This window comes from Stegostoma tigrinum, chromosome 30 (assembly GCF_030684315.1).
Source record: "Stegostoma tigrinum isolate sSteTig4 chromosome 30, sSteTig4.hap1, whole genome shotgun sequence".
NCBI classification, from domain to species: Eukaryota; Metazoa; Chordata; class Chondrichthyes; order Orectolobiformes; family Stegostomatidae; genus Stegostoma; species Stegostoma tigrinum.
This window is the reverse complement of record NC_081383.1, coordinates 12,209,850-12,354,028: the sequence shown is the minus strand read 5'-3', so window position 1 is coordinate 12,354,028 and position 144,179 is coordinate 12,209,850. Positions and strand designations below refer to the sequence as shown.

The 144,179-nt window shown below is 41.7% G+C and overlaps 1 protein-coding gene across 1 annotated transcript; it reads left to right on the top strand.

The window, feature by feature from the left end:
• The first annotated feature begins 32,049 nt into the window (after positions 1-32,049).
• LOC125465975 (guanine nucleotide-binding protein subunit alpha-11-like) lies at positions 32,050-106,247 on the top strand. The gene is made up of 7 exons (XM_048560027.2): positions 32,050-32,465; positions 80,410-80,594; positions 86,397-86,551; positions 91,017-91,145; positions 94,049-94,178; positions 98,853-99,006; positions 103,445-106,247. Exons 1-7 carry the CDS (start codon positions 32,312-32,314, stop codon positions 103,630-103,632), a joined length of 1,095 nt encoding a protein of 364 aa, XP_048415984.1. The 5' UTR covers positions 32,050-32,311; the 3' UTR covers positions 103,633-106,247.
• Positions 106,248-144,179: the final 37,932 nt, after the last annotated feature.

The window sequence follows — 144,179 nt, the reverse complement described above, 5'->3', positions numbered from 1 at the left end:
CCTTGACCCATCCGCCTTCCCTGGACTGACCTATCCCCTCCCTCCCTACCTCTCCACCTATACTCTCCTCTCCACCTATCTTCTTTTCTCTCCATCTTCAGTCCGCTTCCCCCTCTCTCCCTAATTATTCCAGAACCCTCTCCACCACAATGACGCCACCCAGAGGTTGCAGGAACAGCAACTCATATTCCACTTGGGAACCCTGCAGCCCAATCGTATCAATGTGGACTTGACCAGCTTCAAAATCTCCCCTTCCCCCACCGCATCCCAAAACCAGCCCAATTCGTCCCCTCCCCCCACTGCATCACACAACCAGCCCAGCTCGTCCCCTCCCCGACTGCATCCCAAAACCAACCCAGCCTGTCTCTGCCTCCCTAGCCTGTTCTTCCTCTCACCCATCCCTTCCTCCCACCTCAAGCCGCACCTCCATCTCCTACCTACTAACCTCATCCCACCTCCTTGTCCTGTTCATCTTCCCTGGACTGACCTATCCCCTCCCTACCTCCCCACCTATACTCTCCTCTCCACCTATCTTCCTTTCTCTCCATCTTCGGTCTGCCTCCCCCTCTCTCCCTATTTATTCCAGAACCCTCTCCCCAACCCCCTCTCTGATGAAGGGTCTAGGCTCGAAACGTCAGCTTTTGAGCTCCTGAGATGCTGCTTGGCCTGCTGTGTTCATCCAGCTCCACACTTTGTTATCTTAGTATATTACTGGTTGATTTTTTTTTACTTTCTTCGATTCCACAAGTATTAGCATTTTTTAAATTGTTTCAAGTTGAATCTTCCATTGACTGTAAATGTTCAGATAGAGGTCAATTGATTACACTGCACATTAGTTGTCAACTAAGTCATCTCCCAAAACTCCTTTGTGGAAATGATTAGTTAAATTGTAACCGTCTTTTTGAAACACATTGGTAGATTTACCCAGATTCTGACTTGGCTGTTTGATCCTCAGTCACCCTATAATTAAAACACTTCTTTGGGCTAAAATAACTGCCAAATATTTTTGATATCTCATTGATTACTTGCCTTACTAGGACCTTGTCAGCCTTTGGTCCTCGCATTAAAAAATACCAGCCTGATGCAACTGAGTTTCGATGGCGATGCTGATGTTGTTCTGTGCCTTCTAACTGGTATCTCTACATCTTCCATCTCTGTTCTTGTTGAGCGTTCCTCAATGAGCTGCCAGCATAATGGTTTCTCTGCGGGCGATTACCACAGTGTTAGGCACCCAAAGGCCTTTTTCACCTTGAATGCAATCTAATTTAGACTGTTTCTGACACAGATTATATTTGCTAAGAAGTGTTATTAAATGAAGCTTGATTCACTGACCTCTGTGACTTTTAAGTCCTCCCAAAATTTTTACCGCTGAGATTCCAAGGTAAGTCTTTATTTACTTGTTTATAATTCTCTTCAAGAATGTGCTACCTTTTTTTCTCTTATCCTACCCTGTGTTCCTTTTTCAATCCTTGCCATTAGCTGCTTCTAACTGTTGCTTGCTGTGCTTCACTGGGAATGGAAGTCTGTTTTTAATCTAAGTCTTGGTTTGTATAGGTCTCTGCTCTGAGCTAATTTGATTGTCCTCACCTGTTGTGCTTGACCAGTACTGTGGACATAAGCATACTAAAATAATTCCAATTGGTCACTCACACTATCTTTATTTTTACTCAACCTGTTTGGATATGTTATGACCCACCTCTGGAGCAAGTAGGTCTAGAACCTTCTAAACCAAGGAAATGTTCACAACCACGATGCTGCAAAATGCCCTCTCATTTACACCGTGCACTGTTGGATCCTCACCACGACTCACCATGTTGTATGCATTAGCTGGTCTCCTGGTCACCATCAGGTAGATTTACTGGCACCATTCTATTTTTTAGGTTGGGATGTCTGATGTGATGGAGGAAAACCACTCAGTAGTCTACCAAGAAGGTTCTTGTCTTAAACCAAGATGTAGCCGTTGTGATCTAGTTATCTTGCACATAAAATATCAGGATGATTGACATTTTTCCAAAGGCCATAAGGAAGACCTCAACGGTTGGTCTGATGCCTTTGGGACCCACTGCCATTCTCTTACTCAAGCCATTGTATCCTCATCCTACTGGCTGGTTCTCACTGCGCTCCCCAGCATTAACCCTTTCAGAATCAAACATATTATACAACATATACAATGCACTGCAGAGAGGTACAAAATTTTGTTGCTCTCACAATTTCCACCTCAGACTCTGTCCTGTATGTGACATCATCAGCCATACCACTGACTTATTGATATTAATCCCTTACACCAGAGACTGTGCTTTAGTCATGATCAGGGACTCAAAACGTTTACAGTTAAAAGACATTTCAATCTGAAAAAAAATCGCACAATACCATGTCCAACTATAATAATCCTGAAACTGCTGCAATAGCCTGTGTCATCTTTTTTCCAGAAGTCCTTTCTCTTCCCCCTCCTTCCTGTTTACCTCTTCCCTCACTGACCCCTTCTGGTCTCTCTTCATCACTCCTTTCCTTTTTCCCTTCCTTTTTCGCCCCCTTGCTCCTGTTCCCCCCTCTCCCCATCCCCTCTTCATCCTATTCCTCTTTCTCCCTTGTTTTTTCTTCCTCCGACTTCCTTACTTTCTTTACTAGAGTTAAAACTACTAGGGCAACCAGGGCAATAAATGTCACCTCATCAGTGGGGCTTATAACCTATAAGAAATACACAAGACAAGGGTTAGGAACCTCATACTGTGAGCTGATTTGGAAAAGCTGGACTTCAAGGAGTATTAATCAAGATAGTGTTGGTACATACTGTGAGCTGATTTGGAAAAGCTGGACTTCAAGGAGTATTAATCAAGATAGTGTTGGTACTCTACAATCTCAATTTTCTGATCTATACTCAATTCAAGCACAGCTTCCTGCGAGGCAGATGGGGGTAGTGAACCAATTCCTTGCTGTTGTAATTGTTACAAATGTGTACAAATGGGGTTGAAGAATGTGGGGGAAGAGGGGTGTTACTGCAGGTGGAGAGGGTGTGCCGATTACCGCAGTTTGCTGTGCGTTAATGCCATTCAAAGGTCAAAACAGTTTTTGCTGACAATAAAGCTGTAAAAACATTCTAAACGAAACCAAAATTTTTATATAGCAGTCAATTATTCTCATTATGTTGACAGGGATGCTGACTGAGCAACTTGTCTTGCTCATTATGTGATTTACCTGGAATCTCCATGGCAACATGTCAGCCAATCAGCATTAACTTGCCAATCAATTGGCATCCTTTTCTCCCGTGCAATGAATTGTTGTAATGATTTGAAATTTGGCATTCTTGCATGTGCCCTGATAATTTAGGACAAAAAAAAATCAGCAACATGTGTCTCATTCTGCAAGAGAGATAGCTACTACAACAACATTTGTGACTTGTATAATAATAGTGTTTCACAGCAACATTATAAAAGTAAAACAGAAATTGCTGAAAAAACTCAGCAGGTCTGGCAGCATCTGTGAAAGAAAAATCACAGTAAATATGTCTGGGATGTTGACCCTTCCTCAGAATTGTGGACCGGAAACATGAACACCGATCTTTTTCTTCACAGATGCTACCAGGCCTGCTGAGCTTTTCCAGCAACTTCTGTTCTTGTTCCTGACTTACAGCATCTGCAGTTCTTTCAGTTTTTATTATAAAATTAAAATCTGATGTGAAGTACCAAAACCTTAGTCAAAGAGTTTTAAGGAGAACCTTAATGGAGGAAAGGGAAAGATAGAAGGATTTATATGTAAAATGTTGGAGCAATTAATATTGGGTATGTGCAAGATGCCAGACATACGCCAGCATAGATATCTCAAAGCTCTGTAGGGCTACAGGAGTTTACAGACATAGGAGGAATGATCTTTAGCAAGGATTTGAAATCAAGAATGAGAATTTTCAAATTGACGCATTGATCAATTAGAAACAGATGTTGGTCAGTAAGTAGAGGGATGATGGTGATCATTTGAAGTGACTTGCTGGCTTTTTATTTAAACTAAGCTAGTATTAATTGCGGACCCATAATTGTCCAGAGGGTAGTTAAGAGTAAACAACTTTGCTGTGGATCTGGAGTCACGTGTAGGTTGGATTGGGTAAGGATGACAGTTTCTCTCCCTAATGAACATTAGTGAACTAGATCGGCTTTTACACCAGCTGGCAGTAGAGGTAGTTCTCCTATAATGCGATAGTTGTATTCCTGTGTGACTTAATTTGTGCTATAGAAAATAGCATTGTAGGGAAATTGCTGTAGAAAATTGCTATACCTGTACAACAGAAAGTTTGCATTATCCAAACACCGTCTGCTATTCATCAATCATGTTACAGCCAATTCACATTAACAAAACTCAAGTTATAGCAGAACTACCCGTAGTTTCATGGTCACCATTAGGCTTGCAAATTCCTCTAGATTTGCATTGAATTCAAATTTCACTGTCCACCATGTTGGGATTTGAACCAATGTTCCCAGATTTGCTTTGATAAATAAGAATGAAACCAATGGAGTGCACTCAATACAGTTGAAGGACTTTGGAGAGGCACGAGAGGAGGATGGGATGGTAAACCTTGTCAAAGGCGGGAGATGAGTTGGGAAGATTATTTATTTTTGTTACAGTCACATAGGCTGCCGCTCGTGATTTTCATCTGACCTGTTTGGGTGCCATACAGGGGTAGAAACATAATCAAAGGGATTCCAATCTGGAGTCTGGGAAAGATGGGCATGGATTAGGGAGACAGTACCACATGCAAGTAATGTGGAGAAGAGATAATGGGAACTGCAGATGCTGGAGAATCCAAGATAATAAAGTGTGGAGCTGGATGAACACAGCAGGCCAAGCAGCATCTCAGGAGCACGGCTGCTATTCACTGCCGAGGCTCACATCCACTTGCACCAGCCACAGGGAGAAATGTACAACGAGCAGGACAGTCATAAAGGAAATCCAGGTGGAAACAATTAGAACAAATAAACAGCAACATAGAGGAGCAATTATGTGGGCAGGAGCCTGAATTCAAATCAATAACTTCACGGTCAAAGATCGTGGTCCTAAATAATTCACTGATATTGACACTTTGTTAGATTCCCTGTAGAATGTCAACAGCTAAACTCCAATGACTCTGAAAGAAAGAATTAAAACTGGGACATCAAGGAGTCGGCAAATTCATTGCTTCACAAGAACGTCTGGTCAGCTTAACCTACATGAAAGAGACTTGGCAACAGGTTGCAAGAAAGTTGCCCAGATCATATTTCAGAAGAGAGTCAAACATTAAGTTTTATGGACTTACTATGATATCTATAGCTGTGCCAAAATCAGATACAATGTCTGTTCAGTGCAGAGTTTCTGAAGGATCAGCTGCGAGCTAGTTACCGTAGACCAGCAGAGGGTGACATCACAATCGTAAACCTTTCACTGCAAATGTCACAATGTGTTACTGCAGCCTGCGTTTGTACAGAAAGCAGCTGCCAGCACAAAACATCAGTGTTTGCAAGAACTGGATATTGACTAGCCCAGTAAAAATAAAGTAGGTAAATTGAACAATATCCTGGGCTAATTTCAAGAAAGCAATCTAATATTGAGGATGACCATCACAGATTGTAGGGTTTTCCTCTCTATGTTTTTAACGTCAATTGCACCTCGTCTTCTTCAATTAGATCATTTCTGAACAATCATTTCTCTGCAATCTGAAACAGTGTCACAGATTGTGGTGCAGGACATGTAGTTTCCAACTGCAGACAGGCAATAGAAGATTTGTAATGTATGCATCATTGTCTGATGGTGATTGCATTAACAACTAACTACTAACAACTTTCTGATATCTAGCATCTTCAGTATGAGAAAATATTTCAAGGCATTTCACAGGAGCTCAGTCAGACAAAATTTAACATGAAGTCGAAGAAAGCAAAATCAGGACAGGAGATAAAGAAATAGATTTTATGCAGCCTCTTAAGGAAGTTACAAAAGGCTGAGGTTTAGAGACTGTATTCCTTTTATGTCCTACACAGCATCCAATATTAGACCATCACCCTTCTTTTCATAAAATAGAGAACTTTCCGTACTTAAATTCAAATTAAAAGCACGTTTCTTTAAGGCCCTTGCAACCTAACATAGTAATCATGACTTTTATAATAAAACCCAAGCATTCATGCACTCAGCAATCTTCCCTGTGGCTGACATTGCCCACCTGCTGTTGTTGGCAGAGAATCATTGCAAAAATATTAAGAACGCAACCTCGAGATGAAAAAAAATCTGGTTGCTGTAGGATAAAATCAATCCAATATGTTTGTGCCAGATGGTAGATGGGTTGTGTGTGTGTGTGTATCTGTGTGTAAGCATGTGGTAGTATTTCCAAGGGCAGGTGGGTGGAGGGCACAAAATCCAGTGGGTACCATACCCATTGCTCACATTGTTGGGAAAAGTAATGTTAGGCAACTTGCCCAGCTACTAACTGAGACTTCTGAGTGGCCAATTACTGGCCACTAAAGAGTTTCATCCCCGTGCTGATGGGATTTACCCTGTGTTTTACTGAGCTAAGCGACCCTGGAAGAAATCCATGTTGTGTTTTGCAACATTTGTTTTTCATGCTAGTGGTAGTCCGGGCCTATGGATGATGATGGTAGATGGTCCGTCTTGATTTCCACCAGATGCGTGACCAAGAATCTCTCCCAGTCTAACCTGTGTTGGATTGATTTACACATTGATACTCATCAATCGTGCAACAGGATTTGAGCAGAAGTAGGGACATTAATATTGCACCATCACAGGGAGGTTACATGGATATTAGAAATTCTATAAGGTCTTTGTATTTTAAAATTGCTGACCAAAGCTTGTTGCTCAGCTGGTTGCTGTCACCCAGCACACCTGCAAGCTGTGCAGGTACGACTCACCTGTTGGTGTTGCTCACACTGTTGCTATCACACCCTGCTGCATTCGCAGCCTGTTCCTGTGCACAGTACATGGCACGATGTGTTCAGGAGCTATTTCAAAACATTCCAGAGATTGAAGTTGAAATTGAGTTATCACCAAGTAGGAAGACATTGAGGCACCATTTGCTAAACCTTCTCAGGAATCCTTGCTGTCTTCCAGTTATAAACATCAGAGTGTGATGTGAAAGCCCATTTACAACACTTCTATGTGTTGCAACCTCAGGTTTTTTAGTAACTGGGAATTAGAATAAATCAATAGTTTAAAACTCTGGAGTATGAGAAACTGATGAGTTATGTTATATCATTTCATGTGCTTTCAGATAAAGCAGTCTTTTAAAGCAGACGTTTACAACTTTTATTCCACACTTGCATTTGTGAGTTTATTGTAAGCCAACCTCCAAATTAAACTTCATTCAAATATAATCCCCTTAAACACTCTACGATCAGTGAACACAGCCATTTGAACTTTTGGGCCTTGATGTCAGAGAGGAAAATGAGATATAAAACTGCCTGGAAATGGACATTGCTGATGTTGCTGTTCCCTGTTTTAATAAATGAATTTGCACTATTAGATTTGTGAGCAGAAGAATTACATCAAAAATTATCTAATAATTTTGATGTGTTAAGACATGTAAAGTTGCAGTAAACACTAGATGGTGATGTCCAGGGTCTCAATTTTAACTGAGATAAGTTGAACTGTGAACAGACTTTGCCGTAAATCTACAACTTTAGAGGATTGTTGAAGTTTATCCGATTTTTATGGGTAGGTCTTACATTTACATGAGCCTTTGATGTTCCCAACCAAGCAATATATCTGCCAATTTAACAGGATAATTCCTCACAATGCAATCTTCAGTGAGAGCACGCTGAATGTTAAAAGGGTTGGTGTAGAAAGGGAGGCTGCATCTAGTCAGAGTTCAAATCCAAGTAAATTCTGTCAATCACCGGCAGAAATTCTTAATGTGGCACAGTTAAACGTCTTCTCTACAGTCACTCTGGTGGAAGGTTTGGATCTTTGTGGTTGGATTATTTACACTTCCAGATATCCCACTGGATTTGGGTTTGAGATGTTCACGCTGAGATCAAATAATAGCCTCAACTGTGACAGTACTATGCCTTTAAGAGAGATATGTTCTGTCCTGTTTCTCTTACAAAGAGATGTTGCCACAGTGGTGATAAAATATCTCCTTCAGCCAGGCAATTGGTAAAACCTTTTCAGTTGTCCATAAGTGTTCTTTTTAAATTCGACAAAAGAGCCATGAGTAGGTCGGTTCAGGGCTCACACAGACTCAGGAAGGATTTTAGTTTTGCTTTCAGTTGGTTGAAGGCCTGCTTTCTGTTGAAGGTCAAGGCTTGAGTTCTCTACTGCTAGAGCCTTAGACAGTGAGGCACCCTCTTAAGAATCCACTGAAGTAGGTTGTTTCTTTCTTCTGGACAGGAGTGAGACAGCACGTGAGAACCAGAACTGTTCTGCTGAAATTTATTTTTGCCAAAGAGTGTGCTTATGGGCTGCCAATATTGGAGCAGTTTGTGATTAGTGGTTAAATAACACATTATCTTGTAAATTATTCAATAGAATTAGAGTTATGTCAATTTCTTTTTGTACTTTAACGTGTTGTAAGAGTAAATTGTGTTTTGTTTCAAGCCTAGTGGTAGACCAATTTAATTTCATCTGGAACATGACACTTGCCTTTAGTTAAGTATAGAAGTTAGGGTCCAGGCTATCTCTTTACTATGTTTTGAGGATGTCTGATCTGGTCCGTAACACAACTCCATAGTGTGTCGACACCAGTCACCCAACAAAATTTTTGTAGGATTAGCCAATTTATGATCGGGGTGTGCTTACAGTCCAATTAAAAACAGGATGGTGATGGAGGCATACTCACTGTACTTTCATTGTCTCACAGGTTATGGGCATCCCTGTCATTTGTTGCCCTTCCCTAGATGCCTTTGCACTGACTGACTTGTTTAGCCATTTCAGAAGGCAGTTAACAGTTGCTGCATTGATGTGGGCCATGTCAGCCTGGCTGAGTAAAGATGGCAGATTTCCTTCCTCCTCCAAAAAAGCCAATAATGATCAGCCCTCAATCATAGATTTGATAACTAAATTTAAATTCCACCAGCAACTGAGTTTGAAGTCTTGGCCAATATCCATTAGTCTTAGCTCCCACTCCAGTAGCACTACCATTACACCATCAGCCACATGTTAATATGGGCTCTTAGAAGTGACCTGGAGGTGAAAAGGTGCTGGCAAGTCAGTATATTCTCCATTCATAGCAATGTTTACATTCGCCAACCCCAGTTCCACCATGTCCAGGCATCAAAAATCCAGACTATTGTTTCAGCAGTAATGAAAACAGAAATCAGAAAGTCATTGTGTGGGATCCCTGTTTTTGAATGGACAATTGACAGGCTCAAAAGCATTCAACTGATATGATACACAAGCATATCAGCCAGACAATAATATCCTCTACCTGACTCCTGTTTGGACCAGCACTGCTAAACACCTATTCATAGCTGCCAGTCATTAGTCTTCATATCTACTATCAAAGGTATTAACCTCAGGCTTACCTTAACCTCAGGGCTAACTGAATCAAAGAATTATTGTACTGCAGAAGGAGGCCATTCAGCCCAATATGCCTGCACCAGCTCTATTATCTAGTCCAGTTCTAAAACCTCTAATACCTAATTCTAGCCTTTTCTTCATATTGCTGCTTATCATTTCTATCCAAATAACCATCCAATGCCCCTTAAATGTCTCAATTAAACCACCTCCACCACATTTCCAGGTAGTGCATTCCAAGCCCTAGTTACTCACTGGGAGTTTCCTTTCTCACATCATCCTGCTTTCTTTGCACATCACCTTAAATCTAGTTCTTATTTCTTTTACAAAGCGAAACGTCTTCACCCGATCAACTCTGCTCATCTGCTTGTGATTTTGAAAACCTCGATCAGATCTCTTCTCAACCTTAGTCTCTCCAGGAGAATAGTCCCAACTTCTTTGATGTATCCTCATTGCCAAAGTTTCTCACATCTAGAAACCATACCAGTAAGAGATAAACAAGAAATGCAGATGCTGGGGTCAGAGATAACACAGTGTGGAGATGGAGAAACACAGCAGGCCAGGCAACATCAGAGGAGCAGGAAGGTTGACGTTTCACGTCGGGGCTCCTTCTTCAGAAATGCGGCAGGGGGTGGGGGAGGGAGCTCAGAAATAAAGACAGAGGAGGGGTGGGGCTGGGGAAGGTAGGTGGGATGGTGATAGGTGGGTGCAGGTAGGGATGGTGGGAATTGGTCAGTGAGGTGGGAGGGGTGGATTGGTGGGAGAGGAGATGGACAGGTCATGTCAGGTCAAGGAGGCGGGGATGAGAGGGGAGGCTGGACATGGAATGAGGCCGGGAGTGGGGAGATTTTAAAACTGGTGAAATCCATATTTAGGCCATTGGGCTGTAAGGTCCTAAGGTAGAATATGAGGTGCTGCTCCTCCAGTTTTAGGATGGTATCATTCGGACACTGGAGGAGACCCAGAATGGACATGTCACCCAGGGATTGGGAGGGAGAGTTAAAATGGTTTGTAATCAGAAGGTGTTGTTGTTTGTTATGAACAGAGCTTAGATGTTCTACGAAACAGCCTCTGAGACTACACTTGATCTCACCAATGTAGAGGAGGTCACATCAGGAGCAGCGGATGCAGTAGACCAAGTTGACAGATGTGCAAGTGAACCACTGTCTAATGTGGAAGGTCTGTTATGTGCCTTGAATGGAGGTGAGGGAGAGGTGTAAGGGCAGGCATAGCATTTCCTGCAGTTGTAAGGAAAGGTGCCGGGTGTAGTGGGGTTAGTGGGGAGTGTGGAGCAGACGAGGGAGTCAGGAGACAGCAGTCCCTCCAAAAGGCAAATGGGGTGGGGAGGGAAATAGATCTTTGGTTGTGGAGTCGACTGTAAGTGGCGGAAGTGGCAGAGAATGATACGTTGGATGTGGTGGTTGGTGGGTTGATATGTGAGGACATGGGGATTCTGTCTTCATTTTTATTGGGGTGAGGGGATGTGAGGGCAGAGGTGTGGGAAAAGCGAGACATGCGGCTGAGGGCATTTTCAATCACCAGAGGGGAGATGTTACCGCCCTTGAAATAGGACCAGTACCAATAAATAGCTCTGCACTCTCCAATGAATTCCATTTTTTCCCATAAAGTGGCAGCTATACTGTACATAATACCCAAACTGAGTTCCAATTAGTGATTTGTACAAGAATATCTCTTCCTTGTTCTTGTGCAACATTTCTCTATTAATAAAACTGGGAACACTTTGTTTTATCTACTGTTCTCTTCAGCTGTGTGCCACCTTTGATGATTTGTGCTCTTTTGACAGAGCTTGCTCTGCTCCTGCATCCCCTTTAAAATCATATCTTGACTTTATATTGCCTTTCCATCATCTTTCAAATCCTGTATCACTTCACTTCTCTCTGTATTGAGTCTCATCTACTGCCTATCCACCCACTGCAACAACTTGTCAATGTCCTTTTGGATGCTCCGTACTACCTTGCTCACAGTTTATATTTCTTCCAATTTAATGTCATCTCAAACTTGGACATTGTTCCCCGTGCATCAAGACCCAGATCATTGATATGTATATATACCAGGCAAAGCAAGGCTCCTAATACTGACCACAGGCAAACTCCATGACAAACATTCCTTCAGCCCGAAAAATATCTATTGAATGGTCTAGGCCTGAAACGTCAGCTTTTGTGCTCCTGAGATGCTGCTTGGCCTGTTGTGTTCATCACCTCCACATTTTGTTATCTTGGATTCTCCAGCATTTGCAGTTCCCATTATCTCTATTAAACAATACTGTCTGTTTTCTATCACTCAACAAATTTTGTATTCCTGTTGTCACTACCCCTTTTATACCATGGTGCATAACTTTGCTCACAAGTCTGTTGTGAGACACTGTTTCAAATTCCTTCTAGAAATGCACATATACCACATCATAAGCATTGCCCTCATCAACCCTTTCCCTTAACTGTTCAAATAAACTCCAGCAAGTTGGTTAAACATGATTTCCCCTTCAGAAATACATGCTAGCTCTTCCTAATTAACTGAACATTTCCCACGTGACTACTAATTCTATCATAATTAATTGTTTCCTGAAGTTAAACTAACTGATCTGTAAATAGAATCATACTGTGTGGAAGCAGCGAATTCAGCCCATTAAGTCCAAATAGCACCCCACCCAGAGCCACCCCCTACCCCATAACTTGGCATTTCCCATGACTAATCTACATACCTTATACATCCCTGGAGGCTATGGGCAATTTAATGTGGCCAATGCATCCAACCTGCACATGTTTGGGCTGTGGAAGGAAACCCACACAGACATGGGGCAAATGTACAAATGTCCTCCTGAAATATTAAATGTTGCCACCACAACTTCCATCCTTACTTCCTTCAAAATCATAGGATGCATCTCTTCTGGTCGTGGTGTCTTGTCAACTTCAAGTGCCCTCTCTACCCACTTTTCATACAAGGTGAATAAATAAGTATAGGAGCAGGGATGCCTTAATGTAATTATACATGGCCTTGGAGAGATCACATGTTAAGTATTGTGTACGGTTTTATTCACCTTATTTAAGGAAGGATGCTCTGACTATGGAGGGAAAGCATTGAAAGTTTACTAGACAGATTCCTAGAATGGCAGGAGTGACATATGAAGAGAGACTGGAACAGTTAGGACTATGTTCACAGGAATTTAGGAGAATGAGTGGGGACCTCATAGAAACCTATAAAATGCTACCAGTCTAGCCAGGACAGTTGTGACTCAATGACTGGACAATCCAGAACCAGGGTCACAGACTAAGGATAAAGGGTAGGCCATTTTGGATGGAAATGATGAGGAATGCCTTCGCCCACAGAGTGGTGAGCCTGTGGACTTCACTGCCACAAAAAGTGATTCAGACGAAAACATTGAATGTTTTCAGGAAGACATTAGATATAGTTCTTAGGGCTAAAGAGATCAAAAGAATGGGGGAAAGCAGGAACAGAGTTCAATGATCAGCCATGATCATATTGAATTGTGGAGCGGGCTCAAAGGGCCGAGTGGCCTACTCCTGCTCCTGTTTTCCTTGTTTCTACATTTTCAATATTCTGTAGTGAGAGGACAGAATTGAAGTAAATGAGCATTAGTAAGACAATGATGCTGGGGAAATTAATGGAGTTAAGGGCTAAATAAAATCACCAGGGCCTAATAATCTGCATCCCAGAGTACTAAAAGAAGTAGCCCCGAAAATATCAGAAACATTGGTTTACAAAATTTTATAGAGTCTGGAGCAGTTCCTAACTATTAGAGGGTGCAAATGTATCCAAACTAATGAAAAAGGGAGGGAGTGAAACCAGGAAATGACAGACCAGTTAGTCTGACATCAATGGTGGGAAAAGCTAATGGAACATTTTGAAAGCATTAACTGATTTGGACAAAGCCAACGTGCATTTATTAGAGGCAAATTATGGAGTTCTTCAAAGATGAAATAGAAAAGGAAGAATGAGTGAATGTGGTGCGTTTGGATTTTCAGTCAGGCTGTTGCGAAGATCCCTCATAAGAGGTTAGTCAGCAAAATTATTTGACACAGGACGGGGAAATATATTAGCATGAATCAATAATTGGTTAACAGACAGGAAACAATGGGTCTTTTGCTGCGTGGCGGACAATGACAAGTGGGGTAGCACACAGATAGGTGTTTGGGCCCCAAGTGTTGACGATACTTATATGTCCTGTATGAAAGAACTAAATGCACCGTTTCCACGTTTGCTGATGACACAAAAACAGGCAGGTGAATTGTGAGGAGGATACAAGGAAGCTTCAAGGTGATTTAGACAAATTGAGTGAGTGGTCAAACACATGGTACAATGTGGCGAAAGATAGAAGTCACACATTTTATGTGAAAAACAGGAAGGAAGAATATTATTTGAGCAGTGATATATTGGGAAGTGTGGATGTACAAAGGATTCTGGGTGTCCTTGTACACTTGGTAAGGAAAATGGACAGGCAGGTACAGCAAACAATAAAGGAGACAAATGGCATATTGGCCATCATTGCAAGAGTGCATAACAGCAGAATGAACTAGAAGTAGGAGTAAGCAATTTAGCCCTCAAACTTTTTGATATGATCATGGCTAATCTCATCCCAACCTCAACTCTTCTTTCCTGTCCTCTGTCCATAATCCTTTCACCTGTTACCTATTAAAATTCTGCCTATTCTGCCTTAAATTTACTCAATGTCCCAGCATCCACTGCACTCAGGAGTAGTGAATTCCAAAAATTCTTGACCCTTTGAGAGAAGTAATGTCTCCTCGTCTATGTGTGAAATCTGCTACTCATTACCCTAAATTAATTACTGCTCATCCTGAGTTGCCCCATCCTTTCTACAACTACTTCATCAATCCCCTTCAGCATCTGACATGCCTCAATTAGGTCGCCTCTCATCTTTCTAATCACCAGAGAGTAAAGACCTAAACTGCTCTGTCTCTCCTCTTAAGACAAAGCCCACATCTCTGGAAAAAGTCCAGTGAATCTCCTCTGAACTGGCTCCAATACATTACTCCTAAAGTAAGGAGACCAAAATTGTACGCAATGCTAGATGTGCAGTCTCTCTAATGTTTGCAGCAACACTTCCCAACATTTATACCCTATTGCTTTGGCAATAAATGCAAAAGTTCAATTGTCCTTCCTTATTAGTTGCTGTTCCTACACAGTCATTTTATGTGATTCACGAATGAAGACATCCAGTTTCCTCCACACTGAAACATTAACCTCAGACCTAAGGATCTCTTACTGCCGTTTACATGGCCTTGGTGAGACCATACTTGGTGTATCACATACAATTTTGGGCTCCCTATGTTAGAAAGGATATACTTACCACAGAGGGAGTGAAGTGGAGGTTTGCCAGGGGACACAGCCGCAGGATATTGGGTTGACCACTTAGGACTGAGATGAGAAAAGACAGTGAACTCAAAGGATAATGAACCTATAAAATTCTCTCCCACAGAAGCCAAGCCAGTGAATATATTCAAAACAGAGGTGTATTTTATTTCAGATTTAAAAGGCATTACAGGTAATGGGGAAATAGTGGCAATACGGCATTCAGATAGAGATCAGTCATGATCCTATTGAATGGGGAAGCATGTTCAAAGGGCCGCATAGCCTACTACTGCTCCATGTTCCTAGGTTTCTATGTTTTATTGTATGATGTGTAATAAGCAAGTGAAAGCTGCTGAATATGGAGGGTAGTAGGTAATAAAATGCCATTTACCTTACTCACTGACATTGAAAGATGAGGGAGAGCTCCTTCACTTGCTCACATCATTCTGTGAATAAAAAACATCAGTCAGCAATTATTCTCAACTGTTTATTTGTAGCCTCTTGTCACACCTTTGAAATGAAATGTCACATTTTCTCAATATTGTGCACCACTTCCAACAGTTTATTGTACAAACTGGTGATCATTATAAATTTCTGTGAAACTCATCATATCATTGTTGACAATATGTTGAATATAAAGGAAGTTACAGCCATATCCAGATGTGAAAACATGTGGTGAATGATATTACACAGTAGGGAGCTGGATGAACACAGCAGGCCAGGCAGCATCAGAGGAGCAGGAAAGCTGATGTTTCGGCTCGGCGAATGGTCCCCACCCACAACATTAACTTTCCTGCTCCAATGATGCTGCCTGGCCCTTTGCATTCTTCCAGCTCCACACTGTGTTATCTCTGAATACAGCAACCACAGTTCTTATTATCTCTGTGGTGATTGATTGTTACCTCCAAAGTAATTTTAATTATTATTTTGGTCTCCCTGCTATAGGAAGGATGTTGTGAAACTTGAAAGGACTCGGAAAAGATTTACAAGGATCTTGCCAGGATTGGAGGGTTTGGGCTACAGGGAGAGGCTGAATAGGCTGGGGTTATTTTCCCTGGAATGTTGGATGCTGAGGGGTGACCTTATAGAGGTTAGGGGCATGGAAAGGGTGAATAGTGAAGGTCTTTTCTCCAAGGCAGGGGAGTCTAAAACTAGATGTCACAGGTTTAAGGTGAGAAGGGAAAGATTTGAAAGGGATCTGAGGGGCAACTTTTGTTGTGTCTGTATGGAACAAACTGCCAGAGGAAGTGATGGAGGCTGGTACGATTACAACATTTAAAAGGCATCTGGATGGATGTATGAATAGGAAGGGTTTAGAGGGTTATAGGCAAAATGCCGGCAAATGGAGCTAGATTAATTTTGGATATCTGGTCAGCATGGACTAGCTGAACCAAATTTCGCTATGGCTGTAGGACTGTTTCTCTTTCCACAAGCACTGCTTGATCTGCTGAATATTCCCAGTGTTTTCTGTTTTTATTCCAGATAGTTTGCAGCAAATCCATATTGTAAGGGGGAGATGCTGGTGCCGAGGTAATATTACTGGAGTACTTTTCTAGAAGCCCAGGTAAATGTGAATTCATGGGTTTAAATCCATCATGGTATCTAACAAGTTTTGTTGTCCCACTCAATGGATTCTCTGGTCTTCTGACACAGAAATATGCAATGTATTATACAGTAATGCCCAGATCATTATCTCTTTGAGATATCCTTGGCCCCATCATTAATCCTAAATTGTCTCTTTCACACTTGAACTGATATACTGAGGTTTATCAGCAATGTTTACACTATACAAAGGCTATTTGTAGACAATTTAGCAGCAATATTGCAAATAAATTCCGATGGACTATTCAATTGCAAATAGAGAACATTTCCTCTAGTGGGGAAGAGCCCATCAATATAAGATAATGGCCAAGAGATCCAACGGAGAATTAGAAGGAGACTTCTTCCATCCAGAGTCGGAAGACTGTGGAACTAAGTATAAGAGGGAGTGATTGGAAATGTAGGTACATTAAAAGGTGAACTACAGAGGTGTACTGGGGAGAACGAAATGAATGTCAGTCTACTTAGGTACAGAAGATGAGAGGAGACTCACGTGGACCATAAATGCGATGATGAGCTAGTTGGGTGGAATGGCCTGTTTCTGTGCTGTATGTTAGAAATAATCCTAAAAAGAAAGCCTGCTTGAAGGTATATCTGTCTGTTCTTGAAAGTATACTACATCAGAAGGAAATTTAATGCTCCTTTAATGTGCAGTTAGTGTAGAACAGCCAATTAAATCCATGTAATTATATGGCTACAAGTTTCACAGTATCAATTTGGTAACAACGTTTTTATCTGACGATATTATTACAGTTCCCTTTTTGGATTTTCTAAGTCTTAGTAGGTTAAATTGTATAGCGCTCATGTAATTTTACACACTATGGTTCCAAAGACATTTTTTCGCTGTTGCACACCATTCATACCCGTAAAAAAATTTGTATTTATATGGAACATTCATGTCTTCAAATCGAACAAATAAAGCAAGGGCTTTCAAAATGTTACATATTGTGTGGGCAACAGGTTTGCACAAAATGAGACCCATGACATACCAATCCATGTGGGCTGAGGAATATTCATCACCCAGGATCTCTGTCCGCTCTCTGCATCGTGGTGGGCTACGAGAGCCTGAAGAAACTGAGCCTGCGCCCGGAGCTGGTGGATTCACAGCACTGGTAGCCTGCAGGGGCAGGGGAGGTGAAGGACTGTCTGGGCAGTGTCTGACTGGGAGCAACCTGTGCCCTATTGCCTGGGCCTGGGCCAGCCTGTCCAATTCTGTCCCCTCTCTGGTTCAGTGTGCCCGCGGTGGAGAGTGAACTGCAATGTGCCTACGACAACTACAGCGCATACCCACAGCTACCTTTCCCCAGGATGGCAGCAGCTTCCGGAGGGAGCGAGTGTGGATGGAGGGAGGGACGAGCTGTGCCCTTCTCATAAACCACCTCCACCCCACCCCCACCCCCTCCATTCCAGGGAGAGCGCTTTGGAGGTGAGGGGGCGGTTTGCTGCTGTGAAACGGAGTGAGGGGGTCAGAGAAAACCCTGTAAACAGGATGCTGTATCACTGTCACCGCTGCTGCTGCTTCGACCTGGGGAAGGAGGCGAGTGGGAGTATTGCAGGGCACCCCATCCATGCCACGCTAGTACCCAGTAACCGGGCATATAGCTGGGGGAGTCAGACACCGGGGAGGCTTGGTGTGCCTCTGTCACAGAGGGGAGGGAGTTTCCTGGCCATTGAAGTGGACAGACGGTTTACCCAACGCTCTGTGTGTGAGAGAGACACAGTGTGTGTGTATGTGAGAGGGACAGAGTGTTTGAGTGTGTGACTGTGTGTGTGTGTTTGTGTGTATGTGAGAGGGAGACCGAGTGAGAGTGTAGTGGGGGGGAGGGGACCTTGCTCTCTGACAGGGGTCTCGGTCCATGCAGTCTATGAGATGGTGAACATTAGAGGGTGAGTGTGTGTCGATGTAACTCTGTTTTTTTTGATATTGATCAAGGTGCTGTACACTTTAATAAACCATCATATGACTGGTGTCCAGCTCGAATGCTACAAAGCCGTTCTTCTCCTGGCTGCAAACACTCGTGGTGGGGGTCCAGGGAGTGGGCTGTGGCCAGTGAACTGCAGGGACACAACCTCCTTACACACACCCCACCACGAAAATCCCCCACCCATCACCACAACACCCCTCCCACTCCCGGTCCCATCCCTCACCACAAGGCCCTCCGGCCTCTCCACCCCCTCCCTATCCCTGTCACCCCCTCCAGCCCCTTCCCTATCCCTGTCACCCCCTACATCCCCTTCCCTATCCCTGTCACCCCCTACACCCCTTCCCTATCCCTGTCACCCCCTCCAGCCCCATACACCCCCTCCCTATCCCTGTCACCCCCTACATCCCCTTCCCTATCCCTGTCACCCCCTCCAGCCCCATACACCCCTTCCCTATCCCTGTCACCCCCTACACCCCTTCCCTATCCCTGTCACCCCCTCCAGCCCCATACACCCCCTACATCCCCTTCCCTATCCCTGTCACCCCCTCCAGCCCCATACACCCCTTCCCTATCCCTGTCACCCCATACACCCCTTCCCTATCCCTGTCACCCCCTCCAGCCCCATACACCCCTTCCCTATCCCTGTCACCCCATACACCCCTTCCCTATCCCTGTCACCCCCTCCAGCCCCATACACCCCCTCCCTATCCCTGTCACCCCCTACATCCCCTTCCCTATCCCTGTCACCCCCTCCAGCCCCATACACCCCTTCCCTATCCCTGTCACCCCCTACACCCCTTCCCTATCCCTGTCACCCCCTCCAGCCCCATACACCCCTTCCCTATCCCTGTCACCCCCTCCAGCCCCATACACCCCTTCCCTATCCCTGTCACCCCCTACATCCCCTTCCCTATCCCTGTCACCCCCTCCAGCCCCATACACCCCTTCCCTATCCCTGTCACCCCCTACATCCCCTTCCCTATCCCTGTCACCCCCTCCAGCCCCATACACCCCTTCCCTATCCCTGTCACCCCCTACATCCCCTTCCCTATCCCTGTCACCCCCTCCAGCCCCATACACCCCTTCCCTATCCCTGTCACCCCCTATATCCCCTTCCCTATCTCTCTCATCCCCTCCAGCCCCTCCACCCTCTCCTCCCTGATTGGTCCCTACCTGATGGGGGATGGTCAGTGGCAGTGGGGTTGTTTTGCAGATGCACAGGCAGATCCCACGCCATTGCGGTGTGGAGAGAAATATCAGTGACCTCTCTCTGAATCTCCCCAGGGGATGTTTTCTTGAAACCTCTGCGGTCAAACGTTGACGATGTGACAGAGATTCATTCATGGGATGGGGGCATCGTTGGCTAGGCCAGGATTTATTTCTCATCACTAAATGCCCATTAGGAGTAAGCCACATTGCTGTGGGTGTGGAGTCACATATAGTCCAGACCAGGCAACGTCAGAAATTTTTTTCCCCAAAAAAGGACATTAGTGAACCAGATGGGTTTTCACCATTAGACTCTTAATTCCAGATTTTTTTAAAAATCGAATTCAAATTCCTCTATCTGCTGTGGTGGGATTTGAACCCAGACCCGTAGAACTTTATTCATTAGCAGGATGAGGGTGTTGCTGGCCAGGCCCAGCATTTATTGCCCCATCCATAATTATCCAGAGGGCAGCTCAGTGTCAACCACATTGCTGTAGGTCTGGAGTCACATGTAGGCCAGACCAGGTGAGGATGGCAGTTTCTTTCCCTAAAGGACGTGAGTGAACCAGATGGGCTTTTCCCAACAATCAGCAATGGATTCATGGTCATCATTACCTAATTGAGGTATACAAGATAATGAGAGGCATAGATAGAGTTGATAGCCAGAGACTATTTCCCAGGGCAGAAATGGCTAGCACGAGGGGTCATAGTTTTAAGCTGGTTGGTGGAAAGTATCGAGGGGATGTCAGAGGCAGGTTCTTTACGCAGAGAGTTGTGAGAGCATGGAATGCGTTGCCAGCAGCAGTTGTGGAAGCAAGGTCATTGGGGTCATTTAAGAGACTGCTGGACATGTATATGGTCACAGAAATTTGAGGGTGCATACATGAGGATCAATGGTCGGCACAACATTGTGGGCTGAAGGGCCGTTCTGTGCTGTACTGTTCTATGTCTATGTCTAACTTCCTGCTCCAGTCACCATTTACATCCACTTAATACAACAGGCAGAATCAGATCTGAAATATGGCACTTTTGACAATACAGCAGTCCCTAGTACTTCACTGAAGTGCTTCTTAGATTTTGTGCTGTAGTTACTGTTTTGGCATTTAAGGCTATAATTTTCCGAGGAAACAGAGGAAAGAGCAAAAATGACTGAGTCAAGGCTAACTCATTATTTTTATGTCAACCATATGGTTTCAACCAGAAAGAATTAAAGACAAAAATGATGGAGGACTGTAAACATAACCAGTAAATTATTGGAAAGTAAACTATCTGTATTAGCTGTTCATTGCCGGCACAAAGAAACATTTCAACCAACTTAGTGACTATTTTTCTTCTGATAACAGCTTTAATTATTTTTCTGTAATTGGTTGGCAGCCTCAGAAATACAGTGAAATACAGAGAGTCCCAGATTGTCACTTTAATAGTGGCTGGGATTGTTTATTATTTATTATTTGGCTAATTAATTAGTGATAACATATTCTAGGTAATAAAAACACGAACCTATCTCACTTCAAAATTCTGGACATTTCTACCTGTGACATGAGATAGTCCCCTACAATTGCTTATGTCAGAGACACTGGTGCCATTCCATAAAAAGTGAAGATAATTTGCAATGAATATCTTCAACAGAAGCCTTCTCAATGGCTCTATTTTCTTGCTGATGATTAGGATCTTCACCAGCTGACTGTGCATGTGGGAAATTCACTATCATGCTGCAGTTTCCTTGCCTACCAGTGCAAGTGTAAAAAGAAATCAGCAAAAATCCAGCTCAGAAAACCCAACACATGCAATGGGAATGGGACAGGTTCAGATCAAGCAGACAGCCTGATCTTATTCTGTAACAAAGTCGATAGAAAGTGACGTTGTGCACATTGCAATTGGACCAGCTGACTCAAATCCACTTCTCCCACCCTTCTCACAACTCCACTCACCCCAAATAAGGGGAGGCAATGGCTTAGTGGAATTATTGTTAGACTATTAATCCAGAAGATCAACTCATGTTTCGGGGACTCAAGTTCACATGCAAATTCGAATTAAGAATCTACTGATTATCTTGAAAACATTGTCATCTGGCTCATTAATGTCCTTCACTTGGTCTGGCCTACATGTGATCCCAGACTCACAGCAATGTGGTTGACTCTCAAATACCTTTGAAATGGTCTAGCAAGATACTCAGTTCAAGGGCACTTATAGAAGGGCAGTAAATGCTGGCCAGCCATGAGCAGATTTTAAGAAAAACTTCCAAAACCTCCTGTTTCTTGCCTGACCTGATGCACTTAAAATCACCCCTAAACCGTATGATATTCCAGCGATAATTTCTGCCTGAATCAAGGAAACATTACCAATATGTTTTGCAAGAGCAAATGCTATACTTAGACATGACTGTATTAAAATAGATATTAAACAAGGGGCTTGCAGTGTAATAAGTCAGACTCTGGCAACAAATTAGAATGTTAGAACATAGAACATAGAACATTACAGCACAGTACAGGCCCTTCGGCCCTCGATGTTGTGCCGACCTGTCATACTGATCTCAAGCCCATCTAACCTACACTATTCCATGTACATCCATATGCTTATCCAATGACACCTTAAATGTACCCAAAGTTGGCGATTCTACTACCGTTGCAGGCAAAGCGTTCCATTCCCTTACTACTCTCTGAGTAAAGAAACCATCTCTGACACCTGTCCTATATCTTTCACCCCTCAATTTAAAGCTATGCCCCCTCATGCTCGCCGTCACCATCCTAGGAAAAAGGCTGTCCCTATGCACCCTATCTAACCCTCTGATTATTTTATATGTTTCAATTAAGTCACCTCTCAACCTTCTTCTCTCTAATGAAAACAGCCTCAAGTCCCTCAGCCTTTCCTCGTAAGACCTTCCCTCCATACCAGGCAACATCCTAGTAAATCTCCTCTGCACCCTTTCCAAAGCTTCCACATCCTTCTTATAATGCGGTGACCAGAACTGTGCACAATACTCCAAGTGCGGCCGCACCAGAGTTTTGTACAGCTTCACCATAACATCTTGGTTCCGGAACTCGATCCCTCTATTAATAAAAGCTAAAACACTGTATGCCTTCTTAACAGCCCTGTCAACCTGGGTGGCAACTTTCAAGGATCTGTGTACATGGACCCCGAGATCTCTCTGCACATCTACACTACTAAGAATCTTACTATTAGCCCAGTACTTTGCCTTCTGTTTACTCCTACCAAAGTGCATCACCTCACACTTGTCTGCATTAAACTCCATTCGCCACCTCTCAGCCCAGCTCTGCAGCTTATCTATGTCTCTCTGCAACCTACAACATCCTTCGTCACTATCCACAACTCCACCGACCTTAGTGTCGTCTGCCAATTTACTAACCCATCCTTCTGCGCCCTCATCCAGGTCATCTATAAAAATGACAAACAGCAGTGAACCCAACACCGACCCTTGCGGTACACCACTAGTAACTGCTCTCCAGGATGAACATTTCCCATCAACTACCACCCTCTGTCTTCTTTCAGGAAGCCAATTTCCGATCCAAACTGCTATATCTCCCACAATTCCATTCCTCCGCATTTTGTACAATAGCCTATTGTGGGGAACCTTATCGAACGCCTTGCTGAAATCCATATACACCACATCAACCGGTTTACTCTCATCTACCTGTTTGGTCACCTTCTCAAAGAACTCAAAAAGGTTTGTGAGGCACGACCTTCCCTTCACAAAACCGTGCTGACTATCCCTAATCAATTTATTCTTTTCGAGATGATTATAAATCCTATCCCTTATAACCTTTTCCAACACTTTACCAACAACTGAAGTAAGGCTCACTGGTCTATAATTACCAGGGTTGTCTGTACTCCCCTTCTTGAACAGGGGAACCACATTTGCTATCCTCCAGTCATCTGGAACTATTCTTGTAGACAATGACGAGTTAAAGTTCAATGCCAAAGGCTCAGCAATCTCCTCCCTGGCTTCCCAGAGGATCCGAGGATAAATCCCATCCAGCCCAGGGGACTTATCTATCTTCACACTCTGTAGGATTTCTAATACCACTTCCTTGTGAACCTCAATCCCACCTAGTCTAGTAGCCTGTATCTCAGTATTCTCCTTGACAACATTGTCGTTTTCTAGAGTGAATACTGTTGAAAAATATTCATTTAGCGCTTCTCCTATCTCGTCTGACTCCACACACAGCTTACCACTACTATCCTTGATTGGGCCTAATCTTACTTTTGTCATTCTTTTATTCCTTAAATACCTATAGAAAGCCTTAGGGTTTACCCTGATCCTATCCGCCAACAACTTCTCATGTCTCCTCCTGGCTCTTCTGAGCTCTCTCTTTAGGTCTTTCCTGGCTACCTCGTAGCCCTGAAGTGCCCTAACTGAACCTTCACATCTCATCCTAACATAAGCCTTCTTCTTCCTCTTGACCAGAGATTCCACCTCCTTCGTAAACCACGGCTCCCACACTCTACAGCTTCCTCCCTGCCTGACAGGTACATACTTATCTAGGACACACAGGAGCTTTTCCTTGAATAAGCTCCACATTTCTGATGTGCCCATCCCCTGCAGTTTCCTTCCCCATCCTATGCTCCCTAAATCTTGCCTAATCTCATCGTAATTACCTTTCACCCAGCTATAACTCTTGCCCAGTGGTATACACCTATCCCTTTCCATCACTAAAGTAAACATAACAGAATTGTGATCGCTATCACCAAAGTGCTCACCTACTTCCAAATCTAACACCTGACCAGGCTCATTACCCAGTACCAAATCTAATGTGGCTTCGCCCCTTGTTAGCCTATCTACATAATGTGTCACGAAGCCCTCCTGTACACACTGAACAAAAACTGACCCATCTATAATACTCGAACTATAGTGTTCCCAGTCAATATTTGGAAAGTTGAAGTCCCCCATGACAACTACCCTGTCTCTCTCACTCCTATCGAGAATCGTCTTTGCTATCCTTTCCTCTACATCTCTGGAACTATTCGGAGGCCTATAGAAAACTCCCAGCAGGGTGACCTCTCCTTTCCTGTTTCTAACCTCAGCCCATACTACCTCAGTTGACGAGTCCCCAAAATGATTGCAGAGATGCAAGAGTATCTCTAATATTACCCTGGATTGAACACCGATGACTTCAATTCAGTCTCACTGTTTCAGCCATTGGTCCTCCTGTGCCTGAACAGGTGATTGTCTGGAGACTTCCAGCCTCTGGATTACTAGTCCCTTAATATAATTGCTACGGTACTGTACCCTTAGCTCTCATCATCATCCTGATGAAGCCTCCAATGAACACATGACACAGCATTCCAAGAACAAAACATTAGTAGTTTCTTTCAAAAAATGACTCTTTTGGTGTGAACATCATCACACTCTCAATTCTGTAGAGAGAATGTTCAAATGGTGCAATCTCAGCACGGAGGTGATGGGATTTATAACAGAATGCTATTCAAAATGAATTTCAACACATCAGTCTCTGGTACCATGATGGACTTTCTGTGTAGCTCCCTATCAAATGCTTTTTTGGAAATACTAGTGTTCTACATCGATAGGTTCCTCCTTACCCACCTTAGTAGTTACATCCACAAAAAACTCAATAAACTTGTCAAGCACAATTTCCCTTTTGACCTTGCTTGATGTTCTAAGGGCATTGTTAAGACTTCCTTAATAACAAATCCCAGCATTTCTGATGATTGACATCTGGCTAAGTGGGTTGTAGTTCCTTCTTTTTCCTTTTCCTCCTTTGATGTGAAGTTTCCAAAGTAAAATGGGATTAATATTCAACTGCTTTATTATTGTGGTATTCACTTGTAAGGCACGTTCTTGTCGAGCAAGGGCAAAAAACAAATCATTGACAACTCCACAAATATGTTATGCACGTTGAATACTAGCAGATAATATTAGCCATTCAAGATGGGGAACAAGTTTGAGTGGAAGAAAATTCGCGAAATAAATCAACCTTGACAGGTCAGAGTCACTATCTTTCCCTTGATGAATGCAGATTCATGGCAACAAAGGAAAATTGTGATTATGTTGAATATCTTTATCCTATTTGTAGGATGTGTTCAATTTCTCCTCCTGCTTCCTTCCTGCTACCTGTGTTGAAATTGCATCGATGTTGAAAGTCTTCAAAATGCACAACTCAATTCTCTCTGGCTGCCATTACTTGCACACGCTGCAGGTTTTTCAGATGCCATCACTGAACAGAGCAGCGACCCTGAGATGGTGCTGGGCTGGGGGAATTCTCCAGATGAGATGTTCAACTAATAATCCCTAGTTCATTGTAGAAGAGCTCCTACCACAACCGAAAGTAAAGCAGCAAGGTGCTCTGCTGTTCTGGCCAATAACCAAAATCACTACAACATCAGTCATGTTGACTTAATTGCTACTTGTGGTATCATGCTCTGTGCAAGTTGTCTGCCATGTTTCCCCATTGCACAAATATTACTAAATGAACAATGATATGAACTAATGATATTACTAAAATACTTCATCTACTGTAGTGTGTTTAAACACAGTGAGGATATGAAAGGCACTATACAAATGCAAATTCTTTTGGCTCTCTTTCTCTTAAAACTTTAAATTAGATTTTACCTAACAATCCCTTAATTGACTTCATCTTCCTTCCCACTCTTTTCAAATTTCCTGTTGGTATTTTGCTAACATAAAACTATTGCAAATATCTGAAAGTTTACTGGGAGAAAACAAATGAAGCAAACCTCAGCACCTACTGAATACATGACACTTAATACAATAAGTGCAGTGACAAATCCTGGTATGACTATTTAACTGACTTCATACTTACCTGACACCTGGGCAAATATATCTCCTCATGACACCTGTCTCACCCCAGCCCTGAACCAACTCGTGAGGGTCCAACAACATCCCAACCACCCTCTGCTTCAACCCAGGAACTGACACCCACATTATGCTGTATATATCTACTTATGTGGATCACTGTGAAGAAATAGGGAAACAAGGCCCACTTGTACAGATTCTGCACACGATTGAAGCTCAGGTTCAAGTCCTTGCATGTCCTGCCCCACTGGTGTGTGGAGCAAAGCTTTAAAAAGCTTGAAAATTAAGGTTTGCACTTATTTTTCTCCTTCCTTTGGTAACTTCCATTAGGAATGTGAAACCATGAAAGTTCTGGAGCCCATGACTCATGAAGAAATAATTGATGTACTTCTCATGATTGTAGCCATTATAATATACGAAAGGAGTTTGTGAGTTCTAGGCCCGTGTGCAGATTAGGCACATACAAGCACAATGCAATAAACATGAGGGAACATTGTGAGCTGCATTTGACAGTTTCCGATATTTGTAAAATTTTCCAACATATGTTATACCTTTCTTTTAAATCTTAAATGGGAGTGGCACCCCATTTAAGGCCAGCATTTATTGCTTATCCCTAAATTAGTTATAAATACCTTGCAACTGTTTTATTCATTTATAGTGCTTTAGCCGACAGTATACAAATCGGGTATACTGTAGATATATACAGCATAATGTGGGTGTCAGTTCCTGGGTTGAAGCAGAGGGTGGTTGGGATGTTGTTGGACCCTAACGAGTTGGTTCAGGGCTGGGGTGAGACAGGTGTCATGAGGAGATATATTTGCCCAGGTGTCAGGTAAGTATGAAGTCAGTTAAATAGTCATACCAGGATTTGTCACTGCACTTATTGTATTAAGTGTCATGTATTCAGTAGGTGCTGAGGTTTGCTTCATTTGTTTTCTCCCAGTAAACTTTCAGATATTTGCCCAGGTGTCAGGTAAATATGAAGTCAGTTAAATAGTCATACCAAGATTTGTTTTTATTCATTTGTGGAATGTGGGCGTCAATAACATATATTGCCCATCCTTAGTTAGGCTATGTACTTAATAATCAAACATGAATAACTATTCTACTTAATTTTCTTGGAACACTTCAAAGTTTCTGTTTTAAGAGGAGACTTTTAGATTGTTCCAGGTGTAGAAGGATTCAAAAGAATTTTCCAGGGTAATTTGTTTGGTGTGTGCCATGATAGGGATGCCAATAAAATGACAACTGTCTGGTCATCTCAAAATGTGGGTCAAAGTTTTGGATTGCTGACCTTTCATCAGAAATGCTCCTCTGTATCTTTCAGCAAGTATCTTAGATGTGTCCTCTGATTCCAGACTTTTCTAGCATTGGGAATGTTTTCCTTACCTGATGTATCAAAACCCTGATGACTTTTAACATCTCTATCAAATCTTTCTTTAGCTATCTTTGTTCTATTGAGAACAATCCAAGATTTTTTACACACTCTACATAATCACATTCCATGGTGCATCCTGAAAAATACACACCACACTATGGAACAGGATCTGTGAAGTTTTAACTGGTATTCTATTAAGCAATGTTGTGAGGCAGGACCATTGCCATCCCCTGCTTCCCATCTTTACAACAGAGTCCCATTCTCACCAAGAGTAGTTATCTATCTCTAAAGTATCAGTACTGGCTAAAAAAGATTGAAATCGTGCCATGTATCATAATAAATATCTCTAGATGTCAGGCTGACCAGATCTATCATAAAACAAAAAGAAAAGGAACAAGTTCCCTGGTAATTGATCTAAGATACGCCTGTTGGATTAATATATTTGCTGTTGTTAGTCCAGACATATATCGTCTGGACACAGAACCTCTCAGTCATCCACATGATCGTAACTCGTACAAAACTTACAGAATGTGCATGAGAATATTGTGTACCAACAATGTGGAAGTCAGTTCAGATTGGACTGGTACAAAAGACATGTTAAAACCAAAAAAGGCACCCTATAAAATAGGCATTAATTAATAATGGATATTTGGGAATAACCCACCACACTATTCTCTTATTGAGTGATTCCATTGACTCTGTGTGGAGCAGTTTTGTGTGGTGTTATCATTGAATGTATAAAACAAATAAAAATCCAACAGAAACTTTGTTTTCCAATTACCAATAAATGGGATAAAATTACATTTTTTGAAAATCTCTCTCAACTTGTTCAGTCAGTGAACAACTGGAAGAGAAACACTTTGAGTTTAGTCATTATGCCATGTTAACGAATCTCCAGTGAATATAATTGTCCTCACAAACCTTGAATTGGTGAGAGACCTGTTGTTGCCAATTATGATGTTTCCAACACAATACACTTGTGTAAATGTTGGATGGAAACAGCTTCCAGTTCATCAGGGGAGTTCCGACAAGGGAATATTTTCTGGGAATCTCATCTTCTTTGGCATATTTTCCCAGCTTCCTTCCTCCTCTGCTATTCTTCTGAAGGTGGGCACATTTCCTCCACACCCAAGTACTTGTCTCGTAATCACCTCCTTGTTCCAACATCACTTTTATTATTCATTGAATCCTGCCATCCATTCTTTGATCTTAAAAGGTGTTCATCTCTAACCTTTTACTGTCCAGTAACAGGTGATCACTCTAAAATAATATCTGTTTTGCTCTCCATTTATGTTTTCTGGTCTGCTGTATGATTCCGGAATGCTCTGCATTCATTCATTTGACCTGTAATATATCATCACTTCAAGTATAAGCAAAGAAGTGGAAACAAGTGCATCCCCACATTACTGGCCTTGTCATATTCAAAAGAAACCAAAATAAAGATTTGCTTTGTAACAATTATTTTTATTTATGCAACATCTCCCCTTGATATATCTACCAATACAGTCAGATATCTACATACAGGAAACAAGACAGTTCTCGTATGACAATGAAGAAGCCAACATTGTCATCACATTGAACAGTGAAACTAATTGCTCAAACACTATCTACCTAATTTTATTGATTAAAAAGTGCATTTCTATAACCCCTCCAACATAATAAAATGTCCTGAAGCATCACACTGGCGACATTATAAAACAATGTATAATACCAAGAAGATATAAGGGTCAGATGACTCAAAGCATAATCAAAGAGTTGGGTTTTAAGGAGTGTCTTAAAGGGAGAAAGTGAGGCAGAACGGTAGAGTCGACTCAAGTAGGAATACTGGGCCTTGGAGACTAGGCAACTGAAGGCACAGCAACCAATAATGACTTGATCAAATTCAGGAATGCTCTAGAGGCCAGAATCAGACAAGTGCAGATATCTCAGAGGGATTGGAGGGGGTGGCAGAGATAGAGAGACAGGTGGACTCATGGACGGATTTGAAAACAAGAATGGGAATTGTAGAATCAAGACTTGGAATATTGTTGTTCAGTTCTGGTCGTCTCATTTTAGGAAGGATGTGGGACCTTTAGAGAGGGTAGAGAGGAGATTTACCAGGATGCTGCCTGGACTGGATGGTAGGTCTTAGGAGGAAAGTTTGAGAGAGCTAGGGCTTTTCTCATTGGAGCAAAGAAGGATGAGAGGTGACTTGATAGAGGTGTACAAAATGATGACAGGTATAGATAGAATGGATAGTCAGAGACTTTTTCCCATGGCAGAATTGGCTGTCACGAGTGGGCATAATTTTAAGGTGATTTGAGGAAGGTATGGAGAGATGTCAGAGATAGGTTCTTTAAGCAGGGAGCGGTGGGTGCATGGAAAGCAGTGGTAGTGGAGTCAGATACATAAGGGACATCTAAGTGACTCTTGGATATCCACATGGATGACAGTAAAATGAGGGGTATGCAGGGTAGTTTGATTTTAGAGTAGGATAATAAGTCAGCACAACATTGTGGGCTGAAAGGCCTGTACTGTGCTGTACTGTTTCATGTTCTTAAGACATTGCTTGATGGGGTGCCAATGCAGGTCGGCAAGCACAAGGCTGATGGGGAATGCGACTTTGTGTGAACCAAGATATGAGCAGGAGAGTTTTGGAATAACTTTGAGTTCAAGAGATTGCTAAACATTAGAATAGTGAAATCTCAATGTAACAAATGCATGAATACTGGTTACAGCAGTAAGTGAGCTGAGAACAGGGTGAAATTGGGTAATGCTACAGAAGAGGGAAGAGGCCGTCTTAGTAATGACACAAAGAGGAAGTCAACAGCTCAGCCTAGAGTTAAATGCAGTACCAAGATAACAAACAGACTGACTAAATCATACGTAATCTGATTTAATTATAAGTCTTACATAACTTTTTTCAGTATGGCTGTGGTGATCTGGTACAATGGAAGGTTTTGGCTTTTGTGCAGCGGACATCAGGTGGATTCTCCAGTTATTCACTGTGAATATTGTTAGATTCAGGTTATAATTAACTCACACAAGTCAGACACAGGTTTCAGTTCACAAAAATCTCGGTTTGCATTTGGGAATTGTAGGTACGTTTGAACCTAAGAAATATTATAGGGGGAAAGACTGGCCTACAACAATCACATCAAAATGTCTTCAGTGTTGTCACACAACAGGTTAAGAGTCCAGTCACTTTTTTCAAGGGGGATGCTATGGAAAAGAGATACCCACAAACAGCAATAACAGAAAGGACCAGCTTATCTGACTTCTTTTAGCTGGTACCAATTGTCGTGCGCCATAGCATTTTGGAAACTCATTCCCTTTTTTTGTCGGTTTTCTACAATCTCTTACTTCCTCTCAATGTTAGTTTGATGTCCCCACCATCCTCCTCCTTTCTCTCCTTCCCTTTTCTTCCCTTTCTGTCTCCTCCCACTTTTCTCCTTTCCTTGTGGGGAGATGAGGACGAGGGGACACAATTTAAATATAAGGGGTGTTTCATTTAAGATGCTCAAAGAGCATTGAGAATCTTTAGACTCTCTCCCCCACCCCTGTGCACTTGAGGGAGGAAAGGCTCACTGAATATTTTCAAGGCACATGTGGATGGATACTTGACCAATAAGATTTGTCAATGGTTATTGAAAATCTGATGTAGAGGTCACAATCAGATTATCCATGATCTTTATGAATGGCCAAGCAAGCCCAGAGGGACCAAATGGCCGGCTCTTCCTTCTAATTCATAAATTTGTATTTCCTCTTCATCACCGCCCTTTCCCAACCCCTCCTCTTCTCATCCTTTCTCCTCCCTTCTCTCACATACACATATTTATGTCTAACCCTGTTCTTGCTACTACATCATTTTAGAGACACAGCAGCACTCCCACAATCAATTGTCTATGAGAGAAACATCTGATGTAGTTCTCATTGTGTTGCGAAGTGTCACACTCACTGAGTCATAGGAAAACATTCCACAATGGGTTGGAGATATTTAGCAAATTCTGGCGACATTTCATTTGGATCTTTAACCAAACCCCACCCCGCATAAAACTAAATCCTTGCAGTTCTTCATCCCGTTTTAATAAGGTTGGCAAAGTCTTTAATAGATGTGAAATTAGAATTTTATGGCAGTCATTTCTCACAAACCTCTCTGGACATCGATTTCCAATGTACTGCAATGACTTTCTTAGATTTCTATTTTATATTTATAATCTTTTCAAACAATGTACCGTCAGGCATTACTGGGCTGAATAAACTCACATCATTCACTCCCGTAACTACAAATTAAATATGATTTCACAGTGGGCGTGCCCTAGTTTCTTGGACACCTTCAAGATCGAGTGAAATTGGTGAGGTCTGCTTCTAATCCACGAGTTTTAAAGGAGTGAGATTGGAACTTTCTCTCTCTGTTTCTGTCGATGCTTCGCTTCTTGTGAAGGGACTTAAACTTTGAGCAATGTTGGGAGTTGAGGAGGTTTTTACATTGCACTCTCTCTCTCTCGGGCTTGACAGGTCTGCTGCCTGAGTTCAGGGAAGTTTCGCCCGAAGGTGTGCGGTTAGTTTCAGTTGCATGTGAGCAGTACAAGGGACTGGACCATGGCTGCGTGCTGCTGCTGTCTAACCTTTCGCCGCTGTTTCTGCTGTCTCTCCGAGGATGAGAAAGTGGCTTTTGACATCAACAAAAAAATCAACAAGGCGTTGAAACAACAGAAGCAGAGACGGAAGCGAGAACTTAAACTCCTGCTCCTGGGTAAGTGGAGACACACACACACACACAGAGCCTTAGTGAAATTAACACTCTTCCCCAGACTCCAAGCGCTTCCCTTAACTCACTTGTTCATTAATAACGCCGCCTTGTATCGTATGAGGAGGTTTAAAACGCTCAATGAAATCTTCCTTTCAGAACAAAGCGCAGAATATACCGGGGTTTCACTGAAAGTCGAGAGTAAGGCAAGTTTTCACCTTGCGGTTTCGAGTTTACGAAATTGAGTTCCAACTGCGAGAACTTTGCACGTGGAGGGAATTCAAGCGCGAAAAGCTTAAAAGGATCGCTGATCCCTGTGTATCCACGTCCAACATGCAACCCGAAAGGAAAACAGGCAGCAAAATAGAACCCAGTCATGTTTTGAAATGCACCAATCCGCGAGTTTTAAAGGAGTTAGATTGGAACGCTCTCTCTCTCTCTCTCTCTCTGTCTCGATGCTTTGCTTCTTGTGAAAGGAGGTCAAACTTAAGAGCAATGTTGGGAGGTGAGAAGGAAGTTAGCATCGCACTCTGCCTCTGAAAGTCAGCACGCAGGAACAAATTACTGCAGATGCTGGAACCTGTAGTGATAACAAAAAAAATGCTGGAGATCACGGCGAGCCAGGCAGCATCTGTGGATTTTATTTATTTTTGTTTTCAGTGACAGCTAACTCATGTTTTGCTGTTTCTGTGCTTGCTAAAGTAATGTTGTAACTTTTAACATCCGATTAAAGGAGTCACACCATGGCGTGGAGGCGTTGGAGAGTGAGATAAGAATTTGCGTTTCTGTGAACTTCACAAAATGCTTTGCAATCACTGAAACACTTTAATGTGGAGTTACTGCAGAAAGCCTAGCAGCCAGTTTGCACACAAGAAGCTCCAGCAAACAGCAAAGCCCTGATGATGAGGGAACCTACTTTTGGTTACCGATTGAGGGAAGAATAATGGCTTCGACACTGGAAGAATTCCCCAGGGACAGAACTTGCATGTATCCTAGTAGGGAAAAGGACCTTGGTTTAATATCTCATCCAAAAGAAGGCACCGGCTCCATTTTCTGAACAAGGGTCCTGACACGAAAAGTCAACTTTCCTGCCCCTCTGGTGCTGCCTGGCCTGCTGTGTTCCTCCAGCTCCACACTGTGTTATCTCAAGCATCGGTAGTTCTTACTATCTGTAACTCTTTCCATGACTACTGTGCCAGCAGTGTCAGCCTGGATTACATACTGATGTCCCAAGAGTAGATCCTGAAACCACAAGCTCTGACTCAGAGGAAGCCTGAGCTCCTTCTGAACCACTGACGACATGTCACTGCACGAATATTGATGTGAAAAACATTCTTTTCCAAGCAAAGGGGCCCAGACTGCAGTTAGACAGCACCAGATCTCCGGCAGAGGTTCTGTTGCCTACAACATGCTTCTAGTCATGTGTGAAGCAACATTACAAAGATGCTTTAGATATCTGTGCATGACTGAAACATTGACTGGGAATGTCTTTCAATGTCTGTATCAAGTGAGATACACTCATCCCTCTTGTTTAATGTCACAAATAAGGCCACTGGCAAAATTAACTGAAACAGACATTCACCGCAGTGCTAGAGATAGTAGGAACTGCAGATGCTGGAGAATCTGAGATAACAAGGTGTAGAGCTAGATGAACACAGCAGGCCAAGCAGCATCAGAGGAGCAGGAAAGCTGATGTTTCGGGCCTAGACGCTTCTTCAGAAAAAGGATCTTCTGAAGAAGGGTCTAGGCCTGAAAGGTCAGCTATCCTGCTCCTCTGATGTTGCCTGGCCTGCTGTGTTCATGCAGCTCTACACCTTGTTATCTTCACGTCAGTGTTAGTCAGGTTCAGCCCTGTTTATATTCTAAAGAAGGCTGCTGTACACTGTTCTCAGATCGATAGCCAGAACATAATTTCAGCCACAGTTTCTCTTCCCTTTACCTTGTGGATTGGAACATCACAATTCAGAAAGGAAATAGCTACTACTGCACTATGAGCCGCAGAGGGCATGACTTCACCCAGTGGCAGAGTGAGGTGTCACACAGATGGGTACCTAGGACTGTGTGGAGAGGAGGACATTTTCAGTTATCAATTATTTTATAGGTTGAGCAAAGGACTCAAGTCCTCAATCCAACAATAATACTCCTTTTCTTCTAATCTATTCAGATTTTGAAAAAAAACTCTTATTTCACGTTCATATGTTAAAGCCCTGCCATTTTAGCCACAACACTTTGTTCACCTTTAAAATTTGCTGGAACATACCTTTACCTGCTGTCAAGAAAGTAAATGTTTAATTTTAAAAAGAAAGCATGTTTGGCCTCTCTCCACCTCCCCCAAGGTTTTTGACTCATTATAGGGTGTGGTTCAATGAGAGCTCTCTGACACTTCACTCTTTCTGGTCAACGAACCTTGGCAGGAATTCAGCTGCGGAAGCAAAACTCTGCTCTCAACCAATACTCATGCACATTTCCCAGCAGGAGAGTGAGGTGGGTTAGAGATAACAATGAGAAACAAATGCCTGGGCCCTTTTGTGCTTATCCTAGCATAGATAGCTGAGGCAATTTGAGCCAGTCTAGCTTCTGCTGTAGCTAGGGTTAGCTAAACTGGAGTCCAGACTTGGGTGAAAACCTGGCATCTACTTGGCATTTATGACCTAATAAGGGTTGTGAGCCCCTGCAGGTTAATTGCCCAGATTCAGGAGCAAATAAGTTGAGATAAGAATGTTTTGCCTCACTTTCTGATTTGAATGTGGATGATTGGGGTATCCATATTGCCACAATTCTAACAAATGGTTTACATATCCTCAGGGCTCCTTATCTGCACCAAAGTTGAACAAAGTACAGGCCCACGCTGCACCCAGGATGCAGTGTTGCCCTAGCACAGGCCTGGTTTAACTATGGCTGGGATAGAATGGTTTCTGACGTGACAGACTACTGAGTATTTTTGTCCCATTTTATTCTTGGGATGTGAATGTTGCAGGCAAGACCAGCATTTATAGTCCATCCCTAATTGCTCTTGATCTTTGATGAGCTGCCTTCTTGAACTGCTGCTGTAAATGTAATATAGGTCCAATATGACTCTATTTTTATGAAACTCACTCTTGAAGTCATATTAGACTGGAAACATCTTTCTTGCTTTCTCAGTCTCCCCACAGATGCTGCCAGGCCTAATGATTTTCTCCAGCTCTCTCTGTTTTTATTTTGCAATGCCCTTGAATGTACTTCCTCTAAATGACATCTCAGCATCAAGCCTATCATCTAATTATATTCAGCAATGAGTGGTTGCTGTTCTGGCACTGTAGAAAATGATGAAACTCACGAAAATAAAAGTTAAAGCTTGTCATTTCAGTATAATCACCCTTTTAATAGCGTGATAAATCTAACTGCTACGAAATATCCTTCCCAGCACTGGAAGTTACCTTCTGCAAACGTCGAGTTTCAAACCTGCAAATTCTTATTATGGTTGGGGATTCACACAATTGTAAATAACACTTTTTTAAACTTCTGCTTTCTGTCTTTTTTTTCTCTTTCTGTTTTAATTTAATTTTCTATGCTTCTCTTTATTCCACTTACCATTTCTAATTTGATATTGAATGCAATAATTTATCTAACACTGACTGTCTTTCATGCTGTGCTTCTTAGTTTTTTAATCTGATTATGTATGGAGATGTAGAAGACTTCAAATAGGTCCCATAGGCCCTTGTTTAATGTTGAGATGACAGTAATCTGCCATCCAAATCTCCACAGAAAATCTCTGAGTAAGTACAAGTCTAACAAGTAACTAACACTGTTTGTTCATCTGTGATAAATCCAGACAACATCTCAGCTTCATATCAGTGGTGCGTGTTACAACATGGCCAGGAAGAAATTAATTTGATGCTGTAGAATGCAACTGCCTCCAAAGACTGTCTGTGCAATTAAAATTGAAAACGCAAAGGAACAGACATAGACAAGAAATTTGACTATACTTCTGTACATTTGGAATTTGTAGCAGTCTGAACTTGGCTCCAGCAGCTGACTTGGCTTTGCTTTGCAGAGTGTCTTTCGAGAAGGCTGTTCCTCAGCTGTAATTGCTTCTCACTTTTCGATACAATAATGATTGCTCCTTTCAAATGTCTTTGGCAGATGCGAAAAAACATGTCTAAAACACTTGGTGCTAATAAGCAAAAGTGCGTAATGTCTACTGCACAATTCTGCAGCATCCACCCCCGGTTTGTTTAGCTGATCTCTCTGGCAAAACAGTGGGTAAATTGAATTTCCTTCTTGAAGTATTTTTAATGATGGTTGACAGCGAGTTCTGCCTCTTGTAGCTGTGTTTCAGTGTAAATTGTGCCTTGGATGAGAGATAGCACAATTACCTCTGAGCCAGAAAGTCATGAGTTCATCATAGAAATGTTTCATTTACTTAGCACCTTTCATGTTGACAGGACATCCCAATGTTGTGTAGTCACTGTAATGCAAGAATCACAGCGGTCATAATGAGCTCCCACAGTGTAAGAGATAACAAGGTGTAGAGCTGTATGAACACAGCAGGCCAAGCAGCATCGTTTCCTGCCCTTATGATGCTGCTTGGCCTGCTGTGTTCATCCGGCTCTACATTCGTTGCCTCAGATTCTCCAGTATTTGCAGTTCCTACTATCTCTTTCCCACAGTGTAATATTGATTAATGTAATTTAAATGACAATGTTTCCAATAAATTTTCACTGGCATATTATAACTGCAGCTATCTGTGCTGTGCTATTTGAATATGTATAAGACACATTAGGATTAAAATAGTGACCTCTGTTGAATTTTCTAGCTTGACGCTTGTGAGAACATGTCAAAAAAGTGGACAATTGTAAAGATCTACTTAGTTGTATAAGCAAGAACTTAACAGGAAAGCAGTCTTAAGTATCTCCTTGCTGCATTTCAACAGAGTGGATGCAGAAAAATGACTATGAGCCTTTAATTATCAGATAAGGTATGGGTCAGGGACTTTATTGCATTCTAATAATAAGTGTCTGCAATTACTCCAAACTCTGGACAGGACAGTGATTATTAAGACAATGCTGAAACTCATAGGTTATCACTGGTTGAGAACAACAGATACGCTTTGGAACAATGTGTAACAGAAACAGCTTGGTGATGTGTATCATGCAATTGGAATTTAAAGCTTCTTTGGGAGTTATATAAATGGACAGTTTATGTCCAAAGGTTTGCAAATGCTGGAAACCAGGATGTGGATAATAAAATGAAGTCGGTAATAACAAGAAACTAGGAAATGGGTAATAAAGTAATTTTATCGTTGCTAGAAATTAATATCGAAGAGGCTCAGAATGGTGGATGTAAGTGGAATATGTATGGGGGTTATATGGGCAGCAGTGTGAAGAAATCAGAAAAGATTAATCTTGTACAGTTTGTGCACAAACTCTTTTCTGAGTATTGAGGAAAAGACGCTATCACTGACCCAGGTGACATGGTGCACAAGGTAAGAATGAGGGTTACTCTTAGATAAAAGACACTCTCCCTGTTACCTGACACTGCAGTTGGGATAAAGTGACCACATCTTGGAAAAATATCCAGCCTAAGTGATTAATCTTCGATCAATGGGAACTTGGTGAGATTAAGACAAGGAGTTGCTGAGAGTCTGTTAGTGCCATTTACCATATTGATTTTATGGTTATGTTCACCCAGATTTTAATGCTATTTTGCGAGAATTCTGTGACATAATTTATGTATAAACTTTCATTTTTTAGTGCAATTTTAATCCTATTGGAAATCCATGCAGAGTAAAAAATAGAGGACTGCCCCAAACTAGGAAAATGTGAAGGGTTCACTGTGTTAATTAATGGTAAATACAGAGAGGAGACCTCGACACTGGGGAGACAAAGCATAGGCTGAGGTGACTGCTTCACAGAACACCTATGTTCTGTCCACAAGAAAGAACCTGAGCTTCCAGTTGCCTGCCACCTTAGCATACCACCCTGTTCCCTGGGCAACATTTCTGTCTCTGGCTTTCTGCAGTATCCAGCGAAGTTCAATGCAGGCTGGAAGAACAGTTCCTCATTTTCCGCTGGGGAACTCTACAGCCCTCTGGATTCAATATCAAGTTCAATAATTTTAGAGCTTGAGGCGCCTTCTCCCATGTCCTTACCCCAACCCCAACACATCAGGCCTTGTTATCAAATGGTTTGCTATTACACACAACCCATTGTTAGCCACTAATAGTCTGCATTAGCAGCTATTAATTTTCCTAGGCTGACTGTTATCCACTCCTTTGTCTATCTAACTGTCATAGAGTCATACAACATGGTGCAACCAGTCCATGCTGAACATAATCCCAAACTAAACTAGTCCCACATACCTGCTCCTGCCCCATATACCTCTAAACCTTTCCTATTCATGTAATTATCCAAATGTCTTATAAATGTTGTAATTGTACCCACATCCACCATTTTTCAGGAAGTTCATTCCACACGTGAACTACCCTCTGTGTAAAAAAAATTGTCCCTCGTGCTTCTAAACCTTTCTCCTCTCACCTCTCCCCAAGTCTTGAAATCCCCCATTCTAGGGGAAAGACAGCTACCATTAACTCTATCTATATTCCTCATTATTTTATAAACTTCTCTCAACCTCCTACACTTCAATGAAAAATGTTCCGGTTCTTCTCTCTTTTTCCGCTCTATTCCACCTATTGCTTACGCCTTATCCCCTCCTCCCACCCTGCTACTTTTTCTAGCTACCGTCAGTTCTGAGGAAGTGTCTCTGGACCTGAAATGTTAACTCTGAATTCTCTCCACAGATGCTGCCAAACCTGCTGACTTTTTCCATCAACTTCTGTTTTTGTTTCTGATTTCCAGCATCCACAGTTCTTCTTTTTTTATATACTAGATCTGGTATTGTGCAATGAGACAGGATTATTTAATGACCTCAAAACGAAATACTCGACCACCACTCACTGGACGACAGTGAACATAATATGATTGAAGATAACAAAGTGTGAAGCTGGAGAGCGGGTCTAGGCCCGAAACGTCAGCTTTTGTGCTCCTGAGATGCTGCTTGGTCTGCTGTGTTCATCCAGCTTCACACTTTGTTATCTTGGATTCTCCAGCATCTACAGTTCCCATTATCTCTGATCACAATAATATGATTGAACTTCACATTCACTGTAAATGAAAGAAGAGCAGATCGAAAACTAGAGTTTTAGACTTAAATAAGTACAATTGCAATCGTATCAAGACTGAACTGCTCAAGTGAGCTGGGAAACTAGATTAAGAGTTGGCAATGATACAATGGCACTTTGGTTGAGGAAATATTTCAGAATGCACAGAAAAGATACATCCCTGGCTTACTAAGGAGGGTAAAGAAACAGAAAGCAAAAATGTAGCATTTTACAAAGATGAGTAGCAAGTCAGAATATTGGATATAATCCACATAATAGCAGAGGTTAGCTAAAAGATTATAAGGAAGGGGAAATTAGACTACAACAGACAACATATTAGAAATATTTTTTAAAAAGTAAATGTTTCTACAGATATTCCAAAAGGAAAAACATAAATAAAGTGAGTGTTGGTCTCTTAGAGTAAGTTTGGAGAATTAATAATGGAAAATGAAGAAATAGTAAATAAATATTTGCATCTGTATTCACTGTGGAGGATGCAAATTTCATTTCACAAATAACCGTGAATAAAAAAGTAAAAGGAAGTGAGAAAATTAAACTGATTACAGTCAATAGGAAATAGTTACTGAGAAAATTATTAGTGCTGAAATCTGATAATCCTCTGGATCTGATTGACTTCATCCTTGACTGTCAAAAAAAAGTGGCCTCTGAGATAATACATTGTTTATAGAACATAGAACATAGAACATAGAACAGTACAGCACAGAACAGGCCCTTCAGCCCACGATGTTGTGCCGACCATTGATCCTCATGTATGCACCCTCAAATTTCTGTGACCATATGCATGTCCAGCAGTCTCTTAAGTGTCCCCAATGACCTTGCTTCCACAACTGCTGCTGGCAACGCATTCCATGCTCTCACAACTCTCTGTGTAAAGAACCCGCCTCTGACATCCCCTCTGTACTTTCCTCCAACCAGCTTAAAACTATGACCCCCTCGTGCTAGCCATTTCTGCCCTGGGAAATAGTCTCTGGCTATCAACTCTATCTATGCCTCTCATTATCTTGTATACCTCAATTAGGTCGCCTCTCCTCCTCCTTTTCTCAAATGAAAAAAGTCCGAGCTCAGTCAGCCTCTCTTCATAAGATAAGCCCTCCAGTCCAGGCAGCATCCTGGTAAACCTCCTCTGAACCCTCTCTAAAGCATCCACATCTTTCCTATAATAGGGCAACCAGAACTGGATGCAGTATTCCAAGTGCGGTCTAACCAAAGTTTTATAGAGCTGCAACAAGATCTCACAACTCTTAACCTCAATCCCCCTGTTAATAAAAGCCAAAACACCATATGCTTTCTTAACAACCCTGTCCAGTTGGGTGGCCATTTTAAGGGATCTATGTATCTGCACACCAAGATCCCTCTGTTCCTCCACACTGCCAAGAATCCTATCCTTAATCCTGTACTCAGCTTTCAAATTCGACCTTCCAAATAGCATCACCTCGCATTTATCCAGGTTTATTTCAGTTTTTTTTTTAAAAGCTCTACATTCTGAAAGTGTCCCATCAAATTATAAGAGAGTGATTACAATTCCTGTAATCAAGAAATGATGGAGCTTGAAAATAAGGAACTATCAGCCAGTCAGGATAACATCTTCTGTAAGTAAAATGCAGAAATCTATTATTAAGGAGGCTACAACAGGGCATGTAGAAAAATCTTAATGCTATGAGGCAGAACCAGCATGGTTCCCAAAATGGGAAATTGTGTTTGACTAATTTATTAGAGCTCATTGAGGAAGTAATCAGTACTGTAGGTAAAGCAGAACTGATGGATATACTGTACTTAAATTCCCAGAAGTCATTTGACAAAAGTCCCACATCCAAGGCTACTATTCAAATTAAGAGTTTGTGGTGAGGAGGTAATGTATGAGCAAGGATAGAGGATTAGTTGACTTGCAGGGAGCAGAGGCTGAGTGTATAAATGTCATTTTCAGACTGGCAGTTGTGACAAGTAGTGTGCCAAATGGGATTAGTTTGGTGTCTCAGTTACTTGCAAGTTATATGAATGATTTAGATGAAGTAACCTAAAATATGATTGTTAAATTTTCTGATGCTACAAAGAAAGATATGGAAGTAAATTGTGAAGAGGACTTAAAAATGTGCACAAACAGATGTGGATAGTTTAAATTGATTGACAAAAAAAAAGGCAAATGGAGTACAATGTATGAAAATGTGAACTTGTTCACTTTGGCAGGAAGAATAGAAAAGGAACACATTATTTAAGGAATGATAAAGCACAGAATTCTGAAATATTGAGGGATTTGGTTGTTTTTGCATATGAGCCATAAACTGTTAGTCTGCCGTTACAGCAAGTGACATGAAAGGCAAATGGAAAGTTATAATTTACTTCACTTGCGAATGGAGCATAAATGTAGGGATGTTTTGTTTCGGTGGTGTAGAATATTGATGAAGCCACATCTATGTACAGTTTTGGTTTTCTTATTTAAAAATGAATGTAAATGTATCAGAAGCAATTTTATTGTATGAAATTCTGGTCTCCCTGCTGTAGTAAGGATGTTGTGAAACTTGAAAGGGTTCAGAAAATATTTCACAAGGATGTTGTGAGGGTTTGAGCTATGGGGGAGGCTGAACAGGCTGGGGCTATTTTCCTTGGAGCGTTGAAGTCTGAGGGATTACCTTATAGATGTTTATAAACCATGAGGGATGTGGAAAGCGTCAATAGCTAAGCTCTTTTCCCTAACATAAGGGGGCCAAAAACAAGAAGGCATAGGTTTAAGGTGAGAGGGAAAAGATTGAAAAGGGACCTACGGGGCAACTTTTTGATGCAGAAGGCGATGCATTCATGGAAGGATCTACCAAAGGAGGTGTGGAGGTTGGTACAGTTACAACATTTAAAAGGTACCTGGACCCATATGTGAATAGGAAGGGTTTAGAGGGATATGGGTCAACTGCTGGCAAATGGGACTAGATTAATTTAGGATATCTGGGCAGCATGAATGAGTTGGACCCTGAGGTCTTTTTCCATGCAGTCCATCTCTAAGACTCTATGAAACAGCTTTTACCTTACAATCCTGTTGTAGTAACTTAATTTTTCCAGACTTTCTGTACAGTTTTAGTAACCAAGAAACCCTGATTTTTTTTAGTGTTTCCTGTTGATTCTTAAAATTTTATTTTAAGTACATGTAAAGGAACAGGGAAAAGTTGAATATACTGAGCCTGAATCTCATGCAGTTTAAAAGAATGAGAGGTGATCTTATTAGCATATATAAGATCCTGAGGGTATTTGATCTAGTAGATACTGAAAGTGTACCCTCCATTTTAGGAGAAACTAGGACTAGGGAGCACAATTTTCAAAATAAGTCTCTCATTTGAGATGGAGATGAGGAGGACATTTTCTTGTCTGAAAGTTATGAGTCTTTGAAATTCTCTCCTGAGAGAGCTGTGCCTGTTGAATACTTCTAAGGTCGCTCTAGGCTGTAGATAGATTCTTATTCTACCAGGAGAGAAATGATAAGGAATAGGTAGGAGTGTGGATTTGAAGCCTCTATCAGATCTGCATGAGCTTACAAAATGACAGAGTAGGTTAGAAGGGCCTATTAACTGACTCCTGCTCCTAACTGTTAACTCAGAAGTTCATATTTATTTCCTTTTTGGATCTAACTCAAAATTAGTGAAGACTAGACTTGAATATACTACTTAATTTGTATGTTTCCCAACAGCAACACCATAAGAAACAAATTATCTATTTCTGTAATGTTGATTGAAGATTAATTATTGCTCAGAACATCAAGGATAATGCCACTATCTTTGGAATTATGCTGGGGGAGCTTCCACACTGCCCTGAGAAAACGGGTAGGGCCTTGTTTAATGTCTCACTTGAGAGATGATAGATCTGATAATGTAGTTTTCCCTCAGTACTGCACAGAAGTGTCAGCTATAGATTTTTGTTCTATTGTATAGGAGCGGGATTTGAATGCATAGGTTTCTATTTCATACGCAAAGGTCTACTGACTGTTAACATTAGCCTACTCTAACCTTTTGACAGCATAATCTCAGCCAATACAGCAGTAGTGTACTGGGCGAATGCTTTGCTGTCAGAAGTGCTGTTGTTTGGAAGTGAGATTGAACTGAAGTAACAACTGCCTTCTGAACTAGATGTGAAAGATTCCAAATCACAATTCAGAGGCAGCATCCAACCTAACGTGAGTCTCTCAATCAGCAGCTGTAAAATAGTTTGCTTTGCAATTTGTATTTTTGGTACTTTGCTGTGTACAGATTATCTGCCCCATTTCCCAACATTGCAATGGTGACTATGTTGTAAAAAGTACTTCATTGGCTGTAAAATGCCTTCTGATGTTCTATATTTTACAAGTTACTTTAAGAATGAAATTTAATCATTTATTTTGCCTTAGAACCGATGACATTATCAGTGTTTATAAAGTTACTAGTAAGTCAGCAGAAAGTCAGCAGTAGCTAAAGAAAATATTGGAGTGCACAGTATCTATAAGAGCAGGTCAGGTATTCAGAATCATACAGCAAGTAGCTCACCTCCTGACTCCCAAAGCCTGCGCACCACCTGCGCAGTGTGATAGAATACTCCCCACTTGCCTGGATGAATGCGGCTCTAACAACACTCAAGAAGCTCAACGCCATCCAGGACAAAGCAGCTGACTTGATTAGTGCCACATCCACAAACATTTACTTCCTCCACCACCAAAGCTTAGTAACAGCAATGAGTACTTTCTACACGATACCCTGCAGAAATTCGTTAAGATTCTTTAAACAGCACCTTTCAAAGCTACGACCACTTTCATCTCGAAGGACGAGGGCAGGAGATACATGGGGAAATTATCAACAGCAAGTACTTCTGCAAACCATTTGACCATTCTGACTTGGAAATATATCAACATTCCTTCAATGTCACTGGGTCAAAATCCTGGAGCTTCCTCCCTAATAGCATTGTGGATCTAACTGGCAAATGGACTGATTTCAAGCAAGCAGCTCATCACCACCTTCTCAAGGGCAACTAGGAGTGGCAATAAAAGCTCACCCAGCCAACAATGCCTACATGATTAAAAGGAAGCTGTCCTCCTTGGCCTGCTGTGTTCATCCAGCTCTACACCGAGTTATCTCTTTGACCCTCATGTTCATCTGCTATTTAACCAACTGATTATGAGGCATCAGATATTGCCTATTGCTTAAGGGTATAGCAGCTGGCACACTAAAGGTTATTCCTAATGGAGAGACAGTTGTTTGGTGGTGTAGAATTACCATTGGAAAGGCACAGAATTGGTGAAATAAAAACTATGACGGTTGTCTCTGGCAAAATTGGCAATAGAAGTAGGATCCCAGTGGGAAACAAGAAAGCTGAATAGGAAATGTTATGGGGAGAAAGAGGGTTACAGAAAGAAATTGGAGAAGGTCCTGGGGAGATAACCTCAAGTGAAGTGGTCATTGATACAAAATATAATGGTTTTATTGAATGATTTAAGCAAATGACAATAATATTTTCTGAATGATTCGCAGAAAGTGATAACAATATGACAATCTTCTGAAGCTAAAGTTTTGTTTCAGTCTTAAAATGTATACAACTTTCACTGAGGTCTGGCGGTGCAATGAGTCGTGTCTCTGCCAGGGATTACAGGCTTGAGCCCTACCCGTGACTTTATAGGCTCAGGAGAAACAGCATAACACAGCCAAACAGATTGATTACCAGCCCTAAGTCCTTCTGATACGACTATGAGAGGCAGTGAGAACAAGGAAAATTTCCTAGTCAGCGGGGACCATGTGGTAGCTCCATGAACACGTTGTCGTCATGAGCAATGCCATCCTTGCTCCAAGTAGCTGTTGCATGTGTACAGTATCTCTGCATGGCATCTTTTTATTTTATTGACAGCTGGGTTGAGATGATTACGTTTAGCGTTATTAAAATTAAAATTATAATTTTATTTGCTTGTAGGTTATCTCCCCAGTACCTTTATAATTGCTTTCTAATCACTGATTCTGACAGAATTTCCTTTGGTTTTGATTTGAGATTCAGAGATCAAAGTGTTTACAAAATATTGCACAAGGGTTCAAAGTGTGAGCTCCATGTTGGTGATAGTTGCAGCCATTAAAGGTGCTGGCGGGTTTCATAAAGTTCTTATCAGTGATGCTTATTGTCTGAGCAAGTAAGATTATACAATGTTGAAGCAGAAGTAGGCCATTTAGCCCATCGAGCGTGCTCTGCAATTCATTGAGACGCTGGCTGATCTGACAATCCTCAGCTCCTCTTTTCTGCCTTTACCTCAAAACATTTACTTAAAAATCTGTCTATTCCACTCTCATATTAAATGACTGGGCCTCAAATGGCTGTCTCTGCAGTAAAAATTTCCACCTCATCGCTATCTTAAATATGTAACCCCTTACTCTGAAATGATGCCCTCTGGTCCTAGACTCTCCCACAAGGGGAAATAACCTTTGCATCTTCCCAATTAAGCACCCTAAGAATCTTATATTTTTCAGTGAGGTCTCCTTACATTCTTCTCATTTCTGATGAGTACAATTCCAACATACTCAATCACTCCACGTAAGAAAATCATTCCATGCCTGAAATCAACCCAGTGAACTTTCTCAGTGAACAACAGCAAATGGAATTTAATCCCGAAAAGTGTGAAGAGATTTTTTTTTAGGAGGAATAACAAGGAATGATGTACACGGTGGGTGGTAGAACTCTGGAAAGTACAGAGGATCTGTGGGACTTTGGTGTGCTTGTCTACAGATCTTTGGAGGCAACAGGGGAGCTAGATAAGCAGCTTAAGAAGACATTTGCGGTGTTTGCCTCTATTAGAAACGGCATTGAAGACAAGAGCAGAGAGGCCGTGATGGAGCTGTTTATAACATTAGTTAGGTCACAGCTGGAGTATTGTGTATGGTTCTGGTAACCACAATGTAGGAGGGAATACACCAGAGCATTCAAAGGGCATTCACCAATATTGTCTGAGCAGCAACATTTCAGTTACGAAGAGACTAGATAGTCTAGGGTTGTTTTCCTTAGAGCAGAGAAGGCTGTGGGGTGACCTTTTTGAGGTGTGCAAAGTTGTGAGGGGTATCTATAGGGTAGTTAGGATTAAACTATTCACCTTAGGAGAGGGATCAATAACTCTGGGGAGAAATTTAAGGAAGAGGGCTAGAAGTTTAGAGGGGATTCACCCAGAAGACTTGAATATCTTGGCTGAACTGCTTGAAAGGATGATAGAGACAGGAACCATCAGAACATTTAAGAAATATTTGGCTGAGCACTTAAAACACCATAGCATACAAGGATTTGGACTAAGTCGTCAAAGATGGTCTAAGGAAGATAAGGTCCTAATGACCAGCACCGACATGACAGGCTGAAGGGGCTCTTTCAGTACGGTACACTCTATGACTCTATGAATATAGCACTCCACATTACATCATCTATTGGTGGCACTTAATTCTCTGGTCAGCATTAACCCTTTCAGAACGTCACACCTGGCACAGCAGTAGGAAATCAGTAAGGACATATGCACAATTTCCTGCTCTTAGAAGATGACATGAGATTTTCTCATCCACCTAAAACATTTGTAGAGGAGATCATGGCATAGCCTCACACCTGATGAATCTGAGAATGCGTCACTTCCTCTTGTGTGTCTGCCCATATTATATGTGTTCAACCTAGATCATACAGTTCTCTGACTCTGAATTTGGGGTGTCAACAAGTTGACCTTTGCTTGTATTTTGAGAGGGCACTTTTTTTTAGTCAGCGTTCAGCTCCTTTATTTGAAATTTTACAGTTCCAGTTAGTTTCAGTGCCTTCAGACAATATTAAAGTAATGCATAGTCTTAAACAAATATATCAAATCTTCCCTTTGTCATTGCTATTCATTCTATATTAATGCTGTATTGGACAGAATACATCATCCTTAAACTGATACCTTACGACAGTTCCCAGGGTTTAAAACAGTTTGGGAACTTATGAAGGTTCATAATGTTATTTTTGGCTGGAACTTTGGGTGCTGAAGTGGACTTATCCCTTTGTAAGTTTTGTATTTCTATAGCACTATGCTAAGAAGGATGTTTTAGTTTCATTTTGGTTACTGTGAGTGGTGCCAGTTTGTCTGAAGTTTATTTATGTGCATTTGGATTAAGGTTTAAGAAGCCCATAAGGTGAATAGTTCAGTGCTATGGAAGCTAAGAGTAGAAGAGGGAACAAAATTAGCAAAACTCCTAGCAACAAGGTATCCTATGACACAGGAGAGAGAAATATAAACAGATTCCCTTTAAAGAGAGAGAACCATCGAGATGTTCAGTCAGTATGAATGTTTCTTTCAGAAAGAAAAGGCCTGTACCAGTGGCCATGCAATTTAGCAGTGTCCAGAACAGTCAGAGCATGAGAGGGAAGACTTGAGGCACTCCATAAACAGGGGACAGTAGAAGAGGAGCTTAAGGAATCGATTGTTGAGAAATAAATGAGTTTAGTTGGCACATTGTTTAAGGGTCTCATAAAGAGGTATAAATGAAAGAAGCTAACATTGATTGAATGCAGAGATATGCCATAAAAGAACCCAAATACAGCTGTGTCACAAAACAAGGAACTTTAAAGTAGAAGCAAGGTGACCCTTCACTGAGGCTTCATTATCTTTGTTGCTGATATTTGCATTAATGTTATTTTTAAAAAATTCTGACAGAATGTAAAGTCATTAAAATTCTTTCTTGTTTGTGTGTAATAACCTCTGAGTGGTAGCGTCTTGGGGCTTTTCTCCCTCACTCATGTACAGACATTCAGGTTTGTGTGACTTGCTGTACATCCCTTATAGAGATCACTGTGATGTCCTGTGTTCTTGGGGGGTCAGTGTAGAATGTGATCTCTCTAGTGCATCCCCCCTCGATAATCTTGGGATGTTGACGAATTGTTCTCTGTAATAGTTGGCTGGTCTTTAGAAGAGTGGGTCCACCTGTAAGATACGAGCAGCAGTAGGCATTGTGCCGACTGGGTAATCATGGTGTTTGATGTCTGGTCATTGTGATCGTTGCAGTGGGATGACTGGTGTTACTTACTCGAGTGCCAGGATGTCTCGACATGGAGAAGGGATCCCTGTCTTCTCCGGCTACAGCAAGAGTCCTCTCCTCAGAGGAAGTGAGGACACAGATATCTGGCATGCTCCCCTTCCTCCCCAAACTTGTGTGGTATTGTTAAGTCCTGTTATGGGATGTCTTCTAAGGGGATGAATAATAAGACACCAATGGGTCACATGACTGCATGGGGCGGGGAGAGGTGTTGAGGTGTTCTCAGGGAGTGAAGAGGCAGAGCGGAGAGCACGTGGGGAGTTGGTGATATGGTAGTATAGGGGTAATGGGACCAAGTGGGGGAAATTGCTGCTTGCCAATAGTGAGTGTGTCAGAGCATTAAGCTTTGGTGGGAAGCGGGTGCAGTAGCACAGAAAGTGTGAGGCAGTAGAGAGCAGAGTTTTGCACCATTTCCTGCATTTCTGCCCAGTGCTCCTCTCCCTGGACATGGCTGTGATCCTGCTGGCAATCTCCAATCATGAAATGTTGGCATGACCTCCTCCTTATGGGCCTCTGGGAAGAGGATTCCCCTCCACTCCACTAGACCATGCACAAGGACCTCCAGGTCCCTTTTCAAGAAGTGTGGTGCGAGCCCTCCCTTCTCTCCTGATGACTAATGTAACCAAACAGCATAGCTTGCAGATAGCAGCCCTCTTACAGGCCCCAAATGGTGATGATGGTCTTATGGAGAACCCCTGCTGAGTGAGAAGGTCCTCTGGGAACGGTGTGTAGTAAGATAGGCAGGAATTGGATGTGATTCTCGCCACAAAAGGCTCAAACAGCAATCAATACAGTGGGTTTGTGGAGATATGGCGAGAAAATTTACTCGGCCTCACGGTGAGCCCACTCCGCCAAACTTAGCACAACTCAACTGAGCCAAAAAGAAAGGTCAGAAAGTCCAATGTGTGAAATTATTATCCAAAATGCAGTTCAATAGAAATATACTTTACTATTGGGTACAGAAATTCCACAGCAGATGATCTAACTCAGACTTTGATTCCACATCACTGTAAATACTGACTATCAAAGTGAGGGGACCAGCAGCCAAAATAAGCACAGTTGATGTCTCAAGTCTGACTGCCTGCTGTTTTCCTATCCTTATATGTGCTGGAAGTGAAGCCAAGTTGTAACAACACTGCACTATCTTATAGCGCAAGCTAAAATGTTTTAACAGTTCTGCTTCTCTTGGATTGCTGCCCCCGACTGTGCAAGTGTACTATTGGCACCTGTAAGGCCTGTTAAACTTCAAAAAAAGATATTTTTCATTCAGCCCAATTTATGTACTAGATAATGCTGCATTGTGCTAGTGATGTGAACTTGGCTGAGTTTGTTGTTCTCTTTATTCATGCTTAGAAGGCTTAAGGTTTACATCCCACTTCAGAATGTCTAGGCACGCACTTTAGTGCATTATCTGAAAGCTTTTTGCATAGGAGAGATGCCAAATCAAGTAGTACTTCCCTGCTGTTGTGGACAGTCTGGTTCCATTAACACTTCTTGAAGACCCGCAGAAAAATGGCTTGGTCACAATGTTGGTTCACCAGCTGGCTGCTAACTGTGCAGTGACTCAGTGTTTTTAAAATGTCTGCTATATTCTCATACATCGTCAAGTGCTTTGGAATGGTTTTGGAATGTGATAAATGTTATACAAATACACATTTTTGTATCACTAATATAATGGTGAGGCCAACAATCCCACTTACAGGTCAGAGCAAATAACTGCAGATGTTGGAATGTGTACTGAAAACAAGAAATGCTAAGGTTCATGGTGGGTCAGGAAGCATCCATGGAGAGCAAGAGCAAGCTAATGTTTCAAGTCTAGATGACTCTTCATCAGACCCCTTCACCAGGTCTGATGGAGAGAGATCTAGGCTCAAGATGTTAGTTTGCTCTCCCTCCTTGGAGGCTGCCTGATCCACTTGTGATTTCCAGCATTTTTTGTTTTCAATCTCACTTACACGTAGTCACTGGCCACCACTCAAGCCTTGAGGCTAATGACTGCTATGATGTTTAGGAGCTGAAGAAAGCCATTCAGTCCGTCAATTCAGCTCCATTACTCAAATGAATTATGTCTGATCTGATCATTCTGAGCTCCACTTCCCTGCCTTTTATCCATAAATCTTGATTCCTTTACTTTGGTAGGAGTAACCAGAAGGCAAAGTACAGGGCTAATGGTAAGATTCTTAGTAGTGTAGATGAGCAGAGAGATCTCGGTGTCCATGTACACAGATCCTTGAAAGTTGCCACCCCGGTTGACAGGTTTGTTAAGAAGGCATACAGTGTTTTAGCTTTTATTAATAGAGGGATCGAATTCCGGAACCAAGAGGTTATGGTGAAGCTGTACAAAACTCTGGTGCGGCCGCACTTGGAGTATTGTGTACAGTTCTGGTCACCGCATTATAAGTAGGATGTGGAAGCTTTGGAAAGGGTGCAGCGGAGATTTACTAGGATGTTGCCTGGTATGGAGGGACGGTCTTACGAGGAAAGGCTGAGGGACTTGAGGCTGTTTTCATTAGAGAGAAGAAGGTTGAGCGGTGACTTAATTGAAACATATAAAATAATCAAAGGGTTAGATAGGGTGGATAGGCAGAGCCTTTTTCCTAGGATGGTGATGGCGAGCACGAGGAGGCATAGCTTTAAATTGAGGGGCGAAAGATATAGGACAGATGTCAGAGGTGGTTTCTTTACTCAGAGAGTAGTAAGGGAATGGAATGCTTTGCCTGCAACGGTAGTAGATTCGCCAACTTTAGGTACATTTAAGTCGTCATTGGATAAGCATATGGATGTACATGGAATAGTGTAGGTTAGATGGGCTTGAGATCGGTATGACAGATTGGCACAACATCGAGGGCCGAAGGGCCTGTATTGTGCTGTAATGTTCTATGTTCTATGTTCTATGATTAAAAACCTGTCTGTCTCAGCCTTGAATATACCCTCAGTTCTCTGGCAATATAATGGAATGTGTTTTAAAGTTCATGGAATCAGATGGCAGAGAATGAAGCCTTTCACTCCACAATACACGTGCTGGCTCTTTGAAAGAATTATTCGAACCATTCCACTCTCCTTTTCTTTCCTTATTGCCCTGTAGTTTTTTTTTCCTATTCAAACATTGTTAACTTTCCTAAGAAGTGCCTTCATATTCTTTTTTGCATGAAATAGCCTACTCATCGATGCAAGTTGTTCTTGTATTATCAATTCCCTGGGCTTGAGGCTGAGCTGATAGAATTGCATTAATGTGTTCAGTGAACAATGGGAAGTTGCCCATTCTTCACAATTATTTGAGTCATGGAGATCTAAAGCACGGAAAAAGGCCTTTTGGCCCATCGAGTCTGCACCAGTCAAAAACAACCACCTAAATATTCTCATCTAATTTTCCAGCACTTGGCCCACAGCCTTATATGCCTTAGTATTTCAAGTGCATATCTAAATACTTCTTAAAAGTTATGAGGACAATTATTGACTTGCATTTTCAGAAATTGCATATTTGAAAGCAGAATGTTTGCATGTTTTCATCCCTGACTAATAATTACAAAGAGATAGGTAGTATATCTGAGTGATTAATTGAAAGAAAATTCTTGCTTTTTATTCAGCTTTTATATGCAAACCTTTAAATGCTTGCATATTATGTTTGTACTTGATGACTTCATCAATTAAGGAAATACTGTGGTCTGTGGCAGGTAAGATGTAGGTGATTTTGCAGCAATAGTTCACCTCCTCATTCTCCAAAATGTGTCCACCATCTACCAGGTACAAATCAGGAGTGCATTAGAATGCTGTCTGCTTACATGGATGAGTGCAGTTGTAACAACACTCAAGAAGCCCAATAATGCCTGGTAGAGGGCAGAGTGCTTGTTTGATAGCCTATCCATGATCTTCAACATTCACTCCCTCCACCTTTCACATATAGTAGCTGCGGTGTATACAATCTGAAAGACCCACTGCAGCAACTCACCAAGGTTCCTTTGACAGGAGCTTCCAAACCTTTGAATTCTACCACCTAGAAGGACAAGCGCAGCAGATTCGTGGGCACATCATCATCTGCAAATTCCTCTCTAAGCCCTACCGTATCCTGATTGGAAGTCCTATTGCCATTCCCACACTGTCATTGAGTAAAAATCCTCAAAATCTCTCCCTGACAGCATTGTTGGTGTGACTAAATCAGATACACTGCAGAAATTCAAGAAATACCTTCACCAGGGCAGTTAGGAATGAACAATAAATGCTGACCTAGTAGTGACATTCATGTCCCTGGAATAAACGGATAAGAAAAATAGAAAGATGAAACTGTTGAAATACATTTAGACAAAGTGTTAATGAATCTCTTTTAGAAATTAAAACTCTGTCATTAACAACATAGTTGTGCTTCTGAGTAGCTGGCATTATGACCTTGTATCTATAATGAAATACCATTTTATAATAATGGCTTTGGATTTGCTGAAATGCCATGTCTTTGCAGTGTGCTCTGTCAGTTAGACTCTCATCCTCATCCTTCAGCACAAGAAAGTTTGGTTTTGCAATTTGCTGTGAGCTGATAACATTACGGTGAGGCAGATAGAGCCCCTAGGACCTTAAGGAACAGCGGGACAAATGGTGTATCTTCTTAACAACGGGAATATGAGGATTGAGTAAGAAAGAGAGGAATGTCAGACAAGACAATGCAATGAAGAGAGATTAGAGTGAGAAAGGAGAGAAAGACAAAATGGAAGAGTAAGAAAAATAACTGAAATCTTTAATGATGATTTACTATCTGTAGAAGTGAGGCATTACAGATTAAGTTGTTCTCTTTCCGAGCTGCACACCAATGTTGCAGAAATGTGACCTGCTCATCAAAACACATACTGAATACATGACGAAGTACCAGGCCAAACTTATTGGGATGAGTCTACTTAGCAGCAATAACTTGAAACAGGGTGTTTAAAGGAAAGCTGCCATTTGCAGGAGGCTAAAGGCAGAACACTGCCAATTATACAGCAATATATGCCACTCTAGAGAGATCTGCTTTAGGTGAGGATTCAGTGGAAGAATTGATTTGGTTAAAATGAATAAACAGGTGAGTGTCTGTTATGTTATGTGATATATAGTACAGGCCAGCAAATTGTTCATTGGAGATTGAGGACGCAATTTGGAAGTAAATTGTGAAAGACACAAGAACTATAAAATAGTGATAAAGGGTCATCAATTGTCCTGATATAGGCTAGGATAATAATTGGGTGAAAACTAACAAGAAGGAGAACTTCCTGAAGTATGCACAAGAGAACTTTCTTGATCAATGCATTTCCAGTTCAAAGGAAGGTACTGCACTGTATCTAGATCTGAGGAGTGAAGTGTGGTGTAGGATGCATGTTTCAATGAGAAAAACATTTAGGGAACAGGGATCATAATGCCTTCCAGTTCATAATGGTTATAGAAAAAGACATGGATCTATCAAGCATAAAACTATTTAACTGGAGAATAACTGAATTCAGCATTTTGAGAAGGGATCTGGCCCAGATAAATTCATTTCAAAAACTGGTTGGAATAGAAATGTAATTGAAAAATGGGACTCTTTCCAAGATGAAATGCCTTGGACATGAAAAAACAAGCTCCCATGGAGGGGAAAGGAATGATATCCTAAACAGGACTTCTTGGAAGAATAATACTGTAGATATTTAAAATTGAAAAGGGGGTGGGTTGGGGCTTATGACAAGGATTTCTTTAAAAAAATGAAGCAAAGAGAGACAAAAGCAATTAACAGCTAATGGGTTAGGCATTGTAGAGGTCAGTGCGCCATACTACCACTGCGCCACCCTTGTCTGCGGGTTCTCACACACCACCCTACCAACCTCCGGATACAACGCATTATCCTCCGACACTTCCGCCATTTACAATCCGACTCCACCACCCAAGACATTTTTCCATCCCCTCCCCTGTCTGCTTTCCGGAGAGACCACTCTCTCCATGACTCCCTTGTTCGCTCCACACTGCCCTCCAACCCCACCACACCCGGCACCTTCCCCTGCAACCGCAGGAAATGCTACACTTGTCCCCACACCTCCTCCCTCACCCTTATCCCAGGCCCCAAGATGACGTTCCACATTAAGCAGAGGTTCACCTGCACATCTGCCAATGTGGTATACTGCATCCACTGTACCCGGTGCGGCTTCCTCTACATTGGGGAAACCAAGCGGAGGCTTGGGGACCGCTTTGCAGAACACCTCCGCTCAGTTCGCAACAAACAACTGCACCTCCCAGTCGCAAACCATTTCCACTCCCCCTCCCATTCTCTTGATGACATGTCCATCATGGGCCTCCTGCACTGCCACAATGATGCCACCCGAAGGTTGCAGGAACAGCAACTCATATTCCGCCTGGGAACCCTGCAGCCATATGGTATCAATGTGGACTTCACCAGTTTCAAAATCTCCCCTTCCCCTACTGCATCCCTAAACCAGCCCAGTTCATCCCCTCTCCCCACTGCACCACACAACCAGCCCAGCTCTTCCCCCCCACCCACTGCATCCCAAAACCAGTCCAACCTGTCTCTGCCTCCCTAACCGGTTCTTCCTCTCACCCATCCCTTCCTCCCACCCCAAGCCGCACCCCCAGCTACCTACTAACCTCATCCCACCTCCTTGACCTGTCCGTCTTCCCTGGACTGACCTATCCCCTCCCTACCTCCCCACCTACACTCTCTCCACCTATCTTCTTAACTCTCCATCTTCAGTCCGCCTCCCCCTCTCTCCCTATTTATTCCAGTTCCCTCCCCCCATCCCCCTCTCTGATGAAGGGTCTAGGCCCGAAACGTCAGCTTTTGTGCTCCTGAGATGCTGCTTGGCCTGCTGTGTTCATCCAGCCTCACATTTTATTAACAGCTAATGGAACCTTTTCATAATACATAAATGGTAAAAGGATAGCAGTGAGAGGTTGAGGATGTTTAGGGACCAAAATGGATCAAAGCATCACCTGCTAATGCAAAGGATCCAAGAAATCTCATTCTCAGATAATAGCAAAAGGTCAGGGTGAATTCCTAAGAGATTTGGCAGAAATGAAAGAGCCCTCAAGATCTTGAAATGTGTACTTGAAATGCCTGGTTGGGATTTTAAAAAAGGCAATGGTTTATTGAGCTTCTTGAATTTCAAAGCTGAACATTTCCAAAATATGTATCGGTTAAATTAATATTACTTGTTTTGTTTAATTCTTACATAATGCATTAAGTATAGGAGTTGGAATGTCATGTTACAGTTGTGCAGGATATTGGTTAGGCCACTATTGGAATACTGCATGCAATTTTGGTCTCCCTGCTATAGGAAGAATGTTGTGAAATTTGAGTGGGTTCAGAAAGGGTTCAAAGATATTGCCAGGCTTGGAGGGTTTGAGCTATAAGGTCAAACTGGATAGTCTGGGGCTATTTTCCATGGAGCACCAGGGGCTGAGGAGAGTCCTTTATAGAGGTTTATAAAATCAGAGGCTCATTGTTAGGATAAATAGACAGGGACCTTCCCCAAGGGTAGAGGAGTCCAAAACTAGAGGGCATAGGTTTAAGGTAAGAGGGGAAAGTTTTAAAAGGGACCTAAGGGGCAACTTTATCACACAGAGGGTGGTGCATGTATGGAATGAGCTGCCAGAGGAAGTGTTGGAGGCTGGTACAATTACAACATTTAAAAGGCATCTGGCTGGGTATATGATCAGGGAGGGTTTAGATGAAAATGGGCCAAATGCTGGCACATGGGACTGGATTAATTTAGGATATGCGGTCAGCAGTTACACTTGGACAGAAGGGTCTGTTTCCATGCTGTATCTTTCTATGACTAAAAGGTTTTGTTTAAAACATGAAATCTTAAGGCATAATTCTTTAAGTTAACAGCCAGGAATTTTCTTTAAGTTAATGGTTTTGTTCTAGTCTAATCACAATGTAAACAGACAGAGCAGAGGAGCAGGGAGACCTATGAGACTATATGTGCAGTTTTCAAAAAGATTTGTAGCTTGGGTTGTGGATGAGGTTGTAGACATGCTTGCCGAGCTGATTGGTTTGGTTGCAAACATTTCGTCATCCTGCTAGGTAACATCGTCAGTGCGCCTCCAGTGAAATGTTGGTGTTCCGCCCTGCGAATTATTTATATGCCTTGGTTTGCTGGGGTGGGTGGTATTATTTCTGGTTCTGTTTCTCAGTGGTTTGTACAAAGGGTCTAAGTCAGTGTGTTTATTGATGGCATTCCAGTTGGAATACCAGGCCTAAAACAGGCCAAACTGATGTAGTGTACAAAATATCATGCAAAGACTGTGAGAAACACTTAAAACCCAAAGAAAATTGACACTATGGACACATGAACACCAACTAGCCACCAAGAGACACGACCAATTCTCACTTGTCTCATTACACATTGAAAATGAGCAACACATTGATAATCGCAAAACACAGAGACATGCCACAGAATTCCTGGAGGCCTGGTATTACCAGTAATACCAACCATCCCGGCAAATCAAGGCATATAAATAACAAGCGGGACAGAACGCCAATGCTTCACTGGAGGTGAGCTTCTGATGCTACCAGCAGGGTGATGAGATGTTTGCAACCAAACCCACTGGGTTGGTGAGCATGTCTATGACCTCAGTATTCACACAGATTTTTGACGGCAGTGGGACAAATTGAGAAGAATGTTAATAATGACAAAAAGCCTTTACAACCCTTGGGTTTATGAATAGAGGCAAAGAATATGAAAGCAAAAACATTATTCTATAAAACAGTGCTTAGGTCTCAGCTGTTGGATTGCGTCTAGTCTTGGCCACCACACTCTAGGAAGAATGGCTAAGGCTTTGAGGGTGCAGAAGGGACTTGCTAAATATCCCTAGAAGGGATATTAGATATGTGGTCTTCACATATCTTCACATGTGTAATGAGACTAGAGAAGTTATGACTTGATGTCATTGAAGGTTAAGAGGATATTTGAAAATGTTGTTCAAAACCACAAACTATTCTGATAAAGTAAATAAGGAGAAGTTGTTTCCAGAAACAGAAAAGAAAATGTTAATTAGGCTTACGATTTAAATTGATTTGGAAAGAAAGAACTGGAAGCAGCGCAAGAAACATTTATTTTTAAATAGAGAGTTATGATCTGGCATGTATTACCCGAATCAGTGGTGGAAGCAGGTTCAGTTGCTATGTTACAAAGGTAAAGAAAAGAAATTACAAGAATTTGAGAGTATAGCAGGAAAGTGGAACCAATTTGATAGTTCTACAGAAGACCTGACACAAGCATGGTGGGCCAAATGGCCACCTTTTGTGTCCTATTATTCTGGTTCAATGAACTTGTACAGTTTTGCAATTTATGCTCTATCTGCCCATCACAAGTTGCTAGATGGTTTAGACATTAATAATAGCGACTCCTTTCAACTCACCATCAGTTTGCAGCAAATTGTATTCCAGTGGGATTTCTTTTCACTTTTGTAAGATTGGGTAGCATAGCAGAAAATGAATTGACAGAAACTAAAAGGAAATTGGACCAATAGGAAGTGTTTTTCATTACTTCCCTTGGACAGAAACACTCTAAAATCTATCGTTCCATTTCTGCCAGTAAGGCATTCAACAGGCTCGAAAATGAGCTGGCTGACACACTGTCCAAAGTATGGGACCCAAGTGCACTACCAGTGAAAGGGATATTTTGTTTAATTCATGCATGCCAACAATTAGTGTTCATTCCTAGTTGCTGCTAACTGAATAATGTACAAAGCCATTTCAGAGGCAGTCAAATCTGAACCACACGTGGGATCTGGAGTCACATGTAGGTAGATAGGGTGAAGGCACCTGATTGTTCAGAGACCTAAATGGTTTTAAATGACAATAGTTACTGTTATTGTAATTTCAGGCTACTTGATTAATTGAATTTAATATCCCCAGCTACCAGTGAGGGATTTAGAATTCATGTTGCCAGAGATTAATAGTTCAGTTAAATAACCACAAGGCTGCTAGCCACTCATATACACTGACAATCAGAGCTATTCCTAGGCTACCTTAACTATCCATCCCTGAAGGTGTTCAATTCTGGTCTCCCTGCTATAGGAAAAATGTTGTTAAACTTGAAAGGGTTCAGAAAAGATTTGCAAGAATGTTGCCAGCATTGGAGGGTTTAAGCTATAGGGACAGGCTGAATAGACTGGGGTTTCCATCCCAGATCATCAGAAGCGGGACAGTGACCTTATAGAGGTTTATATAATCATGGGGGGGCATGGGTAGACTGAATAGCCAATAGTGCCCATCCTTTTTTCCAGGGAAAGGGAATCCAAAACTAGAGAGAATAGGTTTAAGGTGAGACGTGAAAGATTTAAAAGGCACCTGAGAGTCAACCTTTTCACACAGAAGCTGGTGAACATATGGAATGAGCTGCCAGAAGAGATAGTGGAGGTGGCTATAATTACAACATTTAAAAGCATCTGGATGGTACATGAAGAGAATGGGTATAGAGGGCAATGGGCCTAATGCTGGAAAATGGGACTAGATCAGTGTGGACAAGTTGGACCTGAGGGCCTGTTTCCGTGCTGTAGAACTCAGTGACTCCATGTCAGCTGCACATTGCTTCAGAATCAGTGTAGCATATGGATTCAGAATGATTTTATGCCTTTGTCTCACCCCACAAAAATTTATTGGCACACTGCCACCTCTCTCATTCACCGTTCCACCCTTCCAAGTTTGCTTCTCCCACTCTCCAAGGCTTTGTTTTTCAGTACACACAGTTTCCTCTTTCTCATTTCCGCATACAGCATCTGTTACTCATTTTCTTATAGAGTTGCATCTGATTGCTGCCATTTCATTGATCTCTATCTTTCCAAAATGTTTTCTCTCCTTTGATTACTGCACATAATATTGTCACCAGCCTCTTCTTGATTTCTCTTGCACTACAAAATCAGAATGTAGGAAATCTTAGGAACAGGTTCAAAGCTCACTTCGTTCGAAAAATGCTGTCATTTCATTAACACAAACTATACTTCTCCATCCTATCTCTCAAATCACTCTCTTCAGGAAGTTGTCTTATGAATTCTTGAGTCCATTTTACGTTCTCATCAATGACCAGCCTTTAACTTAAATAAGCATCATCTGATTTCATTTTACATTTCCTAATTTTTGATTAATGTCCCTATTGAACAATTGACTTTGCCTACTTTTTCCATGATATTTCCAATCACTAACAAATCTAGCATTTCTGATTGCCTTTGAACTGAACTGTCTGATTGGCCATTTTGCAGGGCAGTTAAGAACCAATCACATTACAGTACACGATGAGTCACACATAGGCCAGAATCAGGTAAGGATGGTAGATTTCCTTCCTTAAAGGACATTAGTACTCAGATAACACAGTGTGGAGCTAGAGGAACACAGCAGGCCAGGCAGCAACAGAGAAGCTGATGTTTCAGGTCATGACCCTTCTTTAGGGATGGGGGAGGGGTGGGGGCTCTGAAATAAATAGGAGGGGTGGGGCTGGGGAAGGTAGGTGAGGTGGTGATAGGTGAGTGCAGATAGGCAATGGCGGGGATTGGTCAGTGAGGTTGGGAGGAGCGGATAAGTGGGAGAGAAGAGGGACAGGTCAAGGAGGCGAGGATGGGAGATAGGGTTGGTCAAGGGATGAAGTCGGGGTGGGAGATTTTAAAGGTAGTAAAGTCCACATTGAGACCACTGGGTTGTCGGCTTTTCACAATCCCAATTATAATCTTGTTGGATCGGCTCAAGCCCTTTTTTGAAAATTACACAGAATGAATTTCCTTATTTTTGATGCCTGACAAAATTATTTTGTAGCTGACAGCCTGTCCCCGAACCCTGAGGACTATGATATCATTAGGTGATCAGATCATACAAGTGAACCAGTCTGAGAAGATATATGGATGGTCCTGATATATCCACCTGATTCTTCAAATGATTATTGACAGATTAGTAATAGCAGGCAGGCAGGCAGGTCAGCCTTGCTATTGAATTTCCCATCCACTGCGTAAGAAAATTTCCAGGTTCATGCACTTGGCTGTTCAGGAGGTGACCACGTGAGGAATTGCTGGCACAACCTGGCAACATAATACCCTGTGCCACAACATTTTGGATCCCAAGTACACAGTGTTACCTGAGTGCTGTCCTGACCTGCTTAACAAGAAATTGCACAGACTAAGTTGGAATAATAAAACGTGTTTGCAATTCAGTTCTAAAACTTGGGTCAAAGAATTGGCCATTGTGAACATAAATTTAATACAAACAAATGAACCAGTTGAGCTTTTACAAGTTTGAATAAATTGAAATAAAACCCATTCCCATTCATTAAACTTGTAATCAGAACCAGGAACAATGAACGCGCACACAAAACTTGCAGGGTTAATGACAACAAAATCTTAAAAGTTTAAAGGCTTTGTTGCTAATCTTTACGATGGCCTAGATTAAAGCAGGAATCTGGTTTACTATGAAGTGTGCACAAATGATTGAATGCTGCTGCAAAGAGCTATATTTTGTCTTCTGCTCATCACAACAAACATAAGATTGCAAAATTTTAAAAGCTCACAACAATTTATGTTTGAAGAGAAGAAGTTGCCAATTGGTTGGAAGTCAGCAATGATTAGCCATTCAGTTGCAATAGAGAAAGCAATACGGATTTATAGTCTCCCAAAGCTGTCAGATAATTCACAAATGGCTAGAACATGATGCAGTGTTTAGCTCAGACAGTTCCCCCTGCACATGAATACGTGTCACTTCTAGAAAGTAGAAATGGGCTACAAATGAGCTTGACTGAATCAGTTGAGCATGAATCGTTACGAGAAGCAACATACATTCACACACAACTCAAGGTCTTCTGCAAACAAAAGGAACATGGTTAAGCTTTGAGCCTTTCTTAAATTGCCAGGAAATTTGAGTGTCCTCTAGTTCCCTGTTATTTTCACCATGACAATGCCTTGGCAATCAGGGTAACAAAGCGTGGAGCTGGATGAACACAGCAGGCTAAGCAGCATCTTAGGAGCATAAAAGCTGACGTTTCGGGCCCTGCCCCTTCATCAGAAAAGGGCAATCAGTCTCCTTTTCTCCTCTAGCATAAATTGTTTGATCATTTCAAATTTGACATTCTTGTGTTTGTAGTGATAAGCGCAAGATGAAAAATTTGGTAACATTTTCTCTTTCTGTATTATCAAGAAAATAAATAACTGTCTCCATGTTATTTGATGTTAATCTGTTAAAGAGCTTTGATTCACTGTCCGCGCAACAAAATCCAAAAACACTCAACCAGACCACTTCTTATATTCTCTCCTTTTAATTCTCCAGCAAGATATCTGGGTCAAAATTTGTTCTCAGCAACATCCTCATTAAAGCCTTTATCCAAATGAATCACATCCTGATAAAATCTTGTGTATGGTCATGTGTTAAGCTGTATCCAGTAAGACACCTACCTGGGGTGTAAATGTGTGAAAGTGAATAAAATAATTCAGGTCAACACATTGTCTTATTTGTCTAATCTTGTAGGTTGAGAACATTTAACATACACACAGGAACAAAAACAGAGTTTCTGGAAAAGCTCAGCAGGTCTGGCAGCATCTGTGAAGGAAAAAACAGAGTTAACATTTCCGGTGGTGGCTGGGAAAACGTCAGTTTATATGCAGATAAAAGGGGCAGGGCATAGGGTAGGGAGTAAATGATAGGATAGAGCTTAAAGAGAGAGAAGAGCAGTCGGACAAAGATTTGCTAATGATCAGGCTGGGATGGCGAATGGTCGTTAATGGGGACTGTTAGTGACTAACAACAGGTGGTATGTAATGGCAGAGTATGTGGTAACATGGCCTGGTGTGTGGGGTAGGGGGCTGAGACATGGGAGAGTTTAGGCCCTAAAATTATTGAACTCAATATTGAGTCCAGAGGGCTGTAGGGCCCTCATGCAGAAAATGAGCTATGTTCTTCCAGCTTGATCTGAGCTCCGTTAGAACACTGCAGCAAGCCAGAGACAGAGATGTTGGTCAGGGAACAGGGTGGTGCGATTAGTGGACCCCCTCTGAGACAAAGAATGCTTCACTATAAAGGGATCTAAGCATTTGTTGCAGTATGAGCCTAACCTAATTCAAAGCTACCCTAGAATTTGAATAAACATATCAATAAAAGCTGTCAGTAAGAATTTAACATGACTTGTTTAATACACAATAGTGAAAGTTATGAAAAATAGATCTCCGTTCATGAGAATTTGGAGAACCTGAAAAGAATGTTGAACAGAAATTGTTGGAAAAGCTCAGCAGGTCTGGTAACATTTGTGGAGAGAAATCAGAGTTAATGTTTCGGGTCAAGACCTTTGAACAGTTCTGTAGAAGGGTCACTCAACCTAAAACGTTAATTCTGATTTCTGACCGCAGATGCTGCTACACCTGCTGAATTTTTCCAGCAATATCCACTTTTTCCTGATTTACAGCATCCACAGTTCTTTTGGTTTTTATTGAAAAACGTTAATAATGAATCAGACCATAAAGTGTACGAAACGACATTGTTACAATTTCATCAGTAGATGAATATTAAGTTATTCTCATCAGAGATTGGTTTTGAGGTGTAATTACAACAATTGACTAATAGAGTTTCATTACAGACTAGGAAAAATGTTCTGCTGGGATTCAGTTGGCCTCACTTATATGCACGGGAATAAATACTTCGCTTTAAAATTGTCCAAACTGAATAGTTCACATACAAACTCATTTCGTTCTGGCTAAAGCTAACCCAGCTGACCCTGTTTCGAGCTTCATTTCTGACCCAAGTTCGCCTGATCACTAGTGATAAATTGATTTGTCAGGTTCAATTTTAGAGCAAAATGGTGACCAGATGTTACTGGTTTTTGTGTGGGTAGTATGTGGCTGATGGGAATGCTGATTGTGGTTCAACTCCCTGTGTTGTTTTGCCAGTCACTAGTTTTGAGTCTGGAATAGTCTTGAAAACAGACTTGAATAATCTAGTTAGTTACCAATGGCCATACCATTGATATGATGTCATCTGCTGTATATCAAACAAGAAGATGTACAAAAAAGTTTCAAATAACTTGGAAACTTACCAAATGTTTCTCAACATAAAATGATTCAGGTGCTCAGTCTTTGGAGTGAGAAACATTGTTAGCTATAACATACTCAAGGTGGACAGTAACGTAGTGATAAAGTGGGGCCCAACTTGTTGACTTAGAGATATGAGTTCAAATTTCATCATATCACCTGACCATCACAAGTATCGTTTGATTCACTCGACATTACATCAGGAAACACTGAAGGTGCTGGATACAGCAAAACTAAGGAGCTTGATGGTACAGTGGCTCAGTCATTAGTGCCTCACAGCATCAGGGACCCAGGTTCAATGGTAATAGGATTGGGGTGCCGGGTCTGGGTGTGATGCTCTTTGGAGGCTGTAATTGCAGACCGTGAGGATTTTATGTTTCTGTGACTGATTACTGCCAACAGAACTGACGATTTGGGCTTTATTACTAGCTGTGCTCCTGGACAAACTCTTCCAGAAACCTACAACATGGGCATCTACCCAGTTATGAAAATAACAGCTACGCCATTTCCATGCCCAGACAATGCAGAACAAATCTAACTCGCATAATTAGCGCTCCATTAGTCTGCTGTCATTCAACAGCAAAGTGATGGATGATTTTGTCGCCAACACTACCAAATGGTGCTTGCTCAGCACTAGCCTACAAACAGACCCTCAATCTGGGTTCTGTCAGGGCTACTCAACCCTAACCTTATTAATGCCTTGGTTCAAATGTGGGCAAACAACCAGAGGTACCATGACTGTGACTGTCTGTGAAATCAAATCCAAATCTGACCAAGAGTGGCATCAAGGAGCACTAACAAAACCGGAGTCAGTGGGAATCAAGGAGAAAACTCTTCATTGATAGCAACCACACCTGGTGCAAAGGAAAATTGTTGTGGAATTGGAGGTTGTTCATCTCAGTCCTAGCACATAATAGGGTTTCCACGAAGTACTGTTCAAGGTCCAACCGTTTCAGCCACTTCATCAATGAACTTCCTTACATCATAAGTTTGGAAGTGGGGATGTTTACCAATGATTGTACAATGTTCAGAACCATTTGTAACTCCTCAGACACTGAGACACATCATGTCCAAAAGCAGTAAGACATGGACAACCTCCAGGCGTTGGCTCATAAGTGGCAAACAACATTTGTATCACACATGTCTGAGGCAATGATCATCCACAACAAGAGGGAGCCCAAGCATCTCCCCTTGGCATTCCATGGCACTACCATCGTTTAATCCCCTAGTATCAACATCTTGGAGGATACTGTCAAAATCTGAAATAGGTCAGCGTGGGTACAAGAGAAGGTCAGAGCTGGAAGTTCTCTAGTCTTGCCTGTCCACTATCCACAAGGAACAGGTTAGGAGTGTTTTGGAGTACCCTCTGCTCACCTGACTGAGTGCAAGTGCAACTACATTTAAGAAGGTGAATACCATCCAGGAAAATGCATTCTGCATGATTTCCATCTGATCCACACCCATTCACCATTCACTCCCTTCGCTAAAAATACACATTGACAGCAGTGGGTACACTCCTTAGACAGTACCTTCCTTACTTGCGAGTTCTACAACCTAGAACACCATCACTTGCAAATTCCTGTCCGTGCCGCACACCATTCTGATATGAAAGGTTATGTCGCTGATGCTGAGTCAAAATCATGGATCTCTCTTCCTAAACGCACTGATGGTGTACCTAACCCTCATGGACTGCAACAGCTCAAGAAGGCCTCTCACCACCTTCTCCAGGGTAAATAAGGATGGGCAATAAATTTTGGCATATCCTGCAAACAATTCAAACTAATCATTAGCCAGCTCGGTAGCGAACTCCGAGTAATGGTCTTAAAGTGCATTTAGTGGTGATGCATCCTCAATTGCAGTAAACTTAAAGCTTTCATTGATAATGGGAACTGCAGATGCTGGAGAATTCCAAGATAATAAAATGTGAGGCTGGATGAACACAGCAGGCCAAGCAGCATCTCAGGAGCACAAAAGCTGACGTTTCGGGCCTAGACCCTTCATCAGAGAGGGGGATGGCGGGAGGGAACTGGAATAAATAGGGAGAGAGGGGGAGGCGGACCGAAGATGGAGAGTAAAGAAGATAGGTGGAGAGAGTGTAGGTGGGGAGGTAGGGAGGGGATAGGTCAGTCCAGGGAAGACGGACAGGTCAAGGAGGTGGGATGAGGTTAGTAGGTAGCTGGGGGTGCGGCCTTCCCCTGCAACCGCAGGAAATGCTACACCTGTCCCCACACCTCCTCCCTCACCCCCATCCCAGGCCCCAAGATGACATTCCACATTAAGCAGAGGTTCACCTGCACATCTGCCAATGTGGTATACTGCATCCACTGTACCCGGTGCGGCTTCCTCTACATTGGGGAAACCAAGCGGAGGCTTGGGGACCGCTTTGCAGAACACCTCCGCTCAGTTCGCAACAAACAACTGCACCTCCCAGTCGCAAACCATTTCCACTCCCCCTCCCATTCTCTTGATGACATGTCCATCATGGGCCTCCTGCACTGCCACAATGATGCCACCCGAAGGTTGCAGGAACAGCAACTCATATTCCGCCTGGGAACCCTGCAGCCATATGGTATCAATGTGGACTTCACCAGTTTCAAAATCTCCCCTTCCGCTACTGCATCCCTAAACCAGCCCAGTTCATCCCCTCCCCCCACTGCACCACACAACCAGCCCAGCTCTTCCCCCCCACCCACTGCATCCCAAAACCAGTCCAACCTGTCTCTGCCTCCCTAACCGGTTCTTCCTCTCACCCATCCCTTCCTCCCACCCCAAGCCGCACCCCCAGCTACCTACTAACCTCATCCCACCTCCTTGACCTGTCCGTCTTCCCTGGAATGACCTATCCCCTCCCTACCTCCCCACCTATACTCTCTCCACCTATCTTCTTTACTCTCCATCTTCGGTCCGCCTCCCCCTCTCTCCCTATTTATTCCAGTTCCCTCTCCCCATCCCCCTCTCTGATGAAGGGTCTAGGCCCGAAACATCAGCTTTTGTGCTCCTGAGATGCTGCTTGGCCTGCTGTGTTCACCCAGCCTCACATTTTATTATCTTAAAGCTTTCATTGGTAGGTTGCTGCCTGCAAAATATTGTTGTTTCACTCTGCTTGGTTTGATAATGCTTGCCGAGGAGTTTCAAGGGAACGTACGTGTTTGTATCTAGTCATTTTCTGTTTCTTCCATGGTTTAGAACATAAGAACTAGGAGCAGGAGTAGGCTGTTCGGCCCTTCAAGCCAGCTCTGCCATTCAATAAGATCGTGGTTGATCTTTTCACGGGCTCTGATCCACTTACCCACGTTCTCATCATATCCCTTAATTCCTTTATTGTTCAAAAAAATATCTACCTTAACTTTAAAAACGTTTACTGAAGTAGCATCAACTACTTCACTGGTCAAGGAATTCCATAGATTAACAACTCTCTGGGTGAAGAAGTTCCTTCTCAATTCAGTCCTAAATCTGCTCCCTCTAATCTTGAGGCTATGCCCTCTTGTCCTAGCTTCACCTGCCAGAGGGAACATCCCCACTACTTGTGTCTTATCTATTCCCTTCATAATTTTATATGTTAAGATCCCCCCTCAATCTTCTGATGGTGTATGTTATGTCATGTGGTATGTATGTCGTGTAGCATGTTAGACTACATGACTGCTGCATCAATCCCAGAGCAAGTAAATACCTGAGCTGTAATCACTACAGTTACCTTGAGTGATAACCTCCAGCTGTTTTATGAAATCAACACAATTAGTATATGTTGCAAAGCATTAACTCCAGGGATTCAGGGCTCAATGCCATTGATTTATTGCACAGGAAAACAACGCATACGGACCAAATACTGAACTACAGGAGCAACCATCCCAACACCCACAAATGAAGCTGCATTAGAACATTATTCTAACAAACCACTACACACTGCAGCACAGAGGAACTACGCAGAGCAGAAGAAAATCACCTATACAGTGTATTCAAAAAGAATGGGTACCCTATGAACACAGTCCGCCGATTCCTCAGCAACAAACCCAAACAAACAGACAAAATGGGCTCAGAAACCATAACCACTCTCCCCTACATCAAAGACATTTCCGAAATGACTGCCAGACTACTCGGACTTCTTGGCATCAGGGTAGCCCACAAACCCACCAACACACTAAAACAGCAGCTAATGAACTTAAAAGACCCTATACAGACAACAAACAAAACAAACGTCATCTACAAAATACCTTGCAAGAACTGTGACAAACACTACATTGGACAAACTGGCAGGAAGCTAGCCACCAGGATACATGAACATCAACTAGCCACAAAACGACATGACCCACTATCACTCGTATCCTTACATACAGATGAGGAAGGACACCACTTTGATTGGGACAACACATCCATCCTAGGACAAGCCAAGCAGACACGCACGAGAATTCCTAGAAGCATTGCATCCCGACCGGAACTCCATCAACAAACACATTGATTTGGAGCCAATCTACCATCCCCTGAGAAAAAGAACAGGAAATGTCATCACCAACACAGGAAATGACATCACCAACCCAAGGAAACCTAACCAGATAAATAGAAAGCAGAACCAGCGCTTTGTCGGAGGCTCACTGATGATGTTACCGAGAATGGTGACGAAACGTCTGAAAACTAACCTTCCAGCTCAGCGAGCAAACTCACATCCAGAACTATGAGATAAGACGAAGTTGCAGATGGCATTGTTTACAGAGAAAATTCCAAGGTTAAAGTTTAGATGGCTGAAAGGGTAGTTTATTCATGCACAGTCATCAGACTATTGTCCTCAGCTAAGTGTGACTTACAGTGTTAGGCTTTATCATTGAGAACACTGATCAAAATTGATGTGAGTAACTATGCTTAGCTACAAATACATTGAGTTTGAGCTGTTTGGGGTTGGGGTGAGGGAGTTGGGCATTGGTAAGTGATGTGATGGTGGGAATTCTGCTTTTGATAGCTGAATAAAGCAAAATATATTGTGCCAGGTTTAGCACAAACAAGTACATAGTTTGCTGAAAGTAGTGTCACAGGTGGAACAAGGTGGCGAAGAAGGCTGGCCTTCATTGGTCACGACATTGCATATAGGAGTTGGGACATTATGTTACGGTTATATAAGTCATTGGTGAAGCTGCACTTGAGTATTATGTACAGTTTTGGTCACCCTATTATAGGAAAGACATCACATGCTGCGTGGCCTGCTGTGTTCATCTAGCTCCACACCTTGTTATCTCAGACTCCAGCATTGGCAGTTCCTACTATCTCTGAGATTTATGAGGATGTTGCCAGGACTAGCAGGTCTGAGTTATAGGAAGAGGTTGACCAGGTTGGGATTTTATTCCTTGGAATGGTGCTGGCCCGAAGGGCCGAATGGCCTACTCTAACACCTATTGTCTATTGAATGTAAGAGAATGAGGGATGACCTTAGTGAGGTGTATAAAATCAGGAGGAGCATAGTTAGGATGAATGCGTATAACCTTGGATGGGAAGGCTTTAGAGGGATCTGGACCAAATGCGGGCAATTGGAAACAGTTGACTGGGCAGCATGATCAGCATGGACCCGTTGGGCTGAACGGCCTATTTCCATGTTGTATTACTCTCTGACTCTATGACTTTAAGTGAGGACACTACCACTCCACCACAAAAATCCACTTGTCTTTCTGATAAACTGGAACACGCTGCTGAAAAGGATGGAGAAGCAGATACAATAGGAACTTTTCGAAAGGGAATTGGATCAATACTTGACAAGGGAAAACCAAACAGAGAGCTATAGAGAAATGGCAGGGGATGAGGACTAATGAGATGGCTAATCGAAACAGCCAGGCATGCACAATGGGCTGAGGAGCTTCCTGTTGTGATGTGAAATTCGGTGGTAATGTACTAGTTACTGCCTATGGGTTGCCACTTTATTCCTCTTCAGGATTCTTCAAATATTCTATCCCAAGTAATCCTTGTTCTATCAACATCCTTACTGCGTTGTGATCAGGGACATCATACCCATCTAATTCCTTCCCAGGTACCCCCTCAGTCTTCTTTTTCCTTCACAATTTGCATTCCATCAAAACCCCAAATATAAGATGACTTACCTGGTACATTGTCATTTGCAAAGCCCAGTGCACGCTGGAAGAACAGCACCTTATTTCTGCTTTGGAATTCTACAGCCTTCCAGGCCCAATGTCGAATTTGCCAATTTTAGGCCTTGAGCACCTTCCCCACACTTTCCCCCACTCCCACACACCAGGCTTTGTAATCACATGGTCTCCTATTACACACAACCCATTGTTAGCTACTAATAGTCTGCATTAGAAGCTATTCATTCCCCTAGGCTGACTATTATCCACTCCTTTGTCTATCTAACAGTTTCACTCTCTCTTGGGACACTATTCCCACCTATTGTTTACTCCTTATCCCCTCCTCCGACCCTATCTGCTGCATAAAAATGAACTTTTCCTAGCTACCCTCCATTCTGAAGAAGGGTCACTGGACCAAAACATTAACTTTGTTTTCTCTCCAGTGATATTGCCAGACTTGCTGAGAGTTTCCAGCAATCTTTGTCCTTCCTTCTGAAGGGAAATCTCTCTTGTGTTGTGAGAGATAATGGGAACTGTGTTGTGGCTAGTTTTTGTCCGTCAGCAATAAACAAAGAGACCTAGGATTGCAGGTGAATAGTTCCTTAAACGTGAAGTTGTACGTAGACAGGGTGGTGGAGAAAGCATTTGGCATGCTTGCCTTCATTAGTTAGAACATTGTGTATAGGAGTTGGGATGTCATCTTGTGGCTATGCAGGACATTGGTGAGGTCACGTTTGGAATATTGCATACAATTCTGGCCGCCCTACTGTATGAAGGATGTTGTTAAACTTGAGAGGGTGCACAAAAGATTTACAAAGATATTGCTGGGACTGAAGGATTTAAGTTATAGGTAGAGGCTGAATAGGATAGGGCTTTTTACCCTGGAGCATTGGAACTGAGGGGTGACCGTACAGAGGTTTGTAAAATCATGAGGGGCATGGATAGTGTGAATAACCAAGGTCCTTTTCCTAGGGTGGGAATGTCCAAAATTGGAGGGCACAGGTTTAAGGCGAGAGAGATTCAAAAAGGACCTGAGGAGTAACTTTTTCATGCAGAGGGTGGTGCTTGTATGGAACAAGCTGCCAGAGGAGATGGTGGAGGTGTGTACAATTACAACATTTAAAAGGCATCTGAATGGGTATATGAATAAGAAGGGTTTAGAGGGATATGGGCCAAATACTGAAAGTTGAGACTCGGTCAGACTGGGATGCCAGGTCAGCACAGACAAGTTGGGCTAAAGGGTTTGTTTCTGTGCTATATGACTCTATGACTTCATTACCTCCACTTCACTTCTAAACTTGAAATCCTAATGGTATTCAGCAGTAGAATATTTAGGCCTGCGTCACCTCCTCTTGCGCACCAGCACTGTTCTCATTACCCAACGCCAGCCTTTCAAACCCACGAAGGAGACTACCTGCAATGCATTGACAGAAGGTGTCTTTGGAAGGTGTAAGGCTGGTCCTTCTAAATTTTGCAACCAAAGCTTGACCCGGTGACTTTGAGGAAGTTGATCCCATTGTTTGGATGTTTCCACCTGCAGAAAACACTGGAAGAGGCCACGAGAACCAGTCTTGGAGAACAGAAGCCTCTGCAACACTGAGAGCTCCCAGTGCAGCACAGTCTTTGGAAAGCTGTCAGACAGGGTCATGCATAATGAACACATTGGCCCAATAGCACCACCAATTTTCATCTTACCGTGACTGAATTCCACATGCGTATGACCTCAGTGATACCCATGGCTGTGCTGTTCCATGACTACAAACACATCAAAGTAGGAAATCCCCTAAACCCTGTAATCTGGGGCTCTTACAGATGTGCTGAATCCAGGCCACAAGGGCAGTAGAGAGCCAAGTTAAGGCATTTCTATACTCTCTGGCCACTGCCAACTTCTGCTATTTATTAGAAGCTGCATATGTCATTGCTGGCAGATCCTTAACCACACAATGGCTCTGAGCTGTTCTGAGGAGTCAGTAGGAGCCCTGGGTACAAACCCCTCCCCTGTTCAGAGACAGCTTGTGCCCTGAGGTTCAGTTTATATTTCCTGTTCCTGGAAGGAGCGTCCAACCCATCGTTCGTATTTTATGAACGAGCTGGAAGGATCCAATCAACTGGAAAGACGCGACAGTATTGAACCAGCTATGTACTCCAGTTAGTACAGTGAAAAGTTTATAAGTCACCACTTATGGTGAAAAGCACTAGATTTGTACAAATTCCGAGACATTTATAATTTATTTCTTTGATGCTTGAAGTGGATAAAAGAACTGGTACAGATATCTCATGAATCAGACAAACTTATCAATTATATCACTCCAGAATTCTTTCTTGAACCTTTTGGGAGATTCGTTGACAACTGTGTATGGCATTGAAGTGGGAGAACATAGAACATAGAACATAGAACATTACAGCACAGAACAGGCCCTTCGGCCCTCGATGTTGTGCCGACCTGTCATACCGATCTGAAGCCCATCACACCTACATTATCCCATGTACATCCATATGCTTGTCCAATGACGACTTAAATGTGCATAAAGTTGACAAATCTACTACCGTTGCAGGCAAAGCATTCCATTCCCTTACTGCTCTCTGAGTAAAGAAACTACCTCTGACATCTGGCCTACATCTTTCACCCCTCAATTTAAAGCTATGCCCCCTCATGCTCGCTGTCACCATCCTAGGAAAGAGGCTCTCCCTATCCACCCTATTTAACCCTCTGATTATTTTATATGTCTCAATTAAGTCATCTTTCAACCTTCTTCTCTCTAGTGAAAACAGCCTCAAGTTCCTCAGCCTTTCCTCGTAAGACCTTCCCTCCATACCAGGCAACATCCTAGTAAATCTCCTCTGCACCCTTTCCAAAGCTTCCACATCCTTCTTATAATGCGGTGACCAGAACTGTACACAATACTCCAAGTGCGGCCACACCAGAGTTTTGTACAGCTGCAGCATAACCTCATGGTTCCAGAACTTGATCCCTCTATTAATAAAAGCTAAAATACTGTATGCCTTCTTAACAAACCTGTCAACCGGGGTGGCAACTTTCAAGGATCTGTGTACATGGACACCGAGATCTCTCTGCTCAGCTACAATACCGAGAATCTTACCATTAGCCCTGTACTTTGCCTTCTGGTTACTCCTACCAAAGTGCATCACCTCACACTTGTCTGCATTAAACTCCATTTGCCACCTCTCAGCCCAGCTCTGCAGCTTATCTATGTCTCTCTGCAACCTACAACATCCTTCGTCACTATCCACAACTCCACCGACCTCAGTGTCGTCTGCAAATTTACTAACCCATCCTTCTACGCCCTCATCCAGGTCATTTATAAAAATGACAAACAGCAGTGGGCCCAACACCGACCCTTGCGGTACACCACTAATAACTGGTCTCCAGGATGAACATTTCCCATCAACCACCACCCTCTGTCTTCTTTCAGGAAGCCAATTTCCGGTCCAACCTGCTATATCTCCCACAATCCCATTCCTCCGCATTTTGTACAATAGCCTACTGTGGGGAACCTTATCGAACGCCTTGCTGAAATCCATGAACACCACATCAACCAGTTTACTCTCATCTACCTGTTTGGTCACCTTCTCAAAGAACTCAAAAAGGTTTGTGAGGGATGACCTTCCCTTCACAAAACCGTGCTGACTATCCCTAATCAATTTATTCTTTTCTAGATGATTATAAATCCTATCCCTTTATAACCTTTTCCAACACTTTACCAACAACTGAAGTAAGGCTCACTGGTCTGTAATTACCAGGATTGTCTCTAGTCCCCTTCTTGAACAGGGGAACCACATTTGCTATCCTCCAGTCAGCTGGCACTATTCCTCTAGACAATGACGAGTTAAAGATCAATGCCAAAGGCTCAGCAATCTCCTCCCTGGCTTCCCAGAGGATCCGAGGATAAATCCCATCCGGCCCAGGGGACTTATCTATCTTCACACTCTGTAGGATTTCTAATACCTCTTCCTTGTGAACCTCAATCCCACCCAGTCTAGTAGCCTGTATCTCAGTATTCTCCTTGACAACATTGTCGTTTTCTAGCGTGAATGCTGTCGAAAAATATTCATTTAGTGCTTCCCCTATCTCATCTGACTCCACACACAGCTTCCCACCACTATCCTTGATTGGCCCTAATCTTACTCTCGTCATTCTTTTATTCCTTAAATACCTATAGAAAGCCTTAGGGTTTACCCTGATCCTATCCGCCAACAACTCTTCATGTCTCCTCCTGGCTCTTCTGAGCTCACTGTTTAGGTCTTTCCTGGCTACCTCGTAACCCTCAAGTGCCCTAACTGAACCTTCACATCTCATCCTAACATAAGCCTTCTTCTTCCTCTCGACCAGAGATTCCAATTCCTTCGTAAACCACGGCTCCCGCGCTCTACAGCTTCCTCCCTGCTTCACAGCTACATATTTATCTAGGACACACAGGAGCTTTTCTTTGAATGAGCTCCACATTTCTAATATGCCCATCCCCTGCAGTTTCCTTCCCCAACCTATGCTCCCTAAATCTTGCCTAATCTCATCGTAATTACCTTTCACCCAGCTATAACTCTTGCCCAGTGGTATACACCTGTCCCTTTCCATCACCTAAGTAAACATAACAGAATTGTGATCGCTGTCACCAAAGTGCTCACCTACTTCCAAATCTAACACCTGACCAGGCTCATTACCCAGTACCAAATCTAATGTGTCTTCACACCTTGTTGGCCTGTCTACATAATGTGTCAGGAAGCCCTCCTGCACACACTGGACAAAAACTGACCCATCTATAGAACTCAAACTATAGTGTTCCCAGTCAATATTTGGAAAGTTGAAGTCCCCCATGACAACTACCCTGTCTCTCTCACTCCTATCGAGATTCATCTTTGCTATCCTTTCCTCTACATCTCTGGAACTATTTGTTGGCCTGTAGAAAACTCACAGCAGGGTGACCTCTCCTTTCCTGTTTCTAACCTCAGCCCATAATACCTCAGTTGACGAGTCCCCAAACATCCTTTCTGCAACTGTAATACTGTCCTTGACCAACAATGCCACAGCTCCCCCTCTTTTACCGTCTTCTCTGCTCTTACTGAAACTTCTAAATCCCTCCCTCCTGCACCATCCCTGTAGCCACGTGTTCAACTCCTTTCTCTCCCTATTCCTTGCCTCGCTGGCGCGTGGCACAGGTAACAAACCAGAGACAACAATTCTGTTCATCCTAGCTCTCAGCTTCCATCCCAGCTCCCTGAGTTTCTGCCTTAAATCCCCATCTGTCTACCTACCTATGTTGTTGGTGCCTATGTGGACCACGACTTGGGGCTGCTCCCCCTCCCCCTTAAGGATCCCAAAAACACGATCAGAGACATCACGTACCCTGGCACCTGGGAGGCAACACACCAACCGTGAGTCTCTCTCATCCCCACAAAACCTCCGATCTGTCCCACTAACTGTGGAGTCCCCAATGACTAATGCTCTGCTCCTCTTCCCCCTTTCCTTCTGAGCAGCAGGGACAGACTCTGTGCCAGAGACCTGTGCCCCGCTGCTTTCCCCTGGTAGGTTCCCCCCCCCAACAGTATCCAAAACGGTATACTTATTGTTGAGGGGAATGGCCACAGGGGATCCCTGCTCTGCCTGTCGGTTCCCTTTCCGTCCCCTGACTGTAACTCATCTGCCTTTTTCTAGCACCTGAGGAGTGACTACCTCCCTGTAACTCCTCTCAATAACCCCCTCTGTCAAGTGACCTTGAGTATCAACCTGTTATGTATGCTGCTTGCACAGCAAATCACCCCTCTCTTTTCCCTAAAACTAAATAACCTACCTGTACCAAAGCTGCGTAGACAATAGACTGCATTCCAGAAGTGTGAAGGATAGCATAATTTCTGTTAACACTAATTCCTCATCATTTTGATTTAAGCTGAAAGCAAATGTTCTGCAACCAGTAACTCCATCAATGCCATGTCTGAACTCCCCCTGATTTCTTTGGCTTGTCTGCTAGGAACACCATGCAGTTCAATACTTTCTCTCATTGTCTTGCATTAGTTTGAAAACAAGACAACTGCTGCTGTCATATTTTTGCTTTATGTTATCAGACTGGTCTGACTTTCTGGCAGCTGAAATTAAATCTGTAAAATCCAGCTTCTGCTTGCATAAGGGTCATCTGACGTTTTCTGATGTGGGTGTAAAGTTTATCAATATGTTTTATCACATTAGCCAAATGAAAACCTGTGTCTTCAGCCTTCAATGGAAATTGGGAACAAGACATTAAACACAATTGTAATGGCAGGCAGGTCCCTTATGTGCAGAGTACAGCAGGAATGAGAAATGCCCATTCGTTCTATCAGGCTGGTTCGAACAGTCATGGATGGTCTTCCATGAAACTTCCACTGGTACACCTCCTAATGGAAGATTTTGCCTCAATACCTCTCGATTCTCTATCTGACAAGACGTGAAAACATTAAAAAGTTTGAAGTTTCCCCACCTCAATTGCATCCTTCTGCACCCAACACCTGAAACAGAAAATGGCTATTGGAACCGGTGAAACTTTTGAATATTTTCAATTATAACCATCACACTGTGAAATGTCTTTGTGGCTTGTTGATAAAAGTAGCACAATGATGGAGAGATGAACGATTCCTGTAGGGCCAGGATTGTCAGTAACCTGAGGGCTGGAATGCTCAGAGCAGGACTGTGGCAATGGAAAGGAAAGTTAGACTCTCTTAAGTTATCCTTTCTTTATCTTATTCTAAGTTAATGTGATTGGCACCATGAACGTACGGCGAAGGTACACACTTTTGATTGTTTTTTACATTGAATACATGTGACAATAAATGATTCAAATCTCACAAACGAAAACAGGAATTATTGAAAAAGCCCAGCAATCTGGCAGCAACTGTGGAGAGAAATCAGAGCTAACCCTTCAGGTTGAGTGACCCTTCCTCAGAACTTCTTCAGTTCTGAGGAAGGGTCACTTGACCCGAAACATTAACTCATTTCTCCCTACAGATGCTGCCAAACCTGCAGAGCTTTTCCAGCAGTTCCTGTTTCTGTTTCCGACTGACAGCATCTGCAGTTCTTTCAGTTTTTATTAACTACAATCTCACAATTCACTGTATAGTATCTCATTCTGAAATGGTTACACAAGTGTAGCTGCTTGGTTCTGTAATGGAAATTCTTCTAGCCTCCTGTTGGTTATCTCAAGTTGTTGTTTCTGCATTCTTCTATTTCTCCTCCATATAGCATTCTTGGTAATTTGAGGGTTGCTGTGTGGCGGTTTACATTTTGATGTTGCCATAGGAAGAGGGTAAGGAGTCATGCCCCATGTCCAGCTCAGCTAGAATGAGTATTGAACTCTCCACTGTTGGTGTTTCTTTTGCCCCATGAATCACATGCCACCCATCTAAGCTAATTACCCTTCCCCCTCCCTGCTGCTTCCCAGTTCTGAATTGCTTTGCTTTTACAGGCAGTGTCGAAGTGAGGAAGATCATATTGTAGTTTCTGCTCCCTGATACACTTTATCAATGACTGGAGGAAAAACTTATCAGTTCAAATTTGAACTGTGGAGCTTTCATTTACTCTTCTGATATTACTCTATCAGGTCATCTCCTTTCAAAACTGAAGAGAACTGGGTTTCTCAGCTCTTTCCCACCATCTGCAACTCCTGTTATGACAGGAATCAAGAGCATTTCACAGGCTGATCTGACCACAACGCTGTACCGTTTAAACATCGCAGATTGCATGTGGAAGTGAGGTATATTATGTGAGCAAAGATGGACAATGTTTGTGCAGAACAACCATGAGTGGCACCAAACAGAAAACCACGATGTCAGCCAGTGACATACAATTGTGTAGAAGGGGAAAGCAGCATATCTCAAAATGGGAAGTGATTCTACATATAAAATTCTCGCTCTCCCTTAAATATATAAAGCAAAATTTTCATTAAATAACAGGTGCCCATTTTTCAAAGTCTTCACTAATCCCATTCTACAATGTTTTTGCATTGTCTGTGTTGACCTTCCAGATAATGGTGGTAGGGGAGCTACAATTAACCACAATTGTAGGTTTGTACAATATAAAACACTTCAAAATTGTTATGGAAGATATTTAGCGCACTGTGGTAATGTCTCTACCTCTGACCCTGGTAAGCCTGCATTCACTTCCTCTGTCCTTACCACAGAAGAATCTAAAAATGTCCCTGAATGGGTTGAATAGAAAATCTCTATATTGTTATGGCCTGAATCTATACCCAGGTTAATAAATTGGTTTTGTTTTGCGCAGTGCAGCAGCACAGTTTTGAATTGGATTACAATCTTAATTTCAATTTATTTATCAATATCAGAACTGATCAGCCAAAATGATTTGGCATCTCGTGCACCCATACATTAAGACAGAAATGGACCTTCACAATATCTCCCAAATATTTCTCATGTATTTACTATATATTGAAGTGACTCTATGCATTCAAGATACAGCAGGTCAAAGTCATGTTGCTAATGGGCAATTGTACATCATAAAGAAGGAAAAATCAGTAAAACTGGTGAATGAGACATATTGGTACCACTCATCTTGTACTCTTCAAAAGGGAGAACTAGTGTGTTCATTTTCAAGTATTACAGCTTTCAAGCTGTTATGCCACTTCCACTGTACTGAGAATGCATTTATTTCCTTTCGTGCTGGTGTCTGTGTTTGTATAACAGATAAATAGTTAAGGGTGACATGGTGGCTCAGTGGTTAGCATGGCTGCCTCAGAGTGCCAGGAACCTGGGTTCAATTCCACCCTTGGGTGACTGTCCGTGTGGAGTTTGCACAGTCTCCCCGAGTCTGTGTGGGTTCCCTCTGGGAGCTCCAGTTTCCTCCCACAGCCCAAAGATATGCAGGCTAGGTGGATTGGTCATGCTAAATTGTTCATAGTGTTCAGGGATGTGTGGATTAGGGGGATGGGTCTGGGTGGGATGCTCTGAGAGTCAGTGTGGACTTGTTCGGCCAAAGGGCTTGTTTCCACACTGTAGGGATTCCATAATCTAAATAACTTATTTTAATTGTACCCAACCCAACAACTATCTAAAGCAGTCTTAGGCACAGAAAGTGAACCACAAAATGTTTCTTTTTTTTTAATGGGATGTGTTAAATAAGGCAGTAGCCGAGTCTGCTTCCCCAACGATCTGCTGCTACCATCCTCCGTTCAAAACGCCCAATGCTCTAGGTGTTTGAGGGGCTGTGAGAGGAAGGGGTTTACATTCTCATTGACTCATTCTGCAGTTTCCTGTTTGCTGCAGCATGCTTTTTGCATTGTTCCCACTTTTGAGAATTTATATGGCCCCCACCACCCCCAACAGGTTGGCACAGTTGTTGAGAACCACATGCAAGCCATTCACAATTTTATGCTGTATATCTTCTCCAGAAATAATAATAATTAAATAATAAGAGCATTTCTATGGCACCTTCCTAGCCTCGGGATGTACCAAAGCTCTTTAAAGCCATAGTATTACTTGTGAATTGTTGTCACTGTTATAATGCAAATCAATACAGGAAACTACTTGTGTCAAAAACAAGTTCTCATGAATTTTTTCAGGGATAGTAGGAACTGCAGATGCTGGAGAATCTGAAATAACAAAGTGTAAGAAAGGGTCTAGGCCCAAAACATCAGCCTTCTTGCTCCTCTGATGCTGACTGGCCTGCTGTGTTCATCCAGCTCTACACCTTGTTATCTCTCTCTTCATGAATGTGATGTGTTAATGACTAGATCATTTGTTTATAGCATTGCTTGAGGGATAATTAGCCAGGACAGTGGGCAAGATATCTTGACTCTTCTTCACATGGTTTGTGGGATCTTTTATATTCATGTGAGAGGGACGATGCTACTTGGGTTTAAGTCTTGACTAATAGATTAGCATTACTTCAATACTGTGCTGGAGCATCAGTCCAGATTTTCTGCTCAAATTCCTGTAATGGGACTTGAATATGCAACTGTGACTCAGAGGGAAGTGTGCTACCAACCAAACTGTAGTTGGCTCTTTGGCTTGCAAGCCTGGTGTACATTGCCTATTTGTAGTTATCCTGAAATTAAGGTGGGATGGGCCACTCTTTTAAAATCAAACTCACTTTGAACTCGAGGCAAGTGAGTTAGTTGCCTTGGAATATGTGTTTGAGATAATGTAGTATTAGGGTATTTGCTCTGATGCCCATGCACCAAATTATGATACTCTTTCGTAAATTGCTCTGTTATGTGTGGTACACTTAGCAAGGGAATTACTAGTCAAGTGCGATAAATAAAGTATAATGTAGCAGAGCTGTTGAAGGTTTTGATTCTGGACTGGTTAGCCCCAGATCTCAGAAATAATGGGCCATAAATGTCAATTTCCACCTCGACAGAAAGCTCTTACTAATTGTACCCTTAGAGCTCTGTAGCTCGCCTGTCTCCTCACATAACATTGTGCCTTTCGAAGTGGACACAGCAGGCTAGAGACATGCACCAAAGTCTAGGCTTCTCTGAATTTCCCTTCCCTTTCCTTTCCATCAACAAACATCTCCCGTTCTGGCCCTATCTTTCTGACACCAGCTTATCTCTGAAACCAGGGACTCACAGTGTAGCAAAGTTGCGTGCAAGACAATACAACAGAACAATACACTGCTCCTCATGGCTGCTTTGACAGTTTTCCGCGATCTGTCACAATTGAACAATCTAATTTGTACCTCACTGTCTCTGTTACATCAGGCACTGGAGAAAGTGGCAAGAGCACATTCATCAAACAGATGAGAATCATCCATGGGTCTGGATACTCAGAGGAAGACAGAAAAGCCTTTGCAAAGCTGGTCTTTCAGAACATTATTACTGCGGTACAGTCCATTGTCAGAGCTATGGACACGTTGAATATACAGTATCAGCTGCTGGAGAATAAGGTAAGATCGGAACAAATAATATTAAAAAATATGGGCAATGTAAGTCTTGTGATTTTAGATTGTGCTATTTTGGGATTGGATTGCCCATTTTATGGAATGATGTTTCTGCCATCTATATATAAACTGTTTCCAATAGATCTTCTGGATAGCATCCTAATAAGTAAGAATAGGATGAATTCTTGAAATCAATCCAGTGGCTTGTCTGCCAGACACCTTTTGAGAGGCTTTTCTTTTGAGAACCTTTTCTGATAAAGGGTATAGGCCTCAAACGTCAGCTTTTGTGCTCTTCAGATGCTCTTGGCCTGCTGTGTTCATCCAGCCCCACACTTTGTTATCTTTTGAGAGACTGCATTGGTTGAAGATTGGTGCCAACATTAATAAAAAAAACACATGGTAAAGACAATAGCCATTTCTTTCTATCAGCATCCCACAACAGCAAGTGATGAATGAACATTTAATCTTTTGTTTCAGGTGTTATTTGAGCAGGGATGTTAGCCAGACACCAGGAGAACTGGTTTCTGATTCTCAAATAGCTCCATGAAATTTTTAATGTTCATCCCAAAAAGGCAGACAGGAGTTTGGCACATTGAGCTGGCCAAAAGGCCACACTCACCCCATATTATAGAGATAATGGGAACTCAGATGCTGGAGAATCCGAGGTAACAAAGTGTGGAGCTGGATGAACACAGCAGGCCAAACAGCATCTTAGGAGCACAAAAGCTGACGTTTCGGGCTTAAGGGTCTAGGCCCAAAACATCAGCTTTTGTGCTCCTAAGATGCTGCTTGGCCAGTTGTGTTCATTCAACTCCACACTTTTGTTATTACCCCATATTATAGTTTTATTTAATGGTGTCCCTGCCCATGGTGTCCATCAACCTGTTCCATCGCTGGTGTTTAGAGAATGTATTCTCTATATGATGCACAGCAGCACCTGCCAGCGCTACTTCAACAGTCCCTCACATCTGCATAGTTTCTCCACCAGTAGGGACAAGGGCACCTTGGAAATACCATCACCTCCAGGTTACACTCACCCATTGGCCTTCCAGCTCCTTTACTGGTATTGGGGCACTGTCCTGCAATCCTTTGTCTGGCACCATTGTGGGAGAGCCGTTAACATCGGCACCGCAGTGGTTCATGTGGAGAAGGCCCACCAGCTGGTTGTCAGGGTAATTAGAGTAGGTAATAAATGAGGCCTTTGCAGTAAGGCCCACATCCTCAAAAACATTTTGTTTTGAATATGTTGCCTTCTGGTTCATGGGACAGGTTGCTTGTTAAAATATTGGAATGTTTTCATAAACTTTGGAACCATCAAAGATAAAGCTTTTCACTGCAGAATGTAGCTATAAACAAGAGGTAGTGAGAAAAAGGAGGAAGATGAGGTCAGGGAACTTCAGTGACAACAGGCAATTTTGTTTCAATATTAAGTTGTATGTGGAACAAAGAATAGGATCCTGACAGAAATATTACCTGTTTGGCAGAATGAAGCAATTGCTCAAATTAAATTATTTTCTTGCCAGGCAACTTCAAGTGGGTAATCTCACACCATATATCCTCTATCTACTTTTGCAAGTAAAGCATATTAGTTCAGGTAGCCAGCATTTATCAGCCGTGACAACAAGCAGCGTGGAAAGAGAGATAGAAAGGGACCTTGTTTAGAAGGTATTTCTCTTATAGGTTCTATCTATCCACAGTAACAGTCAGGCTTTTGAGACCACATTACACAAGGAGTGAAAACCTTTCTTGCTTCACTTCTGAATTATTCTGTTCAGTAAGAAGAGACAACAGAAAGATAAGATGCTTAACATCCTGAAAGGCTATCAGTGCTATTTTTTCCCTTTATACTGAAACCAGACAGCATTGAAATATCTCTTCCATGCTCACTTATCCCAAGCATCTGATATCTTCACTCAAAGACCAATAATTTATTTTAAAGTAAGGATCAATGACCTTTACCCATTTCCCTTTGATGTCTGAACTGCAGAAGCTGCACTTCCCGCTCATGTGCAGTTGCTGTGCCAATATTTATGATACTGCCGACATGTTTTATGTCAAACTTATTCTGCAACAGGGAACCTATCTGATCACGTTCTCTATGTTTAATCCTTATTGACTTATATACGATCTGTATGTTTCTACCATGTTTATTTCATTATGGGATGCGGGCATTGCTACCTGGACCAACATTTATTGCCCTTCTCCAATTACCGCTCGAACAGAGTGTCTTGTTACGTATATTCCAACCAGCATTTAAAAGCCAGCTACATTTCTGTGAGCATGGAGTCATATTTAGGCTAGCAGATTTCCTTTCCTAAAGAGCACAAGTTAACCAGATGGATTTTTAAAATAATTGACGGTAGTTTCATAGTAGTGACATTGCCACTGAACCATTGCCTCCCCTTATCGTTGCGTTCCATTCTTCATCCTCATCAACCTGTAATCAATTGTCAGTTACATACTGCTTTTCCTCCTCAAATTTTCACCATGAAAATTCCTGTTGGAATTAAGAATGAAATCTGTATCCTGCTATCTAATGATATATTCTCTTTGTACAGTCACACATCAAGCCTGAATAACTTGTCAAATTTGATTCGTACTGGATCATTTCAAGATTTATGCTGTGTTTTGGCCATGGAACTCTCTCTTGAAGCTAATATGTATTCGATGTTGGGGAAGTCTCTGGTCTTGAGCAGATACAGTCATCCAATTCACCCTTTATTTACACATGAGCAGTTCTTGACTTGTGCACTGCTCCATTCAGAGTCAGGTACTAGAGTGTCAGAATGTCCGACACTTACCCTTTTTATATGTCAGCCAGGGCTCTGTGATTGGACCAGATGAACTGCGCCAATCAGGGAACTTACATTCTATGATGACCAGCTGGCTAACATTGTTACAGTCACTACAGCGAGTATGCATCCACAAAGGCACCTTTGAGTCTATGCAGGGAAGCTTGCTGTGGTGGTGATAGAATGTGATTTGGGTGACGCACTAACAGCAGGAACAAAGTTATACCAGCTTGTTCTTAATCAGGATGGGCCAAGCCAATTTCCTAAACTAATGATAGAATAATGGAAGTGAAATTCTTCCTATAAATAATTGAACTGGAAATGGCAATGAATCTAGGAATTTTCTGTTCATCTGTGCTTTTGCATTAGACTCTGAATAACAATAATAATTCCTTTGGCTACATTGACATACTGAAGACTGCATCAAGGGACATTTCTCTGTTAACATCTTGATAAACATTCTTTGTTAATTGATGAAGGATTTAAATAGCTAAATAGAAATAGACTGAAAAGTTTCTGGTTATTACAAAAACAGCGTTCATAGTTGAACATAATAACAACTTTAAAAAGACATTCTGATTGAGGCAAAAAGAGCCTTTTGTTAAAATTGATAGATATTAAAATTGTATCTAGGCCTGAAACGTCAGCTTTTGTGCTCCTGAGATGCTGCTTGGCCTGCTGTGTTCATCCAGCTTCACACTTTGTTATTTTGTTAAAACTGAGTTCCTTTTTACTGTGGACTTCCCATACCCACTATTTAACAAGAAAGAATTGTCTATGTCCCAGATCAGCTGCATTTGGGAAGGAAACATAAGTTAATCTGAGTTTCAATTTTTTTTTCCAAGTTCTGTCAACTTTCACCAGATGGTTTATCTCAGATTCCCAGTATCCATGGATTTAATTTTAGCTGAAACAAATTGATTGCAGTCACAAATAGCTTTGTATTAGTGCTGCTCCCCAAGTTCAGAGAGGCAAGCCACCCATAGAGAGGAGACTGGCAGAATGTCCAGATCTTTGTCCGTTATTAATTGATAGCCTAGCTGTAGAATATAACCATTACCTCATATTCCAGCTGTGTGGAGGATGTTAGTTAGTTAGATATTAGGCATTTTAGAAACAATTGGATGAACCTGATTTCAATGAGCAACATCAGTGCAAACTTACTGCTCAGGGCCCCTGTTGTGGAGTACTGACAGTTTCCCTACCCCTGAACCAGGAGGCCCGGTTTCAAGCCCCACCTGCCCCAGAGATGTGTAATGACATCTCTGAACAGGTTGATTAGAAAAATAGGTTAAATTAACAAAGAAATTCAAACTTACTGCTAAAAAGGGTCTTGTTAGACAGTGATAGTGTGCCTACATCTTAGCCAGAAGGTCTAGGTTCAAGCCTAACTTGCTCCGCACTGTTTGATTTAAAATATCCAAACTTACTGCTAATTCCATTGATATTCTGTAATACAACACATGGATAGACTTGACATGTAAAAGTACCAGCAGAACAGTCGATTCTGAACTGGAAAACTGTGCTTCAAATAATATTAACCACATGCACTAAATTTCTTAACCATAATAAAGATGTGACCTGTTTGTCAGGTATTTATCATTCCAGCTCACATTTTGTTTCATCTCGAAAGTTAATTTTACAGATTCTCCTGAAAGGTTGAGTGTAATAGTCACTGTTGCTGAGTAGCTTTGAAGCTTGATCAACACTGAGTTAACTAAATTCAACCAGACCAGTGGTATGGATGCCAAAACTAACTACCGCATTGGTTTATGAAAGAGATAATGGCTGTTTTATAGCAACGTTTATTGGAAGTGCACATGCAGATGTTCATGAGCAATAAGATTGGGTTTGTTATTGATCTCCTCAGTATTGAGAGAGTCCAGTTGCTGTGGTGACACAAATGAAACATGGATTTTAGGTAAAGTGGTGCCCTGTGTTCCACTGAGCAATCCTTCAGTAAGGGATTAACTTTCAGTCAGGAAAGAAAACATTCAGTCTATTGCTGCAAGTGCTGTGTACTGTGCTAGTCCAACAGCCTAGAAGGCTCTAGGCCCAAAATGTCAGTCTTCCTGCTCCTCTGATGCTGCTTGGCCTGCTGTGTTCATCCAGCTCTACTCCTTGTTATCTCAGATTCTCCAGCATCTGCACTTCATACTATCTCTGGAGGAATGTGGTGGAACGTGATGAGAATGAAGAGTGAACAGGATTTATTTTTGGACAAGTTTCCAGTTGAACAATAGTAGATCTTCAGGCAGCTGTTTAGAGTAGTGCAGGGTCATTGTGAAGTTTAACAGGGCAGCGAGTGGTAGGAATGCCTGGTTACCAGTTATACACCCAAACTCGATCTTACTTCCCAAGCAAGTGAATGTTGGAAATGTCCCCCATTGAAGCGCAAGCTGACAAGGTCCACAAACCAGAATTTCAGCAGCAGAAGTGGAAAGAAGATCAGAATTATTTCAGGTTTAGAGTTTAAGGAAAATGCTGAGGTTTTGTATGATATTGGCATTTGGTGTCATCCAATGGACATTGGAATTTTCATTGTGAAATAGTCTTTTTTTGTAAAGTCAATCCCACCTGCAGCCAAGTGTAATTCTACATGCTGTCACTTGATATTCCTGTCATGAGTGTGGGAATAGGAATATAACGAAGAAAAACCAACAAGCAGTGCTCCAGATGCAAGATTATGTATTCATTGCTCAGTGATATTCTGTGACATTTTGAATGAATTATAATTATAATGAGGAAAGAAGGAATAGTTGACCAGAGTGGCTGACCTATTTTGATCCCAGTTTTCAAGTTACATATTCAGTTATGTTTATAGCTCCAATATGAACTCACATCTCCACTGTTAAGATGGCACTATGTACATAAACTTGTCAATGTGTAATTACATAATGTTGCTGTTGCATGTCTTTCTGCTTAACTTCAACTGTTGTAGCAATTTAAAGCTTGTTGAATTCGGGGAATCAAACCTGTGTTAGTGCTGCTATTTGCATTCTTATTTAATTCACAGGAAAATTCTCAGGTAATAAAGGATTTAGAAGCTTATAAGATCACTACTCTTGAAAAGAACCATGCAGATGCGATTAAGAGCTTATGGAATGATCCAGGAGTGAGAATATGTTATGAACGACGACGAGAGTACCAGTTGCTTGACTCTACAAATTAGTAAGTCTTTTTTTATTTTTTATTTTTCTTTCAGATGTTCCCTTCTGTCCAGGAATTCACTTAATATTTGCAATCATGCCACTAATTGTAACACAAGCAGAAAGTGCTGGAGAAACTCGGTAAATCTGGCAGAATCTGAAGAGAGAGAGGAGAGTTAACTCTTTGTCAGAACTCAATCAATGCACGTTAGTTCTGTTTGCCTATACTTATCTTTAGGGTGGAAGAATGAAGGGAAATTTGCTTCCACAGTTACATTGGGGTTTTGCTTTGCCTCTTGGTCTCTATCCCAGCAATCTTTAGAATTACACCTCATTACCTTTTGAACTGAGTTATATTATTAGGTTTAATGCTCTTCTGTGACAATTGTTTCCACATAATTATTTGTTCTCTTAATTCTTTTTAATTGAAATAATAGATAGGATTTTCATCTCAGGATTACCCTGTTCACAGATTTTGGTTTTGATTTTTATATAGCCTAGATTAAACCTGATTTGAAATTGGCTTGTTGCCTGTTCCAATCTTTGGCCCAAGTTTAATTTAGGCAATTGGCACTCCTTCGAGAATAAGGTAGTGACCTTACTAATATTCCATAATGGCAACATTAGGAGCCCTGTATAGTTTTCCTGTCATTCACCACAGTTACCTCAGTGTCCTGAGTGCTGGGTGTAGCAGGTTGGGAGGCAGCTACCGGCAATGTTCTCTGAAAGGGATTATAACCAGCAGTCACGCGAACCGTGGAATTGGTATTTTGTTCATTCCTCTCGGGATGGTTAAACCTTAGAGACTTCTGCAAAGTGAATTCCCTGCTGCAGCTTTGCATACTTACATAAGAGGAAATGATGCCCTAGTGGTATTATTGGTAGACTATTAATCCCGAAACTAAGCTAAATGTTCCGGGGACCTGGGTTGAAATCCTGCCATTTCAGAAGGTGGAATTTGAATTCTGTTGCAAGAAATCTGCAATTAAGAATCTAATGGTAACCATGAAATCATTGTTGATTATTGGAAAAACTCATCTAGTTCACGAGTCCCCTTCAGGAGGGAACTGCCATCCTCACCAACATGTGACTCCAAACCCACAACAATATGGTTGATTCTCGGTTGCCCTCTGAAATAACCTTTCTTCCATCATAAGGTCAGAAGTAGGGATATTTGCCAATGATTGCACAGGTTTAGACTCCTCTACTGTGGGGAAAAGATCTTGACTATTCATGCTATCCATGCCCCGCATGACTTTAAAAAACACTTTAAGATCACTCCTCAGCCTCTGATGCTCCAGTGTAACTAGCCCCAGTCTATTCAGCCTATCCCTATAGGTCAAACCCTCCAAGCCCGAGAACATCCTTGTAAATCTTTCCTGAACCCTTTCAAGTTTAACAACATCTTTTTATAGCGGGGGACCAAAATTGAACGCCATATGCCATAAATGCCTCAACAAAGTCCTGTACAGTCGCAACATGACATTGTAACTCCTATGCCCAAAGCACTGACCACTACCTGGACTCCATACCCAAAGCAATGGGGTTGACTCTTAACTGCCTTCTGGGATGGGTAATAAATTTTGGCCCCACCAGCATTGCCTTCATCCTGTGAACTCAGAAATCCAGCTATTAAATTAGGAGTCCTAGTCTCACCTGTGGCTCACCTGTGAAGTGCAAGTTCATCGACTCCTGCCGCTCTCTATCACTTGCTTTATTTTCTATAGGTCATGGGAATTACTGCCAAGGTCAGCATTTATTGCCCATTCCTGATTACTCATGTAAAGGCAATACTGAGCCACCATCCCAAACAGCTGTAATCCTTAGGGTGTAGGCACAGTGCTGGTAGGAAGGGAGTACCAGGGTTTTGACCCAGCACCAGTGAAGGAATGATTATATATTTCCAAATCAGGCTTGCGAGTGCCTGGAGGGAAATATTCAGCTAGTGGTGTTCCCATGAATGGCTACATCCCTAGTTCTGCTAGGTGGTAGAGGTTGTGGGACTCGATAGTCCTGCATAGGGTCCTTGGTGAGTTGCTGTACACCTTGTAGATGATACACATTGCTGCCATTGTGTGTTTGTGGTGGGTGTTGAAAATGGTGGATGGGGCGGTGGCTTGCTTTGTTCTGGATGGTGTTAAGCTTCTTAAGTGTTGTTAGAGCTGAACCCATACAGGGCAAGTGGGGAAGATTCCATCACATTCCTGATTTGTGTCTTGTGGATAGTGGGTTGACTTTGAGAAGACAGGAGGTGAGTTATCATTGAAGATTGTCCAGCTCTTACAGCCATGATGTGTATGTGGCTTATTCAGTTCAGTTTGTGGACTTCACTAGTCCCCAGGATGTTTGTATTGAATGTCAAGGTGAAATGGTTAGCTTCTCTCTTATTTGAGTAGGTGGTTGCCTGGCACTTGTGTGGCATGAATGTTATCTGCCACTTATCAACCATGGACAAAGGCCAGTATCTGAGGATCCATGTACAGTTAATTATCTGACCTATTTCTGACATAATGGTGGAGGGAAGGTCATTGCTGAAGTAATTGATGATGGTTGAGCTTAAGACACAACCCTGAGGAATTCCTCCAGAGATGTCCTGGAGCTGAGATGACCTTGAGCAACCACAACCATCTTCCCTTGTGCTAGATATGACTTCAACCAGTGGGGACGATTCCCCTGAAATGCTTTTACTTCATATCTGTTTGGGCTCCTTGATGCCATGAAAATAGAAATTGCTGGAGAACTCCAAAGGTCTGATAGCATCTGTGGAGAAACAGCAGAGTAAAAATTTTGGTCCAGTGACCCTTCTTCAGATTTCCAGCACTTACAGTTCTTTCTTTCTTAACACCCTTGATTCCAGACTCACTCAAATGTTGCCTGGGTGTTGAAGGCAATCACTTTCATCTCACCTGAGGAATTCAGATCTTTTGCCCGTATTTTTGGGCAAAGGTTGTAGGCACATCATGAGTTGAGTAACCCTGGCAGAACCCAAACTGAGTAACAGTGAGCAGGTTATTAGTGGATGAGTGCTGCTTGATAGCACTGTCAGTGATGCCTTCCAACACTCTAATGACTGAGAATGGACTGTTGCAGCAACAATTGATGGGATTAGGTTTGTCATGCTTTTTGTGTACAGGACAAACTGGGGCAATTTTCCACATTGTTGTGTAGATGCCAGTGTTGATGCTTGGCAAGGGACACGTCAAATTCTGGAGCACTAGCCCCAATACTATTGCTAGAATATTATAAGGACCCATTGCCTTTGTAGTATCCAGTGCCTTCAGGCATCTCTTAAGTGAATCAAATTGGCAGATTATCAGCATTTATAATGCTAGGACTTCTGGAGGAGGCCAAAATACCCAACTACTCAGCACTTCTGGTTGAAGACTGTTACCTAGTCTTTTAGATAGAGGTAAAAAATTAATTTGCATCTTAGGAGCATAAAAGCTGACATTTCAGGCCTCGACCCTTCATCAAGCTTTTGTGCTTCTAAGATGCCGCTTCGCCTGCTGTGTTCACCCAGCTCCACACTTTGTTGTCTCGGATTCTCTAGCATCTGCAGTTCCCATTTTCTCTAAAAACTTAATTTGCTGGGTAACCTCAACAAGTCTGGCAGCATCTGTGGAGAGAGAACACATTTAACCTTTCTGACCCAGGGACTCTTCATCAGAATGGGGAAAAAAGAAAAGTCAGAAGAAGGATCACTGGACCCAAAGGCTAACTCTGCTTTCTCTCCACAGATGCTGCCAGACCTGCTGAGCTTCTCCAGCAATTTCTATTTTTGTTTCTGATTTCATACATCCACAGTTCTTTGGATTTTTCTTTTACACAGAGGTAACAGGCTGCCCTTGTCACTGAGGATGGGCCATTTGTGGGGCCGCCCACTCCAATTGGTAGCTTAAATTATGCATGATTGGATGATTTGGATCTCATACATCAGTTGCAGGATCATTAAGCCCCGTCTATTATAACATGAAATCCGGTAATATTAAACTAGAAGCTGGCGTGTTGGAGACCAGCAGTTGCCAGGTTCCAGGTTTTTGAAATTTTAAGCATCCCAATTTTAACCGAAAGACTTGACTACCTCCACTCCCCCACCCCACCCCAACCAAAACAATATGGGTTGTTTTGTTCTCAGATTTGAAATGTTTTTAACTTGTTAAAGAAGGTTCATACTTACGCCTGTTAAACAATCTCCTTTCTAAAACTGTTAATGAACAGTTTCCATTTGGAATTACTATCTCAGGCCATTTCTCAGATATGTACATCAAGAAGAAATGGGTGATAGTCTGGTACTGTGCATGTTGGGGATGATAATGACACAAGTGAGTGATCTTAATGTATCATCTTTCCAGTGATTCCCCCCCTTTAAATAGTCAGTCTATGTTCATATACTTCAGTGCTATAGCTTAAGGATACAAGTCTACTCATTCATCCTTTCCATTCTGCCCATCCGCTGACTCACGGGTGTCCGGTCATTTCTTTTGCAGTTACCTGACTGACATCGATCGTATTGCAGCCAGTGATTACATACCAACAGATCAAGATGTCTTGAGAGTTCGAGTACCAACAACAGGCATCAATGAGTATTCATTTAACATGCATCATGTATCCTTAAGGTAAGCAGGAATTATTTTCTTGGAAAGAGAAGAAAGGTACAAGTTATAGGGGCTACAAGATCTTTGCTCAATAGAGCTAGCAAAATAACCTCGTTAATCACTGTAATTTCTTTGCTAATTGTAGTGAATTAAATAAAATATGTCTTTTGGAGTGGAGGTCGTCAGTGTTTCAAGAAATAGAGAAATATACAGTGTAGTGATGCGATGATATTTTATATGTAATTTTCCATGTGTCTGCCGGTAACTCTCGCAACAACTAAAGTATGCTTTGCCAGGGAGCTTGAAACCCAGCCCAGCAATGTAATTTTTAATGTGCTTTATTTCCATCTCTCTCTGTTTTATTCCTTCTTTTCCACTCTCATTCTCACTTTCTATCCTTCCTTCCAATGAACCCCAGTTATTGGACCCTTATCTAGCCCAAGGGTGACATGGTGGCTCTGTGGTTAGCACCGCTAACAGCACTAGGGACCCGAGTTCAAGTCCATCCTTGGGCAACTCTCTGTGTCCGTTTCCTCCAGGTGTTCTGGTTTCCTCCAACGGTCTAAAGATGTGCAGGTTGGTTAGGTTAGCCATGCTAAATTGCCCATAGTATCCAGGGATGTTCAGGCTAAGTGGATTAGCCGTGCGAAATGCAGGGTTACAGGGATAAGGTAGAGAGATGGGTCTGGGCGGGATGCTGTTTGGAGGGTCAGTGTGAACTCAATGGGCTGAGTGGCCTGCTTCCACGCTGCAGCGATTCTATGATTCAATTCCCCTATTTCATTCCTTTCTCACTTTCACTGTCATTTAAACTTCAATTGTTCATGGGAGCAAAACAACAACAAAACTGGACTGATAAGATTCATTTCATGTGCTTTCTTTCTTTCCACTCTGTTACTATCTCTTCTGCAACTTATCTAATTCACAATCCTCACTCCATCCAGGACCATGGACAGAAATTATGGGCCCCACTGCTGTTCCTGGGCCAGGGTCCTAACATCTCCCCCTCCCACTCCTCCACCCAACTTGAGTACAATGAGAGATAGTAAGAAATAGCGATGCTGGAGTCAGATAACACAGTGTGGAGCTGGAGGAATACAGCAAGCCAGGCAGGATCAGAGGAGCAGGAAAGCTGACGTTTCGGTTTGGGACCCTTCCTGCTCCTCTGGTGCTGCCCGGCCTATTGAGGGCAATGCTGCCCCGAGCCCCAGTCTTTGGACTGTAATCCATCTCCCTGCCCTGTGTGCTGGTTGCACCCCTCACATTTCTTCTCTTGCAGCCTCTCCAACTCAAGATCCCTTTGTCTCTCATCCCTCTCTCATTCTCCCTACCTTTCCTCCTCTTTTCTCATCCCCACTGTCATGTATAGTTTAATTTAGCTTGGAGAGCGTAACTGCACCAGAGTCAAAGAAATCAAACAGGACATGGTACATGAAGAAATTGACAAACCCTGGTTATTATTTTTAGTAAGATCACACGAAACAGGAATAAGTGTGGACCATTTGACCTATTAATCCAACTCTGCCTTTTTATAAGACCATGGTGGATTGTGACCTTGACCCCATTCTGCTGGGTGTCCCCCCGTCACAGGCAAAAACCTCTCTCATCTTCATCATTGACAGTCCCTTGCAGACGAGGATGACTTTCTTCCACTCTCAGGGTAAGCCTATAGGTGGCTGTACAAACTGATGTGGTTTCCGCAGTCTCTGTTACAGCAGGGGCAGAAGGTGGTCACAGGGAGGGGTGGGTGAGGCGTGGATGTGTCAGCACGCTCCTTTTGCTGTTTTCATCTGGCTTCCACTTTTGCCTAACGGCAAGTCCTCGAGGTGCTTGACACCTTCCCTATGCTCCTCCACCACTTTGGACGGTGTTGGGCCAGTGATTCCCACATGTCTGTGGGAATACTACACTTCCCCAGTGAGGCCTTGTGGGTGTTACTGAAATGTTTCTTCTGCCCACCTGGGGCTTACCTGCTGTTTCGAAACTAGGAGTAGAGTCCGTGCTTAGGGAGTCTCATGTCAGTCATGCAGACAATATGCTCGGCCGATTACAGTCGATCAAGGGTGGTCAGTGCCTCAGCGTTGGGGATGTGGGCCTGATCGAGGACACTGTTGTTGCTGTGTTTTTCTTGCCAGTAGACTGGCTGGATTGTGTGCAGGCAGCGTTGGTGGTACTGCTCCAGTGCCTTGAGATATCTGCTGTAAACAGTCCAAAAACTCTTTAACTCACGCTTGAATGCATTCAATTGTGCCATTCTATGTGGAACAATTAGTACAATTAGAAAGTAGTTTTCAAGTGAACAGGGAAATTGCTGGCGTCTGCTCTTCATAAAAGAGGGATGTCTCCTAATACTGGTTACACTATGTCTGGGAAAGCATTGCAATAGTTGAAATCAGGTATAAGTTTTCACATAAGGTTTATTACTTGAGCAGAAGAAGTAAATAGAATCCAGAATCTTGTGGCCAAAGCTAATGATTTACGATCCATTCATTTTGCTGGATCGAATATAAGGGCCACAGGTCCACAATTTTATGACGTGTGCTATACAAATCCACCAGGAATTTTCCGTTATAGACTCAGATTTCAATGCAATTAAATTTGCAAAAAATTAACTACATTGGATTCATTTAACTGATGTTGGGTGGGGTTCTACTGAATCTCATTGGAGCCACTGAGTGTGATTGAAGGAATCTAGAAATCTATCTTAGGTTTTTTTTTGTTAAATGGATGTATTAGCATTTGATAGTAAACCGAACATTCTATGATTTACATTTAATCCTGTTCTTTTTTTATTTTTGAGACTATTTTTTAAAGCAACAATATCTTACATGTGTTTGGATTCTTCCTGTGGTACACCATGATCTATTGTAATTCCTGATGGAACCAGTTGTCTTTAAGATTTCTAATCCTTCTCTAACTCTTAGAATTGTGGATGTTGGAGGACAGAAGTCTGAGAGGAGAAAATGGATCCACTGCTTTGAGAATGTCATATCGGTTATATTTCTGGCCTCTCTCAGTGAATATGATCAAGTCCTAGAAGAGAGTGAGAATGAGGTAAGACTCCTTGGATCCCTGGGGACCGCGTGGTGTGAAGTTACCTTGCCATTGACCTCTGCTTCCCTTTTGGACTGTTGGGAATTAACACATATATGGTCATTTTATCAGTCTGTGTTTTCAGCAGGGATCATTGCGGCTGACATTGTGGATCTGAAATTTGAATGCTTAGAAAGCATAATTTTTCAGTCTACTTGGTTTTAATGGAAATTCATGGTCAATATGTTCTTGGAATCTGTCAGTGTTCTGATAATGGGGGGTGACTCTCCATCAGCAATCAGCAAGTTGCTCTTATATATAGTGCAGCTTGAACTTCATTTAAACAGAATCATCAAGAGCATTTTGATATGAATATACATTAACCGAATGGGAGTATGAAATGTAGGGGTGGCACGGTGGCTCAGTGGTTAGTAGGGGCGACACGGTGGCTCAGTGGTTAGTGAGGGGCGGCACGGTGGCTCAGAGGTTAGCATTAGGGGCGGCACGGTGGCTCAGTGGTTTAGGGGTGGCACGGTGGCTCAGAGGTTAGCATTAGGGGCGGCACGGTGGCTCAGTAGTTTAGGGGTGGCACGGTGGCTCAGTGGTTAGCATTAGGGGCGGCACGGTGGCTCAGTGGTTTAGGGGTGGCACGGTGGCTCAGTGGTTAGCATTAGGGGCGGCACGGTGGCTCAGTGGTTTAGGGGCGGCACGGTTTCTCAGTGGTTAGCATTAGGGGCGGCACGGTGGCTCAGTGGTTTAGGGGCGGCACGGTTGCTCAGTGGTTAGCACTGCAGTCTCACAGCGCCAGGGACCTGGGTTCGATTCCCGCATCAGGCGACTGTCTGTGTGGAGTTTGCACATTCTCCCGGTGTCTGCGTGGGTTTCCTCCGGGTGCTCCAGTTTCCTCCCACAGTCCAAAGATGTGCAGGTTAGGTGGATTGGCCATGCTAAATTGTCCATAGTGTTCAGGGGTGTGTGGGTTATAGGGGGATGGGTCTGGGTGGGATGCTTCAGGGGGCGGAGTGGACTTGTTGGACCAAAGTGCCTGTTTCCATAAAATAGGGAATCTAATCTTAAGGTAATTCCTTGTCACACTTTAATATCTGCAATAGTTTTCAGTGACTTTTGTTTTATGATGATGTTCCTTGACATTTTTATTGCCCATTGCGTTTTTATATTTGAGAAGACAATGTAATTACTTGAGATCCGCCCTTGTCAGTTTCACATGCAATTGGTTGAAATGACAAGTTCCCTGGCACAGGGATGAGCTCAAGGCTACATCAAATGACTCACTATTTAATACCCAACCCACCTCACCTGCTCTAACACCTACCCATCCTCACAACCAATGAGCTAACTATCTAATCATTCCAAATCTCCACGATCGTAGAGTCATAGCGTTCTTACAATACGCTTTGGCACATCATGCCCATGCAGGTCTTCAAACATCCAAAGTTTTAATTCAATTTTACAGCCATGTATGCAATGGCATTTCAAGTATTCATCTAAATAATTCTTAAAAGTCTTGAGAATTCCTGCCTTGACATCATTTTAGGCAGTGAGTTCCAGGTACTTATGGGGAATATTACCAAAGAAAGAGACCGAGGTATGCGGGTGCATAGTTCTTTGAAGGTGGAGTCCAGGTAGACAAGGTGGTGACGAAGGCATTGTGAGTTATAATAAATCTTACAAATGCCTAATCAATGTCTGCAATAAGAATGCCTACAACAATTCAGTTTCTTGTGAAATCTCACTTTAAATCACCATATTTGCATCTCTCCTTTTGACTGTAGAGTCATTAATGAAGTCATTTCCAAATCTTCCTAGATACTGTCTTCTTCTGTTAAATCTTGTTCTTTCAAGTATTTTATTAGTTCTGGGGTTGAACTAATTGTCAAACGATTTCAGAATCACTTTGAATTTCTTTTGTTTTCCTTTATTCATTCATTCATGGGTTGGGGCCATCACTGGCTGGGAAACATTTATTACCCGTCCCTAATTGCCCAGAGGGAGGCTGAGAGTCAACTATATTGCTGTGGGTCTGGAGTCACATGTAGGCCAGACCAGGCAAGGATGGCAGTTTCCTTTCCTAAAGGACATTAGTGAACTGGATGGGTTTTTCCAACAATGGATTCATAGTCATCATTGGACACTTAATTCCAGATACTTATTCAATTTAAACTCCACCATCTGTCACAGCAGGGTTCAAATCCTGGTCCCCTGAACATTATCTGGGTCTCTGGATTAACAGTCCAGCGATAATACCACTAGGCCACCGCCTCCCTCTAATGAACATGTCCATTCTTTCTTTTACAAGCACTAACATCTGCTGTATCTGCAATTGTGTGTAGAAGTGTATTTACTTGTTCAGCTTCTGACATAGTATTCGGTTTAGAAACTATTCTATATCATATGTTTTGTCTGGGCTGCCAATTTTGTGGCAACAAGGTGTAGAGCTGGATGAACACAGCAGGCTAAGCTGCATCACAGGAGCAGGAATGCTGCCGTTTCTGGTCGAGACCCTTCTTCAGAAATGGGGAAGGGATAGGGGATTCTGAAATAAATAGGGAGAAAGGGGAAGGCGGCTAGAAGATGGATAAAGGAGAAGATAGATGGAGAGAAGACAGACACATCAAGGAGGCTGGGTTGGAGCCAGTAAATGTGAGTGTAAGTGGGGAGCTAGGGAGGGGATAGGTCGGTTTGTGTTCTGTTTGGCCCAGCTCTGAAAGTCGGTCTTCCAGGCAGCATCATTTCTGATGCTATGCTTTCTGAATGTGATAAGATATTCTAATGTCTTTAAAGATTTCTGGATTGGAGTAATTACCGTTCCCTTGAAAATTGCTGTTATGGAGAGTTTTTCTGTTTTCACAGCTTAATAGAGGATTCTGCACTCTGGTGGAAGATTCCTGACTTTCACATCTATAATAGATGTTTATCTGCCTTTTGTGGCTTTACTGGAGGTTTACAAAATCATGAGGGGTATAGAAGGTCTACAAAATCATGAGGGGTATAGACAGGGTGGATAGCAAAAAGTTTTTTCCCAGAGTGGGGGACTCGATTACTAGGGGTCATGAGTTTAAAGTGAGAGGAGGAAAGTTTAAGGGAGATATGCGTGGAAAGTTCTTTCCACAGAGGGTGGTGGGTGCCTGGAACACGTTGCCAGCGGAGGTGGTAGACACAGACACGTTAGTGTCTTTTAAGATATATTTGGACAGGTACATGGATGGGCAGGGAGCGAATGGACACAGACCGTTAGAAAATAGATGACAGGTTAGACAGAGGATCTTGATCGGTGCAGGCTTGGAGGGCTGAAGGGCCTGTTCCTGTGCTGTAGGTTTCTTTGTTTCTTTGTTTTCCTGCCTTTCCCAGCTGTACTGGAATCTTCTGAAATGGAATAATTGGCCCAAATGCTAAAATGGCTGTTAAAGTTTCAACAAAATCAGAGAAATATTTCTTTGCTTAAACAAAACACCTAAGAACAGCTTTTGAGGTTCTAAATTTCATAGATGAAACATTGGTGGATTTCAGTGAGTGAATGCTCAGATATTTGACTCTGTCCTTCACTGTGATTATGTGGGCAGTGCCATTTTTGTCCAGGCAGTGCCATCTTTGTTTCATGCAGCATCAGAGCAAGGCCATCTTTGATCCGCTACCAGATGTGTCTGTACATGTGCGCTGCCAATGTGCCATCCATTGGCGCCATCTGCAAAAACTGCAGCCTTCTGAAAAATTTTCCTTGTTAGACCAGACTCACCCACATCTTTAAATTGCTCAATGTTTATCTGCATTAAGTACCCAGCATAATAACAATCCCAGCTCTCCACTCCTGGATTATGCAAATTGCTGTCTTGGTCCTGTGTGTTCCGATTTCTCCGAGCAGACTTGTGTTCTCTGCATACTGTGGCAACACAACTGATCTGAGCTGCAAATTAGTTTTTTAAAATTCTCATTCTTCTAGCCTGAATGACTGTGTCATTTAAAGATTCATCTTTGCATTGGGGATTTTGAGTTTTGACATACCCAGCGTTCAATGTCTGTTCGCTCACTTGCTGAATTTGGATTCAGGAACTCTCCCATAGCTCACGACCTCATGATGCAGCTTATGCCTCTGGTTTGGAGCTCCAAATTTCTTCTGTTTCAGTCCATCCCTTATCAGATTCTTTCTGTGTCATTGACACAAGATCTTGTACGCAGCAATCCAAAGTTTCTGCTTTCTTTGAACTCTTCTGCATTGCCAGCATGTGTCCCTCACTGGGTTGGGCACTTCTAAATTAAATCTTTAGATCCCCCATTGATCACTATTTTATATGTGATGCCACCTATATCTTCCAAATGTTCTTTAGGGGCTAACGTAGTCCAGTGAGTGTAAGCATAGCCAACAACTGGTCTATCGAGAAGAGTCTTGTAGAACAAACAAGATGTAGGTCACTGTATTTTCTGCAACTATTTACAGGTCATAAGAATAGGCTCAATTTGCTAGAAACACTGTTGTGTCATACTATGGGACAGCCTCCCAATGGATCCTCCTTTACTCTGCCACCATGTCTTCCTGGCATCCTCACAGTGTGTGGTCCTTATTGAACTCAATCAAGCATTAACCCTTCCGGACCCACGTACAACAAAATGAAAGGGGAGCAATTTTAAAACTTAAATTTGCAAGTATTCTCTATCTGATCTGATTTTTCTTTGTTGCAGAATCGAATGAAGGAGAGTCTCGCCCTTTTTCATTTTATTTTGAAGTCTGACTGCTTTGTGAATTCATCAATGATTCTTTTCTTGAATAAAAAAGATATTTTGGAAGAAAAGATTCTTAGATCGCATTTAGGAGACTATTTTCATGAATTTGATGGTAAGTAAAAAAAACTCCAGCTTTTCCTTCCTTGCTTTGCGTGAGTTCTCACCGTATGATTGCTTTTCTTTTATTAAAATAAGTCAACATTTATGCTGATTGAGGTGAAAGGGAAAGAAATTCTCCTGAATTGGGAGAGCATGGCACGACTGAGAGATGTGGTGGTGGGTAAAGGCGTAGGTTGGTAGGCAGGAGACTTTGACAATGAGTGAGGTGTGAGGACCAAAGCGTCTTTTAATCTACTGGAGCAAAGTCCCAAAGAGTTCAAGGCATCTTCCATGGCTGGCAGATATGACTCAATTCCCTTTCCTACCTACTCCAGAATGAAAACTGTGTGTGACAGTGCCCTTATGACAAATTGGGTCTACAAACTTGAATTTCCTCAGCGTTGAAAATTCTGTCTTTAGACTTCCCAAACACTTTATAGTGTTTTGGGATCGGTTATCTCAGAAATGTCCATATTATTGTCTGCCCTTGGACCTCTTTATGCAATACTCCTGGCTGAGAACTGAAATATGATTAAGACACTTTAGTGGTAACTTCTAATCATCCATCACTGGATACCAGGTACAGGTTTATGATTGGTTTATTTAAGCAGTGTAGGGTGGGCATCATTGCAGTTAGACCAGCATAATACTCTGAAGGATACAGAAAAAATGAGAACTTTCACCACAGGCATCTCCTTACCCAAATTCCAATCTTGCTTCACACACACATAAGAAACAGCTTATCTGTTCTCCAGCCATTGCTGTTTCCCCTGTCCTTATCAGTGTGTGTCACGTCCTTGTCTCTAAATCTCCCCTTGCTTCAGGGCAAGGAATGTTTTTGTTAACATTATCTCCAATCTGTACAAGATTCCTACAAATTCCTGCTGGCACTAACCTCTAGGATACATAAAGTTGTTCCGGTACAAGGCTCATTAATTGAAGGCTAGTTTTCACTTTTACTATAACAATCTCCATTTAACCCTTACAATCTAAGTTCACTCCAACAGCACTGTGACAGCAGAATGAAATTCTAGGAACTCTTGTGGTATCCTTTGTTTTTTGGAAAGAATGAATTTTAATCTAATGCCAAGGTATATGTACAAAACATATAATATTACACACATACTTACACATTGCACAGGTGAGCACTATCTGGAACAAGGCCAGCAGAAATTGTCAGTGACTGAAAATGTTTAACAATTCTTGATTGAATAGAAACAAAACAATTTAAATAGAAATCAATCAACAATTCAGAGTCACAGTCATCCAACAAAGGCAAAACTTCAGGGATTTTAAATGAATTGGGATTGTTCAGATGTTTATTAATTCCCCAGTTTACTCCTCCCTTCAATAGTACAGGGCTAGAGACAGAGTAAAGCTCTCTTTACATTGCCCCCCATCAAGCACTCCCAGGACAGGTACTGCTCAGGGTTAGAAGCAGAATAATGCTTTGACTACTCTTTTAAACTGATCTGTAAAACTCCTAGCTGACACATCTGAACAGCAGAGACTGATGTATCCACTGCCACTTCCACCTAGAAGAACAAGGGCAGGAGATACATGGGAACACCACTACATCCCCTCCAAACCACTCACCATTCTGACTTGGAAATATATCGCTGTTCCTTCACTGCTGTTGATCAAAGTCCTGGAATTCCCTCGTTAAGGGCATTATGGGTCAACCCACAGCAGGTAAACTGCAACAGTTCAAGTAGGCAGCTCACCACCACCTTCTCAAGGGGCAACTAGGGATGGGCAAGAACCGTTGGCCAGCCTGCGATGCCCACATCCCACAAATGAAATTGAAAAATGCAAAAGGTGGTGGTAGCAACTTGTTGTTATATTTGACGTAAATGGACATTTCTCTCCAAGGTCTGAGTTCTTCAAACTTTGGGCTCTTGTGCGTTTTCAATTTTCATAGCTGCACCATAGGCAACAGTGGTATCCCCAACTGCCTGGGCCATAAGCAATGGAGCTTGCTTCCAAAACTTCCATGCTTTTCTCTCACTCTCTCCTCCTTTTAAGGTGCTTCTTAAAGGCTACCTTTTTTGACCGCACTTCTGCTTACCTGTTCTATTGCCTCTATATGTCATTCAGTGTAAAATGTTGTTTTACTATATTCCTATGAAGTGCCTTGGAAACTTTTACAGTGTTAGAGATACTGTATATTGTTGTGGCTGATTCAGGAACATTCATGGAAGGACAACACTGCTATTTCTTTGCAAAATAGGTTTTCTCTGCAGCAGTGCAATCATACAATGTTGTCACCTTTGCTTGTCCATAAGTGAAGACAAGGGTCTAGTGGCGTTGCTGTTGGAGTATTAATCCAGAGATCCAGGTATTGTTCTAGGCACCTGGGTTCAAATCCCCTCTTGGCAGAATTCAGTAAAACTCTGGAATCAGTAGTTGAACACTAACCAAAAAGCCATTATTATGAAAACTGAACTGCCTCACTAATGAGAGATAACAAGGTGTAGAGCTGGATGAACACAGCAGGCCAAGCAGCATCGGAGGAGCAAGAAGGCTGTCATTTCGGGCCTAGACCCTTCTTCATTTTTCTGAAGGGTCTAGGCCTGAAACATCAGCCTTCCTGCCTCTCTGATGCTGCTTGGCCTGCTGTGGTCATCCAGCTCTACACCTTGTTATCTCAGATTCTCCAGCATCTGCAGTTCCTACTATCTCCTCCTCACTAATGTCCTTGAGGGACGGAAATCTTACTTGATCATGCTATGTTTTGGCCTAAACCACTTTCTGTAGCAGGGGATTCCACAGGCTCACCTCTGTCTGGTTGAGGAAACAATTCTTCATCTCAGCCTGACCTTATATCTTTAGACTGTGACTCCTGGTCCTGGATACCACTATTTTATGTGAATCCCAGCTGGAATGACCCCCAGTGATAAGTTATGCATGCCAAGTTAAGTCATTAGGAGACATTATACAAATTTGATTCAATTTGATTTATTTATTGTCACATGTATTTTGTTACAAAACACAGTGAAACATGTTGTATATATAATTTGGCCTGTTTCTTGAATTTAGAAGGGGTGATCTGCTTGAAATAGTCAAGATAGTAACAGGAGGGAAAAAACAGGGTAAATGCAGATAAACTATTTCCATGGGTTGGGGATTCTAGAACAAGGTGGTATTGTCTCAGAATTGGGGCCAGACCATTCAGGAGAGATGTTAGGAAGCACTTCAACACACAAAGGGCAGTAGATGTTTCAAACTCTCTTCCACAAACAGCAGATATCTTTTATAATTCATTCACAGGATGTGGACATCATTGGCCATGCCAGGATTAATTGTCCATTCCAAATTGCATAGATGAGAGGCAACCACTTTGCTATGGGTCTGGAGTCACATTTAGGGCAGACCGGATAAGGAAGGCAGATTTCCTTCCTTAATAGGCATTACTGAACCAGGTGGGTTTTTCCCTCCAACGATCAGCAATGGTTTTATCATTGGACTCATGATCTCAGTTTGTTTTATTATATTCAATTTCCACAATCAGCCATGATGGGATTTGAACCTAGGTCCCAAGAACATTACCTGGCCATTGGATTAATAGCCTAGTGATAATATCACTAGGCCATCTCCTCCACAGCTGATACTAAGTCAGTTGTTGATTTTAAATTGGAGGTAGATAAATTTCTATTAAGGAAAGATATTAAGGCCAAGGGTAAGTATATGGAGTTAGGTCATAGATTAGCCATGATCTTGTTGATTGTTGCAACAGGCTCAAGGGGCTGAATGGCTTATTCCTGTTCCTATGTCCCAGTGTTCCTAGGCTCAGGGGCATGATATCTGTCGTGGACGGATCATCTCATCATGTTGGTATAGATCCCAAATCCACTGTGTGATTATTTTTTACCTTAGAGCTGAGGAGATGATAGGGTAAATTAATCGAGGTGTTTCGGAATTTTTAAAAATGTTTTCAAATTGAAACGTTTTGAAGGATTAAATTTTTTTTGTACATGGGAAGTCAGTAATCGGAGGGCACATGTTTCAGGTTGGCAGCCACCAAAATTAGAGGGGAGATGAGAAGTAATAATGTCATGTTGTGAATTGTTTTGTTTTAACAGTAACTTTCTAAAATGAATTGGATAAATTGATGAGGGTGGAAATCAGTATTAAAGTTATAATTAGCTTTATTGTCACATGTACTCTACTGAGTATGGTAAAAGCTTTACAAGTCACGACTTACGGTGCCATGTTGGATACCAAGGTACGGATTCTTAAGTACAAATCAGCAGGGCAACTGGGCAAAGAGCGGGGAAGTGGCACTAGTTAGATCTTGGAGCGAACCAGCATGGACAGGATGGGCCAAGTGGCCTCCTCTGTGGGAAATGAATTCCCTTCGGAAACTGGTGTTCAAACACTCTCATCTCCTCCCCCGCTTGTGTTAACCTGAATTCTGGCTTCCCACAAATGTAACCTTGCTTTGTCTTCAGGTGCCAGAAGAAATGCTTCTGCTGCCATGAACTTTATTTTAAAAATGTACCTGAGGCAAAACGAAGAGAAACGAAAAATCTACTGGCACTTCACTTGTGCCACAGACACAGAAAATATCCGTAAAGTCTTCATGGACGTCAGGGACACGGTCTTGTTGCGGAGCCTGGAAGAGCTGGACTTATTGTAGACAGACATGAGGAGACTCCAGCGTCCAATGCCCTCAGGGAGGCAAAAATGGGAATTTTAACCTCCTCTGTGCAGCACAATTGAGGACATAGCAAAATTCCTCGAAAAGAAACACAGATGCTCCCAGCAATGACGTCAGGCTCTTCTCCCTTTCAGCTGTTGCAGCTCTAGTGTGTACAAAATGAAACTGTTCTGGAAATATTTCCTTGAATATATTAAAGTGGAGCTGCGCACAGCTTCTCTGGAGAGCAGCAAAACTCCAACTGAGGATCAACCAGGGAGGGATGGTCAACTGATAAAGAAATTATAATGTTGCATCATGCATTGCTAAGGAGGTTGTTTGACCATCACAATGATCTGAAATTTGTTCTTAAAAGTTAGGTTGGTTCACTGCTTTTCACATTCAGAAATGTAAGTTTGAATAGTGACTGTTTGATCCTAGAATCAGTGATAAAGGGCCACGAAGGCTATATCCCAGTACATGAGAATGCCAGGAGGAGAGAATGTCACTCACAGTTTGCAGGCAGGCAAAGTGTGATTCGGTATGACGGTTCCATCCCATTGTACCTTCAGAAAGTTGCCCCCACCCAATACTGCGTTGTAATTGTACTTTCCAGCACAAATTAGGTGAATAGCCATGACCAAGCTCCAGCTTCAGCTCAGCCAAACACAGCCCTGCTTGGACATATAGGATCCATAACAAGATGCAACCCCCTACATTCATACCATTGGCTGCCTGATGTGGCCATTCTCAAAGTGCCCACCTCGACACACCTATCAGAAATCGTGCAACACAAAGTCCATTACCCGATTCCTCAGTATCAGTCAAATGGCTCTTTCTCCCCATTTCCAATACTTTTAGAACTGAAAGGTGGTGGAAAAATAACACCTTTTTCAATTGACCCCATGATTTTCCTCTCATGTTGCTCTGCTGCAGTGACGTGGAGATTAACCTTTAATTCTTGGAGACTCCAGGCAAGTGCAAGAAGTTTTGCAACCCTAACTTGTGCCGATAAATTACCAAATGATGAGTTCAGTAACAACTTCCTTTGTGAAGAACTGAAATGGTGGCTAACTCAATTGTGGGTCATACAAACTAAAGATTCCGAGGTGTTGTATAGCCAGCTTTTGGCAGCATGTCAGCTCTGGATTAACGACCAATGAGAGAAAGTGATGCCAGCTCTTGAGGCATTTCAACTAGCCTCCTTTTCTCTACTTCAATTTCTGACATTGTCAGCTCACACTCCAGAAGCTAAAGAACACACTCTATCAGGGCTACAGGTGTCTCAAAAAAGTGCTGTGCAAGGCAGAAAGAGACCATTCAGCCCAAGTAACAGTTCTGTGCCAGCATTTGTACTCCCGAAGCTTCTCTTCCCTCCCTAGTTCACCTAAGTCTCTGAACCCTCATTTGGTTATCCACCTTCCCCTTCTGCGAAAGATTGAGTGACACTGTTGTGTGTGAACAGCAACAGATTTCATTGGACGCACTCTAAACCAAGGATGGTGAAAGAAACATGGAGCCCTGTCAGCCTAGACTCCGGTTTCACGTCATCTGACACCAATATGGCATGATTCCTTGTACACAATGAATAACTGCAGCAAGAGTAAATTTATCACTCCTGTCATCCCACGCCCTTTAAACACATCTGTTGAGGACACAGTGGGGCTTGTTGTAATTTCACTGTACCAAGGCTGATGTTCTGGGTTATGTATTTGAATCCTTCCATGGCAGATGGTGGCATTTGAATTGAACAAAAATCTGGCATATAAACAAAAGAATAGCTGAAAGATAATTATGTGATCAGTGTTGATTGTTGTAAAAATCTGGTTCATTAAAATCCATTAGAGAAGGAAATCTATTGTCTTTACTTTGTTTGGCCTATAGTGATTCCAGACCCAAACCAATGTGGTTGGCTGCTAACTGCTCTCTGGGCATTTAGAGATAGATAATAAATATTAGCCTGGCCAGTGACATTCCCTGAACAATTTTTTTTAAAAATTGCCTCAGATGCTCTTATGTGAAAACAAATTCCACATTGAAACCGTTTCCTGTTAAAAATGTTTGTCTCAAATTATCTACTGGGATTATTAGTAGGTAACAGATATTTACAGTCCCTAGTTGTTTTGCCTCCATAGCATTAGCCTTCACTGTACCACTTTGATGGTATAGAACTAATAGGCCTCTTCTGTGCTGTTTGATTTGATGATACCAGTACATCACACTACCTGTGAGATTGGTTAGCTCATTTGGCTGGATGGCTGGTTTGCAATGTTGAGTGTTGCCAATAGTGTGGACTCAATTCCTATGCTAGCTGAGGTTACCATGAAGGATTCTCCCTTGCCTGAGATGTGGTGACCTCCAGGTTAAACCATCACCAGCCATCTCTCTGAGATAACAAGGTGTAGAGCCCTAAGAAGGGTCTAGAACCGAAACGTCAGCCTTCTTGCTCCTCTGATGCTGCTTGGCCTGCTGTGTTCATCCAGCTATATGTCTTGTTATATCAGATTCTTCAGCATCTGCAGTTCCTACAATCTCTGAACCAGTCATCTTTCTAATGAGAGAGCATCACTATGGTCTGGTAAGACTGAATGCTGACTTTACTTTGCATTTACGTGATTCAGAAATCAGAGTTGGGTACTTCTTGCAGCAAAAATATTTAAAAGTTACATCTATATAAATATCATTATGTTCTGACAGTTCCATTGACAGCAGTGGTGCAATAGCATAGGGTATCACAAAACTTGTTTGTTTCAACATCCAAAAGCTATAACATGAAGTGGAGATATGTAACTATCTATCTTACTACATCATAAGTGAACTTTTCTAAATCTTCTGGAATAGAAATGCTGTAAAGAGAACTCTTCAAACTAACTTACAAAAGCAAACAATGTATCTCTGGACTTCAGTATTTAATGAGGAAGAATGTGTGCTTTAAAAGATGCTTTCTTCCAGATATCTGATTCAATCTGCTTTGAAGTTTGAGCTCGAGACCTTCTTGAAAGTCCTGTTTTGTACATCAACAAATTAAACAGGAATTCATTTTGATAGATTAAAGTGAGCAATTGATGTGACAGAACCAAATCTGCACAATCTCGGTTTAAGATGATAATTAATACAATATGAAGCCTGTGAGCAAAAGGCATCAGGTCTTTGCCAAGTTGTTCCTGGAACATCCTATGACAAAAGAAACCTAAGGATCAGAATAATTTCAGTTTATCAAATCTGCCCACAGGTGGCTTTAGGCACTTAAAATATCTTTATTACTTAGTTCAGGATTGTTTTGCCTAATTTTCGCCATTATTAATTGTTCACTTCCGCCACCCGCCCATGTAAGTGTCAACTTCTTCATGAGGTATTGTTCAATGGGTACTAACCACCATTGAACTCCTCGTCCAGATTGCTCGTTTGTTATTCAGCTGCAGCAGCATCACATGCTAGCCAGATCCTGTTATTGGACATAGAGTCATACAGCACAGAAACAGACCCTTTGGTCCAACTCGTCCATACCAACCAATAAATTAATCTAGTATAATTTCCCAGCATTTGGCCCACACCCCTCTAAACCCTTCCTATTCCTGTACCCATTCTGGTGCTTCTTAAATATTGTAATTGTATCCACCTTGCTCTGGAAGCTCGTTCCATACACGCACCACCCTCTGCATGAAAGAGTTGGCCCTTAGGTCCCTTTTAAATCTTTTCCCTCTCACCTTAAACCTATGCCCTCTAGCTCTGGTATCTAATTTCATGCAGACAAACAGTTTTAGGTGTGGGATATCAATTGAGAATATCCCCAGTCACCAACAGTTTTTGACAATACTATTTGACTAAAGAGTGCTGAGACCATTTTCCGAATTGTCAAAAAAAATCAATTAACTTAGCTACTGAAGGCACCATATAAATGCACCTTATTGCTATTGCAAATGGTAGATTAAGAGAAAGGACTGTAATGTGAAGCGCTCTTGACTAAAATGACACTGGAAGATATTGAGGCTGTTTTTTCTCTCTCCATCTTCTTCTCCACATTGTTATGCTAATGCAATTGATTGTTTCCAACATTTTTGATAACGTTTAAGCCTTCTATATCAGATTGCAAAAGTTTCAGCCCTGTAGATAAAGTCTTTATAGTAACATTGAGTCAGCATGAGAAGGTTGGGATTTTGAAACAGCCAGTTGGTGCTCCCTTAATTAGATTGGTACCGCAGATAGTAGAATTTTAAGCTGCCCATCTTCCTGTGGAATACATTAAAAAAATTGATGCAAAGAAGGGATTGTAATTTTATTAATTACATTAATTATGATATGGTTTAGTCATGTCATATTAAGCAGTAACCTGTGCATTATATAAATATGGTTAAATGTAAAGAACATTTTATAATATGTGGTTTTGTATACATTTTCTTCTGTATTCATGATTAAATGTATTTCTGTATAACTTGACCAAACAATTGTGTCTTTGGAAAGTTCTATTACCAATGAACCATACATTTTTAAACTAGCCACTGAAATAGGGACCAGGATTGCTTGATGTAAAGAGAATTAACAATGTTATGATTATGTTTTAGGGAATTAACATTATTATAAATAAATAGCTCACAAACATTCAATAAATCATTTTTGCTCATTCTTTCCCAGGGCATCAAGACTGATGAAATCCCCACTTCTCTCAGCCCCATGTCTACCAATTTATAGGCTTTTAAAACCCAAGTTTGGGCTAATCTGAACTCTGTTTCCCGATTAACTTATTTCCCCTTCCTTTTATCTTTGGTATTAGAAGAAGGGGTCTTCTGCTCACGCTGGTGGTGAACTTAGAGGCTGGAAGGACATTAAATTCAGGAGCTTCCGTGGGAGATTTGAACCCTGTCAACTTCCAGCAGAAGAATTGAGTTAGAGACAGGAAGGTCCATGGTCAACCTCCACCCATATTGGGGCACTGTGGCTCAGTAGCACTTAACACTGCTGCCTTTCAGCACCAGGGACCCAGGTTTGATTCCAGCCTCAAGCAACTGTCTGCATGGAGTTTGCACATACTTCTCATATCTACATGGGTTTCATTTGTGTGTTCCAGTTTCTTCCCACATTCCAAAGATGTGCAAGTTAGGTGGATTGGCCATGCAAAATTGCCTGTGGTATACAGGGATGTGCAGGCTGGATGGATTAGCCATGGGGAATGCTGGTTACAGGGATTGAGTATGGGGAGTGGATCTGGGTGGGATGCTCTTCAGAGGGTTGGTGTGAACCTGAATGAGCTGTTTCCAAACTGCGGAGATTCTATGATGCTATAAATTAAAGTGAATGAAATGGCTAATTAATGACTACTTGAGAGCCTCATCACACTGCTGCTGGGATTGAGCCGTCTGCAAGCAGCAGTCATTTGACGGCTCAACAAGTCCACTTGTCACCTCCGGGGATCGGGTTGGTGTGAGTGGGGGAAGAGGGGTTTGATCCCCTCGATCAACAATTATCAGTTGTTAATCAATGGACTGGACATCAAGAAGGGGATTTGGACATCTGACCTGCTGATCTACTCTCCCTGTTATCCCCACTCCACAAATACTTGCGCTGCCCATGTGCGGGTTCGGAGTTCTAATTTCTTTAGTGAGACAATGGCACTGGGATCAACAGGCTGTCCAACACATGTTATTCTAAACCATTTAGGTAGCAGCCTGTGCTATGATGATATTCTTAGATCTACTTTTCAGCTTTTTGCACCTCAACATTTTATGTTACATGAAGACATGATTAAGATCACCTTCTGTGCTATGTATTCTATGATGTATTATATTGACTTGTGCAATCATGCAAGCATATGTTCCGTTATTTTAGCAAATATCTATGTTTCGTACTAGTTTGCATTGTTTTTAGTGACGTTCTTTTAATCATTACTAATGTAATCAATAAGCATTGGCACTATCTCTGTAAAATGACATTTACACGTTCTGCTGTTTTCATTCAATCTCATGTCATGGTAAACCCTGAAACAAGTTCAGAGGAGAGCTATGCTTTGTCAAGAATTGCAATCCTAGAAATCTAAATACACTTCATTGTTTTGTTCTTTAGGTTCAGTATATATGACAAAGTGCTTTGTTAATGTTAACTGGAATTTTCTGTCCCATTCACAGCATTACTATCCACCATCTTAATGTGATGGACTGTTATTTTCAAGGTTGAACCCTGTTTGAAACCAGGGATGGTTGACATTAAAACCTGCAAGAGCCTAAACTTCCTACAATGAAGTCTCACAGAAACTAAAGCCATCCTCTCCAAATCTCTCAAACAACTCTCAACTTCATTAACTTCTCAGATTTCCACCTCAGAGTACAGACATGGAAAGCCTTGATTCAATGATTAACTGCACATTCAGTTCCAACACCTACCATCCAGGCTCTTTCACCTTTATAGCTATTTTTCCCTGCCCACCTTTTCACCCTCTGCTGATGTATCTCACAACTACATCATTGTTATTTTGAAGATTGGTCCTGCAGTGCTCTCTTTACTGACCTTCTTAACCATTGTCAGCTCATTGAAACTATCACAGGCCGTGTTCTGATCCACTCCCAGATCCACATCCATGAGCCCCATCCTCATGATATTCCATTGGCATCCGCCATCTCATAAGTGATTTCTCACCTTAAAACCCTATCTTGTCTCATTGTAACTTATCTCCACAATTTTTTCCGCTCTATATTCTTCTGTCCAAAAAATGTTTCTTCCCTGACAATATAGTTTGCCACCCAATTCTCTGCTTTATGAAATTTTTATTTAACCATTCTTTAACTCCTATTCCTCCTTCTCTCAATGGATTGGTGCCCACATTTTTCCATTAATAACCTGGCATTATTTCAGAGGCAACAATCTGCATGTGAGATGTGCTCCAGAAATGTAAACAATCATTGTTAGCTTGATCTGGACAAATTAAACTTGACTTTTCTCAGGGAATCGTCTCCTCAACAGAAGCAATCTTTGAGGCATAGCGGCACATCTGTAGATCAAAAGGAAGAGCTTTCTTGTGTTAGGTAGACCTCCTAGGCACAACTGATTTATGGTATTTTGTTCTACTCTTTGCCCTGTATTCTTTGTGACCTGCTGACTATTGAATTTATGACACAAAACAAAATTGCCAGCTGCTTAAAAATTAATTTCTAGTCAGATATAATGTCTCTTCAAAAGCAGCTTTAAACTGGCAAACTTATGGCTTTATCCTCAACCGGGCCTTGGTTGTTGAAAAGCACTCTTTCTCAATGCAGCAATAACTCAAAATCAGGTATTTATTTGCTCTAAATTAGAGTTATTTTCAGTTCTGTGCATTAGTCCATGATTGGCTGAGCTAAACTTTCAGCTCTCCACTCCCCAGCAATTTTGGGATTGCTAAATCATTCCTCTTTCACCTTGACATCTGTCATTCTCTCTAAAACATACATTGTACAATACGACAAACTTCAAGAAACAAACAGAAATATATAATTTGGTGCACCATACCATGATCCTTTAGAGACTTTTTAAAGAGACAAGAATCCCCATGATACCAACAGAAGGGAAAATGCTGAACAAGACTTCACTTGTTAAAACTTTTCCTGAAACAAGCCAACAAAAATCAAGGTAATCCAAACGTTAAGAGACAAAGGATCTTTCAAGTAAGAAGTAAATTTCACCTATCTTGTCAATGCACCAAAAGTACACTTCGTACAGTTACAAATATTCCCATTATTTCCTGCACAAATGTGAGACTGTGTAACCTTACAGACTTTCCACCTGACTTTTATAAAGATATATGATCTCTAACCTCTTGCTCAATCATTTCAGCCCTTCAGTAATATTCACCAGCAGCTACATTTCATCAGAAATTCACAAATCTATTTACCAGCAGCAAGGTGCAGGTCTATGAACTCTTCCTCATTTAAGCCATGACAATCCAATGGCACAGAGTCTCCAGAGCCTCTCTTCCTAACTGCTTTAAAGAGGGTTGCAGTTTCTGGCAACACCTAAAGTAAAACAGGGCCCCTTGTCCAAACCACAATCTGCTGTTCTTCCTGTCTTTAGCTCTTTGCTCTTTCCAACAATTCATGCACATTCTCAGAGACCTGCATCAACACTATGATCTGTTCAAAGACTACCAAACAGAAAATTGTACTATTTATAAAAAAACTTTCTTGTTTCCTGTTTACATGAATTCTGAGTGTGTTTGAAACAGCCAAACAGAAAATACAACCCAACCCAATCACAATGAATGGCTGCAACTTGCTTTTTACCTTTTGCTTATCAGCTGTTTATCCCCATAGTAACATCAGGTCATGTGGACATTTCTCAGAGCCTAATGATGTCATAATAAGGAAACCAATTAGCGCTCTTTCAGAATACTCCCCAGTCCTTTGATCTTAAAGAGACATTGAACAAAAGGAAATAGAAGCTTTGCCGAGCACTTGGGTCATCATTACGAAAGATTAAGATCTTTCAATATTCAATGCCACGAGAATTCAACTAAATTTTAATTATATGTTCATGTTTGCCAAATAAGGAGTAACTAACTTGTAATAAAAGATTCTTTTGCATTCTCAGGAGTTACCAAGCTACTTTACATCCAATAAATAATTTGATTGCAACTATTCAAGAAAGTGGCTCACTAGCACCTTCAGTTGGTGATAGCAGTAAATGCTGTCTGTGTCAGAAATGTTTGCATCCCACAAAGAAAAAACATACTGTTCTAGGGGAAAACATAAAACCTAATTTGAGCAGAGAAGTTTCTATAGTCATAGAGATATGACTGGCCAGTTAATAATTATAGTTTGGGGTGAGGGATGGATGTTGAGCAGTGTGCCACAGAGAGCTACCTAATCAGGTAGAGGGGGCTTTTGTTTGAAACAAAGTAAAGATCTGCAGATGCTGGAGATCTGAAACAAAAGAAAATAGAAATTGCTTGAGAAACACAACAGGCTTTACAGTATCTGTGGAGAGAAAACCGAGTTAACATTTTGAATTCTTCTTAAGAACTGATAGCAGCTTGGGAAAGGTGGTATTTTTGTTGATGAGGGGCATTTAGGGGTAAAGGAATGAATGGCTAGGTGGAGACGGAGCCCAGGGAGAGAAAGAAAAATTGTTAGGCAGACAAAACGATTGTTAATAGTAAGCCAGGGATGAAGAAAAGCTAGATAGATGATAACAGGGACTATGAATGTCTAAAAATAGGTTGGCTGTGTTGAAAGCAACCCATTTTAGGACAAGACCTGGAGTGTGGGGTTGGATAATAGAAATGGAAGGAGGTGTTCATGCTCTAAAAATATTGAAATCAATACTGTGTCCTGAAGAGTAAAATGTCCCCATGTGAAAGCATGCATTGAAGCAAATAACAACACTCAACTATGTAAATTACAAGAATGGTGTTCGGATGCCAGTCTAGAGGGTGCACTCAACACATTAACTGGAAGTTTAATTCAGTTAAGAAAGAGTGTTTGCACAGGATTCATGTCAAAACAATTGTGCCTGAATTTGCTTGTGCATTGTGGTGATGTGATTGTGTAAAACATTTTCCATCTGTTGACATTATCCTGAATCCTGATTAAATGTGTGGCTAACTACTAAGGAAATGTTCTGGCTGTATCAACTCAGTTGACAAACCTTTTCCCAATGAGGAGCCAAGTCATTGAGACCGGTAGGATCCCATTGGTTTGACAAGAGTGAGGGCCAGGAAGAGTGCTAACATAGAACGGTAGGCTGATAAGCTGCACACATTAAAATGTCTTTGATTTGTTCTCAAGTACATGATTAATTAACACATTTCAATTTGGGCAGTTGGATTCTTACAGAATGAGGGAAACTTCAGGATTTATGGTCATTGCTCAACCATCTGTGCTTGCACCAAACCCCACAGTAATGCCGCTTATGTGATTAATGTGCATTTATGTTTAGATCATTCAGAATGTTCCCATCAAAGGTTCACAAAAACAATACAAGAAAAGTGTAATAGTTACAAAGCGATTTCTACAGATAGGTGGTCATTTAGTGTTCAGTTAGCAATACAAAAATACAGAACAATAATATTACAATTTAATTCTGGTTACCTCGCTTGGAGAAAAATGTCAAAATCCTACAGAGAAGCTGCACTTGAATGGAGCAAGAGCTAAAAGACTTTCGTTTGTAGAAAGCCTAAAGAAGCTACAATTGTTCTCTTTGCACCAAAGAAATTCAGGTTTAACAGAGGTTTTCAAAATTTTGAGGGATTTTTGGGAGGTTGAGAGAATTTATCTTCGACATTGAGTTGTACGATCATTGATAAGAAATTTGGATACAGAATCTGTACAAGGGGAAATGGATATCCATTTCAAGGGGAGAAGAATTGCGGGCGATGGTGAAAATGCCTCAATAACACCAACTTCCCCACTGAAGCAACCTAGCCTCATTCTGCTGTCCTTTTTTGACATTAATCTTATTTTTCCCTTGCCAGTACTCTTCGTTTATTCTCTGTTAAATGTTAGTTAATTTAACATTGTTGACCATCTGTGTAAAACTGCTGAAACATAGTAGACTAGTGATTTTTCTTTCCTCCACAATCTCTTTAGAGGTGTTAGAATAAATCTCAGGACTATATAAGCTTTGAACCTGGGCTTCCTGGTTCCAGAGCAGGCACACTACCACAGCACCACAAGGACTCAGATCAGTTATTCTTTTGTCTACAGTGGGATTTTTCCAAACTCCACCATTAGCTTTAGCAGTGTATGTGGATCACAGAACGGTCACCTCATTTAACCAGTGACAGCTTTGCCATTAGAGGGAGACCTTGAGCATTTGCTTTTTTAAATGCGTTATGAGCACTTATTCATGGACACCAGCAACATAACCAAAATGCCCCTGAATGTAACAAAGTCTCAATTTATGTCTTTACATTGAACGTCATCTGTTTTCCATTAATTAGGAATTGCAGACATGGAGCATTTGCTTATTCCTGGGAAGCTGAACAAATTGGCATTTGTAGCTGGGCCTGGGGGTTGAGAGGCAGGGGTCATGAGGGGTCATATTGTCAGGGATTTCCCTGAGATCTCTACCACTAGTGTTTCCTTTCCTAAGCAGGACACACTAAACAGTTTCATAAAATTAGTAGTAAACTTAGAGAGAGAGTGCAATATATACAAAGTAATGACACTTTGGATATTTTAATATGTCCAACTCTCAATCTAGGAACATTAGGAACAAGGCCAGGCCATTCAGCCCCTCAAGTTGTCTCCATCATTCATTTTGATCATAGCTGGCCTGTATCTTAACTCCATCCACTCTGCTTAACAGAAGGTTACTAATTTCACTTTTGAAATGTTTACCTGGCTATCAGTATCAAAGGTTTTTCAGAAGAGAAAGTTCCAGATTTTCATGTCACTGGGTACGACTCAGTGCTTTCTAATATCGCCCTCCCCAACTCTTAAAACCGAAACCCACTCCTGTTACAGTTGATTCTCCATTATTGTGGCCCCATAATATTAATCCTTATGATATTAAAGGCATTGCTGGCCCATTTGTATTAAATTGTTGAATTTCTCAGCGAAATGAGCTGAGAAAGGCAAGTTTGACTTCAAAAACAAGGACACACAAACAAGATAACATTACAAACATCAATTCTCAGATATTTCTGTTTTGGACAAACCTGTGAAAACAGTAAAGAGAGGAAGACTTTGATAAATTGGAAGAGATTTGTGTAGACTTTAATCATGCACTTAGTGGAAGTAATTAAAAAGAGCTAAGTGACAGAGGCCAAACTGCACAAAAGTGCTCTCAGTATCAATGTGACAGAAGTGGCAACTTCTCCTTTGCCTTGATTAACCTAACTGCTAATTAGTACAATTATAACAATGCTGCAGAATAATTTAGCTTTCAACGTCAAAGTACGCATTTTAGTAATTAACACTTGGCATGTGTACTTGCTATGCTGGGAGAATCTTAGTTTTGCAAACAAGACTATTAGTATTCCTAAAATAGCAAGCTGTAAATTATTTTTCTATTGCACTTCATGGAAGTGTCTTCCAAAAGAATGCCAATGAACCATTTAAGCAGGTATAGTGGGCGGCACGGTGGCTCAGTGGTTAGCACTGCTGCCTCAGCACCAGGGACCTGGGTTTGATTACACCCTTGGGTGACTGTCTGTGTGGAGTTTGCACGTTCTCCCCGTGTCTGCATGGGTTTCCTCTGCGTGCTCCAGTTTCCTCCCACAGTTACCAAAGATGTGCAGGGTAGGTGGATTGGCCATGCTAAATTGCCTGTAGTGTTCAGGGATGTGTAGTTTAAGTGGGTTATAGGGTTATGGGGGATGGGCCTGGGTGGGATGCTCCAAGGGTCGTTGTGAACTTGTTGGGCCAAAAGGTATGTTTCCACACTGTAGAGATTCTATGATGTAGCAGGGCAGATGGTTGAATTGCTGTCGAAAGGTAGGTTTTTAAGGAGTGTCTTAAAGTGGGATACAGAAAGGAAGGAATTCCCATGCTCAGGACCTAGATCAAGGCTTTCCAAAGCAGGGTTCAGGACACCACAGGAGGTTATGAGTGCCCAGAATGCAATGGCTGCCACGGAGGTCTGATTGAGCCACAACAGCTGTGCTTCAGCCTCAACAGGTATCTGCTCTCACAGGACTCCAAACATCCCAATTCCTACAGATCTCTGCCCAAACCCGCCATCTCTGCCACTGTCCATCCTCACAGACCTGTCTCCACACATGCACACAGCTCCGCCCTGGCCTCACTCAGGCCATTACAATTCTCAAGACTTGAAACACAGCTCATGATGAGAAGATGCCTGGGAAGCACTGACCAGACAACCTAGTCCCACAGGGATGCACATGGGCCCACAAGTGGAAGGAATGCCAATATTTCAAAAGTTGAGAAGCAGGAGCAAGCCACAAAGATGTGGATTCATATCTCCTTCTGATCAACCTTGGTTAGAATACAAGGTGTACGTTTAAAGCAGAAGTTTTAAATGATGAAAGTGAAGTGGAAAGGTTTATGAAGGGATTTCTAGAGCTTTAGGGCCTTAAGAGCTGAAGACACGGCCATCAACAGTGCCACAATTAAAACTGAGGACATTCCATAAGGAGAGTGAGGAGGCCATGGCAAGGGTGTGAATTTTAAAATATGATTTGCTTCATTGAGAACTAATGAAGTTCTTTGTACTGAGCAGTGGTCAAGACACAGAAGCTAGTATGAGCTGGGTTATGGACAGAATCTTGAATAATTATGTAGGAGCTGAGATATCATATTGCGGCAGTGCAGCACATTGGTTCAGACATTTTTTTGGAATACTGCATGCAATTCTGCTTTCCCTGCTATAGGAAAGATGTTGTGAAACTTGAAAAGTTGCAGAAAGGATTTACAAGGATGTTGCCAGGGTTGGAGGGTTTGAGCTATAGGAAAAGGCTGAATAGGCTGGGGCTATTTTCGCTGGAGTGTCAGAGGCTGAGGGATGACTTTATAGTGCTTTATAAAATCATGAGGGGCATGCACAGAGTGAACAATCAAGGTCTTTTTCGCAGGGTAGGGGAGTCTAAAACGAGAGGGCATAGGTTGAATACAAGAGGGGAAAGATTAAAAGGGAGCTATGGGTCAATGTTTTCATCCAGAGAGTGGTACGTGTATGGAATGAGCACCAGAGAAGATGGTGGAGGCTGGTACAGTTGCAACATTTAAAAGGCATCTGGATGGGTGCATGAATAGGAAGAGTTTAGGGAGATATGAGCCAAATGCTGGCAAATGGGACAAGATTATAGGATGATTTGGACTGAAGCGTTTGTTTCCAGGCTGTACAACACAATGGCTGTATGACCTCTCTGACTCTCCTTAGATTTGTATTAAACATTTTATTACCCCAACCTCTTCAGCACCTATTGATATCTATTACTTTTAGTGTCATAGTTCAAGATGGCATTTCCTAACCATAACCTAACAATATCCATGTCATTTTTTTTTATTCAGTCATGGGAAGTGTGCGTCACTGGCTAAGCATTCATTGCCCATCCCTAATTGCCCAGAGGGCAGTTGAGAGTCAGTCATGTTGCTGTGGACATAACTGGGCTTTTAATGACAATCGACAAAATGGTTTCATGGTCATCAGCAGGATCTTAATTCCAGAGTTTCTGGATTAATAGTCTAGCAATAACATCATAAGGTCTCAGACTATGCTGATTGCTCCCTTTAGGAGACAAGGGAAGTGAATGAACATCAAATCATTGTTGTGGTACTTTACCAACAATGTCAATTGCCCAGAAGGGATCTCCTTGGTGCTGCTACTATTAGTGTTTGGGAGAAACTTGTGCTTTAAATTTCTCAACCCAGCATTGCCAGCTCTCACTCTTTGGCATCACCAACTGCTGCTCCAGGTAACTGACAGTGGTGTGTTCTGGGAATAGTGCGTAGTCGATTGTGAACTTAGTGTTTAGTGTCCAAGGGCTTGGAAATTGGACTCAGTGAAGGACACAAAGTCAAGAGGGGAGAGAGAGGCAGACAAATGAAGGTCATGAATGACTGGTAAATGAGTCAGGAAAAGAGAGAGAGAAAGAAATGTGAATGGATGTCAATGACAGCTGGAAACAGGAAGTTCTCAGGGAGAGAGGAGAACAGAAAGCCTCAGGGAGATAGAGAAATAGGAATAGGAATGCACTTAGGGAGGGAGGGAATCAAGAATGCATGTTTGGGAATAGTGACACGTATAATCTGGGGACAGAATGTTAGGTGAATATGTGACTGGGGGGAACAGAGAGGGAAATTGTGGATAAGTTTTTTTTATTCTTTCATGGGAATTCACCAACCATCAGCCCTTCTTGTAAGCCTTCAAGAAAAGCTCAAATAGAAATTGGGTTCCACAGTACAGAACAATATCATCTAAAACATTTTGCATCATACTTGTCCCTAGAAAGGCTAGCATTTGTTGCTCATTCTGAATTCTCGTAATTTGCCAGAGGTGGTCAGCACTATCTTCAACCACTGCCATCCAATTGGAGTAGGGTCTGCTGTTAGAGAGGGAATTCCAGGAATTTTATGCAGCAAGAGTGAAGGAATGGCAGTTTATTTCCGAGTCAGGATGATGTGTAACTTGGAGGTGGCGGTGTTCTCAATCATCTGCTACCTTGGTCTTTCTGGTTGTAAAAGTCATGGGTTTTGAAGATGTTGATGAAGGAGCCTTAGTGAGCTACTGCAGTGCATCCTGTACATGGTAGACATTATGGTCACTGGGTATCAGGTGTGAAGGGAGTGAATGCTTAAGGGATTGGATGGGTGTCAATCATGTAGCTTCTTGGATGCATTCTGGATGTTATTGAGTTTCTTGAATGTGGTTGGATCGCACCTGGCTGAGCAAGTGGAGAGAATTCCATTCTACTCCTGACTTGTGCCTTGTAGATGGTGAAAAAGCTCAGAGGAGTTGGGATGAGGGATGTGGGTCGCAGAATTCCCAGCCTCTGACTTACTCTTATGGTCGCAGTGGCTACATATGGCTAGCCCAGTTCAGTTTCTAGTCAATGGTAACCCCGATGATGTTAGTAGTGTAGCATTCGGCGATGTTCATGAGGGAGATTCTTGAATTCCCTCATGTTGAAGACTATGCTCAAATGGAGAGAGAGGGAGATAGAGGAATATGGGCATGAGGACTGCAAAGGGGTTAGTAACAGTTGCAGCCACATAGTGAGTCGGAGAAGTGCTACGAGAGGCATAGCCAGTGAAGGGTGGAGACACTTGGAAATAGATCTGCAGACAAATAACGAAACATTGTTTCCTATGTTGAGTAAAAGATATGCAATAGCATTTGCAGATGTCACATGAACGGACATTAAGGAATCAAATGACACATGGTCAGAAGTTGGTTAGAATGTCATGTGATCAAACTCCCAGGAATGACTTGTTTTGGCAACACTACCTACATATTGTTCCATTCACTGACTTTCATTTTCACATGTGACAAAACTAAACAGTAACCAAAAGATGGCAGTATGAGCCCATCCAGCATTTGGCAAGTTTAAACAGGCTTATGGAAGTGAAAATCTCTTGGTTTTCCAACAATATATAATTTTTAATAATTCCTTGGCAGTGTTGAGGCACCAGAAGACAACTTTCTCTTTTGGGTATTGTGGGTCAATGCGATGTAAAGCTTTGATCATATCTCAATTGGCACAAATGCAAGGGAACTTAGCTCAGTATTCCTTTATGTCCTTGGCTTCTAATCCATTTTAATGGATTCATATCATCAGAATTCATATAATGCCTTTCAGAAAGCTCAGGTAACTCATGAATGAGGCTATTAAGTCGTAACAGTTTGAGGGCAGGTTTTGCATTGAGAAACCATAGGCTCCAATCCAGACACACCTGTACCATTAAGACAATTACACAACATCACAACATGCTTTTCTGTTATAAAGTCACCCACATCTCCTTCAGCCACACTCTCCATGTGATGGAAACAGGGGAGTCTGTCAGGTATGGAAAGTAGCATTAGCATGCACAGAATGTATAACTATGCATGGTTCTGAAGTGTGAAAAAAGTTAGTGTTGATCATAAACTTCAAGACATCTGCCTCAACAAGAGCCATGAGTCTCTGTTGCATGTATTGGATGGAATGACTTATAGAAAGCCATAACATGCATCATGGTGGCAATAAGTGGGTACTGAAGCTGGTCATAACTTCTCATCAGAGGCAGTAAGTGGGCACATACTGGTGAAAAGGTGACAGCAACTTGGAAGTGTGAGAAACCTTTATCTTGTAATGAAGATGATTTATATTTAATGTTGCTTGGAGAACTTAAAAAGATTGCGGTAAAGGGAATTTATTTCTAGCTTTGTTGACATGCTTGGTGTGGTTTCCTTTAAAGAGATCATTGAACATTCACTGTGGACATTGGGAGTTTTTTAAACAAGGCTTCCACTAAATCTCATATTTAACTGGTGATGAATGATTGCTTTGCGATAGACCCTGCTGGGGCTGTCTTTACCCAGGCCAGTGTAAAGCTAGTGGCAATTTCAAAAGTGCTGCAGTGTTAGATCCTAAAAATAATATCCAACCAAGCATCAACCCTTCCCATAAGCATTCAAGAAAAACTCAAATGGAAATTAAATTCCACTGTACAGATCCACATCATTCAAAACGTTTTGAGAACACCACCCTCTGCAAGTTCCCTCCACGCCACTCACCACCCTGACTTGGAAATATATCACCATTCCTCAGCTATCTCTGTGTCTAAAAACTTGGAATTCCCTCCCTAATGGCACTGTGGGTCCACCTACAGCATGCAGACTGCAGCTGTTCAAGAAGGCAACCCATCACCATCTTCTCAAGAGCATCTAGGGCCGGATAATAAATGCTGGCCCAGACAGTAACAGCCACATATCACAAGAGCATTAAAAAAATACTGATTGGTGCAACATTTGTTTTAAAACAGGTGGCACTTACCAACAGGTGACTTAAATCCAAGGCACCCGAATAATGCATTTAAAAAGGATGCCTGGAACAGCCATGAGCCCTTGAAAAGCTTAATCTCAAATTCTCAGACACCATTGATTTTTCCAGGCTCAATGTCAAGATACTGCTCCATATACCTTTCCTCTGAATCACAGGAACTGACAACTTCGAGAACACCTTGCAGTCGATGCAGTTTCTTCAGATGTGTTGCCATTTGGATTATCAATCAGCCAGGACATTTTCCAACAACACACAGATATTATAACTGAGAATCTACAGGTTGTCTCTCTTCACAGATGAAATCATATTTCTTAAGTGAACTAAACAAAAGAATGACACAAACTTACATCAGTTCATGTCAGCAGCAGAAAAATATGGTCTTGTTTTCAATAACAAAAATGGCAAATCAATATGAGCCAGATCAGCTTCTTTAGTTCTAGATACTCATCAACCAGTACTAGATCTGATCTGAACAAAGTAGAAGACATGAAGAAGATGCCTACATTGCACTACAAAGATGATTCATGAGGGCAGAAATTGCTGGAGAAACTCAGCAGGCCTGGCAGCATCTGTGGATAGAAAACAGAGTTAATGTTTTGGCTCCAATGACCCTTCTTCAGAATTGGTTCTGCTGCCAGACCTGCTGAGATTCTCCAGCAATTTCTGTCTTTGTTTCAGATTTCTCACATCTCAGTTCTTGTGTTTTATGGTTTACAGGAGTTTCTTGGATGTTTCAAATTTTCATCCTTGCATCTTATAAGCTTTACAACCGAAGTATCTTCTCTCTGTGATCTCCTTTGAAAAAAAAACACACATGATTATGCAAGGAAGATTGCCAGATTATTCTTCAGTCTCTCAAAAATGCTCTAACATATGGTTAGTATTATCATCCTGCTGTTGGAAATAGATGCAGTCCAGAAAAGCCTTGCAGTATATCTGTTACAGGATGACAAGTCTGTTGTGTTTGATTCTAAGGTCCTTTCATTAGTTCAGGTTAACTACTCCTACATTGACAGATGGATTCTTGCACTAGTGTTTGTGATACAATGGATTAATATGATTTGGCAAACATTTCATTGTTCAGACTGACTACAAGCTATTATGTGGAGGTGCTGGTGTTGGACTTGGGTGAACTATGCTAACACCTGAAGAAGGAGAGAGGCTTCAAAAGCTTGTAGTTTCAAATAAACCTGTTGGACTATAGGCGGGTGTTGTGTGATTTCTGACATTACAGACCATTAAAAATGTTCGAACAAAAGCTTCTCCCAATTTTCCTTCCATGTTTACACCATCTACTTGTTGAAATCTAAGATTATGATACAAAAGGCTCCCAGGTTCTCAAAAGACCATCACTGATATTCAAAGCCAACTTGCTAAGAACAAAGATATTCTGCTGGACTTACAGGTAGACATTATTGAATTTGATCTGGAAGACTATCTTAATATCGATTTAGTTAATTTTGATCAGAGCAGGTTCAACAAGTTATGCAGATGATGACCCACTGCAACAGCTCAAAAAGATCATCATTAATGAGTGTCTTGAATGCATCCAAAAGGTCCCAAGATGGTATATTCATTCTGAATCATTCAGAGATGAAGTAGGACTCTCCAGGAATGTCATCTCCAAAGATAATGAGGTCATAATTCTGCAAGCTGTACTTCAGGCAAGATAGTCTTTGTACATATAAGTTACATGGATGCAATAAAAACCAAGAGATTGCCATGTGAATCCTTCTATTGACCCAGCACTAGTAAGGAGTATAATCACCAAATCATTATGTGAAATACGTCAATTGCATCAAGTCCAACAGTTAGGAGAACCTCTCCTTCCACATGAGATTCATTCTGAACAGTGACGTAAGACTACAACTGATATTTTCCATTTTCTAGTAACTAACTATTTCACCAACCTCCCTCTCATGTATCAAATCAAAGATACACTAGTGCAACAGTTGTTGACATATTGATTGTTATATTCAGTATGTTTGGTCTATCTCAACAAAATGTGTCTGAAAATTCTGTGCAATTCACTAGTGTATCCTTCAAAGATGTGCAGGAAATGGGATCTTTGACAGTTCTCAAACTTCTGTAAGGTTAAATGGACTTGCAGAATTCACTGTTTCTACTGTAGATTTCATGATCATTAAATATAATGTGGCTTGCCAAAATATTTGGATTGCAATGTTAATTCTGTGTGCCATTTGTATAGGCAATAGTTTGCCCTCACGAACATTATGTCATGTTTGGAAGACAGACCCACATAGTTCTGCCCTCCCATGCTCTCACCACCAAATCAAATGCACATGAAGCTCTCTTGAGAAGAAGGGAAAAATGGTACATGATCATAAAGCATGTGGATAGTTATTCCTACTGAACCAACACAGAGCATTTGTTGGGGTTATCATACAAATACATGGGTTCATGGATACATGCTATGTTGTTGTGTCCAGTCTACATCACATGACATTATAATGATGCACCAAACTTCATGCCATCAATCCCTGAAGATGACAAATCAGATACTGGACAATAACCACATATCTGTGACAAATAGTGCAGATCCACCCATGATGACAGATAGCACACCACAGAGAAAGTTACACTGACAAGCCATGATAAATGTAAATGGTGCAGATCTGGCCATGTTTTATGTACACCAAGGCATTATCTGAACCTATATCTATATTTTTATATCTATATTTATAAAGATAATGTATCTATATTTATAAAAACCAAAAGAACTGCAGATGCTGTAAATCAGAAATAAAAACAGAAATTTCTGGTAGAGCTCAGCAGGTCTGGCATCATTTGTGGAGAGAAATCAAAGTTAACGGTCAGAGAGAGGAGCAGAACTGCTTCAAGATAGGCATACATAGAAGGGTTCTGAGGACACATCACTTGACCTGAAATGTTAAATATGATTTCTCTCCAAAAATACCACCAGACCTGCTGAGCTTTTCCAGAAATTTCTGTTTTTATGATCAGAGGAAGAGTTCCCACTTTAAAGAGAAAAAGGGGGATGCTGTGTTACAGTAGAGATACTAGACTGGACAAGCCTAACCGTTTAAAGCAGTTACGTATCACAATGACGTGTGAGATTCTGGTATTAAGATACCTACTTCACCAGTAGTCATCTTTTGAATGTGATGATATCATTGTAAGTCAGTCAGCTATGTATATGTAATGTGCAGTAACGTGAGCAAGCACACAATCCAGACTAAATATATATATATATATATATATATATATAAAATTAATGGTGTTAATAAACTTCAAGAACTCTGTCTAAACAAGAACTCTGGTCTCTGTGTTTTCTGTTTTGTGGACTAACATACAGAAAATCGTAAAGTGCATCACAACCCAAACTTGACAGGAAATGAAGAGATAATGTTTCTTATTCTAGACAGGATTAAACATTGAGTCCAGTGGTAAAATGATAAATGTCAAACAAATACAGCAAGAGTTATACTTAATCTGGCAACTGATGTAAGTATCAGTGACTTGATTTGAATCACACCTTTTCTGAACTTAGCACATCCCTAGATGCTTTACAGCCAACTCAGAACATTTAAAGTTGAATCACTATTATATAATAAGAAATGTGGCAGCTAATTTGTGCATTTCAAGAACTCACAAATAGTGATGTGATAATGACCAGAACATCTGGTTTGTTTTACTGATCATGGTCTATTGGACAGGAAAAATCAGGGAGAACTTCAGCTCTTCCTTGCAACAGTGTTGAGCTACTTTTTCATCCTTTGAGATAGTAGATGGGCACTCCCTCAGTACTGTAAATTAGCCTGGGTTATATGTCCAAACCTCTGTGTGGGGCTTGAATCCATGAGCTATTGAGTCAGAGGCAATAGAGTTACTAGTTGAAGTCATAGCCATTAACTGTAATGTTTAGTTTGGAACAATGACCTGCAATTGTAAAATAAGAAATGTGCAGTTCTGTCCAGAACATCTTATATTTAACAAGATTTGATTATTAACAACATTAGGAATATCTTGTACAATCTAAATTACTTGAATCACACAAATCAGTGAGCCAAGCTTCACACAGTAACAAAAAATATGAACTGTGTGGAAGACAGCACAAGTTAAATTGTCATAAAAATTGCAAGATTGAAAGAAGGGCAAGTAAATTTGAACAATGTTTGTGATGGAATTGAAAGCTAATTAACGTCAAGTGTGATTGGAAGATTAATTAATGATTCATTAGAAATCACACAGCCTCCTATCAAGCAGCTTTTATTGATTATCTCTGAGGAATTTTGAGGAAGGTTTGAAACAATAACAAAGACAATAATTACCAGTTTCATTGGAAGTGAGACTGAATGTTGGGAGATCCCTGTACAAAAAAGGGAAATGCTAAACAGGGAACTTAGAAACAAATTGATTTTGGAAACTGGAGGAACAGCTCCTCATATTCTGCCTTGGGACCCTACAACCCAATGGTCTCAATGTGGACTTTACTAGCTTCAAATCTCCTCAACCCGACCTCATCGCAAGACCAGCACCCCCTCTCATCCCTGCCTCCTTGACCTGTCCAGCTTCTCTCCAACCTATCCACTCCACAATCCACCTTCTATCATCGCCTCCCCCTCTCTCTATTTATTTCAGAACCCCCTACCCTACACCATTTCTGAAGATGAGTCCAGGCCCGAAGCATTAGCTTTCCTGTTCCTCTGATGCTGCCTGGCTTGCTGTGTCCCTCCAGCTGCACACCTTGTCATCTCAGACTCCAGCATCAGCAGTTCTTACTGTCCCTTTGGATTTTTAGTTTGTTGGATTGTATATAGTTGCCTACAGGGTGTGAGGCTTTTCATACTGGGAGCAGGCATGGTAAATGATGGCACATATGTTGACAGTACACTTCCATTTATAAGAAAATAAGGAAAAAGAAGTCTAAATGGTGCAGTTGATATATTTGTAAAGGTGGGACTGCAGAGAGAAATATCTACATAAAACAAAAGGATTTCAGGTTGTATAAATCAAAACAATGATACCTTTGTGCATATTATTAATTTTCAGGTGGGGTGTTGCATATAGTTCTGGGCATGCCATTAAGAACAAAAGCCATAAGAAACAGGAGCTGGTGCATTCCATTCAGCCCCTCAAGCATGTTCTGCCAGGTCATTCATACCTCTTAACCCTTAACATAGTTGTAAATCAAAAATCGGTGTAATTTAGGAAAGGATGCTAAGTGTTGCATTGACAACTTCCTTCCTGCAATTATAAATTACAGGCAGGGAGAAAAGCTCATCAAATTAGAATGCTTTTTTTTGCCAAAATATCAAAGATCAGATGGGGATTTACAAAGAATTATTTTGCTATTGACAGAGATACCACTTGACTTAACTTTCTTGCTTCATAATATATGCCCTTATAGATAAATTCCAGAATACTGCATGATTTATTAACCTGGATCTCTACTGTCCTGCCACCTCCAATGACTTAGCATATTGATAACTGAGTTCGCCTGCTCCTGCACCCTTTAGAATTTTACCTTCATTACCATCAAGTGAAAAGGGGTGAACCAGCTCCTCCCATTTCTGTCTCCTCAATGTCTGCAATAAAGGTTTGAGTTCTTTTTAGCATACGGCTATATTTTGCTACAATTTCAATGTAGTAAACCGGGTTACACTGGAAGCAATAAAGAGCTAACTGCAAAGCGTACTTGAGTGAGAGACAGAGCAATTTTATTACCTGCTAACTCCAAGGAAAATGATAGAGATGGAACTTTGAGTATGTGACCTTAGTGCAATCACCTGAGCCTTCACAAACGTGTGCGCGCTCAAACACACACACGTATAAAGTTGGAAGAGGTTAGTATTGGTATGAAGAAAGAAAATGTAATAAGGTTTAGGCAGCCAACAGAAGCAGATGTTGCACTTATTTTAAAGTTCTCAGCTTCCTTATTCTTCTTCTGTTTTTATTTTTCTGTGGAAGTCAGACCAGTTTCTTGAGAAAGAAAGAGAAGTAAAGGCAGCAACTTCCCTTTCAGTAATCTCCACAAGCGATCAGAATTTCCCTTGTAATGCTGGTTCCAATGTGTGTTTCCAAGAAGTTCTTATTTGCCGAGTCTGTGACAGCCCTGAAGTCAATGTCTAATACTTTCATTTTGCCAATGTCCTCCTGAGACAGTAATAGGTTTGAGTGCTTATCTGAATTGTAGCAAGTCTCTCTATTCAAGCTACACACCACCCAAACAGAGCAGTTATTTTGTTCCATCAACTCCAACTTGAAGTACCTTTGACAGTTTAAATATTTTGCCTTGTCTGAATTGTACTTGCAACTGTTCTAACCAGTTGAATCTTTTAAAAAATTTTAAAAACTGTTCAAAAATATAGCTGTATTCCCTTAATGCACCTTTGCTCTCTGCGCAATACTTAGAAAAATGAATCACAGCATTTCATAAAAACTGAAAGAAATGCGGATGCTGTGAGTCAGGTGCGAAAACAAAGTTGCTGGAAAAGCTCAGCACATCTGGCAGCGTCTGTGAAAGCAAAAACGGAGTTAATGTTTCGAGTCCAGTTCTGAGGAAGCATCACCGGACTTGAAATATTAATTCTGTTTTCTCCTTCACAGATGCTGCCAGACCTGTTGAACTTTTCCAGCAACTTTGCTTTTGCACAGCATTTGATACATTGAATTTCATCTGCCACTTCCACCAAACTGTTGAAATTCTATGCTATCCTCCTCACAGTACTTAGGGGGTTTGTATCACTCCCAAATTTCAGAATTATGCGGTATACACCACCAACTAGGATCATTACATGAGGAAGAGTAAAGGACCTAACACCAATCCTTGGGGAACCCTAATGCAAACTGTAGTCATTGTAATGATGTCAGCCAAGTGGACCTCATAGCATATGAGTTCCCTGTTTGGACTGTTCATCTGGTCCCATCAGGGAGCCCTGGCTGACAGATATAACAGGATTTCTGTTCACTCTGAGAGCTGGCTCTGAGGAAGCCTGATGAGTGCTAAGTCCTACTCATGTATTAATAAAGGGTGACTTGGTAATGGGATACTGACCTCTTCAGAGTTATTTCACAAACTTTCCTCCAATCTGATAAACAAATTTACAATGCAACTCTTTGCTTCCTGTCACGAGGCCAACTTTATATCCATATTACTTTGATCCTATTTACTCCAAAAGCCACAATTCTGTTGACAGGTCTGTTGTGGGACAATATCAAATTCCTTTTGAAAGTCCACATCCACCACATTGACCCTGTCTGATCAGACTTTATCCTGCACCTCCACCATTATGCGGTCCTTATAGATTCTTCTTTCAAGTTTTCAACTCTGTTGCAAGAAAATGTAATTTTTTAAAAAACAATTAATAGTTTCCCTTACTTTGGGTTTATTAGTTAAACTTTGCCCAGTCTTTAATAGTATTTTGACTTGAACTGAATTAGGAGTCTAAGGCTTGAATTATATTCTTGTATGCTCCATGCTCTCTTGCTCTGCCTTGTTTGGTGAGGTAGGCATGGGCTCTGCCACTGAGCATGTGCAATGATACATAGACCTGACCTTGCACTGAGGCCTAAAGTAATACATAATCTGGAAATTAGTGGTACTATTATACTAATGCACAGTCTGATTCTCCAGAGGATCTGGTAAAGGCACAGCTTTTCTGACTGTCCAAGTATTTGCTAAATGTTTACAGTAATCAAAATGCTTCTTCACCTGCCCGCAGCTTTGCATGGCCTTTTGATCTCCACAGTCCATTGAGTGGGTGTCCTTACATTGGCACTTATCCCTTTCAGTAAGAGGCCTTTATTCCTCACCATGATTTTTTTTTCCTCTTTGTTTCCTGTATTCTCAGCTGTGGGTTTTCTTCTCAATTTTTGTGTAGGTTTCCCCTCTCTACATTTGGGCGTCAAGGTGTGCCTTGAAATCACCCCCGTACCTACTATCGATGCTAGATTTTTCTTGCATTTTCTCTCCTCTTTGGGGGTTGAATTACTAGGCTAGCCTTTATGCTCTACAGTGTTGTTGTGCTGTCACTGGACTTCAGTTCAGGCACTCCTTGTCACTTGCCACCAGTTCCACAGGCCTGGTCACTGCTGTTGCTGTGAAATTATGATGAGTTTCCTATACTTGTGAGTGAACATTAACAAACTTAATTAATAAGAACTAAATAGAAGGAATGTTAATTTTCTGTACCTACAACCTCAGATTCCAGTTGCATAAGATCGAATTTTATGATGATATTGTACCTGCATTCTGAGGAAGGGTCAGTGTCAGCTGGTTTTTCTTCACAGATATTGCCAGATCTGCTGAGCTTTTCAAGCAACTTCTGTTTTTGTTCCTGGTTTACAACATCCACAATTCTTTCAGTTTCTATGATTTTGTACCTTTTACTTGTGTCCAGCAGCTCATAGAACAGTAGAGTCGTATTGATGTACAATACGCAAACAGACCCTTCAGTCCAATTTTTCCATGCTGACCAGATATCCTAAATAAACCTTGTCAGCAATTGGCCAGCATTTGGACCTTCCTATTCATGTACCCATCCAGATATCTTTTAAACATTGTAATTGGATCTGCTTCTATCACTTCATCTGGTAGCTTGTTCCATACGCACACTATCCTCTGCTGAAAAAATTGCTTTTTAGGTCCTTTTTATATCTTTTCGCCCTCACTGTAAGCCTATGCCCTCTAGTTTTGTACTCCCCAACCCTGGGGAAAAGACCTTGGCTACTCATCTTATCCATGCTCCTCAAGATTTTATAAACCTAAGTAAGATCACCCCTCAGCATTGCTTCAGGGAAAATAGCCCCAGTCTATTTAGCCCCTCCCTATAGAGCAAATGCTCCAACCCTGGCAACATCCTTGTAAATCTTTCCTCCACTCTTTCAAGTTTAACAACATCTTTACTTTCACAGGAATTGAACACAGTATTTGAAAACTATTCAAAACAAAAATACTGGGGATAGGATTAATCTTAATTGAAGAAACAAGGATTAATTAAACATGGTCAGTATGGCTGTGTTGGGCGAGATCACGTCTGGCAGGCTTGAATGAGTTTTTTTGAGGTGGTGACTTGACATATGGATGAAAGCTGTGCAAGTTGACATTGTCTACATGAACTTTGGTAAGGCTTTTGATGGAGCTTCGCACCACAGACTAGTCAAAAAGATAACAGCCTATGGGACACAGCACTATTTGACAAATTGGGTTCAAAATTTTAAAATAATTAACCTTTTTTTCCACAGTCCTTCTTGATATGTGCTACCTTTTCTTGAAAGAAAGGGAAAATTGCCAGTGAATGGTTGCAAAGTGTGTTGGGTAATGTATGTGTCAAAACTGAGTAGTTGAAAGTATGTAAAGTCTATGTACAGTGTAGGAAAATTCAGTATGGATGTTAAAAACCTGATTCTGTTGCCTAGGACTCAACTGCTACCATCTCCCCCAAAGCCCCGTGTAATATCTGACAAGATGCACTTGCTACTCAATAAAATAAATGCCTGGAAATATAAAGTATACACAGTACATGCCCAGCCTATTTTATTCCTTCAAATAAAGATAAATTACTGCAGATGCTGGTGATCTTAAATTAAAAAATCAAGAAGTGCTGAGGAGTTCCGGAGAAGAATCATTTCAGACTTGAAATGTTAACTCTATTTTTCGCTCCACAGACGTTGCCAGACCTGCAGAATTTCTCCAGCATTTTCTGTGCTTGTTTCAAATTTCCAATATCCACAGTATTTTATATTACTGCAATGTGTCCTTCTGTAAATGTAGTTTGAATGAGTCACATTTTGCAGTTGATATGAAATGCAAGATGTTTAGTTATTGATAAGCATTACCTTTCATTGAACTTTGACTTCTAACTGAGTACAGAACCAGATTTTGCACGAAGCTGCTAGATGGACTCATCACCCAGTAGTTCTGGTAGTCAAGTGATCTTACATCTCTAAGTAATATCTTGTTAATATATTAACTTTACATCACAGATGCAATTACAAAGACAGGTGTTGGTTTCATTAACTGCATTTTTCTCTCTGTAATCTGTGTAACGGAACCTCCAGAAGTCAGGTCAGTACATCATTGTATGTGTTCAGTGGCAGTATCCAAGACAGCTTCACCAAACAGGACAGAACAGGAGAGAATGGAGCACACAAAAATCTAACCAAGCTTTAGACTCTTACTTCAGTTCAAGACAAAACACCATTATAAAGTGGGCAAAGCTTAACTAATATAGCAGAGAGCTAGGGGAAACTAATAACTCTCAAATCGAAAGTGAGGGAACAAAGCTGTGGATCTTGAACAGTTGCTCTGGGACCTCCACCAGTGGGTGTCAACAGTGAGGGAGGGAAGTTGGAGGAGTTCAATGGCTCCTTTATTGAAAAAAGATTGGTATCTTTGTGGGGAAGGAAGGCTGATGGGAAGAGACAATAATGATTCTTCAACCACAAGCTACATTTCATGTAAACACTTTCTTGTTTAATCTTTATTTCCACTATTGCTTGAAATCAACTGATGCCAGTGAAATTAAAACCCTTGCTTCAGGGTCTTTGTGCTGTCTGTGTTCAAATCTTGTATTACATAGACTGAATTAACAGGAAAAGTGAGCAATAGATTGATTGATTGTCATGTGTACCAAAGTACAGTGAAAAGCTTAGTTTACGAGCAGAACAGGCTGATCACAGTAAGTAAGGATATACAGATCAAAGAGACTTATACAGAGGCATACAGGTTACATTGTACAGTATGTGCACTAGGCGAGATCAATGTTAGCAAGATCGGTGTTATTCGAGGCTAGGCAGCTCATTCATCAGTCTGGGAAGAAGCTGTTCCTGAACCTGCTGGTGCATGTATTCAAGCTTCTATATCTTCTACCTGACAGAAGAAGTCAGAGGAGATATTACAGTGGTGCAATGAGTTTTTGATGTTTTGGCAGCTTTTCCACAGCAGTGAGTTGTATATGTAAGTCCATGAATGGACTTCACAATCTTCATTTCTGAAGAAGGGTCCCGACCCAAAACGTCAAACTTTCCTGCTCCTCTGATGGTGCTTGGCCTGCTGTGTTCATCCAGCTTCACACTGTGTTATCTCCATGGATGGAAGGTTGGCTTCATGATGGTTTGGGCTGTGCACACCACCTTCTATAGTTTCTTACGATCTTGGGCAGAGCAGTTGCCATACCAGGCCGTTATGCACCCGGACAGTGTGCTTTCAGTGGTGTATCTGTAGAAGTTGGTGAGAGTCCTTATGGACATGCCAAATTTCCTGAGCCACCTGAGGAAGCACAGTTGTTGCTGTGTTATTGTTTTCATGGGTTTCAAACTGGTGATCAAGAACACCCTAACACATTAGATAAGACTAACCAGGATCCTTGCAATGAAAATATCCAAATAACTGACAGAATAACTATTAGAATAAATTCTGGCAGACAGAATCAATGTCCATTCAGAGAGGCATATTAATCAAGGATAGCCAACATAGTTTTGGCAGGAAGAGATTATGCTCAATAAATTTGATTGTATTTTTCAGGGAGGTGACTCGGTTTGTAGTTGAGAGTTGTTCAGTGCAATTGATGTAGCCTACACAGATTTCATTAAGGATTTTCAACAAGATTTTGCATGGTCAAGAAACTATGAGCATATGGGATCAAAGGCAACTTGGTAAATTGAATCCAAAATTGACTGGTTGTCAGGAAGCAGAATATAATGGTCAAGGGGTGGTTTTGTGATAACAGGCCTGTATTATGAGCCATACCACATCATTCGGTCCTGATCTCTTGATGTTTGTTGTGTAACTTAATGGTCTAGGTATGATTGTAGGAGGTATGATCAGTAATTTTGCAGATGGATATGAATATTGGTAATGCAGTAAATAGTGAGGCAGAAAGCCCTACAGGATGATACAGAGTGGTGAGATGGGCTGAAAAGTGGAAAATGGAATTTATTCTTGAAAAGTGTAGATGACATATTTTGGGAGCACTAACAAGACAAGGGAGTGCATGTTGAATGGTAGGACCCTAAGAAGTATAGACAATCTGAGAGACCTCGATGTCCATTGATCCTTGAAGGCAGCAGGACAGGTAGGTACATGGATAAGAAAGCATTTGGAATATTACCTTTAGTAGTCAAGGCATTGAATACAAGAGAAAGGAGCTTACGATGGAGCTGCATGTAATGTTTGTTAGGCCACAGCTAGAGTCCTGTGAGCATACTATAGGGAAGATGTGATTGCACTAGAGAGAGTGCAGAGGAGTTTCACCAGAATGTTGCCTGGGCTGGAGCAATTCAGCTTTGAAAAGAGATCAGGTTACATATTGGTGTTCTGACCATTTTTGAAGAAGGGTCTAGGCCCAAAATGTCAATTTTCTTGCTCCTCTGATGCTGCTTGGCCTACTGTGTTCATCCAGCACTACACCTCGTTATCTCAGGTTACATATTGAACATGTTTCGCTGTCAAATGGTAAGAATGAAATGTGGGGAGGAAGGATGGATAAAAGTTGAATTAAATACCGAAGCAAGATATTGCTGGGGCTGGAGAAGGAGGGGAACTGATGGGGCAAACAGAGAAGTGAGATAAAGCATCGCATATATGTCAGTCAGGTAGTTAGTAGGATGTCTTTTCAATAATTTCTGATGCTGTCAGCAGAAGGGGCTGGTTTCCTTACAGTTGAGAAATCTGAAGGAGGACCTGACTGGAATGTGTAACACTATGAAGAACATAGATGGAGTAAATAAGTAGAAATGCCTTCGTTTGATAAATGGACCAGTAATCAGAGGGTATAATGTGAAAGTAAGAAGCAAGAGGTTTGGAAGGGATTTGAGGAAAGAGGAACTCACTGACTCAAAGGTTGGTGGAGGCAGGAACTCTTAAGACATTTAAGAAGTATTTTGTTGAGCACTTGAAATGCCATTGAAGATCAAGTTACAGGCCAAATGCTACAAAATGGGATTAGAATAGATCGATGCTCAATGCTTTTTCTGAGCTGTAAAATCTCTATGACCCCAATTTTAATTTTTTAACTACAAATAACATTCACTTTCAAGAAATATTGATGAATTTAATGAAAGTTTAATGATTTGTGTGGCATTGTGGCTCAATCTGTAATAAATTGGGTTTGAGCGTGGGATGTATCAGTGATAATATCATCTCGTATTTTACAGGGTTACGTTAATAATAATAGATGTTGTGAGAATGATTTCGCAGGAAGGGGAAAGATCGTTCACTTGGTTCTAATTGGATGGTGCTCATTTGCAGGAATTGGTGGGGAAGCAATCTCAGATTTCATCTTTCAGCATGCTGTTTCTTTGCTGAAGCAGGCTCTGTACTTACTTATTATACATGTCTTTGCAATTCATTGGTGAGAATGAAGTGTGGAGAAGAAAGATGAATAAAAGATGCATTAAATATAACAGGATGTTACTGGGGGCAGGAGAGGGGCAGTGAGGAAGGAGGATAGCCAATGGGAGAAGGAGAAAAATAAGACCAAGTATCACACTTATGACAGAAAGGCACTTCGTTGGGTATCTTGTGAATAATGGCTGACGCTGTCAGTAGAAGCCTTATAAAATATTCACGTCACATTATTACTGATTGCTCAACTGCTTGAAAATCTCTGGGAGATTTAATAAATTCAAGCTCCATCATGTACTTCATCTAATTTTAATATAATGGAGGTACGGGTAATAAAATACATGTTGTCTAGACTGATTCCTGTTCTGTATGCACAGTGCCATCATTTCACATTTCAGTGGGGGAATAAAGCAGAAAGATGCTTTGAAAAGTAGTGGGGCATTGTTAAGACACAGTAGCAGAGGCCTAGTAGGATTTAAACTGACTAGAAATGAGGTTGAGTGGGCAATTGCACTCACTTTATTAAGTTGTTACTGGATCCCAGGTTTTTCCACTGTCATAGTATACAATAGAAAAGCCTTTATTGTCATGCGCACTTAAATGAGTGCAGTGAAAAGTTTGTAATGTCGCCTCTTTGACACCACCTTAGGTACAGAGTACCTGGGTACAGATATTTTAAGTGTTTGTTTCAGCATTGAAAGAGTGAAAAAAAATGTCTAGCATGGCTCATTGTAACACAGAGGGGGAGTTTCAGCTATGGAAATGTACATCATGCAATTTGAGGATGACTCAGGGCTGTGGGTCCTTGTGACTGAACAGGTCGATTTTTAACTCATAGCTCTTTGCACACCGTGGGCCAAAGTGTCCCCTAAGATGGTGTGATCCGGAAAGCAGGATTTGCTTCCTTTCATTTCTTTCTCTACCACTGCTCTGCTTCATCATAAACTCACCTGCACCTAAAGCACAAAGCAACCTAGTGGACAGATTGTTCCCATTTTGGACTAGTGGTAGCAAACTCCTCTGATAATAATAGTTTTGTCAATGCTGCTGAGATTCAAAAAAAGCTTCATTCTCAGAATGTGGGTGTTATTGTCTCCACCAGCATTTAGTGCCCAACCTAATTGCTCAGAGGGCAATTAAGAGTCAACCACATTTTTGCTATAGGTCTGTAGGCCAGTCACATGTAGGCCAGACCAACAAGAGACAGCCCTTTCCTTCCCTAAAGGGCCTTAGTGAGCCAGATAGGTTTTTCCAAAACTTGATCGAAGTTGACTCTTAATTCCAGTGATGATTCAAAGCATGATGACCCCCAATTCCCTGCCACTTCAGCCTTCTCCAGCCTTCATGATCAGACAATCCATGAATGGAGCTGATTACATATGATTACATACGCAGGGCTAAGTGGAATACGTAACACTGAATCAACTGGTTCAAGTATGACATGTCAGTGTGTATACTTACCCTCTCCCAAGTTTTCTCATCTAAATCCACATTGTGACCATCTCTCTATGATAAGCTTGTCCTATTTTCTCTCAAATCCAAGAAGGAAAATGTTCTGACTGATTTTTGCACTGTTATTAGTAAATATAAAATCTCAGCAATGAGTGATGATGATCTTGAACAATATACTCATTTGGCTTTCCTTGGCTATTAGTCACTGAGTTATTGCCACCTCCTACATATTAGCTAATGGAACACCATGCAAGTTGTGGTAGTAACTTCTGGTTTCAGCTTTCTCCAGGGTTTGAGCTGCCACTGATGCTATCATGGATTGAGCCCATTGTAGTTCTATCCTACCATGAGTTCCAGGTTTTAGGTTTCCATTGCGTATTCTTGAGGCTGGTCCACTTAGCTACACTTACCCCACTCTGAATCTGCTCTATCTTTGCAGCTGCTTTATCAAAGAGTGACCAGTGACAGGAGTTCCAATAAACTTTTTACTGATATTTAGAATAGTGATCTAGTATTTCTCTCTGAGACAATTCTTCCATTCCTCTCTCCTCATAGTGTTGATAACATGTCTATGTTAGAATTAACTTCATTAATATATCCATTGCTATTATTTTCCAAGTTCTAGATTGTACCATGTTTTTGTTAAGTAGACTCTTTAAATAATGTTTGCAACAACATTAGGTTGCTTTTATAGGCTGTTTTTGATATGGTAAAATAAAAATATAAGACATTGGTACAGGAATAGGCCATTTTGCTCCTCAAACGTTTCGGGAGAGAGGGGGAGGTGGACTGAAGATGGACAGAGGAGAAGATAGGTGCAGAGGAGAGTGTAGGTGGGGAGGTAGGGAGGGGATAGGTCAGTCCGGGGAGGACGGACAGGTCAAGGAGGTGGGATGAGGTTAGTAGGTAGGAAATCGAGGTGCGGCTTGAGGTGGGAGGAGGGGATAGGTGAGAGGAAGAACAGGTTAGGCAGGCTGGGATGAGCTGGGCTGGTTTTGGGATGCAGTGGGGGGAGGGGAGATTTTGAAGCTGGTGAAATCCACATTGATACCATTGGGCTGCAGGGTTCCTATCTACTAACCTCATCCTGCCCCCTTGACCTGTCTGTCCTCCCCGGACTGACCTGTCCCCTCCCTACCTCCCCACCCATACTCTCCGCTGCACCTATCTTCTCCTCTATCCATCTTCAGTCCGCCTCCCCCTCTCTCCCTATTTATTTCAGAATCCTCTCCCCATCCCATCCCTCTTTTCTGATGAAGGGTCTAGGCCCGAAACGTCAGCTTTTGTGCTCCTAAGATGCTGCTTGGCCTGCTGTTTACATCCAGCTCCACAGTTTGTTATCTTGGATTCTCCAGCATCTGCGGTTCCCATTATCTCTGGTATTTCTGTTGATTTGCCCCAGGCTATAACTTCTCTTTCATGCCAGCTCAGCACAGCTGTCAACTCATAAACTTCAAAAATCTTTCTATCTCTGCATTTAACACTTTCTATAAAGACAATTTCTATGACCAAGTCTCCACAAACTCCCGAGCAAAGAATATCCAGCATATTTTACACAAACTCAGTACAAGCAATAGCTCTCAATGAATACTTTTAACATGTAAGAGGATAGCAACAGATTGAGGAAGGAGTCGGGATTTAAATCTACAGTTCTACTCTTTATTAAGAGAATTTTTCGTTTGAAAACACAAAGGAAATTGAGTTAACACAGTGTTTATATATGTGTTTCTACCTACTATTATAATAGAGGTGCTGATAAGTCTTCACATTAATGGCAACATAACTGTGTTTAATGAACATATTGGTTCATCTGGTACCTTTACATGATAAACCCAGGGGATTAATGTCAGAAGCAATGCACAAGACTTCTTGTCCTTACTCATTATTCAGTGCTGTCTTATGAGGAAGTGTAACCATCTGAGTAGGAGAGGATGCAATTAGGTTGATCTGCCAACTTCATTACAGCAATTAACATTATACCCAGATTATTGGCTTACACAAAGATGATTCACCTGGGATAAGGTATCGTAGGGTGCCAGGTGCCCTTGAGTCCTTACTACAGCTCCAGCCCATTCCCTAAGGAGAAGAGAGTCAAAAATTGGACAGTGGGTTCAATTAATTGAAACCCGAACAAGGCTTAATGTCTAAAGGGCCATTACTACCTAGTAAGCTGCCTGGTTCTACACTTGACAGTTTTTTATTTCAGACATAGGCGTAAACCAACAACGTTATTAATGGTGAGATCACGTTGGCCTTGACAAGCTTTTAAACTGAATGATAAACAGAAAAAAGGCGTCACACATGCTTGTGTAGCCAGAAGGTTCAGTCTGGTGCAGCTTTAATCTGGCAGCCAAGAAAGTCCACTTTCAGCTGAGTAGATGGAACGGTTTGTTCTTGATTGTTCAGTGAAAATAGCCAAATTGAAGTGTATCCAACAGAGTGAGAACAAGGCTTTGTGTATCATGTATCTTTTTTTCTAGATTTCATGGAAGAATACAACAACAATAACTTTCATTTATGTTGGATCTTTAACATATATATTACCTATATATACATAAATTTTTCAGCGAAATTATACTTAGGTGTGTATATATATTATATTCAGATATACTCATTTTGGCTGAAAAGTCATTCATGTTCATTTTCCCTGTGTATACGCCAACCCCTGAGATTTTTCCAAAAAAATTCTTTGTTCATACTACCCATTTAAGTCAAACTGGCTCTTGTGTACCCTTGCAGGACAGAATCATAAAATGACACACTAACAAAAGCAGTTGTGAAAATTCTTGTGTCTGTGAGCATAAATTTACAGCCTTTTGGAGGTGGTGAAGTTCGCAAATATAATCTCTGACCTGACAACACCATAATAGCAAATCAATAGTAGAGTGTGGATTTCAACCTTTCTCCAGAATGTTACTTAATCGCTGACTAAGAATTTGGTTTCAGAAATTCGACTTCTGCACAAAATAATGAAATGGCCCTAGGAGCACTCCCAGCCAAAGTTTAACACCAAAACGACATCGTTCAGAAGTGCAGGTGACCCAAAAGCTTGATCAGAGCAGGAAGTATCATGGCTCATCTTTAAAGGAGAGAGACAGAGGGATTTCGGTAAGAAATTCTAGAGATTAGGGGCTGGCTAGCTGAACTCATGACCACCAGTAGTGGAGCAATTAGTATCAGAGAGGCACAAGGGGCTGGAATTTGAGGATTTCAGGGACTGCGAAAGGCTGGAGATGGTTACAGAGATCATGAGAAGCCAAAAGCCTGAGAAGGATTTGGAAACAAGAATGAGAATATTAAAATTGAGCCATCGAATGACAGTGGGATGTGGGCTGAATTAAAACGTGGGCAGCTTTAGTTGAGCTCAAGAGAGTGTGACATGCGAGGCCAACCAAGTTATTAAGATCCTGTAAGAAGCCATACTGGGGTTGAATGTGTGACTGAGTTTTCTGGGCCAGTTTTAAAGGAAATGACAGTACGTGACTGGCAGGTAAAACTTTGCAACCTCCCCATTTGGACACTATAAAGCCCAGTGGATTTTCTGGACAAGTTAAACTGGAATTACACATGTCAGGTTGCTTTATTCTGAGGAAACAAACTTGCGTGGGATCAGAGAGAGGAAAATGATGAGACCAGCTGTCTGTAGGCACTTAGTATTACAGGATTGATATTTACAACAAATCACCTAAAATGATTACTTTTCAGTACTGCTTTCAACTCTCATTGTATGTAGCATAGTTAGGGTAAGAATATATTAACTGGAATTCCAAGTGCTCAGCATTGTAGCAACAAACAGTCTAACATATTATGTCATTTTACACTACATTTTTGTGCTTGTTCATTGTATGTGGGTATTGTTTCTTGAACTGCTGTTGTCTCTGGGGGTGTAGGGACACCCACAGCAGAGATAAGAAGGGGGTTCCAGGGTTTTCTCTGGGATTTGCATCTGGAAACTAACTCCCTAGGATGGTAATGGATCAGCACATGGTTTCCTCATGATTTTCCTTCTCTGGCCATCTCAGATCTGCCTACGGTTGGGTAGAATTGGATGGAAAATTGGTGTTTGCTTTCAGCTAGGCATCCTTAGTGGAATGTGTTTCGAGTTCAACCTACAATATATGTATAATTGACATGGCCTATCCTCATGTTGACATCAGTGCTTTCCATGGGATGCACCAGTTGCCGCTAAGGATTAGCTTCTTTCCTGGTCCCACTAAACAGGTGGGGCTACACAACAACATGACAACAGTTGCATGAGTATGATCAAAAGCTGAATAAGTGAAGTGTCAGAACTGAACATTTTATCACCTTCAGTATGAGTTCCTTAACATGAATAATTAAAACAGATAATCTGGTTACCACCACATTGCAGCTGGTAGACATTTGCTGGGTGCAACTATATACTTCCTACCTGTGATGACATAAGTTTATGAAAGGCTCTATATAAATGCAATCCTACTGCACGCATCCAAGCCACCTGGAGAATCACATTAAAAACAAATGATAATTGCAGCTGGCAGAAATCAGTGTAACTCAACACTTCTGGAACTAAACAGCAAAATAAATCAGCGAAATAACACCATAAACTTAAACTATAATCGAACTTGAAATAGAAGAATTCAGTTGGAGCAAATGATTTGAGACCAATTGCAGCAGATTGTCACTGTTACAATCTCAGTGTTGTTATTATTAGACGAGTCAGATTCCAGACTAAAGTCTGGCCTCATAGATTATATTTTCTGGTATAAACATCCATAATCATTAAAAAGCATTGGTTCCCATTTCCGGATTTAGATTGGGACGCTACAAATTTATTCAGACTGTGCTGAAGAAAAGCTGGGATTGGAATGAAAGGTGCAGCCTTGGGGTTTCCCCATGACCTGATACATAAAACTTGAAACATTAACTCTGTTTTCTCTCAGCAGACAATACCAGACCTGCTGAGTTGCGCCAGAAATTTCTGTTTTTTTTTGTTTGTTTGAGATGTCCAGCGTCCACAGTTCTTTGTTTTATTTTTGCAACAGAGGATTTCCTGAAGAAAAGATCACTGCACAACAACAGAATCTGGGGTCTGGGACTGTAGGCAGAGAGTGTGATTATCTACTCCCTGGAGATGGTGAGGAAGGTGGTGAGATGAATAAATAATTGCGTGTGTTGGCTTCAGTGAGATACTTGCCTACTTGTCTCCACCTCAACAGCTGAGGGCAGGGTGAGGGTGGTCCCTTGAGAATCTTACAGCCATAGAATCATACAGTGTGGAAACAGACCTTTGGTCATACTCATCCGTACTGACCAGGCATTCCAATGTGACCTAGCCCCCTTTGGCAGCATTTGGCCCAAATCCCTCTACGCAAACCAGGGCAGGACTTATACAGTTCATGGTGGGGCTGAGCAGAGTGTTGCCAAACAAAGAGATCCAGGGTAACAGGTACCTAGTCCCTTAAAAGTGGAGTCACAGGTAGACAGGATTGTGAAGAAGGCTTTTGGCACGCTTAGTTTCGTTAGTCAAAACATTGAGTGAAGAGTTGTGATGTCATATTGTGACTGTACAGGACATTGGTGTGGCCACTTTTAGAATACTGAACTCGAATTAGGTCTCCCTGCTATAGCAAGGATGTTATTCAACTTGAGAGGGTGCTAAAAGATTTAGAAGGATGTTGCAGGAACTGGAAGATTCGAGTTATAGGATGACATTTAAGCACTCAATTACAGTCACTTAAGGGTTTCAAGTAGCGATGACCCTCATCATCTGCTGTCCCAGAAAACAGAAGAAGAGTCTGGCTTCCCAAGTAGGGATTCAGAGCGACCTACCTTCCTGAAGGTAGGACAGAGCTTGATTAGTGAGCTTTCTCCAATCAGTTGTCCCTAAAGATGAATGATTCACTCAACATATCTGGCTGAAGATTTTGCGAAGACCTCAGCCTTAAAATTTGTACTGATATGCTGGGATCCCCCATCATTGAAGATGGAGCATTATTGGAGCCTGCTCCTCAGTGAGTAGTTGTGACTAGATGTGGCAGGGCTGTGGAGTCTGGATTTAGATCCATTGGGCATGGAATCGTTTAGCTCTGTCTATCACTTGCTGCAATTTAAGATAATGATTTTGGTATGAAATATACTGTATCAAAAAATTCTTAACACAATTTTACCAACAGAGAGGACTTTGGTCTATTTATAATACAGACCAATTGGAGGTGCTCTGTTCTTGCCCCATTCCATTTGTTAGTAAGTGGTTGCGCTGAAAAGAAATAACAAGTGTTTTTCCAAACTGGTGCCCATATAAAAGCCAACCCTAGAATGGAATTGATTCATTTTTCTGAGGTCTGCAATAAAAGAGATAGCAATTATGGCTTATTTAGTAACGATTTCATGCATTTAACTTGAGCATCAGCTGTCTGCAGCTTATTGTTTGTTTTCCTACGTCTTTGTTGTGTGTCTCATTTATTGTCAGTTAGCATCGCCGCAAAAAAATGGAAATAACATTGTTTTATTCTGCCAGAGGAAGTGTACATCACTGGCAAGGCATGGATTTTTCCCTCTCTAATGGAAGAGATGACAGTGAGTCACTGCGTTTCCATAGAAGCTCTACAGTGTGGGAGCAGGCCATTCAGCCCATCAGGTCCACACTATACCTCCAAAGAGCATCCCACCCAGGTCCATCCCCAAGCCCTATAACCCTACATTTCCAATAATGAATCCACCTAACTCACACATCTTCAGACTGTGGGAGGAAGCCAGAGCACTTGGAGGAAACCCACATGGGGGAGAATGTGCAAACTCCACACAGACATTCACCAGAGGCTGGAATTGAACCCAGATTCTGCACACTATGACGTGATAGTACTAACTACTGCCACCTATAGATGTTTTGCAGGTTCCTCCACAGCGCTGTGAGGAAGGGAGTTCCAGGATATTAACCCAGGGACAGGTGGGCGAGTCACCGCTTTAAAGATTAGAAAATATCTACCTCGACCAGCGGAGCCCTCCATTCCTGTTCCAGCAGCAGGAAGAGCGGGAGCTCTAACCAAGAAGGGCTCTTGTGTATTGCTAAGGTCATGCTCTTGTGTATCGTGTGATTGATTAAAAGTTTAATTGCTTAATTGAAAAAGACCATAGCAGAGAAGTACTAGGAATTATTCAATACATAAACTGTAAAAGTTAACTAAATAGGTAGTAATGGCTGGACAGGTGATGTGCTGTAGCTGTATGATGTGGGAGCTGCCTGATCCCATTGTGAACAGCAGCGACCACATCTGCAGCAGGTGTTGGTTGCTGGAAGAACTCCGGATCAAAATTAATGATCTGGAATCTGAGCTTCAAACTCTGCGGCACATTCGGGAGGGGGAGAGTTACCTGGACACTTTGTTTCAGGAGGCAGTCACACCCAGTAGATAAAGTAATTCAAATTCAATAAGCGTTTAGGGACAAAGGGTGTGACTGTAAGTGAGGCAGGTAGGGGGATTCTGAGTTCAGGAGTGCAGGAGCCTCAGCCCTTGACCTTGACCAACAGGTATGAGATTCTTGCTCCCTGTACGGATGAGGGAAAGGACTGTGGACAGGATGACCAGCTGACCACAGCACCGTGGTGCAGAAGGCCATTCAAGAGGGGGGAGCAAAAAGACAGGTAGTTGTTATAGGGGGTTTATAATTCGGGGGACAGATAGTATCCTATGCAAACCGGATTGGGAGTCCCGCATGGTGTGTTGCCTGCCCAGTGCCAGGGTGCGGGACATCTCCAAGCGGCTTGAAAGGATATTGGAGCAGGAGGGGGAGGATCCAGTTGTTGTGGTCCATGTTGAGGCTAACAACACAGGCAAAGCTCGGGTAGAGGACCTGGTCAGGGATTATCAAGCACTAGGAAAGAAATTGAAGTACAGGTCCTCAAGGGTCATAATCTCCGGATTACTGCCTGAGCCACGTGCCAATTGGCATAGGGAAAAGAAAGTTAGGGAAGTAAACACGTGGCTAAGGGATTGGTGTGGGAAAGAGGGATTCCATTTCATGGGGCATTGGCATCAGTTTTGGAACCGGAGGGATCTGTACTGTTGGGACGGTCTCCACCTGAACTGATCTGGAACCAGTGTTCTAGTGAAAAGGATAAATAGGGTGGTCAGTAGGACTTTAAACTTCTGAGCTGGGGGGAAGGGAAAGTGAAAGAGACAGGGAGTATGGAGTTAAATGGAAAGATAAGCAACAGGAAAGCATATGTACATGTGGATTTAAGCTCGAGGCAGACTAGGAATACAGCAAAATGGATAGTTTAAGACATCTTAGGATTTCCAATATCTCTAATAATGATAAGAAAGTTAGCATTAAGACACCTTACCTAAATGATGGCAGTATTCGCAACAAAGT

Coding starts and splice junctions, on each gene's coding strand:
- LOC125465975 (XM_048560027.2), top strand. CDS start 32,312: ATGGCTGCGTGCTGCTGCTGTCTAACCTTTCGCCGCTGTTTCTGCTGT. Junction 32,466..80,409: donor ACTTAAACTCCTGCTCCTGG/GTAAGTGGAGAC, acceptor CTGTTACATCAG/GCACTGGAGAAAGTGGCAAG. Junction 99,007..103,444: donor CTATTTTCATGAATTTGATG/GTAAGTAAAAAA, acceptor CTTTGTCTTCAG/GTGCCAGAAGAAATGCTTCT.